Source organism: Armigeres subalbatus, chromosome 2, assembly GCF_024139115.2.
Source record: "Armigeres subalbatus isolate Guangzhou_Male chromosome 2, GZ_Asu_2, whole genome shotgun sequence".
Classification (NCBI taxonomy): domain Eukaryota; kingdom Metazoa; phylum Arthropoda; class Insecta; order Diptera; family Culicidae; genus Armigeres; species Armigeres subalbatus.
The window spans coordinates 177,565,352-177,709,530 of record NC_085140.1 but is presented as its reverse complement, the minus strand read 5'-3'; the positions used below and the strand labels follow the sequence as shown (position 1 = coordinate 177,709,530).

Below are 144,179 nucleotides of genomic sequence, written 5' to 3'. Positions count from 1 at the left end.
TCAACATTATTTTCTTTTCATAATTCTAAGTAACATTTATCAACAGATAACGTTTCTCAAATCGTTAATTCGAATAATTCAGTCCCTAGTCTCTGATATGTATATGAACCATATCACGTGTCATAAGTTTTCTCTTCATACTTGGTGCAGTAAATCAATGCCTTGTCTGCGCGCGCTTCTAACCATGCGTAGTTGACATTTTCATACAAGCGAGCCCATTCATCTATATTGGTTCCCGAAATGCGAGAGAACTAAAACAAGAGAGTAAAAATACAGAGCACGGTGCTACAAACAGAGTGCACATGTAGCAATATGCTAGCGGGAAAACTCGTCGCAGGCAAAAGATCCGCTTCGTGCAAGGCACAGCTCCCAGTTCGGTTCGTTTGAACCACACGGTTCGCTAGAATCGATCGTGACTGATCCGAATCGAGATCCGTGTCTGAGCTGGTAGCGCAGCTCTCGCTTCCATGTCACAGCAATTTCGAGCTGGACGACGACATGAGCGGAACTGAGAGTTGTTCGGATCTTCGGATCTTTTGCTTGGTACGGTTCGTTCGCTACCGCACTACTAGGTATCTTTTGTGTGTCCGTTCGTAGCGCCGAGTATGTGGGTATGGGTTTAGAAATACATAGACGGCACTCTAGTTGGATTATTTTCGCTTGTGTGTTTCTTATTCCTCTCTGCAGCAGAAATGATTTCTGTTGTTTGGCTGGATGGTGCTGTCGCTTGGCTTGATGGTGCTTGAGGTGCAAATAATAAACGATCAGCACGTGCGCGGTACTGGACTGGAATGCTCATACAAGCTCGCTTGTGTTGTGTACCGCGAGCGTGGTATTTTCGTTTGTGTTGTACAAAATACAACAGCGCGCGTACTCGAGTGCGTACGCTCGAGTGAGTTTCTCTAGGCGCGTGTTTGACAATGATTTCATCAATTTAAAGTGAGCTGCTGAGCTGGGGTTCTTTAAAAAAGATCCATGGTTCATCAGCTCAATGTAAGGAAGCGAATCTTTCGAACAGCTCCTGAGCGGAGCGCCCATCTCTAGTTGGTAGCATATGCATATACCGTCAACGGGGGTGTCATTGGGCCAAAATGTGGTATGTTCCAAGTAAATGTTACAAAGCTCTAGTAGTTAACATTGGAATCAAGTTTTAATTAGTTTGGTACAAGCTTGAATAATAAATTTACCACTGTGTGGGGAAAAAATAATAAATGAGGGAAATTCTTCAAAGTTATATGTTGTTCAAAATTGGCCCATTCTCACCCCTCACAGGGGGTGACATTGGGCCAAATAAAATAAAGTTCAGCGGTGACGATGCCTCGATTCAATCGTTCATTAAAAATAATTGCCTACATTACGGCTCTTACCAACTATGTAAGGCAAATCAACCAAAGGCTTGGCCCAATCTCACCCCTTTTTAGCGTGCATTGCTCGTTGCTACGAAAAACCAGAACCGCTATATAAAATATCCTTAAAATTCGATAAAACAACAACAGATTCTCATAACATGATAGCCAGGTATCCATCGATCTAAAAATTAGTTATACTATATATAATAGCCCTGTTTGTCTGTCCGGTGACTAGCCAACCAGACGCAGTACGTGTTGAAATTCTCACAAAAAATAAAATATTTGACTCCTCATTTCTTTTTTACTATCAAATGCAGAAAAAAAACCAGTGACAACCTAAGACAACCAGACACAGCATTTGATGAAACAAATCACAGACGACAGACGTTGAATATTTTGATTTTTTCAAATGCGTGAATTAATAAACCATTTATATTGAAAAAAAAAAACACTTGCCACGGGCGCTACTGCGTCCTCAAATAAACTAGTGCTATAGATTTGTGGGACATTACTGACACTATTTTAGTACGGGTTCATTCGATCAATAGTGTTACATTCAAATTCCAAGCATTATGGTAAAATCACAATTAGTTATTGGAATTTATTTTCTGATTTCCTAGACGTGAATTTTAATATAATTTTGAACCGTTTTAAGTTTTCATCAGAATTTCTGAGATATTAGGAGTGGAAACATTTTTCGTTTTTGGCCAAATCTTACCCCCTAGGCCCAATGTCACCCCGAACGACGGTAATCTAAATTTCCAGAGACCTTGATATTAAATAATCCAGAACTAACTAAATCAGTCAATAATAACATATATTTCGCCTTATGGATGCCTAATTTCACGAGGCGAACCGGTCCAGGGCCGAAAACCTCATTAATAAAGATATTAATAATAATAATGCTTAATTTCGTAATACTAATCTTGCTGCAAAATGGTGGGTTGACATCAAGGAAGGAGCGCCCAACAGAGCTCTGGTCCCCACAAGTTCCTATTTCACGCTTCCACGGGTCGTCCGATGACAAAAGACCGCCAGCTAAGGGTTGTGTACTTAGCTGCTAGTGCAGCCTGGGCACTGTTGACCTTCTGACATCAGCTAGAGTGAGAAGGTACGCCTCGAGCGTCTGTTCACCAGGAGGTGCGGCTCAAACAGCGTCTGCCTGGTACCCAGCGGCTGATCAACGAAATGCTGTATCGCGTCAGCTATACCAAAGTGGCAGTCCCACCAGCGCGATGTAGGTAACGCGACCCCGTAAGGTAGCTTACTGAAGCCTCTCAAATACCACGAAAATGGGGATAGAAGAAAAGAGAACGTTATGTTTGGCAACCGACCCGGCAACGAAATAAGGACTATGATTGGAAACTCGGTACCGGGAATGTCAGGACCCTAAATGAACTTTGACGAGTGAGCCTTCTGGCACGTGAACTGCAGAAGGTTGGAATAAACGCGGTCGCTATTCAAGAAGTCCGATGACTTAAATCCGGAGAACGTGAATTCCGAGCCGTGGGCCCCACGACCAACGCTGCATTCAAGTATAACATCTATCACAGCGGCGGCGGAAAAGCAGAGCATGGAGTTGGTTTCGTAGTTATGGGCAAGCAGATGAAGCGAGTGATGCGGTGGAAACCCATTAGCGAACGAATCTGTGTGTTGAGGATACGCACCGACAAACGATAAATCCGACGACGTGAGTGCCCAAAGCATGACGTGAAAATTGTTATCGGAGACGCTAACGCTCAGGTCGGTAGAGAGGACTTTTTTCGTCCCATAATTGGTAGGGAGAGCCTTCACTCCGCTACCAATGACAACGGTCTACGGCTAGTAAATTTCGCTGCTGCCAGAGGGATGGCCATCAGCAGCACCTACTTTGCACGAAAGAATATCCGAAAGCACACCTGGAGACACCCAAATGGTGAAACTTGCAACCAGATAGACCATGTTCTGGTGGATGGGCGCCATTTCTCGGATGTTATCGATGTGCGGAACATTGACTCTGATCTCTACCTCGTTGTCAGTAAAATTCGATCACGGTTGTCAACTGTATCGAACGAAAGATCACAGCGAACGATGCGTGACAATATCCAGCAATTGTTGGAGGAAGGAGTCTCGGCTGAGTAGCGCCAGAAGCACGACGAACGGATAAGTGCAATAAACGTTAGCGACAGCATCAACGATCTATGGGATCCATGGAGCGGTGAGCACAACAGCACGAGAAGTGGTGGGCACTGCACAGAGGCGACCCAGTTCAGGTTGGTTCGATGTGGAGTATCAGAGAGTTACAGACGAGAAGAACGTTGCCAGAAGCCGGATGTTGGTATCGGTTACCCGATCGAATAGAGATCGGTACAAGGAAGCAAGAGCAGCCGAAAAACGAACCCACCGCAGGAATAAGAAAGAATATGAAGAACAAGTGATTAGCGAGGCGCAGGAAAAAATGGAGCAGAACGATATGCGGAGGTTCTATGAGTCTGTCAATGGCGTGCGGAGAAAGACAGCGCCATCTCCCGTCATGTGCAACGACCAACAAGGGAATTTACTGACAGATAAAACCGAAGTGGCTGCCAGGTGGAAGCAACACTACGAGACTTTGTTGAATAGTGGAAGTGACGGTGCATCGGTGAGCAGAATAAATATTAGCGATGACGGACAAGCTGTGGAGTCACCTATACTAGATGAGGTTCAAAAAGCTGTTAAAGAGCTGAAAAACTATAAGGCTGCGGGGAAGGACCAGCTCCCGGCTGAACTTCTCAAACATGGCAGTGAGCAGATTTATGAAGTTCTGCACCATATTATGTCGAAAATATGGGAAGACGAGAAAATGTCTGTTAGCTGGTTGGACGGCCTCATTTGCCCTCTCTTTAAGAAAGGGCACAGACTGGAGTGTGCCAATTACCGAGGAATAACCCTCCTTAATTCGGCGTACAACATTTTGTCCCGTATTCTGTTCAACAGATTGAGACCGCTTGAAGAGTCCTTCGTCGGCGAATACCAAGCAGGTTTTCGTGAGGGCCGATCAACGACGGATCTAATGTTTACCCTGAGACAAATCCTTGATAAATTCCGGGAGTACAACTTGCAGACACATTATCTGTTTATTGATTTCAAGGCGGCGTACGATTCAGTGAAACGGAATGAATTATGGCAAATTATGCTTGAACATGGTTTTCCGGCGAAACTGATACGGCTGATTCGTATAACGTTGGACGGGTCGAAATCAAGTGTTGCGGGTTGCGGATGAAATATCGACATCATTTGTTACCTAAGATGGATTAAAGCAGGGTGATGCACTCTCGAATCTACTGTTCAATATAGCGCTCGAGGGAGTGATTAGAAGAGCTGGCGTGCAAAGAAACGGTACCATTATCACAAGATCGCATATGCTCCTGGATTTTGCGGACGATATCGATATTATCGGAATTGATCGCCGTACCGTGGAAGAGGCTTTTGTGCATTTTAAGAGGGAGACAGCGAGGATTGGATTCAAGATAAATATCAGCAAAACGAAGTACATGGTCGCTGACAATCAACGTGGGTTTATTAGTGGTGGTGGTAGTGAAATAGTGCTGGATGGTGAAAAATTTGAAGTGGTGGAAGAATTTGTGTATCTTGGAACATTAGTGATGTGCGATAAGGATGTTACCATCGAGTTGTAAAGGCGTATTCGTAGTCTGCGAACGAAAACAAAACTCGCGCTGTATACTACTCTGATTCATCCGGTGGCTTTATACGGCCATGAAACATGGGCGTTAAAGGAGGCTGATCGGAGACCTCTCGGAGTGTTTGAGCGTAAGGTGCTGCAGACAATACTCGGCGGTAACCAGGAGACTGGTATCTGGCGGCGCCGCATGAATCACAAATTGTATCAGGTGTATAAGGGGCTGGATATTATTAAGCTTATCCAACACGGCAGATTACGGTTGGCTGGTCACGTTGTTCGTATGCCGGAAGAACGTCAAGCGAAGATTATATTTAGTATAGAATCCGGAAGAAGCCGTAGGCTTCGTGGAAGGCCGCGTACACGATGGCTTTTTGCAGTTTTTATTTATTTATTTATTTATTTATTCATCAACAGGCTTAAAATAGCCCCAATGATGTTGCTAATAATATAAAACAACAACAGAGATACAAATCAGGTCGTCAAATAGAAGTAAAACAAAATATAAATAGAACAAAAATAACAATCAATAATCTACATTCATCTTTGCAGTATACGGACCCCTGTTAGAAAAGAATGACGAAAACTTTCGACGAAGCATATCACGTGTGCTGTTGAAGTCGAACAACGATGCCACTCTATTGAAAGATCCGTTGTAAGCCACTAACTCCTCCTTGCAGGCCATAATTGGTACGTCGTAGAGGCAACCCGAAGCATTACATTGTTGCGAAGCTTGCGTTGTTGAACGTTGATATTGATTCGCTCACAGATCACAATCGATTTGAACGTGAAGCGTGTCTGCAAGCGTCATTGCTCTTGCAGTATTTCTTCTAGTGCAGAGCAGCTGCAGATCTATTAATCAACATCTGCTCTCGCAGCTCGGCAACTGGAACGGATTCCTCCAAGGAAGCTTTCGAAGCGCAAAACGAAGGAAGCGGCGCTGGACGGATTCTACTCTATCAGAGCCATTGTTGTAGGCCGGGCTCCAGACTGCTGCACAATATTCCAGTGTGGAGCGAACGAGGGCACAATACAGAGACTTCAGACAATATATATCGGTAAAATTTTTCGCTGTTCTGAAAATAAATCCCAGCGTCTTTGAAGCTTTCTCGACGATATACGAGACATGCTGCTTGAATGTTAATTGCGAGTCTAAAATAACTCCCAGATCCTTCACTTGATTTACGCGCCCGATTGTGGTACCGTGCAGGTTGTAGGCGAATGTGATCGGTTGCCTCTTTCGCGAAAAGGTGATGACGAAACACTTGATATGATTTAGTGTGAAGCGGTTTAACAGGCACTAACTGGCAAATAGATCTTGCTGTTCTTGCAGATAGTGGCAGTCGGCGATTGCGTGGATCAAAAGGAATATTCTCAGGTCGTCTGCGTACGATAACCGGCTTCTCTTTATGATCAAATGCGCATCGTTGAAGTAGAGTAGAAAAATCAGTGGACCTAGATGACTTCCTTGAGGTATACCGGATGTTGCAAAGAAGCAATCAGATCTGAAGTCTCCAATCGCTACCATCAGTTGTCGGTCCGACAAATACGATCTAAACCAGCGAAGAAGGTTGCCGCAAATACCGAATCTATCAAGTTTTGCTATCACGATGACATGGTCTATCTTATCAAATGCGGCGGATAGGTCGGTGTAAATGACATCTGTCTGAGCCCGTTCAAGCATGCTATCGGTGATAAACGATGTCAGGCACAAAAGGTTGGTGGTCGTTGAACGTCCAGCAGTAAAAACCGTGCTGATCTGAGCAGAGGTGTTGTTTGCAATGCGAGAGCAACGGTTCCATGATAATCAGCTCGAAGAGTTTCGACAACGCACTCAGCGAAGATATGCCTCGGTAATTGTTAACGTCACGCTTACTGCCTTTTTTGTGTACAGGAAACATGTGGGCGTGTTTCCAGCAGGATGGAAATTCGCCGCTGGATAAAGACGAACGAAATAAGCGCTGAAGCGGTACTAATAAGCAGGAGATATGTTTCTTCAAGAACGATGCTGGAATCCCATCTGGACCGGGACTGTTCGATGGTTTCAGTTGAGACGCAGCCCTGGAAATTGCATCCCCGTCCACATCGAATGTACCAAGCGTTTGTCCAACCAATGGCACATAACTAGCAGCGAGGGTGGCTTGATTATCACTTACAGCTTCATTGCTAAATACGCTAGAGAATTTCTCTGCGAAAAGACGACACGTTTCTTGGGTGGAAGTGGCTATTTCGTCATCCAGGTGCATCGAGGATGGAAACCCAGACTCCTTTCGCTGTTCATTGACATATTTCCAAAAACGTTTTGGATGAGAGCGTAGCCTACGCTGAATATCTTGCTCGTATTGGAAAAAACATCTTTGATTGGCTCGCTTGTACTCGTAATTGAGCCTGACGTAATGATTTCTAAGCGGTACTGTACGGTGCCTTGTAAACTTACGCAGGGCAGCTCGTTTAGTTGATTTCAGTTTGCGTAATGAAGTCGTTTGCCAGGAACAGTTGGTTTCCCTATCTCTCACAGTCTTTGGAACATGTCGGTCAATAACGTAAGTTAAACTATTTGAGACAGTTCACGCCGCAGTTTCGGCGTCCTCTTGTTCCAGAATACTCTCTCAAACTAATGAAGGCAATAACTCGTCGATACTTCGATTATCGGTTCTTGAGAAATTGTATGAAACAGTTACATCTGAAGCATTGAAATCATGCGCCGCATTATGAGCGATCGTCACAAGCAATGGCGAGTGATGTGCAACCGATTTTACCAGAGGGGCAGGAGCCTGAACTACGGAAGGAGCATGATCTTGATCAGTGGTAAAACATAGGCCCAAAATATGGTTGTTTTTATTGACGACAGAATTGATTTGTAATAATTAATAAAGTGGCGATACTATAGCTGTCGAGTAGAGTCACCGTACTAGCATGGAAAGTGATATGTTCAGTGTCCGGGAATAAAACCGGCAGGTGAAGATTTCCAAGAGATTTGCGGTAAATTGAAGTCTCCTAGCACGATAATTTCGTCGATTGTGCTGGCCGTTTCGATAATTGAGAAAATTGATTGACAATGAGCATTAACGTACTCAACGTCCCTGGTTCTATCAGGAGGAATGTACAGCGCACAGAAAAAGATTACGGTCACCAAGCTGGATTGTTATCCAGATCTGCTCGAGACTTGCCCATGCAGTTGAAGAGGACCTGAGGGCGTTCAATGTTCAGGGCGACTGGAAGCGATTGACCCAGGATCGAGTCCAGTGGAGAAGGATACTCCATTCGGCGTAGGTTCATCGAAGAGCTGAAGCCCATCAAGTATCAAGTAAGTAATCTTGTTTAAAATGAGAGAGATTAATCTTCTTCTTATTGGCATTACATCCCCACACTGGGACAGAGCCGCCTCGCAGATAAGTGTTCATTATGCACTTCCACAGTTATCAACTGCGAGGTTTCTAAGCCAACTAACCATTATTGCATTCGTATATCATGAGGCTAGCACGATGATACTTTTATGCCCAGGGAAGTCGAGACAATTTCCAATCCTGGTCTTGCTTTGTAGCCGCGCGTCTTACCGCACGGATAAGGAGGACCCTCAGAGAGAGATTAATATGTTAGTATATATCAGAATTTGCACACATACGCACACATACATGCATATAAGTGGTCTATTAGTGTATCAAAACATTTGTTATCTAGGTTCAACTGAAGAAATTTTTGAAATCCCTTTAAATTTTTACATTTTTTGCTTTTCTGAGAGTACTGTTTGATACTTGCTTCTATATGTTCCTCAATTAAAACAATTTTTTTGTTTGAAACAAACCAAAAAATAATCATATTTCCATATCATATCATTTGTTATAATAATATTTCCAATATTAAAGCGAATTTCTTCCAAATACCATTTATTTTACTTCATAATTCAAGAGATTTATTGATAGATTAATACGTAACACGCCTGCGTAACGCATATAAAATGAAATTGTAGACACCTCCGAAGAAAGGGCCAAAAATAATATTTTGATCGTAAATTTTGATCCCATAGTCCGGTTTAACCAATTTTCCACAGAAAGTGATAAGACAGGATTCCCCGTCGAATGTAACTTGTTGCAAGCCCATCGGTCAACGCTTAGTCCCAAAAAGTAAAAATTTGAAATTGTTTATTTTTGCAGCACACCTGAATAATTTGGAAAAACCTTAGAAATTCCGAACGATCAGTTTATCTTCTCGCAGATTGATTCTGCACAAATGGTACAGTGCATTTTGATGGACGACGAGATATACGTCAAATTGGACACCAATACACTTCCAGGGCCACATTTTTCAACGCTGAAAATAATGTATCAAAAGGACCTCTAACCATCTACCGAAAGCATACGGATCCTTTATTGTTTTGGCCGGATCTGGCATCGGCTCACTACGTTTCTGCTACGTTGGAGATGCTGAAGAAAGAAAAAGTCGATTTGTCGAAAAATGCCTAAATCCACCAAACTGCCCTGAACTGCGTCCTATCGAAAAATACTGGGCAATAATTACGCGGCATCTTAAGATAGATGGGAGAGAAGCAAGCTCTGTTGACTGCTTCAAGAAAATTTGGTCTGCGACACAATGAAAAGTTACGGAAGAAGTTGTGCAGAATCTAATGGGAACTGTCAAGAAAAAGTCCGAGCATTCTTAAGAAAAGAGAGGTAAATATTCAAAATCACGTGAATTCGTTCATATGTATGTTGATTGTCATTTATATAAAGCAACATTATGAATTTATTCCAAAATAAACATGTTCCTTTGAAAAACAGGTGTCCACTTTCTTTATTGAACAGTCCTTATGTCGAATGTATATTTTTTTAAATTAAACTCATCATTTCTATCAATTGTGTCTAAATAACTATAAAAACGGCATTAAAAATAAGCTAGGGAAAAACTACAGCAACAATGATTGATTTGTCAATAAAATGAGAGTGACCACAACCGCATTTAGAAGCCTTTTTGGAATGTGAAGAATAAAAAATTCGCATTCAAATTATGCTGGCAATCGTTATTGATCCTCAACAAACATTGAATTTACTGTATGAAAACGTATGAAGCTTATTTTTTCAATTAAATCACTTTTATTTATGACATGTTGAAAAAGGTAAAAAACTTTCGTATTGTTTTTCTTGTAAAAAAATTGATTTGTTCGTAGTTCAAAGTAGAGATGTCTATTTAGTTTGATATTGAGCACAAAACATCATTCTACTTTAGCAAACAAATGTCGGTTGTCAGAATGGCAGCATAAATATGTTATCTGTTGAAAGATACGTAGGGGTGCCCATAACCGAATGGTGTCCACAGCCGAACCTCTTCCCCTAGCAAAATACAAAAAGTTACAGCTTTGATGTAACTTTCAATGTTTGTTCGCTCAACATTCTGGAGCGACGCTACCATACTGTCCGCAAAACTTGCACTGGAACATTTAGTTGTGCAACAAAATAGCTTTCGTTAGTAATTAATCTCTATATATATAAATGAGTTGAGATTCCCTTTCTGACGACTTAACTCTCGAACGGGTTGACCGATTTGCAAGATTTTTCCCCTAATCGATTCGTTTTGGTATCCGTGAGGTTTATATACATTAAAATGTAACGTTTTTCGAAAATATGTTTCACTGGTTAAACGCCCCTGTGTAGGCAGGACGATATGCCCTTATCAACTGGACTCAAACGCGGCGAGCCTGCAGCAGTTTCTTCTAAAATATATGGAAACTATTAGAATATAATTCAAACCTGCTTAAATGGACTTATGCATGTTTTGCCTTTCTCGTACACCAAGGTGTAACGAGAAGGCTATATATTCACTTCCAAGACGATTTTGTGATAAAAGGTCCGAAGACCAATAGTGTTGTATACCAATCGACTCAGCTCGTCGAATATAGATGATGGCTGTCTGTGTGTGCGTGTGTGTGTATGTATGTGCGCAAAATAAAACTCAATCATTTTTCACTTGATCCGATGTGTTTTCAATAAGTTGTATTCGACGGGCAATCCTGTTCCATTGTTTCCTATTGAAAATCGGCCAGATCGGACTATGGGATCAAAAGTTATGGTCAAAATTAGATTTATATACAGAAAGCCAGACAAACCCAGAAAATCGGATTATTTCAAACAAAGATATTGTAGATCCAGTTGAAAACCGAAAATCGTATTTTGTCCCATTTCTGGATGTCGCAAATGCATCGCGAGTGGTGCGCATGATGGCGCATGACTATGGCACAGATGCGTACTACTCGCGATGCAGATGCAACATCCGGAAATGTGAAAAACGAAAATGTCATTCCCAACGAGCGAGCGGAGGGCAATATTTTTTATGATATAAGTCTCATGACCTCCCTTCTGCCAAACTCCTGTATGACGAGGGGAGGAAGTGTGTGTGATAGTTCGTTTTTGGAGTGAAATTATAGCCTTTCGGTACAGTTTTGTTGCACAAGAAAGACAAAAAGTATTTTGAAAATAATTTATAAAGTAATATTCCAATCTGGCCAATTTTCAATAGAAAATAATGGAACAGGATTCCGCGTCCAATGCAATTTGTTGTGAGTATTTTGGCCATAATTTCTGTGCCCATAGTCCGATCTGCCAAATTTTTAATAGGAAACAATACGACAGGATTCCGCGTCGAATGGAACTTGTTGCAAGTAAATCGGTTGAGGATAAGTACCAAAAAAGTGAGCTAAACTTTTCGCACTTTTGGTGCGCGCACACACGCATACACACAGACATCATCTCAGTTAGTCGAGCTGAGTCGATTGGTATATAACACTATGGGTCTCCAGGCCTTCTGTAAAAAGTTTGGTTTTGGAGCGAACATATAGTCTGTTCGTATACTTTGTATACGAGAAAGGCAAACATGGTGTTTCGGCCATAACTTCCGATCCCATAGTTCGATCTGGCCAATGTTCCCAAACAGCACACTTGTCATAAACGAGTTGCTGTCACTTATGTACGACCAAATCCAGTCATATATGAGTTCAAGACAAAATTTTCAAAACGACTTATCTGCTTTTGTAAACAAAGATTCAAACGACGATTTGACGAATCTGATATCTCTCCCACGCAAACCAACACCATCAATAGGTAGGTGAAGAATTCCGCTACATGTTGATGGTGCTGGTTTGCGTGGAAAAGCTATCATATTCGTTAAATCTTCGTTTGAATCTTTGTTTACAAGAGCAGCTAAGTCGTTTTGAAAATTTTGTCTTGAGTTGTTGCAACTAAATTGGTCTATGGAACAGGATTATGCGTCGAATGTTGTTGTTGCACGTAAATCGATCAAGGTCAGGTGTTCGAAAAATAAATGATATTTTTTAGTGATTTTTCTATAAAAACCCTGATTAATCCACTTAGTGGTGATGGTGCCTTTCTCGTGCAAATAAAAAAATGTATTTTGGCCATAACTTCCGAGCCGATAGTCCGATCTGACCAATTTTCAATAGGAAACAATGGGACAGGATTCCGCGTCGAAAGCAATTTGTTGCAAGCAAATCGGTTGAAGATAAGTGCCTGAAAAATTAGTGACAATTTCTTACTCGATTTTTTTTATAAGAATTGGCCCTAACTTCCGAGCCCATAGTCCGATCTGGCAAATTTTTAATAGGAAACAATGGGATAGAAATCTGCGTCGAGTCTAATATACGAGAAAGACACAAACACCACTAGGTGGATCAATCAGGGTTTTTCAATGTCAAGTACAAAAGGTTTGTAACATTTTGATTATGGTATAGATAAAATACTAATGAAGGGCTATGAGACTTCTTTGGTTATGTGGAGCGTTTTGCCCAGACACTTTTTGAAATCCATTTTTTCACGACTTTTCAAAGTTGTAATACGTGTTCTCTGTAATATTTTTATATGACTACTCACAGGCAATGCATTTGCGACTTTTTCGACTATCAAATAACACAAAGTTTGCATAAATTGCGTGGAAGAGTAAAAAAATATCATAGGTGTTGCCTTAGGGGTGACATATTTTACCGTCTTACCCTACGTGTGAAATAATGGTAAACGCATGGTTGTTTGTTTATTTTTGCGGGTTCAATGAAAATATCATGGGTGAAGTGAATGAATCCTAAATTGTAGAATTTAACCATGAAGGCATTTTGCTCATTCTTTTCAATGCAGCTCGATAATGAATAACTAATATTTAATTATAATGGTAATATTCGTTCATTAATGTCCTATAAAAAATATTTGATTGATTTTATGAGTTAAGCATTTTTCAAAGCTTTGTTCTGTTCTCCCCTGAATTCATCTGCGAATAACAGATGTCTTCGGCGCGTAAGAAAAAATATCGGCGGCGTGGTACTAATCAACCAGCGATGTTAGAAGACAATATTATCAACGGTGGCTTGCAAAAAGTGTCGGTGACGATTGCGCATAGGTTCAGTTTAGAGCGCGATACATTCGGAGCTCTGTCGTACGTATGAAATGACCCCGACTTTAGGATCAATAAGATAGGTTAACATGACATGCTTAGTATAACGAACCGTAGGTCAAATGTCTTAATAAATTAGTTTCCGTAATTCATCAACGAATGGCAAAAGCCAATGCACTATGGTCCAGGATACAGATTTACGCGGAAAGATGCATTTTACACCAAATCTAGATTATTTTTTTAAAAACTGTTGTTCTACAAAACTGTTCGAAATAGTAAGGCCATCATTATGGTTTTACCAAAAAATAGGGTGGCCCATCATATAAAAAAAAATAGAAAATATTTTTTTTATTTCTCGGAATATTGACATGTTATGTTCTACAAAGTTGTAGCGTAGCTTATTCCAATCAATTTTGCTAAAAATACTTTTTGTGTAGCTCTTAAGTTGGCTGATTTAGAGCAATTTTACCTAATTGGATTAGGGTGTACCCCAAAAAAACAGTATTTTCGATCTACCTTTTTTGTTTTAGATTTCTCGAAAAAGTCGTCTTCAGGTGACTTTTAGAGCTTAAAAAAATGCAACTTTTGATGGGTAAATATGCTCAATATCTTTTTCAGATCAAAAGTTATAATCGTTTTTCTGTCAAAATTAAATTTTTTTCATAAGTTGATATATCCGGTTAGGGCAGACGAAAAAAATATATTTACACGGCATTTGAAAGAAAAATTAATATTCTTTATTATGTAAAAAAAATGGGGATATGTTATTTTTTTATCTCAAGTATTATCAATTTTACTAAAATCATGTATTTTCGAATAAATTAATATAACTTGACAACGGAAGAAGATACAAACGATATTCTTATAGCAAAACACGCATTTTGAAAAGCCCCAAAAGTCTTCAGAAGATGACATTCATGAGAAATGAAAGATAAAAAATCTACAGCTTTAACACTTTTCATAAGTTTTATCATTATCATAGTATTGCAAGATTTACGAGAAAAGTTGCATTTTCGGTCTGAAGCATACGTTTAAGAAACAAAATTTGTTCTACAAAGTTGTTCTGGATACTTGGGCCCTTATTATAGAGTTACCGAAAAATAGGGTGGGCCATTTTATAAAAATGTGAAATTTTATTTTGTTTTGTTTTGCGGAATATTGACATCAAATGTTCTACAAAGTTGTAGCGCAGCTTTTTCCAATCAACTTTGCTACATAAACTTTTTTTGTAGCTTTTAAGCTTACTTGTTTAGAGTAATTTTACTTACCAGGATTAGGGTGTCCCTCAAAAAACAATATTTATGATCTGCTCATTTCATTTTTTATTTTCCATGGATGTCGTCTTCTCAAGACTTTTGGGGCTTTCCAGAACGCGTATTTTGCTATAAGAATATCATCCGTATCTTCTTCCGTTGTCGAGTTATATCAATTTATTTGAAAAAACATGATTTCAGTATAATTGGTGAAACTTGAGATAAGAAAATAACATATCCCCAATTTTTTGACATAATAAAGAATATTAATTTCTCTTTCAGATGCCGTGTGAATATATTTTTTTGGTCTGCCCTAACCGGAGACATGAACTTATGAAAAAAATGTAATTTTGACAGAAAAACGATTATAACTTTTGATTGGAAAAAGATATTGAGCATATTTACCTATCAAAAGTTGCATTTTTTGAGCTTTAAAAGTCACTCGGCTTCTGCGAGAAATCTAAAACAAAAAAAAAGATCAAAAATACTGTTTTTCTGAGGTACACCCTAATCCAATTAGGTAAAATTGCTCTAAATCAGCCAACTTAAGAGCTACACAAAAAGTATTTTTAGCAAAATTGATTGGAATAAGCTACGCTACAACTTTGTAGAACTTAACATGTCAATATTCCGAGAAATAAAAAATCATTTTCTAATTTTTTTTATATGATGGGCCACCCTATTTTTTGGTAGAACCATAATGATGGCCTTACTATTTCGAACAATTTTGTAGAACAACAGTTTTTTCTAAAAAATATAGTTTTGGCGTAAAATGCATCTTTCCGCGTAAATCTGTATCCTGGACCATAGTGCAATGGCATATCATGCAACCATAACTAAGCTTAACATTCTCCCGTCCCATTTTTAACAAAAACGAACAGGACTGACGGCGCCATCGACACATTCAAAAATGTATCATAATTTGTCGGCATACTGATTTGCATATAGAGCCACTTGTTGTCGCTTAAACATTGTTACTGCTTTTTGCATTCTCAAGAAATCAGTACCAAATGAATGTGCTTATGGGTCTACACAAGCTAACAGCAAGGCCACCTTAAAGATAGGCCGAGATCAACCACCAAACCGGAGACAGCTGGAGCAACGGAGCTACTTAAGGCGGAACAGACCGAATCGAACGAAACCAAATATGTTTAAGGTCAGGATACACGCAAAATTGTACACTCACTCCGAAAACACCAGTACTGCTGCGGTCAAAAGTATGTGAGTCATCGCGAGCAATGATCTGCTCAATGATTGTCAATAATGGTATCGATTTCCTATTAAAGCTGCTTAAACAAACTATCAACTAATAATAAGCACATTCACATAGAAATCAGATGTGGATCACCTTCCGGCACCATGAAAGCGCACGGGTCTTTGACTGCCAACGACAGCGCCGTCGTGTTTTGGTGGTTCTGCTGCCGAGGTGGGATGCAATCGAACGTCTATGTCGTATACTTTGGACCCTTGGTCAGACACTCCCCACTCATCGTCATTATAAGATTCTCCGTTCTTCTCCGGGTATTTGTGACTCAGTTCCGCAGAATCATGTTGATAGATGGACGATGATCGGTATGGTCGACTTGAAACTCCAATAATCAGTATCACGACTAAAGCAAGTACCTGAAAAATAAAAATGGTAATCAAAATTGCATTCAAATTCATTTATTTGTACTGTGACTAAGTTTAACCTTCAAACGCATTTCCATGTTTTAAAACGATTACAGCACCAGGCAGATTCCACATTCAAACTGGAGAGCTCATGCAGGTTTTCGAAACCTTTATACTACTCCAATTAACGAAGTGTGTTACGATGGTCGATGGTGTATGCAGTCATCTACTCATCATTAAGCTGATCTTCTTCAGCAAGTTAGTATTGTTAATTAGACATCACTGCATCTCATTTGAATAAAAAATAGCTCAAGTTGGATCTCACACACACCATCTGTTTCTAACCAAATGAGGACTTAGCGTAATACAAACTAAATTGTTTCTAGCAGCATCCAAAAGCCGCTTCTTGTGTATCAAATTTGCATATTATGAAACTAATTTGGGCCACATTGCAGCAGCAGAGAAATACTGCTAATGATGAATGTGTCATTGAATGCATGATCATAACTCAAAACCATAATTAGTCCATAGGACGGTGATGGTACAATATTTTCGCCGAAAATCCGATGGTGTGGGAATCAAATTGAAATTGTGAACATCGAGCTGAAATCTGGTCCTGGAGCTAAATCTCTGTACACGGATTGTCGTTTGCGATCAATCGATCGATTCCCTGAAACTGAGTTATTTTTTAAAAAAATGGTAATTATAGCGACTTTCAACCCGCGGCTGGTGAACGATTCTCTTGTCCATAAGCCAATAAGGTTTGTTTTTCTTCAACAATCAACACTGCTTCGTGGCAATAAAACGTAATCCTGGGGTTGAACTGCTGGACGAGCAAGATGATAATCTTAATAATTATTATAACCCTCTCTCGCCATCATATCTTATATCTTATTCTGATAGCGATCTCTGAGTGTTTTCATTCCAGCCAGATGGTGGATATAAGCCGTGACAAACGATAAATTTACATTTTCGAACAAAAATTTTCTTTTTTATGCTTTTTGTCAGCATACGCATTTTGGACAGAGTACAGTGCGTGATCTCTCATGTTTCGGACAGCAGAACGATCGAGTGGTCGGACGAAATATTGTGTTCTGCATTGCGCGGCCGGTAATAAAATTAATCAATACAGTGCGTGATCTCTCTTGTTTTGAAGCGGGCTTGGTTGTCATATGGCTACTGCCTCATACGCAGGAGGTCGTGGGTTCAATCCCAGGTCCGTTCCATTCTCCTACTTTGTATCTTTCTCTTTATTTCTCATGTTCTAGCAATCGCTAGAACTGGAAATGGACTTCCATACCGTTTCCATTACTATTCCTATACCTTCAACTTGAGTATTCTAACAGTAATCTGCTAGAATCGGAAATGAACTTATCAAGCTCGTTTCCTACATCCAATTAGAATTTCCATCAGTTACCTTCTCCTATCTATCACATTGGCAGCTCGTTAACCAAGACGGACCTCTGCCTCTTCAACCTAACCCAGAAATTCCAACAAATTCCGCATGAACTCGTGGCAAGTGCAGAGGTATATTCGGCTTGCAGTGGGCGAATGATTGCATCATCATTTCCTCCCCCTTCCCTACATTGACTTGCATTCTGACGTGGCAGGCGCCAATATGACCTTACAAATGAGATCACCAGTACTTGTACATTGAAGATGTGTGCTAGTCCCAAGCAAACATCTGTTGGTTCCCTGTGCAAGAACAGCTGATCTGGTCATAATGGAGTAGCAACTACGAGCAGTCAATCAAGCTCAAGCTCAAGCTCTCAAGCTCATACGCATTTTTGGACAATGATTCAATAGATATAAAAATTTCTCAAATTTGGACGATTTTGACCAAAATGTCTTACATGCCGTTTTCCAAACAAATGGTTTATTTATTCTGAACACGTTGAAGCTTCAGATGATATGGTTTAGCGCAACTCGACCAAACCGGCAAGCTATAGTCAACAACAGGAAGAATGATTTGTTTGAAGACATCCAATTTATTTTTCCTAGACAGTTTTGATTTGCGATTTTTGCAGTGTGTTGCATTTAGTGACCGTTTTGTCCATCTGTTGTGTAAATATCAGTTTTCGATCCAAAGTCAATCTGAGATAGTCAGTAATGTCGGCCCACTCTACTATTGCGGTAGTTTTAACAATCTCAGGGCAACAGGGGTACTATGTCTAAGGGCTTGAAGATCCTTCCCCAGACCAACTGCGAGTAGTGGTGCCTGTCTAGGATGTGGTAGGGTTTGACAGTGGGCTCTTTTAGTCTTCTATAAAAAGCTGCATGTATTCGCAAGCAGGCTCCGCCAAAGCGATCGTGTGCCTCTCAAAGCGCACAAGCCCAAGTCCTGGTGTTAGGTGGGACAGACCTGACACGACGACCCTCCGACGAGACACGAGCACAATTGGAAGCTTGGAATATGGAACTGCAAGTTACTAGGCCTCGCAGGTTGCGACAGGATAATCTACGATGAATTACATCCCCGCAACTTAGACGTCGTGGCGCTGCAGGAAATCTGCTGGACAGGACAGAAAGTGGGGAAAAGCGGGCATCGAGCGGCTACCTTCTACCAATGTTGTGGTAGGGAATGTACAGACCGTTCTGCATACCGTATCATATGACAACGGCCAGCGGTCCAAAACACTTTCTTTCCCGCAAAAATATCCACAAGGTCGCAAATAAATCATCTAATAAAAAAACGAATAACCTAATCAACCACGTTCGAATCGACGGTAAATTATTCTCGGACATCTCGAGTGTCCACACTTACCGCAGTGCTAATATTGAATCCGACCACTACCTCGTTGCAGTATACCTGCGCTTAAAACTCTCGATGGTGTACAACACGCGTCGAAGTCACACGCTGTAGGACGGCAGATTAGCTCAAAACTACGCGCAACAGTTGGAACAGTGGCGTCGCGTAACCTCACTTTTTACCTGTGCACTGACGAGAAAAATGAAAATTTCGATATTTCTGCAGCCCAAATTGAAAATAAAATTATCAGAATCGTTTAAACTAATCAAAATCTAGTTATTCTATACATTTCCACACAAAAATTCCTTAAATTTTAATCCATTGCACAGGTATATTGAGGTTAGGGAAACGCCACTGAGTTGGAAGTTGCACTCTCAACGGAAAAGATGCTAGGCGCTGCTTCTATTGAAGATGGCTGGAGAGATATTTGCTGCACTTGGCAAGGTGTCCCTGGATCAGACGAGCAACTGGTATGACGGTGAATGTAAGCAGTTAGTAAAGAGAAAAGAATGCAGCATGTGCGAGATTGTTGTTACACGGCACGAGGGCGAACGAGACACGATACAAACGGGCGCGGAACAGACAAAATTCGATTTTTCGGAGGAAAAAGCGCCAGCAGGAAGATCGAGACCGCGATGACACGATCTCCAGGAAATCCATATCCAGAGATCGGCCGGCTGAAAACAATGAAGCCCATGGTGTAGACGAACTACCAGGAGAGCTATTCAAACATGGTGGTGAGGTACTAGCTAGAGCGCTGGGTAATTACCATGGAGGGTGAGATACTGCCGCAGGAGTGGATGGAAGGTGCCGTGTGTCCCATCTACAAAAAGGGCTATAAGCGGGATTGTAGCAACTACCGCGCAATCACATTGTTGAACGCCACCTACAAGGTACTCTCCCAAATTTTATGCCGTCGACTAGCACCAATTGCAAGGGAGTTCGTGGGGCAGTACCAGGCGGGTTTTATGGGCGAACGCTCCATCACGGATCAGGTGTTCGCCATTCGCCAAGTACTGCAGAAATGCCGCGAATACAACGTGCCCACACATCATCTATTCATCGACTTCAAAGCCGCATATGATACAATCGATTGGGACCAGCTATGGCAGCTAATGCACGAACACGGATTTCCGGATAAACTGACACGGTTGACCAAAGCGATGATGGATCGGGTGATGTGCGTAGTTCGAGTTTCAGGGTTATTCTTGAGTTCCTTCAAAACCGGAGAGGGTTACGGCAAGGGTTATTCATGTCTGCTATTTAACATCGCTTTGGAAGGGGTAATACGAAGAGCAGGGATTAACACGAGTGCTACACTTTTCAATGAGTTCGTTCAGCTATTTGGCTTCACCGATGACGTAGATATTATGGCATGTAATTTTGAGAAGATGGAGGAAGCCTACATCAGACTGAAGAGGCAAGCAAAGCGGATCGGACTAGTCATCAACACGTCGAAGACGAAGTACATAATAGGAAGAGGTTCAAGAGAAGACAGTGTGAGTCACCCACCGCGAGTTTGCATCGGTGGTGACGAAATCGAGGTGGTAGAAGAATTTGTGTATTTTGGCTCACTGGTTACTGCCAAAAATGATACCAGCAGAGAAATTCGGAGACACATCATGGCTGGAAATCGTACGAACTTTGGACTCCGCAAAACGCTCCGATCGAATAGAGTTCGCCGCCGTACCAAACTGACAATCTACAATACGCTCATTAGACCGGTAGTCCTCTACGGACACAAGACCTGGACGATGCTCGTAGAGGATCAACGCGCACTTGGAGTTTTCGAAAGGAATGGTGGGGTGCAGATGGCGGACGGTACGTGGAGGAGGCGAATGAACCACGAGTTGCATGAGCTGCTGGGAGAACCACCCATCGTTCACACTGCGGTGGGCCGGGCACGTCGAACAGTAGCTCGGTTAAGGGAACGGGCCATTTGGCATACAGTCATTTGGCATAAGGTCATTTGACATAAAGGCCAATTGGCATAACGGTCATTTGGCCTAACGGACATTTGGCATAATTGTAACCAACGTCAAAAGTGAGGGTATTTTGGCATAACGGACATTTGGCATAATTTTTCTTTGCGTTCGCTAAATGGTGACTAAGTGGTGCAAGAAACACACCGGAATAGTAAATATAACATCCGTCGATAAATCACTTAAATAAAGAATAAAAAAAAACACCCGTCGATAACAATATTGAAAAGACATTATCCTCTCGTGGAAAAAATGAATGTGCAATGCAATGCAAAAGTAGGCGCATGCCCGGATTAGAGCAGTGGTGGATCCCCTCTTTAAAAGTAGGCGTGTGGTCATATTAGGGCAATGAAGGATGTGATCCCTTCTTTAAAAGTAGGTGCTTGCGCGCATTATGGCAATGGAGGATATGATCTCTTCTTTAAAAGTAGGCGCTTGCCCGGATTAAGGTCATGGTGGATGCGATCCCTTCTTTAAAGGTAGGCGCTTGCATGGATTATGGCAATGGATGATGTGATCGCTTCTTTAAAAGTAGGAGCTTGTCCAGATTATGGCAATGGAGGATATGATCTCTTATTTAAAAGTAGGCGCTTGTCCGGATTAAGGTCATGATGGATGCGATCCCTTCTTTAAAGGTAGGCGCTTGCATGGATTATGGCAATGAATGATGTGATCCCTTCTTTAAAAGTAGGCGCTTGTCCGGATTATGGTAATGGTGGATGTGATTCCTTCTTTAAAAGAAGGCGCTTGCCCGGATTGAGGCAATGGTGGATGTGATCCCTTCTTCGAAAGTAGGCGCTTGCACGGATTATGGCAATGGAAGATTTGCTTTGTTCTTTAAAACTAGGCGCTTGTCCGGATTGAAGCAAGGGTGGATGTGATAAAAGTAGGCCCTGTCCGGATTATGGCAGTGGTAGATGTGACTCCTTCTTTATAAGTAGGTGCTTGTCGGGAATAAATCAATGGTAGATGTGATCTCTTCCTCGAAAAGCACAATTCAGATTGATTTGGTTGCAATAACTCATATGTGGTTTTAGTAACTCTTCTACGACAAGTGTGTTGCTTGAGTTTTTAAAGTTAGGCGCTTGCCCGGATTAAGGCAATGGTGGATTTGATCCGGTCTTAAGGCGCATGCTCGGATTGAAGCAATTGTGGATGTAATCCCTACATTAAAAGTAGGCATGTGGCCGGAATAAGTCAATGATGGATGTGATCCCTCTCTCGGAAGTAATTCTGCCGTTTTGTTACTTCGTTCCTCTGGAAAATGTCTACCATCAGTCTAAATTTATCAGAAAACAGCCTCGACTTACTTTATCTACGCTAAACATTACATGAAATATCCCTTTTGCTTTCACAGTTCGAAATTATGCCAAATGTCCGTTATGCCAAATGACCATTATGGCAAATTGCCTTTATACAAAAAAAATGGCGTTATGCCAAATGACTTTATGCAAATGGCCCAGACCCCCCGGTTAAAATGGTTCTCGAAAACGATCCGACGGGCACAAGAAGGCGAGGTGCGCAGCGAGCAGGTGGATCGATCAGGTGTAAGATGACTTGCGGACCATCCGTAGACTGCGTGGTTGGCGACGTGTAGCCATGGACCGAGCCGAATGGAGAAGACTCCTATATACCGGACAGGCCACTTCGGCCTTAGTCTGAATAAATAATAACAGAGCTTGGGATTTTTTGTTTTTATTTGAGAGGTTTTCAGCCCTAGGCTGGCTCACCTCTTAAGGCCTGGGATTTATTATATTGAATAGTTTGAATAAAAGATGTGCTACGCGACAGTCAAACACAACTGCTACAATTTTAGATCATTTTTTAAAAAATAATTTGAAATACAGAATGGAACTTGTAGTTGAAGAAGATACAGAATCTCATTTATCAGATCACAAAACTATTTCTTGTGTGTTCACCTTCGATTACAGAATAATCTCCAATGCTACAAAGAAACTATAGTAAAATACGACAATATTACTAGCCAATTGTTACTAACTAGTGTGGAAAAATCTGAAAATTTCAATGCTTTGACTTCAGAACTACTAAATATAATAAACAACAATAAAAGGATAATTGTTCAAAATATAAAAGATAAAATAAAAAACCATGACTCATCAAATCTTGCAAGCCATAAATCACAAAAATAATCCATTTTTTTTATCTATTGCGATTATTCGACAAGCTCAGACGTATATAACACTTAACGGAGCCGAAACTCTTTATGATATTTACAATCGATTTCATCTTATTATTAACAATTAGTAAGGGGGAATTAGTAGGGGCCCTCCTTAGCCGTGCGGTAAGACGCGCGGCTACAAAGCAATACCATGCTGAGGGTGGCTGGGTTCGATTCCCGGTGCCGGTCTAGGAAATTTTCGGATTGGAAATTGTCTCGACTTCCCTGGGCATAAAAGTATCATCGTGTTTAGCCTCATGATATACGAATGCAAAAATGGTAAACTGGCTTAGAAACCTCGCAGTTAATAACTGTGGAAGTGCTTAATGAACACTAATCTGCGAGGCGGCTCTGTCCCAGTGTGGGGATGTAATGCTAATAAGAAGAAGAAGAAGGGGGAAGGGACATAGACCAATATACTCGTGGCGACTCAAGGTTAGATTGCGTAATTTCAGGACAGACGAGGTTAGGATACGAAATATGTGTTTGAGCGCAACAATACCCATAATATAGAATAGAAATAGTAAAAGAAAAGTACTATTCTGATCAAATTAATAATATCTATATAATAAAAATGAAATGGTCTGTGTTCGTATCCGCATAACTTGAAAACGGCTGGATGGATTTTCTTCATTCCTTCAGCAGATATGTTCGCCATAGTTTCCGACGGGTTTATATGATATTTCCTAATGCTAAAATCACGAGTAAAGTTAAGTAAATCGTAAAAAACTAAAACTAATATTCGTATGGAAATTTTGCATAGGCAGTTCATCGCACATTTTCGCCTACTATGCAGGACAACGTCTGCCGGGTCGACTAGTTCAAAATAATTATAGAAAAACTTGGTCAATCTGACGAGAGATAATTTATCAAAAGTCTTGTACTAGTCGTACTAATAAAAAAATATCTTTACGGGAAGATGAAACCCTATTATGAAATGATTATGATGTAGAGGAGTGCTCAAGCAACTATTTTGTAAAAGTAGGATTCAACAATCGGCATTTAAACGTTACAATAGTAGATTTTAAAGATTTCGTAAAAACGATGATCAAAAACATCCAAATTATCAATTGTCGACCAAAGTTCAACAAAACTGCACCCCAATAGAAAAAAAAGTCCAATAATTAAAGTTCACAGGGGGAACAACCTGTCTCAATGTCACTAAACACCCTCATAATTGAAACTCGTGACTCATTGTCGGCCTAAACAGTCCACTTCTCAATTGAGCCAAACACAATGTATAGACAACCTAAGACGTCGAATACGCAACACCAACAATGACCTCTGAATTCCAGCAGTACTGATTAGTGTCGAAGTTAATCGACACGCGTGTCGCTCCATGAAGCATAAACCACCCGCGAAATCACGATCACCGCAGATCACCATAAAACCATCAATCAAAGTTGTTTGCTGCCTTCCGAACTGTGCAACCAGCAGTGCACTACCCCTTAGTATCGCTGATGTTCCTTCCAGTCCCGATGCCATCCCGTTGGCCCACTTTGTCATATGTCACGCCTCGGACCGAAACTAATGTTTTCAATGATGTTCATTAATCGACAGGCAGCCTATGTAAATAAATCATAAACTTCAAATTCCACCATCACGATTGCGGAGCGCTGGCTGAAAAATGTGGCGCCCTTGAATGGGGGAGCCCAAAAGTGGGCGCTGGTTGTTGGGCTGAGATGTGGTACAACAATTTTTGCCAGACATGTCACAGATCACGGTCAAGATCTGTCTCCGTCGTCGTCGGAGCGTAACAGTCGTCGAGTGTGTCGCGCACATGTCGCACCAGATAGAATCCGAATTTCTGCTTGGGATGCAGAACGCAGAATGAAAAACATATCTCACGATCCGTGACCTCCAAAGGCGGATTGTTTGGGAACGAAGGAACGGTGCCGGTCGGCGCTTGAACGAGCAAAATCGAGAGCAACCTGTTATTGCCTTTTAGGAAACATCAATGCGCACGCTTTTTTTTCAGAACAAAATGATCGGATTGTAGCTGATTATTGGGAGTGCCCGGTCGATTGGATTGCGTGGTTAGATAGAAATAATGAACGAAGCAAAATAAGGCTGTATCGTGTTTTGAATTGGGTTTGAGCAAGATTTCATTAAGGTCATTAAGTCTAGATTCAATTCCAGAGCTGTGGTGCACAAATTGAATCTCAGTTCAATCCAGAAAAAAATATATCGACAGAAAGTAGATCTGCAAGGTGCATAGGGTTCAAATCAGTTTTGCCTTTCTCGCACGATAAAGAGGCTATGATTTCTTTCCAAACATTTCATGGAAGGCTTTAGAGAATTAATTTAGATTTTTAATTAATTTGTTCTAATGTCTGTCTATCTGTATTTGTGTATGCCCAAAAGCTAAGAAAACATTAGCCAACTTTTTATGTTGTTACTCCAAGTCTAAGCCCATTTTATCGAAACAAGTTGCATTCGATGCGATACATAGCTCAGTTGATAACATTTGTATTTTATAATGATCGCTATGCCAATAGGAATAACAAACTAAAAGAAAAAACACAACTTCTGAGATTTTGAGATGAAGAATAAAAAGCAAGTTAAATACCTAGCTAAGACAATATTAATTTTGGAATAATTATTCCAAGATTCACAGAGACACACAATATTTACGTTACCGAAAATTCTCTAACAATTCCTAAGTTTTTAAATGATTTTTTTACCAATTGAGCAAGTGAATCCTTTAAGATTTTTAAGATTTTTAAGGTTTTTTTCAGAGCGTTTATCAAAGGAATCCTTTCGGAAATATAAGAACCAAATACAACATATCGTATGACTCTATACATAATGAAGGCATTTCTTTCTGCAGATTTGTCTGGGAGATTTTCCCATTATATTTTATCTGTCGGTAAACACGCTGGGCTTGAGAAACATTCAGCAAGCACTGAGATTTCAAAGAGATAGCTAACCATTGAATAAGAGAGAACTTGGAGTTCTTTCGGAAGGATTTCAAAAACAACAAACTTTTTTTTGCCTTATTTTCGGAAATCCTACGACATTTCTAGATTTTGTATGTCATGAGGGCTGAGCGTCGATGAACATTTGAATATTTATCATCTAGGGGAAGTGCTCCGGTTTTGGCCAACTTAGTGCCTAATTTGGCCAACCCTGAAAAAATTTAATTTATTTAATACATATTTTTCCAAAATAACCGATCAGTTGAAAGCAGCGTTGAATCGTGAGGGATATATCTTTTGTTGGAACTAATAAAACCCTCGCGAATTGCTGTATTTTTGGAGTTATACGCAAAATTGGCCAAATTAGGAACATGGCCAAAACCGGTACAGTTCCCCTACTAGTCGACCCGACAGACGTTGTCCTGCATAGTAGGCGAAAATGCGCGTTGTGAACTACCCATGCGAAATTTCCATACGAATCTATATTTAAGTTTTTCATGATTTTCTCAACTTTACTCGGGATTTTCAAATAGGGAAATATCATATAAACCCGTCGGAAACTCTAACGATCGTTTCTGCTGAAGAAAGGGAGAAGATCCATCCAGCCGTTTTCGCGTTATGCGGATACGAAACAGACCAATTTCATTTTTATTATATAGAGAAGATAGATAGAATAATTCAATTATTGTCTGGTAGACCAACAAAGCGAAAATTATAGCTTCTATGAGTTTTAACTGTAAAATATTATATATAATAGAACAGAAAAATTAAAAAAAAGTTAGCCCCTCCTAGAATTTTGAATTAGTTACGCCAATGGTTTGAGGCTATTAAAAAATATGGGCTCTTCGGGAAAGTTGACCGTAAATAAGCCAAAGAATCGACTGAGACAATAAAACCAATTTTTGACGGGAAAGATCAATTGGTTCGAAATCGAACATGATTTAGATGTGCAGAACAGTCTCAAGACTCGCGTTATTATTGTTCTGCTGTATGCGGTCAAAAAGATAATTAATTGGTGCGCGATCGAACATGATTCGGATTATCGTATTTAATTCTACCACTTGATACCTTTAAAAGATACGTATTTCGACCTCAACAGTAAGGTCGTCTTCAGTGTCTCGAACCTGTTAGTACTTAAATATGTAGTACGAACTCGTCTTACGACAAGTAAAAACATCTAGCGGTGACGATGCCTTTCTCGATTCAATCGTTTGGTTTCGCCTTAACCTTCCTAGTGCATTAGGGTCCATTTCGACCCAAGCACACCCAAAACACCGCTGTAACTTTGTAACGCAACGAGATAAAAATCTGAAAACGTCAGAAGACTTTTCCTAACTTTTGGAAATTAACATTCCCTGAGAAAATCAGCTTCCAGCGACATCTAGGAGAGGCGCCACAAAAAAAGTGACACATTGTGCATTGGGGTCCATTTGGACCCAAGATTTCATCACGATCACAAAAACTCAAATTTCAACCGATTTTCGATCTTTAGGCACCAAACGAAAGCTGTAGGTTCCAATAACAAGCCCACGGGGTGATTCATCCAAATTGTCCACTCTAGTCCCCGGGGAACCTGTGCTAAAGAGGTACTGTTTGAGCTTCTCAATTTGGCACCAAATTTTCGAGTTTCGTGTTATGAAACATAAAATTGCTTGCAAATATGTGCTCTGATGATCCCAACTATATTTGTCATTTCTGGACAAATTTATCCCTTAAGAAGTCATCGAGAAGCCCTCTGGAAGATCCGGAACATCCGTAAAATTGCCAATTCCAAAAGTTCATCCTAGAGTTTAGCGATTTTTTAAAACCATTCATTCTGGAAAATTGTGGGTGCTATCAAAAGGTAAAGTCTTCTGTGACCCCAAATATCCCAACACCGGTAAAAGTGGCCATTTCTAAAAGTTAATCCTAGAGCTCCGTGATTTTTGGTAACCATTTATTCTAGAAATTGTGGGTGCTATCAATAGGTAAAGTCTTCTTTGACCCCCAAATGTCCCAGAAACGGTCCTCCGGAAGATCCGGAACATCCGTAAAAATGGCCAATTCTAAAAGTTAATTCCAGAGCTCCGCGATTTTTCGTAACCATTCATTCTGACAAATTGTGGGTGCAATCAATAGTAAATGTCTTCTGTGACCTCCAAATTTCCCAGAAATGGCTCTCCGGAAGATCCGGAACATCCGTAAAATGGCCAATTCCAAAAGTTCGTTCCAGAGTTTCGCGATTTTTTGATAACCATTCATTCTGGCAAATTGTGGGTGCAACAAACAGTTAATGTCTTCTATGACCTCAAAATATCCCAGAAACGGTCCTCCGGAAGATCCCGAACATCCGTAAAAGTGGCCAATTCTAAAAGTTAATCCCAGAGCTTTGCGATTTTTTCGTAATTATTCATTCTGGCAAATTGTGGGTGCAATCAATAGTAAATGTCTTCTGTGACCTTCAAATACCCCAGAAATGGTTCTTCGGAAGATCCGGAACATACGTGAAATGGCCAGTTCCAAAAGTTCATCCCAGAGCTTCGTGATTTTTTCGTAAGCATCCATTCTGGAACATTGTGGGGGCAATCAATAGTGAAAGTCTTCAGTGACCCCTAAATGGTCGGGATTCTGCCAAAACACACCAAGCGCCAACAAAAAATCACCAATTTTTCTGCCCAAGCTTTCGTTTAGTGGATTTAATTGATCGTGAATCTTATCAAATATCCCCCAACCCCATAGCTGAGGATATTATACATCAAATATACGTATGAATTGATATGAAATGATTCCCGTTTTCCTTGTGCGAACAAAATATTACAAGTCAGTCAAAAAGACGCTTGGTGCGGTTTGGCTGAACCCCGACCAAATGTCCCAGAAACGGCCCTTCGGTAGATCTGGAACATCCGTAAAAATGGCTAATTCCAAAAGTTCGTTCCAGAGCTTTGTATTTTTTTCATAATAATATATTCTGGCAAATTATGGATCAACCGTCTAAGACGAGTTTAGTACTCTCCATTTAATTCCGCCAATTATTTCGATATCTTTGCAGATACGTATTTCGACCACAACTGTGTGGTCGTCTTCAGTGTCTCGTACTTGACTCGACTCGTATCTGCAAAGATATCGAAATAATTGGTGGAATTAAATGGAGAGTACTAAGATGATGTTAAGTGTTCAGTCTGTGCGACCTCTGGTCGAAGACGGTGATTCTGTCTTTTTTTTTATAAACTCGTCTTAGACGGTTGAATACATTCCACTAAAAAGAGCTTAAAATATTTTTTTCTGGAAATTATGGATGCAATCAAGAATGAAAATCTTCTGTGACCTCCAAAATGCCACAAAAACGGTCCTTCAGACTATACAGAACATCCGTGAAAGTGGCCATTACAAAAGTTCACCCCAGAGCATAGCATTTTTTTTCGTAACCATCAATTCTGATGAATTCTGAGTGCAATCAATAATGAAAGTCTTCTGTTGTCTACAAATGTCGCGGAAACAATCATTCGGAAGATCTGAAACATCCGTAAAAGTGGACAATTCCAAAAGTGTATCTCAGAGCATCGCGATTTTTTCGTAACCACCTTTCCTGGCGAATTGTGTTTGCAATCAATAATAAAAGTTTTCAGTACTGTACGGTAATGGTACTCCGGAAGATCCGGAACATCCGTGAATGTGGCCAATTTGAAAAAGAATTCACGGAGGAACTTCCGGATTCATACTTCGTTGAGAATTTCTGGAGGAATTTCCGGAAGAAGTTCGGTGGAGCTCCCGGAGCAGCTCCCCGAGGAATTACTTGATGAACTTTGCGGAAGATTTGCGGAAGAACTCTCAGAATTCTCAGAAGAACTTCTAGAGGAATGCCTTTAGGAGCTTTCCGAGGGATTACTTGATGAACTTCCGAAGGGATTACCGGAGGAAGTTCTGAACGAACTTCCAGAGGAGCTACTGGAGAAGCTTCGGAGGAATTCAAGGAGAAACGCCGCCACGCCGCCGTCGCTGGCTGATGATGATCTGTTACGCTAACTGTTGGATTTGGCCTCTTTTACGGATGTTCCAGATTTTACGAAGGAATTTTTATTATTGATAAGAAAATTATTTTGAGATATCAGTGGAATGTCATTACTTGTCATCAGACGAGTTTGTACAATTCCATTTGATTCCACCAATTGATTTGATTCCACTATGTGATTTGACAGATATGTATTTCAACCTTAACAGTAAGGCCGTCTTCAGTGTCTCGTACTTGACTCGACTTTTATTATTGTCATTGCATATCACGGAAGACTTTCACTATTGATTGAGACTAGGTTGACTTGAACCCTTTTTCTGATTTCCGATGTATCACAACCAATAATAAATAAACATACGCGATTTCCACACAAACTCTCTAAGAATTATCGAAATTAAATTTTTACATATCTTCTCGGCTACTTCGACATAGAACATCATTCTTAACCAACCACTGCCGAACAAATTACGCCAAATTTGGCCCTCTCAACCGAATGATGGCTGTTTACAATCAACACTGCGAAACTATAGACTTAACAATGTCTCGGCTTAACATTAGACAATGTTTTCAAAGAACAAACATTACAAATTCAGCAATCATTTTTATCAGTACAGATTATTAAGCATATTTTTGGATGTGTGCTGAGAAAAAACGAAGTGAAAAGTTCTTCAAATTTTGCGTGGCCAATAAAAAAAAATCTTTGGGAAAGTCAAAACACACCAACCGGCCTGCAGAATGAATGAGGTTTGTCAATCCAGAAAGCAACTCACCACATATAGGTCATTTGTCTATAGAGGATCTATACTTAAAAATACGCTACAACAAAATTACTTTAGTTCTCGACAAAACAGGGGGTGATCAAGTCTCCCCGGGGATCAAGTCTCCCCACCTTCCCCTATTGATTGCACAATCACGTCTCCTCTATGGATGTTTTAGAATTATAATATGAAGCTGTGGGATAAACTTCTGGAATTCATAATATAGCGGATGTCCCAAATTTCCCGGAGAACCGGAGCCGTTAACAATGTTAATGTTAATGTCTAAAAATCGAATGTGATTAACTTTTGGTAGGTCACAGAGGACTTTCACTATTTACTCCACATATAATTCACCGTTACTACGTGAACGCTAACAAAAATGCTCAGGTCTGGGATCAAATTTTAGGATTAACCTATTTTACGGATGTTTCGGGTTTCTTGAGGACCGTATTGTGGTCATTTCGGGCCACAATAGACTTTCACTATTGATTGCATAATTCATTCAATGATACAAACAGTTTCGAAAATTTGCTTTGAGATGAACTTTTGGAATTGGCCACTTTTACGAATGTTTCGGATTTCCCGGAGGGCCGTTTGTGGTCATCTCAGAAGACTTAAACAATTTATTGCGTACACAATTTGAGCGTACGAATAAAATAGCAATGCTCTGGAATGATTTTGTGTTATCGGCCCCTTTCGGGAGCATTTGCGGGTCGCAGAAGACTTGCACAATTGATTGCACAGGCAATTCGGTTATGAATGAATTGCGAAGCTCTGAGATGTATTTTTGAAATTGGTCATTTTTACGTATGGTCCGCATCATTCGGATGACCGTTTCGGGAGCTTTTTGACTACTGACTTTTTGACACTACTGATTGCAACCATTATTCGTCAAGATAGATGATTACGAAATAATGTGAATCTCGGGGATTACCTTTTTTTTATTCGTATATTTAGGGGCTATCCACAAACCACGTAGACTGAAATTTCACATTTTAAGACCCCCTCCCCCCTAGTAGACTTTCGTAGACTTTTTCGAAACCCTCTCCCACCCCCTTGATATTTACGTAGACTTTTCCAAATTTTACAAAATATCATATGTGATTGGACAATCGAAATCGAAATCAAATTTAATCCTCTGTCTACAGCTCCTGTAACCAAATCTCCAAGTCAATTAATTTATTAAATTGAATCTGTTGAATTCGATACCTCCTAGAAGTGTGCGCCACCGCTGCCGACACTTTTTCATCGGCGCGCCACTGCTTAAAATCTGTTACGCATCACGCCAGTTCAAATTTGTTGAAAACCGAAGAATCCGTGAAAATTTAGAATTATTACCTGAGGTAATTTTAAGTTTAAATGGACATTACGAAATATCCGAAGTACTAAATTCCGAGTACTTTGTCCTTTATTAGACTCCTGAGCAGAAATTATTTGCTCAGATACGATCCTTCAGCTCAGTATGAAAGGCGTGCTTGCTTCGATTCTTTTATGTTTGTTTCGTAATGAGCATTTTTAAAAGTGCTGGAAGTATATCGTGAAATATAGTGATCATAATAATAATTTTGCGAATCGACAGCATTCAAACAACTATTCTTCAGAAATCCATCATATACAAATCAGAAATGTATCAATTTTATTAGAAGGGCTATTTTAGGCTGAGTATGGGACGTCTGCCTGTGGTATTATTATGATCATTGGCGAAGATGTAGATGGTGAACTTCTTCATTTAGATGGTGCTCTTGCAGATTTGGAGCAATTTCCTGAGGTTTTTTTTTATTCTATAAACATTCCAAAGACTTTTCCGAATAATTTGCGGTGGAAATTATGAAGAGAATTTTTAGTTGAAATTTTGGTGAGTTTCTCGTAAAAATTTCGAGTAATTTTTCATGAAAATTATAAAGGCTTTCTTAAAAAAAACTGCAGTTTCTTTAGAAATTCCTTAGATTTTCCATCGATTATTCCAGTGAATTCGCATTAGTACTCCCGAAGAAATTGCCGTAAAATATACGAAGAATTTCCCATGGACCTTTCGAAAAATTTCGCTTATATATAAAAAAAACTCGCTAGAATTCAGAAGAATTTACGAAATTAAGACAAATTTACCGGGGACTTCCCAGAAAATCTTCAGTGAAGGGTTTCTTGCGGAAATTTCGCGGAACTCTTCGTTGAAGTGCGACATAATTTCCCGTGAAAATGCTAAAGAATCACTTGTAATTTCCAAAGAAGTTCCCGACGAAAATAATAAAAAAATATAATAGAATCTGTAATAAAATCCAAATGGAAATTTTTTAATTTTCTCGAAAGATTTTATAGAATACTTCGGAGAATTTTCCTGCTCAACACAGAAGAATTTCCATATAGTATAAAACATATCCATATAGTTTTAAGTCGTAGCTCAGACTATTATTTAAGCGAGTATTTAAGTGAAATTCATTAGATTATTTCGATAATGTCTTGTAAAAAAATCAAACAAGTGAACTTTGCACATAGCTTCTGTATAAATTGTTTTCCAAATAGAAAAAATAAATAAAAAAGTCTACGTAGACTTCTGGTATACCCCCTCCGTCCCCCTTGGTAGACTAAAGTAGACTTTTTCGAAACCCCTTCCTCCCCCTCAAGAGTCTACGTGGTTTATGGACAGCCCCTTATTTGGTAGGCACTCTGTGTTCTTAACCGCTACTGTGCCGTGATCTACTGTGGTACTCTGCTCTACAGAATCCACACAGAATCTATTTATAGATGTCCATAATTCGTCTTTGCTGTCGTTGCCAGTCCATATCATCGTGTATCCATTGTGTTCATTTGTCCATGTGGTTAATCCAGTGATCGTTGCGCTTTGTTCGGTTGCCATTATTCGAAGTACGTTGGAGGAGTGCCCCCGAAAAGAACAGTTTTGTCAGTCGTCATCAGGCAGTCGTATCGGTGAGGCGCATTCCCCAAACGCCACCGTACGGACTGCGCTGCTGGCGACTGACGAGGGTTTGGTGGAGGGCTGGGAATCGAACCCATGACCATTCGCTTATAAGGCGAACGTGTAGCCAACTACGCTACGGGACCCCCCTAGGGATTACCTTTTGGAAATGATCATTTTTACGGTTGTTCCGAAAAAATCGCAAAGCTCTGGAATAAACTTTTAGAATTGGTCATTTTACGGATGTTCCGGATCTTCCGGAGGACCGTTTCTGGGACATTTTGGGGCCACAGAAGACTTTGACTGTTTGCTGCACCCACCATTTGCCAGAATGAATGGTTACGAAAAAATCGCCAAGCTCTAGGATGAACTTTTAGAATTGGCCACTTTTACGGATGTTCCGGATCTTTCGGAGGACCGTTTCTGGGACATTTGGGGGTCACAGAAGACTTTACCTATTGATTGCACCCACAATTTGCCAGAATGAATGGTTATCAAAAAATTGCGAAGCTCTGGGATGAACTTTTGGAATTGGCCACTTTTACGGATGTTCCGGATCTTTCGGAGAACCATTTTTGGGGCATTTGGAGGTCACAGAAGACATTTACTATTGATTGCATCCACAATTTGCCAGAATGAATGGTTACGAAAAAATCGCGGAGCTCTGGGATTAACTTTTAGAATTGGCCACTTTTACGGATGTTCCGGATCTTCCGGAGGACCGTTTCTGGGACATTTGGGGGTCACAGAAGACTTTAACTGTTTGTGGCCCCCACAATTTTCCAGAATGAACGGTTATCAAAAAAATCGCTAAGCTCTAGGATTAACTTTTAGGATTGGCCACTTTTACCGGTATTCCGGATTTTCTGGAGGACCGTTTCTGGGACATTTGTAGGTCATAGAAGGCTTTAACTATTGATTGCCCCCACAATTTTCCACAAATGAATAGTTACTAAAAAAAATCGCGAAGCTCTGGGATGAACTTTTAGAATTGGCCAATTTTACGGATGTTCCAGATCTTCCAGAGGGCTTTCCGATGACCGCTCGAGGGATAAATTTGCCCAGAAATGGCATATACAATATATACAGTTGGGATCATCACAGCACATATTTGCAAGCAATTTTATGTTTCATAACACGAAACTCGAAAATTTGGTGTGAAATTGAGAAGCTCAAACACTACCTCTTTAGTACAGGTTCCCCAGGGACTAGAGTATTCAATTTGGATGAATCACTCAAAACCCCGTGGGCTTGTTATTGGAACCTAGAGCTTTCGTTTGGTGCCTAAAGATCGAAAATCGGTTGAAATTTGAGTTTTTACGATCGAGATGAAATCTTGGGTCCAAATGGACCCCAATGCACAATGTGTAACCTTTTTCTAATGCATTAGGAAGGCTAATGTGATACACATTAGAAACACTAGAATAAGAGATCGGCGAAGACGCCATCTTGTTTCCAATTGAACCGTCTAAAGCGGTTCCAATTCGACTTGTTCACATTTTGCATCCATAAAAGGCAGGCAAAAAGTTCAAGGGTTCTTTCTAAAATTACGTAACGCTAAATTTTGTGATTTTGGACCCCCACCCTCCCCTCGTAACACTTTTTGTATGAAAGGTTTATTTTTTTTGTATGGATCGTAACACTCGGCTTGACCCCCTCCCTTCCCCTACAGCGTTACGTAATTTGTGAAAGGCTCCCAAGTGCTGCCAGTATTATTTTCACGATTTCAGGAATTTTCATATGTTGCCATTTCGACAGTTTTTCACTCCGCTGGTCTCAGGATATAGGGTTGCTAATACACATTGTAGGGATTGAGACGGGTATGATAAAATAAATATAAACTGAATAAGAGGGCATATACATTGGACATGAGTGCCAGATGTGTGAGTGACAGATGAGCGGAGTTAGCCTTCAGTTTTGTGATGTATTTCGCGGGAAGAAGTAATGCTTCCGAGCTGTGACACTGAAAGTTGTGAAAAAAAAACTGAAAACAAAAATTCTATTACACTCAAAGAAATGCGAAATATACAAATATACAATATACAATGTTTGTGAAACAGAATGATGCGAAATAGGTAATAAACTTTTCAATCAAATTATTTTTAGAGGAGGTGTCTGATATGGTAAACAATCATTCCCCCGAGAGGGTATACCTGATGGGCTAATTCCCACGGGGATGACAAGCTACGCCATCTTTGTCACATCTTTTCTGAGTCACCAATACGAGTGCACTGCGAATGCAACACGAACAACTTCCAGGGTGAAAATGATATAAAACGAATGAAGGCATGGACAGTACCTTACGCAAGCAGCATTCTAAAGAATTGAGCAAATAAGTTGAACATTCTTAAGTTTAAAGCATGGAATCGAGTCTGAAATAGTTTTAATTTATAGTTCGTTCACTTTTTCTCTATTTTCTCATGATTGTATCATATTGCATTATTGAGTTAAATGGGCGTTTTGCATCATATTCTCCTGTAAAAACGTAAACATTCAAAATTCGCGCACATACTATTGCAAAATAAATCAGTATTGGGGTGATTTGACACTGGGGGATAAATTTATCACCCAAAAAAGCACGAACAGGCAAACCTGTCAAAATCCATAGTGAAAAAATTGGGTGTCGTTCCCCTGCTAATTCCCCTGAGAGGGTAAACACTAATTCCTCCGAAAGAGTCCCCCTTATAGGGTAAGCAATCATTCCCCTGAGAGGGTACATAATAAGGGTGCACAATAAGGTACACAAGGTGGTTGTACATTCATACTTCGGTCTCGTTTGGTTTGGCAGCATTCTGACGTGCCGTACTCGTGCTCGGTTGTTCCGACGGTTTTGGCGGGAACGCGGCGAGGGGTCGTACACTTAATACGTAAGCATTTTTTCTGGGTTTTTCGACCCCCCCTCCTTCCATGTAAAATTTTTTTTCATACAAATGATTTTTTATTTATATGGAGCGTAAGATATTGACCGAACCCCACTCCCCCCCTAAGGGCTTACGTAAAATGTGTACGGCCCCCGACGTGGTGAACGCGGGTAGCAAACTACGGTACCGTCGTCGGGGGTGACAATGGGTCAAATGGGGGTGATAATGGGTCACTGTTTCAACTACTTAGAATGCTTGTAGAATATATTGAAAGTATCTGAGGCCAAGAAGACTAAAATATAAGAGACCTTTTTGAACGATTTTGCTCTACGGCCTCTAGGCTGCCGGTGAGAGCGTTGACCCATTCTCACCCCCCAGACCCATTGTCACCCCCGATGGCGGTAGTAAATGGATTGTTGAATACAGTAAGAATAGTCCATGAACGACTTCCGAAATTCGCTCTTTCGATACAATCGACTGATTGGCTTGGAAGTTGAGCGCTAACTGGACATTCAGCTGTGCCAAACTTGCTACTTGTTTGGCACTCCGCTTGCTTATTTGTCGCATTTTCTACCGTCTCGAGAAAGAATGAGAGTAAGATGTTGAGAGATTGAGTGAAATTTTGCTTAGGCCGGGAACGGGTTTGAAGTGTACCGGAAATGCAATTGCTATTACTGAAATGGGTGCTGCACCTCGTTAATTTAAATCAAAATAAAGCTTTTTCAAACGATGTTTAGCAAGAATAACTATTTTTTGATCGTCCACAAAATTCAGGAAAAATTGCTGCCTGTCATAGATATCAGTTGAATAATGCTGTCGTATGAATGTTAGGCCGGGAATGGTTACATTCATACGACTGCATACGAACCCTAGTTATCCATATTTGTAACCGATGGTTCCAAAATTGTGCTTGTGACTCTATCACAAGGAATATTAGTATAAACCGAAATTCGACTCTGTCAGAAGCTCAGTGAGAGACTGGAGTTCTCTCTCTCAATCCCAATCCTTTCCAGCACGCACGGTACCACTCACCCACCTCGAGTTTGTTGACAGCGGTTTGAGCACTGGCAAAAGATACCCAGCTGAAATGGGCATGCATAGATAGGGTAAGGGGTATGGTGTTCACAAATATGACAAATACTAACCCAACGAAGTCGGGTTCGTTTCGGTTTTCTTATGAAAGTTTCGTAGGTAGAATGCTTGGCAATTTAACACTGTCGATCTCTTCTGTTCCAACCGCTCAAGCGAGCAGTAAAAGGCTTAGTTAAAGCTGGAGTTAAAAATTTCAAAGTTTGCCAATGATAGGCAAATTCTATTAGTGCTGTTTTTTTTTCTAACATTTTATTGTGTTCTTTAACTTATAGCTCTAGATCAAAAAATAAATAGAACGGAAAACTTTGTTAGTGCGTATAAAATAAAATAGTACGTTAAAAAGTGAGTTAGTAGTGTTAGCAGTTACTGAAAACATTGTACAAAATCTAAAATCTATTGTTGAATATTGTGGAATATTCGTTGAATAGGGTAAACGGCAACAATATCGCCTAACATCGTTACTTAACGAAAAATAGATCCTGTAAAGAAAAAGGTAAAATACATGTACTAAATACTAAAAGCGGTTTAAAATCACAGAAAATTATAATTCTACTTGCTAAAATGTGGTCTAGAAGTCAATTGCAAAATGGCGTGAAAAGCTATAATTGGTATTGTCAGGTCCACATAGGGCCTTTTTCTTCTATTTAACAGCTTTTGTATGGGAAACGCCACCATAGTTCCCAGACAAATAAAGACAAAAGGAACAGAAGAATAAGACGGAAGAAGTGGCCATTTTGGATGGAAAGTTGGTGCCACTTATCACCATATTGAAAGGAAAGCTGACATCGAACGTCCCGTGGACAACTCCAGCAATTCCATTTCGTTGGCCAAGGTGGCCATTAGGCGTCAATTCGCCACCCGGCCAAGTATCGGCCATCACTCCGACCACGAAAAACTTCCGGTGAGCCGCCTGGGAAAGAAGATTACAATAAGCTTCGGTAAGGAGCAACGTCCATCAACCTGTAACGGACGTCGGCCATCATTCCGACCACGAATAAAGCTATGTCCATTTAGAATCCGGAATAATAAAATCATCTGTATCTCGGTAACGGATTGACGTACAAGCAGAGCCGTAGCGTGGACTCTCGGCGCCCTTGGCGAAATCTTTTTTGGGCGCCCTCTCTTACTAAGGAAAAATGTGCAATATTTCACAATCCAATAACATTTTGATTTCCACCTTAATGTTTTATGAATTTTGATTATGGCGGTATGTCCCTGGAAAATTTTAAAATGTTGTGAGCTTTCACAATAATTTGCAAAATATGGTGAGATATGTGAGGACTTGCACACTAAGTGCATCTCGGCATTTTTTTATTCTTTTGCCGAGATCCGCACGCTCGGTTCGTGACTTTCTGCTGATATATCTCAAAGGAGCCGCCGTAATCATACCTTCATTTAACTGATATTTCAGCAAACGAACTTAAACCGAGATTCGCACAGCCGAGATCGGTGAAAAAATTTAAGTGTGTGGTAGAGTCGTGGGCATTTCTGGATCCTCGTATGGAATCTGTTGGAACATCCAGGCTAAAAGATCATTAAAATTGCTAAACTTACAGCTCATAGTGTCCTAGCGGCTGTTTCTTGCTTTTAGTGAAAGGAACTGACGTACTTACAAGTACATAGCAGAGAAAAGAGATTTGAAAATCGTGACAAATCATATACTAATATCAAATAGTTGGCACAAGGATATCCAACCCTGAAGTGGATCGATCGATGATCGAAATCGCTATCGAAGTTCGGATCAAGAAAGATACAACATAAAGAATGGATCTGTCAATGGGCTGGAAATGGATAACATCCAACTTTGAAGTGGTCGGAATCGACATCGGAAGCAGAACGGCCATGTGGTGAAATTAGGCTATGACTGCCAAGGGGCAATTAACTCTAAACTTTCGACAGTATCCAAAAATACTAACAAATACTAGCGAAAAACATCTCAGCGAAAAACTACGTCGTATCTACCGTAAATTGATCAAAGAGCCCTGGTTGGAAAAGCATGAAACACAACGCTACCAAGTCGATACAGTCCACCCAGTTTTAGGCAACACATGATTTCAGTCCCCTTTAAATTTTTAAAAAATCACAGAGCAACTATTTCTATTACTAGTACATTTTGAACAACCTTTGGGGCCCTCGTTTTGGTTTGATGGTATTAGAAACTTAAAATGCGGTTTTCTAGAATCTGTGGAAGGTAGAAATCAGGTGTTTCCTATACGGCGGAGCACTGTGTTTCATCAACTAACTTGACAAATGCCATAACAAACGAACTAGCAACCGTTTCATTGTTTTCTGAATGAAATGAGCAAATTTGTCTTAAATCTACACCATCTTTACCCTTACCCCAACCCGATATAAGTCATTAGCGCAAAAGGTCTTTTACAATTTTGGTCAACACTTGTGGCAGTAATTGTGCCCGAAAAATATAAATATTATATTCAAATAACTTTTTGAATATAAGTTTTCTAGACTTTTTCTTAGCCCCTTGTAGACGGTTCCGAAAGGCTCAGAGAAACCGAAAGGGAAGTCAAAGTTAGGACCAAATCATTCGACTTGTTTATTTGAGATAGAAGAAAGATTAGATTTCTTGAAATATCTCCGCCATAGACCTTTGGACTTTATGGTCGGTTTGTTATTATTTGGCCATGTAACGAATAAAATTGTTCTGTTTCCCATACCGTAATTCTTGATTCCGGCGCCCTTGGCGGGGGCCAACCCGGCCAACCCCACGCTACGGCGCTGCGTACAAATAAGGTTAATACATCAAAACAAAACTTTAAGGAAAAAATATTGATACAAATCATTTCTTCTTGTTACTAGTGAAAATTCGCACCTTCTTCTTCATTCCTCTCGTCAAACTGTGTCAACTTCCTTGGTACATTTGTTCCACATTTTGGTCATCTGAGTCGCGTTCCGTGCTGTTTTTTCGCTTTTTCCACTTTTCTTAAACTTTCGCTTCATTACTGCCCAAAATGTCTCGATGGGCTTGAGCTGTGGGCAGTTGCGTGGATTTATGTTTTTATCGATGAAATCTTCGTTATTATCGCGGTACCACTGGATGACTTCCCGGCTGTAGTGGCAACTCGCTAAATCTGGCCGAAACTTCACGGGACCTTTATGGGCTTTATGGAAGGTCGACCGCGGTTTTTGAGACATTCCTTCTTGTACAGCTTCGAGTTCATCGTCTTATTCGTCACAAACACTTAGGTCTTGGCTCCACAGCTGCATATCCACATTTTTTGCAAGTTTGTCCAAAAAGCAAACCTTAACTTCGCAGGAACTACTGCTCGTGCCGTCACCATGTAGAATTTGTGGCTAGGAAGCTGTCCGAAATCCATTTTGACGTAGGTTCCATCGTCGATGAGCAGGATTATCAACGTGGGTGTGCAGATTTTTTTCTCTCCTTTCGGCTTCCATATGGAATAATTTTTGACACGCTGCACGAAACTTCGTGAAATTTATACCACAGCAAGTAGGCGCTTAGGTACACAAACCGCTGTAAGAATTCTGACATTTAGTCGAAAGTACATTTTGTCGAAGGGACATTTAGTTGAATGGACATTTAGTCGAATGGACATTTGGTCGAATGGACATTTAGTCGAAAGGACATGAAGTCGAAAGGACATTTAGTCGAAAGGACATTTAGTCGCATGTAAATTTAGGTGAATGTTGAAAGTGTTTAGTCGGTAATAGGTAATTAGTTAAATAGATAATTCGTCAATAGATTTTTGGTTAAATTTGAATATATAATCCACAAGATACATTGATAAACTGATTAGAGGAATCCAGTAGACGTGAGGAAGTTCAATCAGCAGAGGAAGAAACGAATACGAATGCCAATGAGGATTTTTCACCTGAGCTAACAGAAGCTGGAGACCCTGATGGATTATAGAAAAATTGGAAAACCTACAGAAATAGCAAACTATTAGGTACTGATCTATTTTTTGGCACATCTCTAATCTATGTTTTGGCACATGGTCAAAAACCAATGATATCAATGTTATTTTGTCAATATTTCATCGTAGTCGGCTTTGGAACAGTCTAATGACATTTGGTCAAAGGACGTATAGTCGAATGGAAATGGTTTTCATATTCTTGAAACTCATTCTTTCACTCAATAAAATTTACTTCCGACCAAATGGTGATATGACATAATCTATTCGACGTCAAGTCTATTGACAAAACATCATTCGACTGAATTTCTTTTGACCAGATGAAATAGATTCATCGTAGTCGGTTAGCGGGGGTTCGTTCTAGTCGGGAATATTCACCGTTTTCATATTATTTATTCTTTTTATGAACCTATCATTCTTCGGACAATATTGGAGCAATAATTATGTGACTTTTATAAACACCACAATAAATCATTCATTTTTTTAATTGTTATTGATTAAAGTTCTTTTTTTTTAAATAGCCATTCGACGGAACGTCATTAGAGTAAATGTACCAAGATTTTTAATTCGAAAATCCGCTTTTGAACAAACGTCATTCGACCAAGATTTTTCATTCTAAAATCTGATTTCGACTAAATGTCCATTCGACCAAATGTCCATTCGACGTAGTGTCCTTTCGACCAAATATCCTGCGTCTCTAGTGGAATAAAAAATCATTTTCGACCAAATGTCCCTTCGACCAAACGTCCATTCGACGTAATGTCCTTTCGACCAAATGTCATTCGACTAAATGGCTTTCGACGAAATGGTATAGATTCAAAATTACAATAGCTTCGGCAGGGAACAAAGTCCATTAATCCGCAACGGACGTTGGCAACGATCGTCGGAATCATAGTCTCGCCTCCGCGTGCGAGAAAACACAAAGCAACCAGCTACCGCAACCCGCTGACCACACAAGTACCTAGACCGACATTCGCAAGTAAAATTATGGGACGTCACAAAAACAAAAACTAGATTAAGATTAAACTATAAATCAATGTTATCCATAATTGTTAGTATACCCTATAGTGCACGTAACGATGGAGTTTGAAGGCACTTTAAGGTGTCAAGAAAAGTTCACCACTACTCATAATCATTCCGAGAATTCCGATCTCAAATTGAGTTTCACCCCTTCTCTCACTTTCGCTATTAACAAAGAGGATTTTCTACAGTGTGACTTTTGAGCGACTGTAAACCTTATGCAACGTACACACCAGTCAAGCAGTTTGACGAACATTGACTCCGCCCCCAAGAAAACGCTTCGGTTGCTGCTTTGTTTGAACGTGTGTGAAGTTGTTCGAACAACCATTTGACAGTTGGCGGCTCGGTTGGAAAAAATTAAAACGGTTTGATTTTGGTTTGAGTTGTCGGGGGCGGAGTCAAGGTTCGCCGAACATGTTTGAGCTTATGTAGTGAAGTTGAACAAACCCCCATATATTTTTTGATGGTTGGTGCTCAAGTTGGCGCTTCAGTCGTTCGTGTGTGATATTGTTGGTCGAATAAATTGATTGTTCGTGCCGCTGTTGGTAAAACTTGATGGATGTTTGAATAAACGAGAGGTGGAGTCAATGTTGGTCAAACTGCTTGACCGTGTGTACGTTCCATTAAGCTTAGTTTGTGGGTGTCACAATTGAACTCTACTTATGTGAATGGCCTAATGTTGAGTTCCTGCTAAAATGAATTCGTGAGTGTAAGTGAGTTGTTGTACCGGCTTCCTTGATTCCGACCCTGTAGATCCAATTATCCAGCTTTTTATTATGGCTATGGATCAACTGTGTCATAAATTTTGACATTTACCGTGTACAGTTTTTATATCACAATCCAAGTTGCCTAGGATATGTCCCAAACAGTTCACGTGTCAAATTTTTTCACTTTTTTCATTTGTTTATTGTGAGATTTCAAATCGTAACATTTGATTTATAAATTTTGATATGTAGTGTTTAATAATTCCTTTATTCCAGATGGACTGATTTGAAATCCCCACACGAATTAATCATCCAACTGGATTTAGTTACCCCACCAAACTTGTGGCATTTTCGTTGACTGAAATTGCAAAAACCATGCGTCTACGGACATTGTCTTGTTCCAAGCCTTCTCCTAGGACGTTCTATCCATATCCGGTACAACCAGGTGGCTATGTGGGCTTCGTGTGAATAGTGTCAGTCGTTGTCCATCGTTACTTCGATACTCCTTCTAACGCAAAGTTGAGTATGTAGCAGACACGAGCTTCATAATCTTGCCGCGATCCTGTGTGCGTGTCACTCTGATGGGTGAGCTCATTGTATCTGCGACAATTCTGCAAAACCTGATTCTGTATCTTTGCGGTAATTTTCGGATTCGAAGACGTTAACTAAGACTAGTACATATATTACGACATAAATAAATCGTTAAACAAATTTGCCAGTAATACTATGGGATGCAAATTAAAAATGTGATAAGAAATGATTCTATAGCTCCTGAAATCTACACCCCTTATTGAGTACTTAACTCCGAAAATATGTCAGATGTTACGGGTAGTGATTAGACCGCTGGAATAAGGGTACAGGCTTTCCGCATTGAGCCAGTGTAACCATCACTAGTGTGATCTTCATAATGTTGTCGTGCCATATTTACTGTTTAGCAGTTTTTTTTATCCGTATAGCATTGCACTTTGTCACCGGAAACTTACGGGGAGCATTGTGACTTATTGGTATGATATACTATACTATGCGGAACAAGTTAGGACTTAGTAAAATACAAATTAAACCTCATTAAATTCTGAACATTTTTGTTTTTTTCCTGCCTTCGAGGAGTTCCGCACCTTCCGCACGGATCTATGACTGACGAAAATGCAGTTTTTTAATTCCAATATGAATGTTGGACCCTTTATGCTCTTTGGGGCATGACAAAATTTTGCTTCAGTCAAAAAATCACCAGCGTTTAGTTGGAGTAAAATAGGATAATTGGATAGAATTGAAATAAGAAAACAGACGAACATGGAAAACTTTGACATTTGGCGTGTTTGGTATCATATTTCATGGCTACTTAGACAGAACCATAAAATCTGTACACAGCATATGTCAAAAATTATTAATCACAGTTTATTTATGGCTAGCGTAAAAAGCTGGATACACTGAGCATAGTTCAAGGGGGTTATATATTTACCGGAAATCATCTATTGAAATATTGTTCATTAACCGTTAGTAATAAGTTTATTATTCAAATGCGATTTCACTTACTCAAAATATACAGCGAATACATCTATTCTTATTTTATCACATTAAAATTATATTAAAAATTTCATAAATAGATTGGTTGCCAACAATATTAGCAACTCCTTCGCACAGGTAATGGAGCACCGGATTTGGAAGAGCTGTTGGCGATTATCGCCAGCTCATTCCGTATTGCACTAGGAAATGAAAAACAGCATAGGACACCATTGGGAATGCTCTTATGAGTATTCTCTGGCATACATAGGAATCCTCCGTTGTTGTTGTAGGCTCATCATTGACTGAACCATCCGCTGGGACGCAACCATCTGAGCTTCCGGAGAAGTGGGAAACAGCATTGGACCACTTCGTGCCTGTCTCACAGGAGTCGGCGGCTGGAAATAGCTGGAGTAGTCTGGCCGCGGAGGCCCTCCACGTGCCTTGAACTGATACACCTTTGGGGTTGTGAAATGTTTGAGACCCGGTGTGGTGTATGGCTTTAGAAGATTTTTCTTGGGACCATTCGATTGGCGGATGCCACCAAGTTTGGCTTTCTGAAGTGTGACAGGATGTGACACTTGATTATTGTATTGAGCGAATGGTTGATAGACTACGTCCTTTTTGTAGTACGGACCCAGTTCCTTCTCTCCAAGGTTGGAAAAATCAACCGAGGGAGAAATGGGTTTTAGTTTTGATAGATCAGGAGCTTTGACTTCTTCGATCCGAATTGTTGGTTTGAAGCTGTCTTTGCTAAAATCGAACTCTTTCGAAAAGAACTCTCCGTTGTCCCCGGTGAAAGAAGGTCGATATCCTTTGTGTTCATGAGCGAAGTTAACGTGCGGTTTCAGTTCGAGAAGAGCCGGAGTTGGTCGCTTCTTTTCGCTGATCTCTGCAATGTCTTGCTCATGTTGGGGCACATCTGAGCTTAGAATAATGTGATCCTGATTTTTGCTGTAGTGATTTATTTTGGACTGCGAGTGATGTTCATCGTATCGATAGTGCTCGTGTTCGTCGACAACAGGATGTGCGTTGGGTCCATGAGTTTTCACCACCTGTGTGCGAAAAACATATTTTAATGTGTATAATGGTACGCTGGAAGACAAAATTAAATACCGCATTAAATCCTGTTTTGGAATCTGCCGTGTAGTCCACCTCACGAATTGATCCATCCGGTTCTACTACGCTGTAGTGCCCTTTGACGATTCCATCATCGCGAGTTTCCCATTGGGATTTCACGTCACCGCTGTGCAGATCCTTCACACCGTAACTAAACGAGTACGATGGATGTGCCTGTAGAATTAGAATACAGATAAAAAAAAAATAATACTTAGTTTTATAACAGGCTTAGCACTTTAACACTAATTTTAGAATCGAAAAATCCCAATAAGTTATTCATATATCCATACGGTCCATTTTATTCCAAGCAAAATTTTGATATTTAACCAGTAACTTTGGGCTTGCGGTGGCAGAAGTAGAAGTTTCTCCGTAGAATAAAATCATTGGAAATCGAATACGCTCTTTCCAAATCATTCTCTTTGTCAAGTACAGAGATCACACGATCCAGCTGTCTAAACATAATTTATAGCACCACGAGGGACTCAACTTCACTTGAATGATTGACAATCGACACACATTCATTACACGCCGATGTCGCCGCCGGTGTGTTTCACAGCTTTACATAGTTAGGGAATTGCAATTTAGAGAGCGTCATGCGGACTCCGGCTGACCGAAAAACACAGCATCTAGTGCAGCTATCATACGTGCACACAGCTGAAAAAATCACAAAAATGATTAACAAAACATTTGCATTCAAATTATTACTTTTTGATTTTCATTGATTTGAATGCATGCTATGAACTCAAGGAGCAGTAACCTTAGTCAGTATAACATAAAACTGAGCAAGATAAATCTTTTATCGCTAAGAACAACGTCAAACGTGTCCCCAAACGAGCATAACGTTGTTTTCGGAAGATCACTGGGGCCATTCACACAAAAAGTGGTGATTTTAGACGTGACATTAGTTTTTATTTTTTTTACTGTGTAATAGTCTTAATAACCAATTATATCACATGAAAAACTAAATTTTTCATCCGGCTACCTAACAGCTACACAACATTGTTGCGTCCAATTACAGTTGGTTCCTACATGCCGACCCAACTGGTCACGCTCCTAAAATTATAACTCTGGTGCACTATATTGGTAGTGTTTGTCGCTCACCGCAATTACCTTCCTAAAACGCCCATGATTGCTCTTACTTTGATCAGCATAAGCGGTATGTGCTTAATAAGAAATTTATGATAATTTTTTTAATGGTATGACTATGCTAACTAAACCCATGTTAATAAAATTTTATACCATATGGGCAGAGTCCGGGCACTGGGTCATTCGAACAGGTGCAAGTGCATTCCGCCTCCTGCTCCCGAGTAAGTGCATGCTGTGCGTGAAGTGGATGTGCGTCGATGCCACCTTAATGCTCAATCTGACCACCCGGGGTTCAACGAAATCCGTCCTGCCTTGTGTAGTTGTGGCACAGTGCCATGGGTAAGCATCTAACCTAACAAGCACGCGCACTAGCCGACATTGATTGGTTGGAGGGCTTTTATTTCTTCATCGTGGTTGCGCATAATTTGAATTGACGTTGAGTGAAGGCGACCATAATTAGGAATCTAGCACAGAACACTGCTGGAAGGTAGATTGTTTCTTAGAATTTTGATTGTTGCTGTTGGAGGAAAATTATAAGCAGATTAAAACCAACGTTGTTTTACTAAAATGTAGTTCCAAAATATTTTAACACTTTTTTGGCAGGCTGGGTAAAGCAAAAAGCTATGCCGAGACTTCTAGAAGCAATTAATAGCATGTCGATCATAAACATCTGGACAGGGAGCTCTTGCAATCAACACGAAGGGAAACCACTGATCTTGTCTCATAGACATTTTGGACTTGGCACGAGAATGCCACATACTGTTCCACGATGAGGCTGACAATTTTTCAGCAACCTTTCTGTGTCACAGTGCGTGATTAGGACGGTCTAAAGTAAGCAATGAGATCCAAATGTGGTGTTGGTACCACCGATTCTAATTTAGTCGCATCGATTTCTTTGGATTACGATCCAAATCAGCACTGAATATATCTATCCGGTATCGTACCAAATGTTCCCGATGAAAAGGTTGCTGAAGTAGCGCAGTCTACAATGAGTACTACAGATTTGCACATTGTGAAACTGGTTGCGCGAGGAAAAGACACTAGCACATTAGGCTTTGTGGTGCTTTGTGTCTTACAAAGTCGGAATGCCACACGAATTCACGCCGCGCGCTGGCCACTGATACTTGGCCTCGTGTGATTCGGTTTCGGGAGTTCGAGAACATTGGGAACAAGAAGCAGTTTTTTTGGAGGCCAGAAACGATGTCAATCGAACCGGCATTAGTGACCTAGACACGAAAAACTGCAATCGCTCATCATCATTAAACTTTACTTGGGCATCGAGTTCTCAGCAAGAAGGCACCCGGATCGCTTTGGATCGCCTTCCACGTCTCTCAGATCTTGATGTCTCCGTAAAAGAATTGTTCCGCTCGTCACAGCAGCGACAGTTAGTGCATCACTTCAACCTTCTGGAAGGGAATCGCTGGAACAGATCGTTGTTAAAGTAACACTACCGACAAAGTCCATCTACAATCTACATATGTTGCATTTATTTGAGACCAAACAGTACCCTGGAAAGCTTTGCAGCCCACTCCGTCTGCGTTGCGTGCATCAGCTAGTTGAAAGGGCTGCTAAATGCCAGTTATCATACTTGGTGATAACAATTTTCCTCAGCTTTATTGGGCATTTGACCCACGAATGCGTCTTCAGAACTAGAACTAACTCTCACTGAAAGTCTAATTTCCTCTTGGCTGCTGCAAATATCTGATGTATTCAACGCAAGCGGCAGACTTCTTTGTAGAATATACGATTACAAACTGTAAGAATAATTAAATTAAAAGCTAATCCGTTGTAATTAATGATTAGAAAAATCACATCCTTTCATTGATGCAATTTCTTGTGTTGTGTTTTTATTGGTCGAAAAAAAAAAATCGGACGCCGACCGAGGAAGAGGACAGCCATTCCGGCTGAGGATTTGCAAGACCGAGCGAGATCGTTTATTCCCTTGCCATTTAAGGCAAGGACCGTAGGCATACCGACTCATTAAGACTCGGACGCCGACTGAGGAAAAGGGCAGCCATTCCGGCTGAGGATTTGCGAGACCGAGCGAGATCGTTTATTCCCTTGCCATTTAAGACAAGAACCGCAGGCATTGGGCTGCGAAATGGTGAGTTGACACCCGGGAAGGGTAACATAGCTCTGGTCCTCACAAGTACCAATACTCACGCTTCCACGGGTCTTCCGATGACAATTGACCACCAGCTAAGGGTTGCGTACTTAGCTGATAGAGCAGCCTGGGCACTGTTGTCCTTCTGACATCAGCTAGAGTGAGAGTGAGAGAGGGTGCGTACTGTGGGGTCTGCCTAGGATGTGGTGGGGTTTGACAGTGGGCTCTGTTGAATTTCTATAAAAAGCTGCATGTGTCCCCAAGCAGGCCCTATCAATGCGACCGAGTGCCGCTCAAAGCGCACTAGCCTAGTCCTGGTGTAGGGTGGGAATTTAAACAAATTTGACCCGACTGATCGAGCGTCTGTTCACCAAGGAGGTGCGGCTCCAACAGCGTCTGTTCTGGCATCCAGCGGCTGAGTATGAAATGCTATTCCCCGGAAGCTATACCTAAGATGGCAGCCCCATCCCGGTGGATAAGGAACCTTGGGCCAACAACCTACTGTTCCCGAAACATCAATTTGTTCGAGAATCCGATAATGAAAGAATACGGACTGATTTTACGGCGACGACTCTTAGCGCGAAACAACGGACACGAATAGGAACATGGAACGTTTTAACCCAGCAGGGTAAATTGGCACAACTTGCCAACGAGGCACGCCGCATGAAGCTTGAGATCCTGGGACTGAGTGAAGTCCGTTGGCCAAACTTTGGAGAACACAGAAAAGGGTCAGGACAAGTTCTGCTATACTCTGGTTTACGAGGTGAACACGCTCCCCGGCATCGCGGAATTGGCTTCCTACTAAGCGCTCAGGCACACTCTGCGCTTAGGAAGTGGGAACCTATAAGTGAAAGGATAATCGTTGCCAGATTTAGAACACGGGTCCGAAACCTTACTATAATCCAATGTTATGCGCCAACCGATGCTGCCGATCTGCAAGACAAAGAGAACTACTACAGTCAACTCAATGCCGTCGTAGATAGAATTCCGAAGGGTGATATCAAGATCTGTTTGGGCGACTTCAATGCGAAGATCGGATCCGACAACTCGAACCATGAGCGCATTATGGGACGCCATGGTCTCGGAGAAATGAGCGAAAACGGAGAGCTGTTCGCAGAATTTTGTGGTAATAACGACATGGTGATCGGGGGATCGCTCTTCCCTCATCGACCGGTTCACAAGGTCACGTGGGTCTCCCGTGACGGCTTTACAGAAAATCAAATCGACCACATCTGCATCAGTCGAAAATGGAAACGGAGCCTTCTTGATGTAAGGAATAAACGTAGTGCCGACCGATATCCGGTCTGATCATCACCTCCTCATCGGCGAAATACGCCTGCGCATTGCGCGGATTCGTAGGCAGGAGGAAATAGTTGGACGACGATTCAACACACGCCGACTGGAAGATGCCACGGTGAAACGGTCCTTCGTTGAAGAACTGGAGACGCGTGCTGCAGATATTCCGGAAGGTGGCAGCGTGGAAGACCAATGGACCGCCATCAAGAGTGCCTTCATCGCCACCAGCGAGAACAATCTGGGCGAACTGCACCCAGAGAAAACCATGGATCACCGATGAGACCTGGAGGAAGATAGAGGAGAGAAGAGAAGCCAAAGCCGCGATAGACCGATCGAAAACCAGAGGAGCCAAAGTCTTAGCCCGTCAACGATACGCGGCTCTTGGGAAGGAAGTAAAACGCTCATGTCGACGGGACAAGCGAGCGTTGGCAGACTCTCTGGCCGACAAAGGAGAGAGAGCCGCCGCAACCGGGGACATTCGCCTCCTCTACGATATTTCACGACGCTTAAGCGGGGCGAAGATGAATGCAACGATGCCTGTGAAAGACGCGAATGATCAGTTATTGGCCGACCCAACTGGTCAGCTGAAACGCTGGTTGGAGCACTTCGGACAACCTTTTCAAGTGCCAGCCAGGCCACCACCACCTCGGCATGATGTGCCTAAGATCCGACGTATAACACGCGTCAATACCGAAGCTCCATCACTGCTAGAGATTCAAACAGTCATCCAAAGCATGAAATCTGTACGAAAACGTCTTTTTCGGACAAGAAGGCAAACACTGGCAAGTTACTGTTAAATGAAAACGCACACTTTATTAACACTTCACTTTACTTGTTACAACATTACGTACGTTACGCGGGGTAAAAATATAACTGAAGCTACACGCGCAACGCGCGCATATTTATATCTCCACGCTTCATGTTCCAGAAGCACGTGGAATGTTCTGGCACAGCGTAGCTCATTCTAGGCGTGCATGATGTTGATGATGATGAAGATGATGATGATGATGATGATGATGATGATGATGATGATGATGATGATGAGATGATGAGATGATGATGTGATGATGATGATGATGTGATGATGATGATGATGATGATGGCGATGATGATGGTAGTCCATACTCATCTCGCCTTCTATGCTCTCTCATCGCTGATTGTTGCCGATGTGCACTGTGTATGCCGTTGTTGGTGCTATTTGCAATCGAGGAGCGCGAACACTTCGCGCTATCGGCGTTGGGCATGAATTCACTCCCTTTCTTTCTGAACAAAATCGAATAAAGCCCCAGGGGTCGACCGCATATCAGCCGAGATGCTCAAAGCTGACCCCATGACATCCGCTCAACTACTGCATCGTTTATTTCGTAATATCTGGGACACCGCAACTTTCCCGGTCGACTGGATGCAAGGTATCTTAGTGAAGGTGACCAAAAAGGGTGACCTGACTGTATGCGATAACTGGCGAGGCATTATGTTGCTGTGTACCGTGCTCAAAGTTCTGTGCAAAATTATCCTAGCCCGGATTCAGGAGAAGATCGATGCGACTCTCCGGCGACAGCAAGCCGGATTCCGTGCCGGAAGATCCTGTGTGGACCATATTGTCACGCTCCGCATCATTCTGGAGCAGGTCAACGAGTTCCAAGAGTCCCTTTACTTGGTATTCATTGACTACGAAAAAGCTTTCGACCGTCTCAATCACGAGAATATGTGGGGCGCCCTGAGACGCAAGGGGGTTCCTAAGAAAATCATCGGCCTCATCGAAGCACAGTACGAGGCCTTTTCGTTTAGAGTCCTGCACAATGGGGTCCTGTCTGACCCTATCCGGGTCGTAGCTGGTGTGAGGCAAGGATGTATTCTATCACCGTTACTGTACCTCATCGTAATCGATGAGATTCTGGTAGATGCGATTGACCGTGAACCAAACCGCGGGCTGTTATGGCAGCCTATAACCATGGAGCACCTAAACGACTTCGAATTGGCTGATGACGTTGCACTCCTCGCGCAACGGCGCTCTGATATGCAGAGTAAGCTCAACGACCTTACCGAGCGCTCCTCCTCGGCAGGTTTAGTCATCAACGTCAACAAAACCAAATCGTTGGATGTAAACACGGTGATCCCTTCCAGTTTCACAGTAGCCGGGCAACCAGTGGAGAATGTTGAAAGCTTCCAATATCTTGGTAGCCAAATGGCGTCAGACGGCGGTACCAAGATCGACATAGGCGCACGGATCAAGAAAGCAAGGGCTGCCTTTGAGAGTTTAAGAAATATCTGGAAAAACAGGCAGATAAGTGAACGCACCAAAATACGAATTTTCATTTCTAACGTGAAATCTGTGTTGTAGCGAAACATGGTGTGTATCAGTGGAGAACACTGAACGGCTGCAGGTGTTCATTAACAGATTCATGCGGTATATAATTCGGGCCTGGTGGCCTCACAACTGGATCTCAAACAACGAGCTCCATCATCGTTGTCACCAGAGGCCGATAGCAACAGAAATTCGGGATCGGAAGTGGGGCTGGGTCGGCCACACTCTATGTAGGGGCGGAAACGAAATCTGTAAACAAGCATTAGACTGGAACCCAGCAGGACATTGCAGCAGAGGCAGACCCAGAGGCTCATGGCGGCGAAGCCTCAACAAAGAAATAAAAGAAGTCGACCGAAATCTAACCTGGCAACAGGTTAAAGCGATAGCCGGGCAACGCTCAGGAAGGAGATCTTTCAAGTCGGCCCTTTGCACCACCAGAGGTGTACAGGATCCATAAAGAAAAAAAAAACCGCAGGCATACCGACTCATTCGTGACTCGGACGCCGACCGAGGAAGAGGGCAGCCATTCCGGCTGAGGATTTGCGAGACCGAGCGAGATCGTTTACTCTCTTGCCATTTAAGACAAGGACCGCAGGCATACCGACTCATTCGTGACTCGGACGCCGACCGAGAAAGAGGGCAGCCATTCTGGGTGAGCATTTGCGAGACCGAGCGAGATCGTTTATTCCCTTGCCATTTAAGGCAAGGACCGCAGGCATACCGACTCATTCGTGACTCGGACGCCGACCGAGAAAGAGGGCAGCCATTCTGGGTGAGCATTTGCGAGACCGAGCGAGATCGTTTATTCTCTTGCCATTTAAGACAAGGACCGCAGGCATACCGACTCATTCGTGACTCGGACGCCGACCGAGGAAGAGGGCAGCCATTCCGGGTGAGGATTTGCGAGACCGAGCGAGATCGTTTATTCCCTTGCCATTTAAGGCAAGGGCCGCAGGCATACCGATTCATTCGTGACTCGGACGCCGACCAGGAAAGAGACCGAGACAAGAGAGACCGCAAACACTTCTTCCTCTGTCAACAATTTCAAGAATCCCTCTTGTGCAATCACAAGCAGCGTTCCTTGAAGTGCCGCTCTCCGGCCAAAATGATGACCAGTCACGACATTCTTGACTTGGCATTTGTTAACAAAATTAATGAAGCCGAGTTTATCGATGCGTCATCCACAATGTTAAGACCCGACCGTCATCTTAAACCATTTTGTTTTACGTTTGGACATACGACGTTCTTAGATCGCTCTCAAAGCACATATAACCCCTAACCAGGATTTTGATTTCGCCCGCTGTGATTAAGTATGATGCTGTCAAATCGGAACTCTGCTCGCTTGATTGGCATCAAAAGACTCCGTTCTGCTGCCGCTGGAGAGTCACATTGATATTCTCCTTTTTATTCCTTTCCTTATCTGTTAGGCACTCTGTGTTACTTAATCACTACTGTGCCGAGATCTATTGGAATATTCTCCTGTACCTACAGAATCCACACAGAATCTATTTTCAGATTTCTTTGTTATTATTGTCGTGGCCAGTCCATCTCATCGTGAGTCCATTGCGATTAGGTCCGTTTGTCATAGGCGTTGACCCCAGTATAGGGGGACATGCTGAGATATATTTTTAAGGCGTTATAGAGCACTGCACACAAGGTTCTCATAATTCTTTTTAGGCTTTTGCAGCTCATTTGTCATGATATTAACATCACTTAGTATGCGACCAATTAGCCTGAATTTTAGTAATGGTGATTGAATCAATACGTGTCAAATTTCCATATTAATTGTGCTAATTATAGATAAATGCGTGGTGCAGACTGAGGATTCTTAATCGCGATGCCCTTTAATTGTATCTAGTTTGAGTTTTTTTTAATGATTTATGCACAAGGTTTTCTTAATTAGCTTTGCAGTTTGAAAATATTTTTATTTATGTTTGTATGATATGCGGAAAAGCTTCAAAAACGTTTGAATAAAGGGTCATAATTTCTTCTCAATTTCATGATAATTGTATGATTTCCGATTTAATAGAGCATTTTGAAGGTTGCGATGGCTGTGCACTAATTACGTAAGGGCTATCGGGAAAAGGAGGAGTTTTGTTGTTTTCTCACGCTCTGTGTAAATAATAAACACAATTTAAATGAAAAAAATCTCACATGGTGAAACGGGGAGCCCAGAAAAATTCCTCTCTCAATAAAAGTAGAAACGAAGATGATTTGTTGATATTATAGGGTCTATAATAAGGAAATTTAAATGCAATCTTCATTATTATGAGAGTTTTATGCGTTAATAAATTAATGATATTAATATTTTCATACTGAAGAATTAGGGCTTCGCAAAAACTGATACACGACTGAGCCTACCATAAATAAACAATCTACTTAAAGTATCCTAATATTTACACTAATGTTTGAAATTCTGTGAGATTTTTGTCATTTTTTGTTTGTTTTTTAATTCTGGAAATATTTCAAGCATTTTTGAAGAAACATTGAGATCCAGGCTTACTTCAGTTTTTAATTGGAACTATTATTCTATGAGAAATTCTTGTAGATTTTCGTTATAGTTCAAAATTTCTGTAATTACGCATAGTTATGGGGCCCTTCTTAGCCGTGCGGTAAGATGCGCGGCTACAAAGCAAGACCATACTGAGGGTGGCTGGGTTCTACTCCCGGTGCCGGTCTAGGCAATTTTCGGATTGGAAACAGTCTTGACTTCCCTGGGCATAAAAGTATCATCGTGTTAGCCTCATGATATACGAATGCAGAAATGGTAACTTGGCTTAGAAACCTCGCAGTTAATAACTGTGGAAGTGCGAGGCGGCAATGTCCCAGTGGGGGATGTAATGCCAATGAAGAAGAACAAGAAGGTGCCCCTGGAGCCGACGTTCTGATAGTTAGGACCCTTAAATGGACAAATCTTGGAATTATTCAACTATTGTTTATTCAAGGCAGAGTTTTTTTGATCAACGAAAACATATCTAGACCAACATTTGAAAAGGGCGTAACAGCCAAAATTTATTCCTTCTGATTCCTCGTCTACATATATAGCTTTATATGTAGGCGAAGAATCAGAAGGAATAAATTTTGGCTGTTACGCCCTTTTCAAATGTTGGTCTAGATATCATCTGGACTTGTAGGGACATTCTACTAAAAAAAAACTTTATAAGAATTTGATGAACTGTTTTGTGACATCTATATAATAAAAATGAAATGGTCTGTGTTCGTATCCGCATAACTCGAAAACGGCTGGATGAATTTTCTTTATTTCTTCAACAGATAAATTCGTTGTCGTTTCCGACGGGTTTATATGATATTTCTCCATGTGAAAATTACGAGTAAAATTGAGTAAATCGTGAAAATTAAAAAAAAACTAAGATTCGTATGGATAATTAGCATACGTAGTTCACAACGCGCATTTTCGCCTACTATGCAGGACAACGTCTGCTGGGTCGACTAGTACTTAAATAATATCCAATTGATTCTAATCTATATTTTGGAAAGGTTTACAAAAGAAATATCGTTTGAACTCCCATTGGTTGGGTTTAGAAGCATACAACGATGGGGGCCTAGAATATGCGCAGACAGCTACGATTATAGTTCATTAAGGTCTAGTCCAAAAAAAACATGTTCCAGGTTCGTTTAAATCTAATCGTAGTTGGAAATCAGAATAGAAATGTTTTATTCTTCAAACAATCTGGTTTTTGAACTTGGTGCAATTAATAAACCAGAATGTTATCATGTTTTGCTAACACTTAATGACAAATCTGGAAAATCTGTATGAAAATGTATATGAAAAATCTATGTTTTGCACTTGACATTTTTCAAAGACAAGTTCGATTTTCATTTCATTTATTTTTCATTTCATTTATTTAGTTTACATCTGAACAGATAACACTGAATCAACAATTTGACGCCACAATACACGGTTCGAGGCCGCATCTCTCCATCCTCGGATACGCCCCACGCTCGCCAAGTCGTTTTGCACCTGGCCTGCCCATCTCGTTCGCTGCGCTCCACGCCGTCTCGTACCTGCCAGATCGGAAGCGAACACCATCTTTGCAGGGTTGCTGTCCGGCATGCTTGCAACATGTCCTGCCCATCGTACCCTTCCGGCTTTAGCTACCTTCTGGATACTGGGTTCGCCGTAGAGTTGGGCGAGCTCATGGTTCATTCTTCGCCGCCACACACCGTCTTCTTGCACACCGCCAAAGATGGTCCTAAGCACCCGTCTCTCGAATACTCCGAGTGCTTGCAAGTCCTCCTCGAGCATTGTCCATGTTTCATGTCCGTAGAGGACAACCGGTCTTAGCGTCTTGTACATGACACATTTGGTGCGGTGGCGAATCTTTTTCGACCGCAGTTTCTTCTGGAGCCCGTAGTAGGCCCGACTTCCACAGATGATGCGCCTTCGTATTTCACGACCAACGTTGGTGTCAGCCGTTAGCAAGGATCCGAGGTAGACGAATTCCTAGACCACCTTGAAGGTATCCCCGTCTATCGTAACACTGCTTCCCAGGCGGGCCCTGTCGCGCTCGGTTCCGCCCACAAGCATGTACTTTGTCTTTGACGCATTCACCACCAGTCCAACTTTTATTGCTGCACGTTTCAGGCGGGTGTACAGTACTGCCACCTTTGCAAATGTTCGGCCGACAATGTCCATGTCATCCGCGAAACAAACAAATTGACTGGATCTGTTGAAAATCGTACCCCGGCTGTTACACCCGGCTCTCCGCATGACACCTTCTAGCGCAATGTTGAACAACAGGCATGAAAGTCCATCACCTTGTCTAAGTCCCCTGCGCGATTCGAACAAACTGGAGTGTTCGCCCGAAATCTTCACACAGTTTTGCACACTATCCACCATTGCTTTGATCAGTCTGGTAAGCTTCCAAGAGAAGCTGTTCTCGTCCATAATTTTTCAACGCTCTATGCGGTCTATACTGTCGTATGCCGCCTTGAAATCAACGAACAGATGATGCGTTGGGACCTGGTATTCACGGCATTTTTGAAGGATTTGCCGTACAGTAAAGATCTGGTCCGTTGTCGAGCGGCCGTCAACGAAGCCGGCTTGATAACTTCCCACGAACTCGTTCACTAATGGTGACAGACGACGGAAGATGATCTCACACTCCAGTTTGTCGCCTTTCTTGTAGATGGGGCATATAACCCCTTCCTTCCACTCCTCCGGTAGCTGTTCGGTTTCCCAGATTCTGACTATCAGTTTGTGCAGGCAAGTGGCCAGCTTTTCCGGGGTCATCTTGATGAGCTCAGCTCCGATACCATCCTTACCAGCTGCTTTATTGGTCTTTAGCTGTTGAATGGCATCCTTAACTTCCCTCAAGGTGGGGGCTGGTTGGCTTCCATCGTCCGCTGAACTGACGTAGTCATCTCCTCCGCTGTCTTGACTTTCACTGCATGTACTCTCAGCGCCATTCAGATGTTCCTCGTAATGCTGCTTCCACCTTTCGATCACCACACGTTCGTCCGTCAAGATGCTCCCATCCTTATCCCGGCACATTTCGGCTCGCGGCACGAAGCCTTTGCGGGATGCGTTGAGCTTCTGATAGAACTTGCGTGTATCTTGAGAACGGCACAGCTGTTCCATCTCCTCGCACTCCGCTTCTTCCAGGCGGCGTTTCTTCTCCTGAAAAAGGCGGGTCTGCTGTCTCCGCTTCCGTCTATAACGTTCCACGTTCTGCCGGGTACCTTGCTGCAGCGCGACCGCCCGCTCTGCGTCCTTCTCCTCCAGAATCTGTCTGCACTCTTCGTCGAACCAATCGTTCCGTCGAGGTCGACCCATATACGCGACGTTGTTCTCCGCTGCGTCGTTAATGGCTGCTTTGACTGTATTCCAGCAGTCCTCAAGAGGGACCCCATCGAGTCCACCCTCGTCCGGTAATGCTGCCTCGAAATGCTGCGCGTATGCAGTGGCGATATCAGGTTGCTTCAGTAGCTCTAGGTCGTACCGCGGCGGTCGTCGGTACCGAACATTGTTGATGATGGATAGGCGCATTTTAACCATCACCAGATAGTGGTCAGAGCCGATGTTAGCGCCACAATATGTCCTGACGTCGATAATATCGGAGAAGTGCCGTCCATCAATCAGAACGTGGTCGATTTGTGATTCTGTCTGCAGTGGTGATCTCCAGGTGTACTGATACATGGAGGCTGTGTTGGAAGTAGGTGCTGCGAATGGTTTCATTTATTTAGTTTACATCTAAACAGATAACACTGAATCAACAATTTGACGCCACAATTCGAGGCCGCATCTCTCCATCCTCGACTGCGCCCCATGCTCGCCAAGTCGTTTTGCACCTGGTCTGCTCACCTCGCTCGCTGCGCTCCACGCCGTCTCGTACCTGCCGGAGCGGAAGCGAACAGCATCTTTGAAGGGTTGCTGTCCGGCATTCTTGCAAGTGGCTAGCTTTACCGGGCCCATCTTGATGAGCACCTGAATGGCGATATGGCAGACAACGGTGGCGGTGTGGTAATGAACCTATGAGCACAGGGATTGAATCCTAAAGAGAAAGAGCAAGTCTCTCACTTATCATCTCTGTATACATATACGATATGTACACGCTTAAAATCAATAACACAGAGATGTGTTTGCCTCACACAAAACGGACCTAATGCAGAACAACACCTAGATGAGCGACAGTTACACAGGCACAAAAAATGCCTCGTACGGTCGTGATAACGGTCCTTTTTAACATGTAAACGTTTGTATCTAGATTCCTTGTTTTATCAGGAACCAAATACTGTTGAAAATATTGAAATCCAAGCGGTGACTGACTATCTACAAAACGCTTATAAGACCGGTAGTTCTCTACAGACACGAGACCTGGACGATGTTCGTGGAGGACCAACGCGCACTGGGAGTTTTTGAAAGGAAAGTGTTGCGTACCATCTATGGTTGGGTGCAGATGGCGGACGGTACGTGCACAGCTACAACAATTATGTTAATTTACGTTTATTTTGATGCACATATTTGGAGCATGAAAAACGAAAATAAACGACCGTGCTGTAATTCTAAATCTAAATTGATTTAAAATTACACGATCGTGTAAAAGTAAAGCAAATTTCATTGAAATTCAAATAAAAATAAATTTAAATTTACATGACGGTTGTGATTACATCAAATATAGTTTATTTTTGCATTTGACATTGTTTTACAATGGCGAATGAACCACGAGTTGCATCAGCTGTTGGGAGAACCATCCATCGTTCACACCGCGAAAATCTGGAGACTGCGGTGGGACGGGCACGTAGCCAGAATGTCGGACAGTAATTTGGTGAAATTGGTTCTCGACTACGATCCGACGGGAACAAGAAGGCGAGGTGCACAGCGGGCAAGGTGGATCGATCAGGTGGAGGACGATTTGCGGACCCTCCGCAGACTGCGTGGTTGGCGAAGTGCAGTTATGGCTTCACATTATATACCTTTACTTATTCAATGTCAAACGATCAATCATTAGTCAGTCTCACATATCGTAGGGCAATAGTTCCGATGGTCGTGGGTGTTCCTATAGTTGCGGTATTCTAATTTTTACGAAATCTACTAATTAAACGCAGCAATCCATTAAGTCTATCAATTTGTTGACCTGTCATTACGCGAAATAAAAGAAAACAGGTGAGAAAATACCTCAAAACTAGTAAAGTATCACTATATTACCTTATCCTTTTCTCAGCTTTGCACCAATAGTTGCGGTAGTGTTCCAATAGTTGCGAGTCCCATATCAAAACAACGGGATTCGCAACTATACTGCCGCTAACCGCAAGTCGAGCACATCTGACTTTTTGGCAGTTTTGAGTAATTATCATTTTTCACTTTATTTTCACATATACTAAGAGTTATGTTATTCTATGCTAGATGTTTGTTCTAGAAAAGTGGAAAAAAATACCAAGTCAAATTGGCCCATATGGGAAAGTAACCGCAAGTCAGATTTATTTTAGATTGATGCATAGAGGAATATACGTTGCATCATCGTTTTAGGTACATCAGTACATCGTTTTACGTTTGCATTAGTAATTTCCAATATAACGTGTTGAAACTTGTACGCTACATATAGACGAATCCAAGTAAAAATAATAAGAAGACACACGACGGTGTTAACTTTGACAGATCCTACAGCTCAGCATATGGAGATCATTTTAAAATGCTTATAATAAATTCTAGCCAAATTGTAATTAAAATCTGATTGATGTACGGTACAGAAAAAGTTCCGAATTACATATCTGGAAGCTTATCTCAATTTTTTTAATTTTTTCCAAAAATGTATCTATCATACAGTTCGGAACTGTTCAGAAAGAAAGGAACGAATTCATGCCCAACGCCGATAGCGCGAAGTGTTCGCGCTCCTCGATTGCAATAGCACCAACAACGGCATACACAGTGCACATCGGCAACAATCAGCGATGAGAGAGCATAGGAGGCGAGATGAGTATGGACTACCATCATCATCGCCATCATCATCATCATCATCATCACATCATCATCATCATCGTCATCATCATCATCATCATCATCATCATCATCATCATCATCATCATCATCATCATCATCATCATCATCATCATCATTATCATCAACATCATGCACGCCTAGAATGAGCTACGCTGTGCCAGAACATTCCACGTGCTTCTGGAACATGAAGCGTGGAGATATAAATATGCGCGTGTTGCGCGTGTAGCTTCAGTTTTAATTTTATCCCGCGTAACGTACGTAAGTGAAGTGATGTTTAATAAGTTTGTAAAAAGTAAAGTATAGTGAAATAAAGTGAGCGTTACGTTAAACAGTAACTTGCCAGTGTTTGCCTTCTTGTCCGAAAAAGACGTTTTCGTACATTTGGTCCTTCGAGCCGGATAGCGTGAATCCAGCAATCCAGAAGGCAAGGCAAGTTTCGCGAAATCGTGTACGGTCGCACTGTGAAGAATCGCGTAGCAGGTCGGTTTAGTGTGCGCGAAAGTGATAGTCACGGGACCGTGGTAACAGTCTCCGTCGTTGTTAGGGAGACTGTTGGTTTCGAGTAGTTCACTATTTTAGTAGTTCGTCGGTTTTAACGGTAGCAACGCAGCTACAGTATCCGATTCAGTGCTTTGGCGCGCGTCAGTCGTCGATTGTAATTTAATTCAGACACGAGCAGCTGATTATTTCAATGACGTCACCGGGCAACGGCACATCAATTTTCGACAGAAAACGAATCTACAAATCGTTTAGCATGGTTCAGTTAAATCAGCAGCGTGTGGTTATTCTTGGACGCCTGACACGGATCGAAGTGTTTATCCGAGACATCGAATCCAAGCCTGGGATTACAGCAGCATTGGTTCGAGCGCGATTAGAAGTCGTCGACCAATGCTGGACAGATTATGACTCAGTACAAACTGCCATCGACGCAGAAGAAGACTTAAACAAGGAAGAAGAAGAAGAGAAACGCGCAATCTTCGAAGATAGATGTATGAATGCAAGAGCCGCATTGCATTCAATCATCGAAAGATTGCAAGGATCAGGACAAATGATCGCGGGCAGCAGGCATTCTCAATACCAGCAACCTGCAGTGGAACCACAAAAATAGCGGTGCAACTGCCCACATTAGAGTTGCCAACGTTCAGCGGTGAATATACTGATTGGCCGACATTCCGCTACACGTTTGAAACGCTCATCGATAAAACGGACAGCTATCAAACGTGCAAAAGCTACTTTACCTGAAATCAACCCTGCAAGGTGAGGCAGCGAACATGTTGGATGCTATGGACATTACCGATCATAACTACCGCATAGCATGGAGCCTACTTGTGGAGAGGTTTGAAAATCTACGACTAGTCAAACAAAAACATTTGAAGGCACTGTTCACAATCAAGCAGGTGCCTGAAGATTCGTCAAAGGAATTGCGTCGTTTGCTAACTGAGTGCCAGCGGAACGTTAATGCACTGAAGCAACTTGGTGAACCCACTGATCAATGGAGTACAATTCTGGTATACATGATCACCAGCAAGCTTGATAGAGCATCAAGACAAGATTGGGAAAACCAGACCCAGGACGACGATTCGCCGACATACGAACAGATCATTCAATTCATCACCAAAAGATGCCATATGTTGGAAATATTGATGACAGCGAAAAGTGAACATCACAGACCTATGCATTCTAATCCACAAGTGTCGTTTATGTCAACGATCTCAGTGGGTTGCAAGGTATGTAAAAGCAAACGTTATCATCCCATATGGAAATGCAAGAGATTCATCGCGATGAGCTATACAGCTAAGAAACGAAAGGTTAGAAAGCTGAAGTTGTGCTTCAACTGCCTTTCTCCAAAGCATGAAATGGAAAGATGTAGTTCTAGAGGCTGTAAAACTTGCAACGGAAGACATAATAGCTTGTTGCATCGGTCGAACGATATCAGAGCAGATCCAATTCAGCGGATAAAAGGAAAACACCAAGAATATTCAGCAGAGTTGAACAGCAGAAGCTCTGTATCACATAGAGGGTACTATCCAGAGTATCCATCACGCATCTTCAAGGTAGTCCCAAGAACTGACATACGGGAAGAATAGTCAAGAATCAGATTGTTGAAGGCGAGCCTTCAAGGCCGGCGGTATGTTCAGAAAGAAAGGGAACGAATTCATGCCCAACGCCGATAGCGCGAAGTGTTCGCGCTCCTCGATTGCAAATAGCACCAACAACGGCATACACAGTGCACATCGGCAACAATCAGCGATGAGAGAGCATAGGAGGCGAGATGAGTATGGACTACCATCATCATCGCCATCATCATCATCATCATCATCACATCATCATCATCATCGTCATCATCATCATCATCATCATCATCATCATCATCATCATCATCATCATCATCATCATCATCATCATCATCATCATTATCATCAACATCATGCACGCCTAGAATGAGCTACGCTGTGCCAGAACATTCCACGTGCTTCTGGAACATGAAGCGTGGAGATATAAATATGCGCGTGTTGCGCGTGTAGCTTCAGTTTTAATTTTATCCCGCGTAACGTACGTAAGTGAAGTGATGTTTAATAAGTTTGTAAAAGTAAAGTATAGTGAAATAAAGTGAGCGTTACGTTAAACAGTAACTTGCCAGTGTTTGCCTTCTTGTCCGAAAAAGACGTTTTCGTACAGAACTTTTTCCGTATCATACCTCAATCAGATTTTAATTACATTTTGTCTAGAATTTATTATAAGAATTTTAAAATGATCTCCCTATGCTGAGCTGTAGGATCTGTCAAAGTTAACACCGTCGTGTGTCTTCTTCTTATTTTTACTTGGATTCGTCTATAGCAAAAGTTCTTTTGAATATGTTTTGGTTTATGATAATAAAGATATGTTGACTTCCCATATTACCAAATAAACAACAAACTTACTATTGTGAAATCATTCTAATTTCCCACCCAGATAATGAGTTGGAATTTAAACCTGATTTACTTCAGGGCTTTGATATATTTACGCAAGGTTTGTTACCACTTATCCAAACAAAAAAAGAAGAGAACAAGGCGCAATCATCCTATTTCAAAAAGATATTCATATGACTCGCGATGCTATCCTTCAAAATCGCAAACAAGTTTGTTCGGTGAGCGCAATTAGAAATCTGAGAATGATTTTATCAACAGATTGATCAGCTAATAGAATCATTTACAATAAATTGTACAAATCGTGGGTGGCTATACAATGCTCAATTGAGCAATCTACTGTATATTGTCGAAAAATGGTACTTGGGATTAGTACCTTTTCCTATACAGTAGCAGTTGTATACCTGGCCACGTCCTTACAATCACGGAAGGAAGGGAAGGAATGTTAGTTTAACATCTACTAGTGAAGATGCAGAGAACCCATACTACCTTCATAGATGTCTCGGGAAGGAAAATTTGTGTTAGTGGGTAAGGTGAATAATAGGGAGCTCTATTCGACAATATAGAGCGTTTGTCAATAACAGTATATGCTGTAAAAATAATAAAATACATTCATCAAATATCATACATTCATTTACTTACGAACCGTCCTAAGGAAAAACAAAACATAACACAAAATTTCGGCAGATCGTGCGATCGTTCTGCCGTCCGAAACAAGAGCCAATACGCACTGAACTAATTAACTTTATTACCGGCCGCGCAATCATTTCAACAATCTATATTTTCTACAGAAATTCACCTAGAATTTCAAACAATCTTTTGAGATTCCAGAAATATTTTTAAAAGAAACCATTGTTTACTTCCTGAAAATATTTAATAACTTTAAGGAAACCCATAAAATCATCAAAACATTTAATTTCCTGGTAAGCCTCTAAACATTCTTTATTTTTGAGCCTCTAGACAATCTTGGATTAAAAATACATAGAAAACGTCTTGAATTAAAAATCCTTCCGGACTGTCAGTAGCCTTTTTGGAAAAGAATATTCTTCTTCGAGGTTTCTAAGCCAAGTTACCATTTTTGCATTCATATATCACTAGGCTAACACAATGATACTTTTATGCCCAAGGAAGTCAAGGCAATTTCCAATCCGAAAATTGTCTAGACCGGCACCGGGAATCAAACCCAGCCACCCTCAGCATGGTCTTGCTTTGTAGCTGCGTGTCTTACCGCACGGCTAAGGAGGGCCCCCTTTGGAAAAGAATACTTTCTTTAAAATCACGGAAACCTCAACGATTATCAGTTTGACCTTAATTTAACTTCTTTGACATTAGTTTAAATAACTTTGTTACTAGTAAAACTTTGTAGAAAAGTTTTCGTTCAAAGATGTATAGAATTGATAGTTCCGTTAGGATACGGCAGGCATGAAGAATGTTTTTATAGAAGTCGATTTGAAAGCGAGCGGAGGGCAATATTTGTGATGGCATATATCGCACGACCTTCCTCCTGCCAAGCTCCCGTATGAAGGGGGAGGGAAGAATATCAGTGTGGAAGCTGATATATCTCCACTGACTGGATCGTGCTTAGTTCCTCCACTATTGGGTCTTTTACCCTAATCATAATGATGTTTATAGATACATGGGTGTATGATTGTTTTTGAATTTGAGCTGCCCTTATGCACCTACGATGAAAAATGTCATCGTCGCACCTAAAAGTTTCCGGTGGGGCGGTTAAAAAAGTGCAACAAAATTCCGTTTACCAGCTATGGAGTTATTCTAAGCACCGATAACCAAAACGTGCGATCGCCAAAAATATTAACAGAAACTGTATCTGACAGAATGTTATAGCATTTTCAACTTAAGAACTTTTTTTAAAACCATGTTTGATAACTATTACTAATGAATCTGAAATTCGAATCAAATCTATATATGTAGTCTAGTACTAACCAACAACAATATTATGTAGGGTAGAGAACCATTTGGGCAGTACCCCCTATTCCCGTCCGCAACGTTCATTACTCGATCGCATTACAACCGAATTACTTGTTTTTTTTTAGTAAGGTACACCGGGGCAAGATGAAATGCGGGGTAAGTTGAAACGGAAGCTATAATTCAGATAGGAAACGACCGAATGCACTGGTTTATTTTTTTCAACAAACTACTCGCCTAAACGCTCCTTCTGACTGCCATTCCCGAAAGGTTGCAGCTTTCAAAAGCAATCCCTGCCATTGTTTATTTTTCGCCCTTTGCAAAATACAAACCAACTATTTGACGTGTCAATGAAACAGGTCTCAAAACGATGTTTGGAAGAGTTTTTTCATCAAATTTTCACGGTAGGTAATCATTCAATGTTGAATAAGCATAATGATTATGAAAAATCGATGAAAGACCCGTTTTAATTTTTGTATTTTGGTTGTTTGATATTGCTCTGCATGTTCAACTCATCGGGGCAAATAGAAATGCGTGGTGCGGGGCAAGTTGAAACAAACGATTCAAAACGTCACCCTCGCAATTAAAAGTAATTTTTTAAAGAATTCAACATGGTCCGTTAATACATACATTCAAAAAACATAAATTTATGAAAACATGCAAACTTCTGAACCTAAATTTAATAAATTTCCGCCCCTTCCGTCCTGAATGCAACCCTCCTGCAATCTCCACTAGAATGAAAAGGGGTCATGTTTAAACTGCAGTTTTGTGATTCTTAATCTACTGAGCACTGACTCTCAGAAAAATAAAACATAGAGTATGTGAACATTTCGTTAACTACATCTTTCACTACCCCAGCTGTTTATTTCTCTAATCGAAGAGTTTATGAGAGATGTGATGGCTGGTTAATTAATGTAGTTTTGAAGAAGCCACAGCCGAAATAATCAACTGCGCAATATACAAGTGAACCAAATAATGAAGCATCCTGAACAGTGATGGGAAATGTCAAAAAAATGTCATGGGGTTGCTATTACTAATTTGCTAATAACTTTTTTCAAAAGTTGTTTACAATTCGGATTTTTTTATTAACATGTAATGCTTAAAGGATCCTACAACTTTGCCAAACAGGTCATTGTTCTAAATATACAGTGTGAGGCATGATAACGAATTTAAAAAAATGTCACGGAATGTCATGACATTAATGTCATTTGACACTAATTCGGCTCTCACGCCGCCAATTTTAGTTTTAGAGCAATGACCTATCAGACAAATTTTTAGTATCCTTTGAGTGCTTTATGTTTATATAAAACATAGATAGTAAATGACTTGTGAAAAAAGTTATTAAAAAATTAGTCCCATGACATCGATATGACATTTTCCGTCACTGATCCTGAATAGTAATCTGAGTGGTCACAGTAGGAGGAAATCAATTTGATAAATTTTCAACGCAGTGCGTTCTCCAGAATTTGGTTTCTGAAAATACGCTTGTGACTTTGTTGTACACTGCCCTTATTCGCATAAGAGTCCCATGTCAGTTTCGTTGACTTGAGTAATTTGCTGTTGAATTTATCAAACTTGTTTTACATGGATAAATACAAAAAATCTAATAAATTGAAAAAAAAATGGTATCTCTCCAAAAAATTGACATAATATTCTTTATTCGTATTTATCCGTGTTAATTGTCCCACAATTAAATAGACCATACTTAAGTTTATTTCATGTGTAAAGAGTACCTATCAAAATCTGGAATCTAAAGATTGAATATCAAGATGAGACAACAAAAGTGGAACTTGTATTCAAATTTGTAGACCAAAGGCTACTATTCTATCAGTTTTTCTTAAACAGAAGACAATTTTAAGCTCATTACTGGAAGAAAATCAAAATCGTCAAAAACTTACATGGGACTCTTATGCGAATCCTGGCAGTATTATAGTCACCTTTCCAACCTCGTGCTTCTTGAGTCTCACTGAGTACATACATTTTGTTATTAATACGGCAAAATTAGCTTACGTCTGAGAGTATATCACAGTGTTTCAACTTGCCCGATTCGCGGGGTAAGTTGAAACGATGCATATAAAAAATAATTTAAATATAAAAATGTTTATAAAAAGTTTGTTAAGATTGCTTATTTTTATGAATAATATTTAGCCTGAGCTAGCAAACACCGCAAACGGATTCAAAATATATCAAAAGGGTAATTTTTTACAGCACTTCGAATTTCAACTTTGAAAAACCGTTTCAACTTGCCCCGGTGTACCTTACATGTTTAGTTTCTGTCGATATCTAGTGATGTACAAAAAATCAAGCCATTTGGTTGCAACGCGGTCGAGTTATTAACCTTGCGGACGGGAATATGGGGTGCTGTCCAAATGGTCCCGCACCCTAAATATAATTTCACAAACAAACCCGTTTTCTTTATAATTTCATTGCGGCGAAATAACTGTTAACTGCACCATGGTTAGAATAAATTGCATGTTGTAATTAAAGAAAACCTAAACCAAAGTTTGGGCGGGTAATATTTTCAAATGTTTTGAATTTTGGTAGGAAATCCAACTATCATTGATACAGCAAAAAGTAGACGTGTGAACGTTGCTCGTTGTATCATTAAATATTCCTCACACCAGTACGCTTGATCTTGGAAATTTATGATACTACTGACCATCATAAGCTAACGTTTTATAAAGTGCTTATTTTATTCGACTTTGCTGCATTCAATCCGGTACTACAAGTCCGCCCAGAATTAATGGTGATGCTGATGATCGACCCTGCTATGCTTTTGACATGCTTCGAATCGATTTCCACTCGTGCAAATGCAACGACAAAGTGTGGTTCCAGCGTCAAATGCACAGTTGATGTTAAATGTCACCAACGTCAAGTGCACCCAAGTTGAACGACATTCAGTTGTTTTCCTTAAATTAGAATTAAACGATTGAATGAACGGCGACACGGTTTACGGCCGTGAGTTTAATCCTCGATTGGGTTTACGAAAAAGGTTGGAGTGATGTCATTTTACAAGAACAGCTTGGATGTGTACGGATTGTGTATGTAACGGACAATTCAAGTATTCATATTCCAAATTGTTTTCCTATTCATATAAGACAGTTATGTATTTTTTAGCAGTGGATATAAATTGTGATCGGATATAAATTTGTTAAATGCAAAAGTTAGCAAAAGCTGCTTTTGAATGGGTTGTATATTATAACCACAGACAAACAGACGTAACAGCTTGAACATTTTTCTGAAAAATCCATCGTCTAACTCCTCCACCACCATCTTGCGAGCATGTTACACGAAACAATGTTTCGTAAGACATTGTCACCAAAAGGCGCTGGAGTGAAATGTCAAACTCGAAGGATTACGACGCTAGCGCCTCTAGTTGTGAAACGCGCAATCAATAAAATTCAAATGGATCGTTGAAGTCATGGTCGATGGTAATTTCTCTAGTGTTACGTCTGTTTGTCTGTGTTATAACTGTGTAATTTGGTGACAGGGCAGCCTAAAAAAGTCGAATGATGAATTCAATCATCAGTGCAAAAAAAGCTCACAGCAGTAGAGTTCCGGGAGTGAAAATGGAGGTGCGTAGGGGAGGATAGTCCAAAATAACCTCCTTAAGTTTTTTCAATGCTATAATTAATATAATCCGAAATATCGAATAAATTCAACGTGCAGACACAACCAAGGAATGTAATTGTCGCTGAAAAATGCAAAAACAAGCGACAAAAGAGAATAGCGATAACTCTTTGTCCTCATCTGCAGTGGATAAAGACATTGTTGCGTTCCATTTTATTTGCAACAAACATGGAGATGTAGTTGATGTGAACTTTTCAAACTGCGATAACTTGTATATTCCAGAATTAAAACTCAAATCATGTCAACAGACGGTTAAGTTTATGTCTAAACTATGATAACTGATTAACCAAAAACATCATTTGAAAATCGACTAGGGGAAACTGGGGTAATATGCACCCCCGGGGCAAAACGACCCTTTGACGTTTTTGAGGTCATTTTCGGCAGATTTTCAGGAATGTTCACTACAGGGCATGTAGTTTGGATCTCGAACTATGAATCTAGCAGTAAACACTCTTGAAAATATGTCTGGAGCACCGCCAAAAAAGCCAAAAGGTCGTTTTGCCCCCGAGGTGCATTTTACCCCAGTTGACCCTACTTCTCAAAATTCGCGGAAAGCGATCATTGTCCTATTCTGTTGCAGTTTGGGACAAACGCTTATTGCTAGTTGAGTTTGTCCCAACATTTACAAGAGAGGACAATGTTGTTGTCATTGCCAATGTTGTCATTTTACATTCTCTGGACACAACATTTAGAAAAACTAGCTACATATCACAATGATCTCCTACTCAAAACAACTAGTTTTTCTTTCTTTTTGTCTTTCTTTAGTGCCGTGGACCCCCGGTAAAATGACCTTAGCACTCTCAGTAATTCTGGTTAGTCCTATTCAATTATAATACAGTTATTTATTTCAATCCATATCCCCTTTTGAAATGTCTCATAATGTGTGGTGCATGGAGTTGACTACGCACATTCTTCAACAAACCAGACATATACCAGACAACGATCGAGTATTTCCGTACGGCCTCAAATGTCTGGTACGGTGTTAGCCAAAATGAAACTGGAAGAAAGAAGCCAGAAGCACAACCACCGATGCTTTGGCAGTAGTCGGCGCACGCGATCGCAACATGATTTGATAGTGATCGCAATAAATTAATAATGACATTACAAGGTATTTAATTAGACGTTGACACTTGGAGTCCATTATTTGGCTTCGACGAGTGCGGAGGTAGTGAAAAGAAAAAAAAACTAGCAGTTCGAATACGCCTACGTCTGTTTGGGTTTGCTAATTGGACCAAATTATGGCGAGGACAGTCATCGAGCGAGGCATAGTTACCATTCAATGCACCACAGAACGCTGAAAACCAATAATGGACATTTCGAAAGGGGAAAGGCTGAAGGACCTCAATTGAATTCATATGGAGATAAGCTTGTATCAAGGTCTAAAATTGAATACTGTTCCAATTAAACGTGAATGAAATTAGCAATAAATGCTCTTTACGGAATTTATGTAGTTGGAAACACATTGATAATTGAAGAATTATGATTAACTTTTGTAATCTAATGAACAATATATGGATTATTTTGAGAGCTTAGTTGATTTCACGAAACATCAGCGCTCTACGTCTAACATATGGTTCAAATAAAATCTACTTCTATGGATGAACTCGAATAAAGTTTCGCAAGCAAAAATTTTCTCATTATCATTTCATCTCTTAAGTCGTACAAGTGAGAATTGATTTAAATACCCTTGAAACATAAAATATGTCGGTGTGGAGATAAAACCAGTAGATGAAAATCAATAAAAATCAAAAAATTGTTTGGAGCTGTAAAAGTCAAAGAAAATTCTGCATCAACGTCATATGTTTACGATTGGCCCTTCGTGGAATCATCTATTCAACATCATAAAAACATGTTTTCTCACAGTAACAGCAACGGTTATATGAATTCGAGCGGCAGTTGATCGACGAGTGTTGATATGAAATTCCCCCTTTTCCAGTTGAATTGCGCAATGCGGCCTTACTTACGTATTCCGGTGCGTATGCATACAGTGCATCCTTGACAGCTTTCACTAGTGGCGGACCCAGTATCGATAGATATGCGAGAAATAGTGCCTGCAAGCAATAGAAATAAAAAAAACGAATGTAAGACGCTGATTAGCCCGGTGCAATCTAAATGCGACTGAAAATGTGTACAATCACGAGCCGGATGCGCACTTATCGGTCGCGAATCGATGTGTTTCTGCTTTTGCGCCCCGCCACAAAGGTGACAATCAGACGTAATTTTCTTAATGAAAATGTGCAATTAGCCTGCAGACCGGGGGTAATGAATGTGATTTCTCATAACGACTTGCTAATAACCGATTCGATCTTTGATTATGCCATTAGAACTGTCGCAATTGGCATGTTTGGTAAGTGCCGGCATGCAACACCGCTAATTATTTTGCAATGATTGGTTCGCCGAATTACCGCTTTGTAGATCAGCCGCTCTGACAGAAATAGTTCCTTTTGCATAGTAACATGTCCATGCGGTTTCAGGCCATTAGGCCGATGGCCGTTAAGATAAAGGTCATTAGGCCGAACGGTCATTAGGGCGAATGGCCGTAAGGCCGAATGAGTAGAAAGAAGCAACTAGTGAGAAATGAGAAGTTCTTCCTTCACATTAACCCTTCTTCTTTCTCACCTCAACTCCTGTTTTTTCCTTCTTTGTTCTTTCTTCTTTGCTCTTCCCTTTTCCCTTTTTCGTCATCCTCCTTCCTTCTTCCATCATCCTTCTTATTTCTTCCTTCTTCCTTCCTTCTTCTTCCGTGACGAAAATATCACGAAACTTTAATATCTCAGCCATTTCTCGACAGATTTTCAATTTGAACCATTCGATCAAGGAAGAGTCAACGCTTCTTTGTATTTATTTGAAAATACTGATTTTTAACTATTTATTATTAATAATTGATAAAAAGTTTAGAAATAGGTAAACTAACCAATCACGTACATGCATCACTAGCACAGACATCAAAAACCAATCACTTGCGGGTTTGGATCTTATCCTCAGTTTGAATAAGATTTCACGCAGAGTGGACGCAGAGCAAAGCATCACGGAGGCGCTGGTAACATTTTCAACGGAAATCCCTCGCATTGGTGGTGGTCCTGGGTGTGTTGTTGCAGATCATTCAACCTCAACGAACCAGCTTTTTATATGAAGAAAAGGTTGACTACAAAAATAGCACTGTTGCGAAACCGCGCCGCCACTCAGTGGCAACGCTTTAATTACATTACATTTATTACAAATTGTGGTGGCAGTTAGTTGTTGGAAATCCGCATTGGGGAAAGAAAATTGGTTCTTCTCAGGACTAGCATTTTTTGAACAGAAAGGTTTAATTGCAAAAATGGACTGTTTCGGTGGCATCGACGTTTGACATGGAAGCTTGGTTTCTGTTAGTGATTCCATCCATTCAAATTTACGGGCTTAATTTATTGAATACAAGAAAGCTGCTTTCCGGCGCGCGACCCATTTTGATCGGGATTCCGCAAAGACAACCCGGGTAGACGAAAATGGCTCATTAACAGTAAAACGTGATATTGATAACAAAACATGATATTAACTTGTTTGAAATAAGAGTAAAAATAACAAGCAAAATTAACAAAAATTTGCACCGAAATATCATAAACATTTCAGGTTGTGTCATTAACAAGAACTTATCAATATCTTGAGCTATTAGTTTGTTCTTGTTAATATCAAACTCTGATATTTTTATGATATTTCGGTGCAAATTTTTGTTATTTTCACTTGTTATTTTTACTCTTATTTCAAACAAGTTAATATCATGTTTTGTTATCAATATCACGGTTTCTACCCGGAAAAGGTTCTACATTGCTACATTGCCACCAACATATTATATGTTTTCTGTTTATTAACAAAAGCTCTACTTATTGTTTCCCATTTAGTGGCTATATTTACTACCTAGTAACCCCTCAGATGAATTTTAGCCAAAAAATTGAAATGTCAATTTTAGAACGTTTTTTTACGAACAGATCGTAAGTTTCGAGTGGAAGCGAGATTTTCAGTTACAATTCGTTGAAAAAAGACGACAAAGATATACTTTTTCCCATTGGTAATGATTATTTTGAATCTCATGTGTTAGATTATGGTGTGATTAGCGTGAAAATGCTTTGCCTTTCTTTGGTTTCTGGATTTTTGACGAAATTGCTTGGGAAAAAAGTGCAAAACTTTTTTTTTTCATTTCTGATGCGTTTTCCAACTAGCACTCTTCGGTTAAACATGTAACTGTGCAATTCAACATCGCGCATATTTGTCACCCATCATGTTTGCACTGCTGCACCCGCGAGGAAGGTGGGATCGACTGGCCACGAATGTGTATACTCACGATGACTGACAGGATCTGTCATTTGACACGTGCATGCTAGGCCTGTTCATGATAATAGGCCTGTCCAATGCCACACATCTTCTCTCTTCTCCAAAAAAATGCATTAACCCTTTTCTACTGTATGAAAAAAATAACACCTACGACATATTATGTATCATCCGGTTACGCTCTCATCATGATACAAAAGCACCTTGCAGCAAACAATCATTCCCGGCACTCCATTGTATTGCAGGCATCTCATTTCATAATCGAAGAACACATTTAAATGGTGGCTCACATAAATATGGGAAACCACTCTCAAGGAACTTCCATGCAGTGGGCGTCTTGACTCGCAATTGTACTCACAACTCGTGAAGTAACATTTCACGTGTACTTCAAATCACTACCACTACTTCTGCTTTTTTTCGAACACACGTCCAATGCACTGTGCATTCACATTTGTGAAACAACCAGCAACAAAAACCAGATACCGTTACTTAAAAAAAGGTCGATGATCAGCTCCAAATCATGGCCGAATATCTAATTTCAGTTAAATCAATCCTCTTGTGTACCTGTGACATTTCGGATCCACAACACCAAACTACTTGTAGGTCATCGACCATCGCTAAGCAAGAGACTCTTGCTTGGCTGAACTGTGATCACGATCAACAATAACACCGTTCTTCTTGCGGGCGTCCCACCAACGCAGAGGAAGAAACTTTTGAATGCGGCGTCCCACCACGCAGAATTGTGATCATTCCAATCCACAATAACACCGTTCTTCTTGCGGGCGTCCCACCAACGCAGAGGAAGAAACACTTGAATGCGGGTGTCCCACCACGCAGAATTGTGATCATTCTGATCCACAATAACACCGTTCTTCTTGCGGGCGTCCCACCAACGCAGAGGAAGAAACACTTGAATGCGGGTGTCCCACCACGCAGAATTGTGATCATTCTGATCCACAATAACACCGTTCTTCTTGCGGGCGTCCCACCAACGCAGAGGAAGAAACACTTGTATGCGGGCGTCCCACTACGTAGAATTGTGATCACTCCGATTCACAATAACACCATTCTTCTTGCGGGCGTCCCACCAACGCAGAGGAAGAAACACTTGAATGCGGGCGTCCCACCACGCAGAATTGTGATCATTCCGATCCACAATAACACCGTTCTTCTTGCGGGCGTCCCACCAACGCAGAGGAAGAAACACTTGAATGCGGGTGTCCCACCACGCAGAATTGTGATCATTCTGATCCACAATAACACCGTTCTTCTTGCGCGCGTTCTACCAACGCTGAGGAAGAAACACTTGAATGCGAACATTCACCGCGCAGCACTGTGATTCATCTTCAGCTATACCAATCAAGCTCTCTTTATTGAACTCTGCTCCCCTAGACAACGCATGCGAAAACGATTCTTCCTTTTCATAGTTTTGTCTTTTATTCTTCTTCTTATTACAGTTGACCGACTTTTCATAGCGCTATAAGTGTTTCCAATTCGCGAAAGTGTTTTTATGTTTCACAATGGTTTTCATATCGGAGTAAAACACATTCATAACTATAGAATATCAGGCATCACGGTTATATTCAAATACTCTTCAAAAGGGAGAAATCTTCGATAATCAAAGGTTATTCAGAATATCAGGGCTGGTAGCGATGAATGCCGTTTAAAATAGTGACTTTAGTGACCAACGATGACAAAAAAGTGACCAAATAGTGACTTTTCGATTGCAGAAAAAGTGACCAAATAGTGACTTTTGCATGTTGTTTTGAACCGGGCATAGAACCACAAGTTGCATTAGCATTGTTACGGTATAATTCGTAGATTGCAAACTAGTGTGTTATTTTTGAAATCCTTATGTAGAATGCTATCAGAAATCAAGAAAAGGCAAAAACTACAAAAACATGATGATTACTGCTACTGGCCATGCCCATCTTCATCGTAAGAAGGGAGAGGATGAAAGCAGCAAAATTATGTGGATGATTACAACAACATTTGTTGTTTAGTATGAGCTCGAAGTTACAGCTAAATAATTATATAAAATTATCTTATAGATTTCGAGACTATTTGGACTCACAAAGTTTATAAATAATTGGTATGATCATTTGTTTGAGAAAATACAAAGTAATTAAAATAATGAAGAAATTTTTAAAATACGATTTTACCTGTTATTGAACTATGGTTTAATAATAAATTTAAAAAAAGTTTTTACCGTGGCATTCCGAGGAAAATTTTTAAAATCCAATAAAACCAATCCAAAAATTCTCTTGTCATAAGACGAGTTTGTACAATCCCATTGAATTCCACCGCTTAATTGTATCTTGACAGATACGTATTTCGACCTCAACAGTAAGGCCGTCTTCAGTGTCTCGTACTTGACTCGACTTCGAGTCGAGTCGAGTCAAGTACGAGACACTGAAGACGGCCTTACTGTTGAGGTCGAAATACGTATCTGTCAAGATACAATTAAGTGATTCAATGGGATTGTACAAACTCGTCTTATGACAAGTGAAGACATTCCACTAAAAAGCTCAACATAATTTTCTTACCAAAAATTCTAATAAACTTTAATTTCTAAATGGCAGACTTCAGTATTAAAGTTAATTAAAAATATGTGGCCAAAAAAAATTCGAGTTGAAAAATCTTTTAAATCTAATTAGTTTTTTGGTTTTGTTTTAGATTTAAAAACTCCGACCAATTCATTCTCCTTCACACTAGTTTTTTGGGTATCTTTCCTTAATTGTTAATAAATAGAATCACTTCCACAATTTTTTTTCGAGACTTATCTCGAAGGGTGGATTGAACAATCATAAACGGATTTAACAACCATTCAACATCGACGCCCTTATTGCTCATTATTCTACGCAGACTACGTGGTTCTGGTATCAAAACTCCTAAATTCTGTACTCTTTACTTGAGGGTCGCATTTCGCATTTTAACAAAATTCGTGAAAAAAGATTTTAGTTGACATGAATCGGAAAAAACCTCAAGATTTCCACAACACACTTGGAACTTTTTGGGTGCATATTTCCCTAATTTAATATATTGCTACCAGATCCACATTTGATTTGATTGATCATGGGTGAGATAACCGTGCACTTTGTAGCTCCGTGATTGACCAGAACAATCGTAATTGCACAGGGAACCAATGCATGGAATCATGGGATTTGCTCTCCAACCTCAATGTACGCAGTCCGAGAGCTCTTGTATTTTAAACGGCGATAACGGCGCTGGTCACGTCCTCACGGTCTATCGAGGATGGGAAGGAATTGATGATGCAGTCACTCGCCCACTGTAAACCGAGAACGCCTCTGGACTCGCCACGAGTTCATGCGGAATTTTATTGAAATCTAGGGGTTTTCATGGCATAGGTTCGTCTTGGTTAACGGGTTGTTGCTAATGTGGTAGTGATGAAATGGTATATGTAAATTGGACGCCAGAAACGAGCTTTGTCGCTCAGATATCGAACCGCCAGAATTAGTCAAAATGTAACGTAGAAGATAGAAGTAGGAAGGGCCTGGGATTGAAGCCACGACCCTTTGCGTAAGAGGCAGAAGTGGTAGCCATACCATGACCACCAAGCCCGTTAACACATTTGATTTGGTTGATCATAATACCTAGGTACAAATGATGTTTATTTTGAACTTTTTTACAACAGGCAATGCAAAAATAGTGTCTTTAGTGACCATTTTCCGAAAAATAGTGACTTTAGTGACTTTTGGATGCAAATAGTGACTTTTTAGTGACTAGACCCAAAATAGTGACCAAGTCACTAAAAAGTGACTCGCTACCAGGCCTGGAATATTGTATTCAAGATGCTAAATACATCTGATAGTTCGTGGTAGCGTTTGGCTGAATGCAGATGACATTACATTTTCTTATCCCATGTCCCATCACAAATTGCGCCTTAAATTTTCCGAAGGATAGTTGAAAAACATTCAAAGAGTACCCCGATCTTTCGAAGCTTTGCCAACCTCGTAGCCAACACTAGCCATCAACAAATTAGAAAATTTCTGTAACACTTTCTAATCCATTGCACATTCAAAGAACTGTACGAATACGTGTTCTTGATAATTCAAACTATTGTAATAAATAAACATGTAAACATTATAACATTTAGTTTCAAAATGAACTTGTTTTGAAAATAAAACTCAGAAGTTCTTATTGGTGTATTTAAGTTTATCGCCAATCACACACTTGATTAATCCATTAACAATCAAATCCAATCGGCGAGATCGTATCTAAGAAACTACTTCTCTTAACAAATTGAAAGAGACTGGCAAACAAGCATATCTTTTTGCGTTCCCCTTTCCGCAGAAATAACTCGGTTTGGCATAGTAATTAAGAGTGTTTACAAAAAACTAAAACATAATCGTCACTCTTCGTACCAATGCAAAAAGCTCCGCTGCCTTTACTTTTTCGGCTGCGTCCGAAATTGTTTTTTTTTCACACACTTCTATAAACATGATAGGTGACTTTATGCGAAATATGTTTATGTACTCCTGGCAGGATCTCCAAATTTGCAATTCAACATCGCGAATATTTGTCACCCATCATGTTTGCACTGCTGCACTCGCGAGGAAGGTGGGATCGACTGCCCACGAATGTGTATACTCACGATGACTGACAGGATCTGTCATTTGACACGTGCATGCTAGGTAGACTGGCCCAGATTAGTATGGGGAGAAAAAAATGTTGTCGAATTCCACGGGGCACCCCCCAGAATTGTGTCTTTGGGTGAGAAAATCAATCTCTAAAAATTTCAGCTCAATCGCTTATTTATTTATTTATTTCTGAAACCATCAACAGGCGATATTGCCCCAATGATGTAACTTAATCCTAGTAGAACTCACATGTATTAATTTATTTACTTGTAGTATTTCAACTGACTTTCTAATGATCTCATCGAAAAACGATTGAAACTGAAATTACTAACAATTACTAGCAATGGACAAGCAACAGAAAAAAAAAACAATTATATCAGCAACAGAAAAAAAAAACAATTATAGCTATGAACAGTCTTCCCACGAACCTGAACTGAGTTCAACTTGAGTATAATTTTCTTCAGTTGCGTTCAGTTCCAAACCCGCATCGCTACTGTACTCAGGTTCGGGTGTATACCGTGTACCGAGCGGTACATGTATAAACTGAAGTACAAAACTTCGGTTCGAACTGTGGTACACCAAACACAGACGAGCTATATCCGAACAAAAGACGAAGTATGTCACTGTAAACTTCGACGAAAAGAAGCGAAAGGAGAATGGGAGAGGCTGTAAAGATAAGAGTTGAATGCTAGTGTTCTGATCCAGCGTTCTTTTTATATGTCGAAAGAAATTTTTATTTTATTTTTTTTTTCAGCAGAGAATAAAAAAGAATAATGTCGTTTTCGTTTATTCGCACCGGTGTAGGTAAACTTGCACTGGAATCGTTCGTTTTTAAAAACGGTGCAGTTCCATTCTTGCTTTATTTTGCCACCGGTGTAGAAAAATTTACACTTTGCCTGAAGCTGGTAGGCACCGCGTGGTAACAATACTTGTGTGATGTGGAATTGTCATAAGTTTCCTATTAGGTCCTTCGGGTATCTTTGTTTTTATTTTATTATCTGCTGATATCTATGCCTCATTAAAATTATCTTCTATATAATAAAAATGAAATGGACTGTGTTTGTATCCGCATAACTCGAAAACGGCTGAATGGATTTTCTTCATTCCTTCAGCAAGTATGTTGGTTATCGTTTCCGACGGGTTTATATGATATTTCCTCATGCGAAAATTACGTGAAAAGTTTAGTAAATAGTGAAAAATTAAAATTATGATTTGTTTGGAATCTTCGCATGGGCAGTTCACAACGCGCTTTATCGCCTACTATGCAGGACAACGTCTGCCGGGTCGACTAGTATTTGATAATTTGTATCAATGTTGTTGAAGTACAATCAAAAGCTGCAAAGATTCTTTATCCAAGAACTTTCTATAAATGTACAATTTGTTATAATATTTATGGATTATTACAATTATCAGTGGTTAAAATAAACGATTAAATATATCAAAATCAACAAAAGTAGGTAGACATTAAAAAAGGGAGATCAAATTTCAATACATGTTGAATTTTCATAGAAAAATCTTTCTATATTCAATATTACCTTGCAGTCAGTCATATTACCTAACAATTAGTCAGTCTATTTTAACTTTTTCCAACAAATATTGACATAATCTAACAGTTTTTCACTGTGAAATTCTGAAATAGATCTCAAATTAATAGTCGATTCACATAACTATGTTGAAATCCAAAAATAATTTAAATTTGCACATATGCGGTCAAGAACAGTGTTCTTGTTTTGAACTTCAATCAGTTTCACGCATCATATCATTTTTAAAGCAAAGATAGAAGGTGAACTTCAATTCAAAACTTGGATCATTCACATATCTGAATTTTTCTACTATTAATATAAATGTATTGTGTAATTATGTTCTATACTATTTATATGAAATAATTGGAGTAAAAGAAAAAATGTCAAGTTTCCAGAGAACGACTTTGAAGTAAATCCTGCAACGTGCTATTTTTTAGATTTAACCATCTATAAATTTAATAATAAATCAATAAATTATTTATGTTGAAGTCTACAAACTCATTATTTTTGGATAAAACTCAAATTTTACGATCATTTTGATACAGTTATCGAGGGGTGAGAATAGGGTTGCGAATAGATCACTGTTTCAACAGCTTAGAATGTGTTTAGTGCAAGAAAATTAATTAATTATGAAAGTCCATTTCGAACGATTTTGTTATCGACCTCTTGGCTGTCAGTAATGTCGATGGTGGTAATTGAAATAATCTTCATTTTTAATACGTTTTAAATAAATATAAACATATAATATGATTGGAATCTAGTAACTTTTCCACGGCTAGATTCCATAAATTTCTAGCATTCACAATTTATCAAATCCTACAAGAACCATTTGTTTTTTTTTTGTAGATTTTTCGACACTTCTTCTTCTTCTTATTGGCATTACATCCCCACACTGGGACAGAGCCGCCTCGCAGCTTAGTGTTCATTAAGCACTTCCACAGTTATTAACTGCGAGGTTGCTAAGCCAAGTTACCATTTTTGCATTCGTATATCATGAGGCTAACACGATGATACTTTTATGCCCAGGGAAGTCGAGACAATTTCCAGTCCGAAAATTTCTACACTTACATATATTATTAACAATAAACAAAACCTTATGCCTAACCATGTTTTACGTTTTCAATTTGCAAAATTAAATTACAAAATTGGTGTAATAATTTGTGCAATATAAAGTAGATATTGAAAAACATTAAAAACAAGAAAAACTTGCACAAATCTCAATAGTATTTACTTGTTATTTGATTGACGGCATCAACAACTCCATCGAAAACATGTGTTGGCAGTCAAAAAGTTGCACCTAAACTGTTCGTATTTGCGATGACAAATGTTGCACCTCCCGTGTATACCGTTCGGAATAAAGGAATAAACGAACATAAGTGTGAAACACAACACATCAGCTGTACTGTATACCCTTACCGTACCGAAGTTTGAACTTGGGTTTGAAAATGAACTCGAACGCAAGTTCGGGTTTGAGTACATCATCGTGCGTTGCGGTTCGAACTGAAGAAGAGAGTTCAAAAAGAGTACGCGTACTCTTGTACCGAGCGGGTTTGATGTTCGTTGGGAAGACTGTATGAATTGAAGAGCAAACAATAGTTGAAAATGGTGTTTTATACATAGTTATGAAATTCTCTAAAACAGATTCCGGCTGGCCATGTCGATGGAAGTAGCGCTGATTCTTTGAAGCGTTGGTCGATTCCGATCTTAAATGAAATGTACGGCATTGAGGATGGTTCTTTCCATACTGGGACAAGCTTCTTGACTATAGATGACACATCCGGACCAAGGGAATCAGTTACCAACTTGGAAATATCGCTGTCAGTAACGTGGTTCTTCAAACGCGTGAAGAACAGCCAGCATTTGTCATCCTTTACGCTAGGGTTCAAGGCAACAATTTTATTATCAATTTTCTTTGTTCCGCATAATAGCTTAGGAAATGACAATGGTGATGATTTTGCAACAGGAGAATCGACAGTGCGGGTGCGTGGAGTGTAGGAGTATGAGCACTTGTTGCTAATATCATTGATGGTTTCCTGGATGACGGCAATATGTTTTTTCATTTCCGAGATTTCAAAGTCATATTGCATTTTATTTCAGCAGTTTCGGAGATGTTGGAAATACGTTTTTGCAATTATCTAACGATAAACGTTCATCTCGGATTTTATGTATGTTTTGGATACATTGGTCGCATATCCAACACATATTCGAATTTTACGGTACTTCATTAGCTCATCACGACTGGACACAATACACTTTGCATGGAATACTTTACTGCACAATCCTTCACAAGCGACGCAGTCATCCTTCCGGGCGATTGAACTACAGCATTGTTCACAGATCGTCGATTTGTTTTCGTTTGGTCTCTCAGCCATTATCACAATAAAAGCAAAAACAGAATTCGACGACGACTCGACGGCGGCTCGACGACAAGCAGTTATGACGATTTCAGCCGAAACCTATACAAAAGTTCATTTAATCATCATACAATGTTCTGTGAAATTGTTCTGTAGCATACCAACTGCCGTTTTTGCAATTCTGAGGTCAATCGAGCAATCAGAAACAATTTCCAGATCGAATGAGTGACGGAGGTGTATTTTCCTATACATTTTGGCTGAAATCCCCATACAAACTTCAAATTAAATGCGCCAGCTTATGCAACAAGCGATTGAGCTGAAATTTTCAGAGATTGATTTTCTCACCCAAAGACACAATCCTGGGGGGTGCCCCATGAAATTAGGCAACTTTTTGTTTCCTGGGCCAGGCTAATGCTAGGCCTGTTCATGATAATAGGCCTGTCCAATGCCACACAGTAACGTCCCATGTTTTGATTTGTTTTACGTAAAACATAATGTTTTAAAATCTTTTATTTATTTTTGTTGCATTTTCTCCCGCTTGAAAGGCAGTGGCAAATAACTTTCTCCGAACGGTCCGTTGTCTGCGGAATCCCGATCAAAATGGCTCGCGCGCGCCGGAAAACTTATATCTAGTAAAGTAATTTCATTAGCCCCCCCCCCTTATTAATTGTTATGAATGCACACTATATTTACACCCATATCAGATCACAAAGGGGTGGGGCTAACGGGTTGAATTTATGGAATACAAGAAAGATGCTGTCCGTCGTGCGAGCCATATTGGTCGGTATTTCGCACAGAGCGGTTCGACAAAATTTGATGCAGCGGAGCGGACACAGCAGCACGAAGGCGTGGGTAACAGTGGCAATGCTGAAAATGTATTCCAAATGGTGGAGGCTTTGCGAAAAATCATCAAGGACTGCGTGTAATTGATTCTTGAAGTTCTCCTCAATTCGCCACGTACGCTTCCATCGCGGGCGAAAACCAAACATTTCAAATAAATATATATGCGTTTGGTTTCAAGCTACTTTTGATTCTGTTTATTTATCCTTTATTCTAGACATTTTTGAGGATGGTGTTCTCTAGGGTTGTGATGTCCTCCAATGAAAACCAGTCGAGTGGCTTTAGCGGCGAAGATTCACGATCCGTGCGGCCTACATAATGGTCCTCTCCCAGATCAATTAGACATGATTTTACATTTTAGGCTACTTGGGCTCGATCCACTCATATCGTCCAGATTCCGAAGGATCTGCGGATTGGCCAATTTCTCAATTGAGCCAACGTACGTCGTGTGACACCTCAAACTTTGGGAATCGATATTTTCAGAGTTTCTGGGCCGCTTGGGTTCAATCCGGTCACATTCGCTTCAGTCTGAAGAACGTGAGGAATGGTTCTAAATTGAGTCAGAACAGGTCGTGTGACACGGCTTCATGGTTTTGCAAAGCAATGATGTCACACGTCCTATTTTGTTTGAATTTAAAAAATGTCAATTTCGTAGGTCTTCGGTTTTTAGCCGATGTTACCGGATTGAACCCAAGCGGCCCAGGAGCCCTTAGAATACTATTTCCAGCATTGTTTTGTTAAATCATGACGTTTGAGGTGTGACATTATCTGTTTTGATTCAATTTAGAAAATGACGATTCTGGAGGTCCTCCGGATTAAAGCCGAGTGGCCCAGGAACCCTAAAAATATCATTCCCATCATTGCTTTGTGAAATCATGAAGTTTGAGGTGACGCACGACCTATTTTGACTGAATTCAGAAGATGGTCATTTTGGAGGCTCCGGATTATGTCCGATGTGTCCTGATTGAACCCGAGTGGCCCAGGAGCCCTGAAAATATCATTCCCATCATTGTTTTTTCTAATCATGAAGTTAAATGTGTTATACGACCTGTTTTGACTTAAATTTGTAAATGGCCACTATTTCCGGGGAGAACTGACGCCAACGGATTCTGGAACCGTACGGAGGATTGATCCAAACCCAGTATAAATGAAAAAATTGAAATCCTCCGGATGGAATGCAGCTTGATGCAAAGGAATCAGCAAATAAATGTGGTTTCTACAGCAGTTTAAATATTTGAAAGCCTTCAAAACCAAAAAAAATATGCCTGTTTGGTTGGTTAATTATGATAATTACCATGATTGACTGCTCGCGGTTGCTTCTCCATTGTCATTGTCAAAAAATTTGTTAATGGGATTGCGTGACAAACTATTTTAGCTTTATCGAGCAAGGTGAGGGTGGAGACAACAAGCGGTTTACAATAGATCTTATTCATCAAAGGGGTGGAGCTACGGCTTCAGTTGTTTTATTATAATGACAAAATCAGAGCTCATGCTGTGCGATTCCAGTTCCTGCTTGAAGGGAACCAACATATAGCGACATTTGTTTAAAAGTGGTGCCATTCCCACCATTCAAAAACCTTGTGTTCAATTGGAACAACCGATTTGACAGCAAACTTGTAACGACTTCTACAACTGATACGCCTTCGTATTTCAATAACATATTTATCATTTAACAGATAACATTATTATCAGCCGTTAGCAAGGATCTAAGGTAGATAAATTCATCGACTGAAAGAGGCAAGTCTACTATCTCCGTTTCCGTGTATCCAGTTTTCCGCGAGCGGATATGGCCACCAGCTTATCTGTGGGTTTATCTTGGATTTGACGTTTGTGGAGGTTAACTGCACCCACCGTTCCGAGTATTTTGACCAATGTGGAAAATAAGAAGGTGCTAATGCACTGGATTCACGCCTTCCTATTTACAATATTGAACAAAACGCTCGGAACGGTAGGTGCAGTTGACCTCCACAACCGTCAAATCAGAGAACAAACCTTAGGTAAGTTGGCGGTAATAATAACGGTAAATAAGTGGAAAGTAAGTAGAGAAAAGTGGAAAATTTAAGAAAATGAGCAGTGAGAAGTGAATAAAGAAAAGTGAGAAATGATTAATAAGGAATGAGAAATGACAAAAGAGAAGTGAGGAGTGAGGTTACTTTTTTTTCCTTCCTTTCTTTTCTTTTTCATAGTACGGCGGATTAAACTTTCTTCTGTGTAAAATGATGACCCTGAAATGGACCGATTCAATTTAAAAATGTGCCTTTGCATTCCTTTACAGTATGTTGGGACCTTTCACTTGAACACTGCTGCCGAAAATCACCACCCAAAATGACACGGAAAGCGTGAATAATTATCAAAACGTCACCATTTTCATCATTGAATGTTTATTTTTTCTAAAACAAATATGATTTTGCAAAAGTATCACCGTTATCATCAGACTAAGGCCGGAGTGGCCTGTGCTGCACATAAAAGACTTCTCCATTCAGCTCGGTTCATGGCTGCACTTCGCCAACCACGCAGTCTGCGGAGGGTCCGCAAGTCGTCCTCCACCTGATCGATCCACCTTGCCCGCTGTGCACCTCGCCTTCTTGTTCCCGTCGGATCGTTGTCGAGAACCATTTTCACCGGATTACTGTCCGACATTCTGGCTACGTGCCCGGCCCACCGCAGTCTTCCGATTTTCGCGGTGTGAACGATGGATGGTTTTCCCAACAGCTGATGCAACTCGTGGTTCATTCGCCTCCTCCACGTACCGTCCGCCATCTGCAACCCACCATAGATGGTACGCAACACTTTCCTTTCGAAAACTCCCAGTGCGCGTTGGTCCTCCACGAGCATCGTCCAGGTCTCGTGTCCGTAGAGAACTACCGGTCTTATAAGCGTTTTGTAGATAGTCAGTTTGGTACGGCGGCGAACTCTATTCGATCGAAGCGTCTTGCGGAGTCCAAAGTACGTACGATTTCCAGCCACTATGCGTCTCCGAATTTCTCTGCTGGTATCGTTATCGGCGGTCACCAGTGAGCCCAAGTACACGAATTCTTCAACCACCTCGATTTCGTCACCACCGATAGAAACTCGTGGTGGGTGGCTCACATTGACCTCTCTTGAGCCTCTTCCTATCATGTACTTCGTCTTCGACGTGTTGATGACTAGTCCAATCCGTTTAGCTTCGCTTTTCAGTCTGATGTAGGCTTCCTCCATCCTCTCAAAGTTACGTGCCATGATATCAATGTCGTCGGCGAAACCAAATAACTGGACGGACTTCGTGAAAATCGTACCACTCGTGTCAATCCCTGCCCTTCGTATTACTCCCTCCAAAGCGATGTTGAATAGCAGACACGAAAGACCATCACCTTGCCGTAACCCTCTACGGGTTTCGAAGGGACTCGAGAATGCCCCTGAAACTCGAACTACGCACATCACCCGATCCATCGTCGCCTTGATCAACCGTATCAGTTTATCCGGAAATCCGTTTTCGTGCATTAGCTGCCATAGCTGGTCCCGATCGATTGTATCATATGCGGCTTTGAAGTCGATAAATAGATCATGTGTGGGCACGTTGTATTCGCGGCATTTCTGCAATACCTGACGTATGGCGAACACCTGGTCTGTGGTAGAGCGTTCACCCATAAAACCCGCCTGGTACTGCCCCACGAACTCTCTTGCAATTGGTGTTAGTCGACGGCATAAAATTTGGGAGAGTACCTTGTAGGCGGCGTTCAGCAATGTGATTGCGCGGTAGTTGCTACAATCCAGCTTATCGCCCTTTTTGTAGATGGGACACACGACACCTTCCATCCACTCCTGCGGCAGAACCTCATCCTCCCAAACCTTAGTAATCACCCAATGCAGCGCTCTAGCCAGTGCTTCACCACCGTGTTTAAACAGTTCTCCTGGTAGTTGGTCAACTCCAGGGGCTTTGTTGTTTTTCAGCCGGCCGATCTCCTCCTGGATTTCCTGGAGATTCGGAGCCGGAAGTCGCATGTCCTGCGCGCGTGCTCCTAGGTTCATTACCTTACCGCCACCGTTGTCTGCCATATCGCCATTCAGGTGCTCTTCGTAGTGCTGCTGCCACCTTTGGATCACCTCACGCTCGTTCGTAAGAAGGTTCCCGTTTATGTCCTTACACATATCGGGCTGTGGCACGTGGCCCTTACGTGAACGGTTCAACTTCTCATAAAACTTTCGTGCGTTATTAGCGCGGTACAGTTCCTCCGTCTCTTCACGGTCTCGATCTTCCTGCTGGCGCTTTTTCCTCCGGAAAATCGAGTTTTGTCTGTTCCGCGCCCGTTTGTATCGTGCCTCGTTCGCCCTCGTGCGGTGTTGCAGCAATCTCGCCCATGCTGCATTCTTCTCCTCAACTAACTGCTCACATTCGCCGTCATACCAGTCGTTTCTTCTGATCCGGAGCCACCGTGCCTAGTGCAGCGGTTGCGGTGCTTCCAATGGCGGATCGAATATCTCTCCAGCCATCTTCAAGAGATGCTGCGCCTAGCTGCTCTTCCGTTGGGAGTGCCACTTCCAGCTGCTGCGCGTAGTCTTGGGCTAGTCTACCGTCTTGTAGCCGCCCAATGTTAAGCCGCGGCGGACGACTCCGACGCGTGTTGATCACCGTCGAGAGTTTTGAGCGCAGACATACTGCGACGAGGTAGTGGTCGGATTCAATATTCGCACTGCGGTAAGTGCGTACGTTCGTGATGTTGGAGAAGAATTTGCCGTCGATTAGGACGTGGTCGATTTGGTTTTCCGTTACTTGATTAGGTGATTTCCATGTGGCCTTGTGGATATTCTTACGGGGGAAGAAAGTGCTTCGGACTACCATTCCGCGGGAGGCTGCAAAGTTTATGCATCGTTGGCCGTTGTCGTTCGATACGGTATGCAGACTATCCGGTCCGATGACCGGTCTATACATTTCCTCCCTTCCTACCTGAGCGTTCATGTCACCGATGACGATTTTGACGTCCCGCAGTGGGCATCCATCGTATGTCTGCTCCAGCTGCGCATAGAACGCTTCTTTCTCGTCGTCGGATCTCCCTTCGTGTGGGCAGTGCACGTTGATGATGCTATAGTTGAAGAAACGGCCTTTTATCCTCAGCTTGCACATCCTTGCGTTGATTGGCTGCCACCCAATCACGCGTTGGCGCATCTTTCCCAGCACTTTGAAGCCGGTTCCCAGCTCGTTGGTGGTGCCACAGCTTTGGTAGAAGGTAGCCGCTCGATGCCCGCTTTTCCACACTTTCTGTCCTGTCCAGCAGATTTCCTGCAGCGCTACGACATCGAAGTTGCGGGGATGTAATTCATCGTAGATTATCCTATCGCAACCGGCGAAGCCTAGCGACTTGCAGTTCCATGTTCCAAGCTTCCAATCGTGATCCTTTATACGTCGCCTAGGTCGTTGCCGATTGTATCGAGTCGTATTATCTTCTATGTCGTTCGTAATAGTTGTTTTTAAAGGCGGCTTATTGGGCCTGCGCAAACCTCCTGTCTCGTCGGAGGGCCGTCGTGTCAGGGCTGTTTAGCGTCCCACCTAACACCAGGACTTGGGCTTGTGCGCTTTGAGCGGCACACGGTCGCTTTGGCGGAGCCTACTTGCGGATACATGCAGCTTTTTATAGAGGTTTAACAGGGCCCACTGTCAAACCCCACCACATCCTAGGCAGGCGCCACAACTCGCAGATGGCCTGGGGAGGGATCGTCAAGCCCTTGGACATAGTCCCTGCTGCCCGTAAAAGTATCACCGGCTCCCAGTGTTTTCTAACCCAGGAATTCGTGATCGAAAATGTTTTGGCCTTGAAAAGTTGATTTTAGACGCTCAGTGACTTCGGAGAAAAGTTTCAGTATGTTAAGCTCAATTTTTTGTATAATTTTTTTTGACTAAAGTTAGATGGAAATTCTCTTTCTCCAATTATGAAGATCATTGGTGTCTTCGAGAATGTTGTAGAAAAAGTTTCTTCGAAAATTTTTGCAATGTAAACTTTATTTCTATCTGCTATAGAAGTCGAGATATGGGTCGTTATTTATGAACGACCACCAAGAATTAGGTTTTTCACGATACTTTCGTCAATATATTTTTTAGATTTTTCAAATGTTCTACAAAGATGTCTGTTGCGATAAAAACATGAACCTTTTGAAGACAGTTTCTTTTTATTTTCAATATTGACAAAGTTATTGACGATTTTTTGTTCATATTTTTTTCAGTTTTAGTCGTGACTTTTACATAAGGAAATATGTTGTAAACCCATCGGAAATTGTGATGAACAAATTTGAACCCAGCCGTTTATTTATTATGCGGAATACAGACCAATTCATTTTTATCTATAACAAAAAGAAGAAGAAAAAATATCCATACGGTTCTTACGGCAAGCTAAGTCACATATATGTTGCAATACAACCGTTAGTGCTTGAGAAATACTTTCAATCTCCGAATTAAAACTCTGCCCCATTTTGCCCCTAATTGTATGCAGTTAATGTCAAAATACTCATTTTTGAATCGAAAATCGTCATAACTTTGTCAATATTGAAAATAAAAAGAAACTGTCTTCGAAAGGTTCATGTTTTTATCGCGACAGACATCTTTGTAGAACATTTTTTCCAATTTTAGTAGAGATTTTTACATGAGAAAATATTCTGCAAATCCGTCGGACATGTTGATAAACAAATTTGCTGAAGGAATGAAGAAAATCTATCCAGCAGTTTCTTAGTTATGCACAATACAGACTGATTCATTTTTATATATAACAACAAGAAGAAGAAAATGATGTTCATACGGCACTTACGTAAAGCTATGTCATATATATGTTGCAATGCAACCATTAGTGCTGGGGTTATACTTTCCATTACAGTGATCGTTCGCTAATTGGGGCACGACCTCACCCCAACTAGCGAATGCCGTTCGTTAATTGGGGCGCTTTGACAAGCGTCAATGTTGTTTACTTTTTGCATTGAACAAAATAAAATTTTACGCGCCAGAAAATATCGATGCGTTTTTGACATAACATTCTGACGCTTAGCTGCTTTTTAATTGGGTTTCGCCCCAATTATCGAACCCCCAACTAAAAAGCGCCCCAACTAGAAAAACCCCAATTAGCGAACGTTCACTGTACCTAAATAAAATTCTGCCCCATTTTGCCCCTAAATGTATGCACTTAATATCAAAATGCTCAATCGAAAATCGTCAATAGCTTCGTCAATATTAAAAATAAAAAGAAACTGTTTTCGAAAAGTTCATGTTTTTTATCGCGAAGGACATTTTTGCAGATCATTTGAAAAATCTAAAAAATATATTGACAAAAGTATCGTGAAAAACCTGATTCTTGGTGGTCGTTCATAAATAACGATCCATATCTCGACTTCTATAGCAGATAGAAATAAAGTTTATGCAACAAAATTTTTAGTAGAAACTTTTTCTACTTTCTCGAAGACACCAATATATATCTTTATATCTTTATATATATCTTTATGATTGGAGGAAAGAGAATTTCCATCTCACTTTGAGGGGGATTAATCAAAAAAATTTTTTTTCCAAAATATTAACATACTGAAACTTCTCCGAAGTCACTGAGCCTCTAAAATCAACTTTTCAAGGCTTTTGCTCAAGGCTCAAGGCTTTTCGATCACGAATTCCTGGGTTAGAAAACACTGTGCGGCGCGAGCTTACTCGCAATCTACTGGCTAACACATTTACAATTACATCAAACAACTGAAAACCAAAATACTCCGCTCCAAAATTACGAGGTGATAATGCTAGAAAGAGACAAAGGATAGGAAAAATAACACGGTGTGTAGTGTACTCCCGAGTCATGATTTGCCATAGAATAGGGGAAGAGGCCCCAAAACGCCCCCGGACAGTTAAGTTGGCCACCCATATATTCAAAATGGGCAGAATCTTGGGCAGAATTTATGATTACGAAACAAAAAATCGTAAACAAGATTCTCAAGGTGTGAGGCCTCCTTGAACACCAAAATTAAATGACTGAACGAGGGAACCAGCTGTCGTTATTTTTGAGCCATTGATCCATTTTCACAGCGACCGTTCATTTGAGAACCGCGGCTCAAAATTATAGAGTCGTGGTTCGTTCGCTCTTTCTCACGAATCGGCTCAAATGAACGGCTCGTGAGTGTTCGCCCATCTCTACTAGGCGGACTAACCTACAATGTATGACGCGTCTCCACTATACTAGAATGCTGATTCGCCGATGCGTGGTGCGTTGTACCCAAAGAGCTGCCAGCCTGATAAGGGAGATCCGTAAAGTACGTCACGCAAAATTTGGCTATTTTCAACCCCCTCCCCCCTTCGTCACACTTTTTGTATAAAACTTCTAAAATTTTTGTATGAGTCGTCACGCTGTTCGGAACCCCCCTTCCCCCTATGCCGTACTTTGTGGATGGTCCCTAAGGCGTTTTGCCTCATGAGTTTTCCGGCAACTTTTAAAAAACTTTTTTAAAAATATGAATATAATTAATATGTGTAGTAGACTCGATCACAAGAGTAGGCTACTTGGAATACATCACTCACTTGAAGTGTACTAACGAAGACAACGGTTGTGTTTCATTTACGGACCACTACAAATATGTTTAAGATTTTCTACAATTTTTAAATGGCATCAGCTAACTATATTATTTAACTGTTAACTAGGTAAAATACCCATGAAAATCGTTACAGCTAAGAAATTAAAGCAGCCTTTGCTTAGCTAGGGCATATTGCCCCTCCTTCTCCTAATTAAAGGCGCTTTCATTGAATCCACTTTGATTATGATTCTTCAAAAAGATTTTCTTTAAAATTCACTCTCACTCTCTCGCTCAATTTCATGTGTTAAATTTTTTGGCACTGAAAGGGATCGATTTACTTTCAATCAAGCGTATTTCTAATCACTAACACAACAGCATTGGCTGCATCAGTCCAAAATTAGCGGGAAAATTGCTGCTGCTGGTTGATAACAAGAATATTTATTGTTAAACTGCTTCATCGTTTCATCATAGGCAAAGGACAATTTTACTTCTAGCTTTTTTTTGAAAATTTAATTTTTAAGCCAGTCTAGTATGCAAAAGTAAAAAAAATAATTCCAAGCAACGAAAAAAGGCATTTCGATTAGATTTAATTCTAATTAAGTTTAAACTGCCCCGGAGGCCGGCGCAGAAGGGTGCGTGGTGATTTATGTGGACATGCCCGTGAGAAACGGCCATGAATGACAGAGGGAATGACAAGCTGCAACAGTTCGTGCATTCTCGATGATGGGAGTGGGTCCACGTACTTCAAAATTAGCCCTGCAGGAATTTATTGATGATTTATTGGCACTCGAGACGCCATGATCCAATTAAAATCCACAAACTTTAAACACGCATGCCGCCGACGACGGCACCAGCAAGGAGTCCGCGTGAACGATCATGTTCATATATTTATTAAATTACTTTTAAAAATGCCACGCTGGGCACTTTTTCTTCTAATCGACAGCCAAAGTTATTGCTACGCATACGCAAGGCCTTGTATTGTTGAAAGTGTGCAGTAGAACGCACATTTGCGTCTCCTATGCAGCTGGGGGTAATGAATCTATTGACAGTTTGATAAACGCAATAAAAGTGCAACCTTTCCGTTGCAGTCGGGGAGCAACTATTGGGGCCAAGCCAAAAAAGGTCATTTGTCTGAGGTGGAAATGTCCACCGAACGAAACGGTTTGATCCGTGAGCTAGTCGAGTCACCACACGGCAATAACACCACGGCGCGTTTTAAACGAGGGACGCCAGCTGTGGCACTTATAAATCAAGTTTGGAGCCGATAAGATTTTTAGACTAATAATCTGCAATTGGCACTCCTGCGTTGGCCATAAATAAAGGTGGTCATGTAGTGAAATGAAGTGGAACCGTGCGAGGCTGTTTGTTGAGGTGCGTTGCGAATGCATTCCGGATGCAGAACGAATAACAATTCACCTTTATGGTGATCATAAACGCTGTTGCTGTGGTCGCTAGTGAGCTTAATTAAAGTACAGCAAAAATATAAATACTCGAGTCTAATGTTTACAATATGAAATAGTAGGTTTTTGGCATTTATGAAATCGGGGCATACAAGAAACATTTACAGATTCTTATATTATACAGTATTGGGCAAAACATATGCAACTGGTAAATATTCAATTGAAATACAAATCTCCACAAAATATTTATTTTCAAGAAACTAAAGAGTGTCGAGTAATCTTATAATTTCGAGGTACCAACTGATTTTGACCCTTAGTTTGTTATAGTTTTCTAGAAATCAAAGGGGGCGTTTTGGCCAAGTGGGGCGCATTATACCGTCTTACCCTACCAGGAAAAAAATAGGAGTCGTTAAGAAATATTTTCTGTAGGAGATGCCGGGGGAATTTCAAATACACCCGGTTCTGTTTTTCCACGGATTTTTTGCAAAGTTGCTCCATTTTGTATGATTTGTCGAGCTGCATGATTCGTCGAGACTTTTTTTGCGTAGATTTTCGAAATTTGAACTGAAAACTTTTTTTTACACGGAACGCATCCTCCGTGTAAAAAAAGAATCGGGTGTATATATAATGGGTCAGGGTGGCACTGCACGGACTACTTTGTCTCTTTTTCGCTGCAAAGAAATTAGAAAACAACAAGGCCAGTGAACGTCAAAATGTATGAGGAACGAAAGAGAAAGAGATGTATCCGTGCAGTGCCCTATAACTGAAGAATTCCAAAACGATTTTATAGGGGGCTTTTGGGAGAAATGATTTGAGGAATACCTGGAGGGATTTATAGATTTTAAGAATTTTCGGGATTTCTCCCAAAGAATTCCTGGGGGTGGGTCCTACCCTGGGGGTGGGTTTGAAATTCGATGTCAGATTTGAAAGGAGTTCGGTGGAAATTTCTGGACAGTTTCAAAGTAATTTATGAAGAGTTCTCAGAGAATTTCTACGGGACTATTCGTAAAAAAAAAAACAAAAAAATCGCTAAGTACGTTTCTGAAGGAAGTCACGGAGGGATTTCGTAGAAGCTCCTTTGGAATTTCTGGGCTCTACAGAATTTTTAAAGATAATTTGGTGGATCTGCTTCAAGATCTTCCTAAAAAAATCTTGCAAATCTCCGCAGGAATTGTCTGAGAGACTTCCGGACGAACTGAGGATCTTCCGAAAGAATTCCTGAAGAAAAATTCTGAAGAAGAAGGAACTTTGGTTGAACTTTTGTGGGAATTAGGGGAAGAACTCTTGGAAGAACTTTCTGAGGGATCCCTGGAGAGACTTCCCAAAGAATTCTTGGGGAATCTTTCCAACAAATTTCAGGTAAAACTTTCAGAAGAATTTCTGGAAAACCATCCGGAGGAATTCCTGAAGCAACTTCTAAAGAAAATCATGGAGGAATTCTTGGATGAATTTCAAGGAGAATTACTGGTGAAACTTCCGGAGGAATTCACAGAGGAGCTTCAGGATGAATTCCTGGAGAAACTTTTGGAGGATTAGAGAAGCTTCCGGAGGCATTTTTGAAGGAGGAATTCCTGGAGGACCTTGCGATGGAACTCCTGGAGGAATTTCCGAAGAAATTCTTTTGGTAACTTTTCTAGGAATCCGTGGATGAATTTGTTGGAACTTTTGTAGGAATTCCTGGAGATTCTGGAATCCTGGATTCTTGAAGAACTCCTGGAAGAACTTTCCATCTAATTCCTGGTAGAGCTTCCGGAATAATTCCTGGAGAAACTTCCAGAAGAATTTTTCGAGAGCTCCTGGAGGAACTTCCGGTGGAGTCCCTGGAGGAACTTCCGGAGGAATTGCTGGAGGAACTTCCGGAGGAATTGGTGGAGGAACTTCCGGATGAATTCCTGGAGAAACTTCCGGAGGAATTCTTGGAGAACTCCTGGAGGAACTTCCGGAGGAATCCCCCGGGGAACTTCCGGGGGAATTCCTGGAGGAATTTCAGCGGAATTCCTGGAGGAACTTCCGAAGGAAGTCCTGGAGAAATTTCTGGAGGAACTTCCGGAGGAACTCTTAGTGGAACTCCGGCGGAGCTCTTAGGGGAATTTCAGGAGGAATTCTTAGTGGAACTTCCAGCGGAATTTCTAATGGAACTTCCGGCGGAATTACTAGTCGAACATCCGGTGGAATTTAGATAGGACGGCTGAAAAACAACAAAGCCCCTGGAGTTGACCAACTACCACGAGAGCTGGTTAAACACGGTGGTAAGGCACTGGCTAGGGCGCTGCAGTGGGTGATTACCAAGATTTGGGAGGATGAGGTTCTGCCGCAGGAGTGGATGGAAGGTGTCGTGTGTCCCATCTACAAAAAGGGCGATAAGCTGGATTGTAGCAACTATCGCGCAATCACATCCCGACTAGGAAGGCAAAACAAGATTATAACATGATTGTAACAACATTAGTTATTTATAACAACCGTTTATATAATCGAGTTATTATAAATTATTATCATATTTTTTCTTAACAAAATTATAACAGAATAAGTTTTGTTTCATTGTTTTGTTAGAAAATTTAGTTATTTTAACAACATCCTGAACCAAGTTTGGCAACCAAGCTCTCCTGATTGGGATTGCTGAACGCCGCCTACAAGGTACTCTCCCAAATTTTATGCCGCCGACTAACTTCAATTGGCGGGATTTATGGGTGAACGCTCTACCACACACCAGGTGTTCGCCGTACGTCAGGTATTTCAGAAATGCCGCGAATACAATGTGCCCACACATCATCTATTTATCGACTTCAAAGCCGCATATGATACAATCGATCGGGACCAGCTATGGCAGCTAATGCACGATGGATCGGGTAAAGTGCGGGTGTAGTTCGAGTTTCAGGGGCATTCTCGAGTCCCTTCGAAACGCGCAGAGAGTTACGGCAAGGTCTTTCGTGTCTGCTATTCAACATCGCTTTGGAGGGAGTAATACGATTTTCACGAAGTCCGTTCAGTTATTTGGTTTCGCCGACGACATTGATATCATGGCACGTAACTTTGAGAGGATGGAGGAAGCCTACATCAGACTGAAAAGCGAAGCTAAACGGATTGGACTAGTCATCAACACGTCGATAACGAAGTACATGATAGAAAGAGGCTCAAGAGAGGTCAATGTAAGCCGCCCACCACGAGTTTCTATCGGTGCTGACGAAATCGAGGTGGTTGACGAATTCGTGTACTTGGGCTCACTGGTGACCGCCGATAACGATACCAGCAGAGAAATTCGGAGGCGCATAGTGGCTGGAAATCGTACGTACTTTGGACTCCGCAAGACGCTCCGATCGAATAGAGTTCGCCGCCGTATCAAACTGACTATCTACAAAACCTTTATTAGACCACGCGCACTGGGAGTTTTCGAAAGGAAAGTGCTGCGCACCATCTATGGTGGGGTGCAGATGGCGGACGGTACGTGGAGGAGCCGTATGAACCACGAGTTGCATCAGCTGTTGGGAGAACTATCCATCGTTTACATCGCGAAAATCGGAAGACTGCGGTGGGCCGGGCAGTGGTTCTCGACAATGATCCGACGGGAACAAGAAGGCGAGGTGCACAGCGGGCAAAGTGGATCGATCAGGTGGAAGATGATTGGCGGACCCTCCGCAGCCTGCATGGTTGGTGACATGCAGCCATGGACCGAGTTGAATGGAAAAGACTTTTATGTATTGCACAGGCCACTCTGGTAATAAAAATAAACTTCCGGTGGAATTCCTAGAGGAACTTGGGGTGGAATTCCTAGAGGAACTTCCGGAGGAATTCCTGGAGGAACTTTCGAAGGAATTCCTGGAGGAACTTCAGGAGGAATTCCTGGAGGCAGGCTTGACAAAACTCCTTACACTCGCTAGAGTAAAATAAAATCATTATCAGCAGAATGCTGTCTTCGCATCCTCGCAATTGAGTGGAAGCGTAAAAAAAACGAAGGTACAACAAAACAGAGTGAGGAAAACCAAAATAAAAACACATGTGACTGAGGTGTCGGGGGAAAGAGCACGCATTTAGCCTCCGGAGCGACGCTTTGTATGGGTAAAAAAATCTTGGAGGTTTTTTTCAGTGTGTGTGTAGGTGAGTGAAGCACCACAAGAAAAAGATGAACAGATAGACTCGCTCTTGTTTTGCGACCCACAAGCTCGGGTTTAATGATGCACAATGTTGTGAGTTTTTATGCTTATTTCTGCTCCTCAAAAAAAATCTTGGTCTTGCTCATTTTCTACTCGGCGAGGAGTTTTGGGCAAGCCTGCCTGGAGGAACTTCCGGAGGAATTCCTGGAGAAACTTCCGACGGAATTCCTGGAGGAACTTCCGGAGGAATTCCTAGTGGAACTTCCGGCGGAACTCTTAGGGAAACTTCCGGCGGAGTTCTTAGTGGAACTTTCGGTGGAATTCCTAGTGGAACTTCCGGCGGAACTACTAGTCGAACTTCCGGTGGAATTCCTAGAGGAACTTTGGGCGGAATTCCTAGAGGAACTTTCAAACCACGAAGAAATCGCTCCCGGAGCGTAGAGAAGTCTACGTATGGTGTAAACTGTAAAACACTCACTTTCGATCGCTTCTGGTGCTTGTATTGCTGCTCTGTTGTTTGCTGTTGCTGTTGATATTGGTGATTAGTTGGAATTGAAGTAGTGAGTTTCATGAGATTGCATAGTATTTTTCAAAACATACAGTGGTATGTCGAGACGCAATAAAAACAGAATTCACATGAGTAACTCTCCCGAAGATCTTGATAAAACAAACGGGCAACGCAGTAAACAATCTAAAATGAATTCAAGTGAGCACAATCGACATGGTGAGAATGATGAGATGAGTATCTCTCTTAATGAGTTGCGACAGCTGATAAGAAATGATATTCTCGAAGCAAGTGATAAAACTAACTCACGAATTGATGAAATGTCTGTTCAAATCAAGCAATCCATAACAAAGTTGGAAACTGAAATCGACGATATCAAAGTTTCTCAGCAGTTCATATCCAATGAGTTCGAAGCACTGAAAATTAGTGTTTCTGATCAGAAAGAAGATATTATTTCCCTGAAGAGAGAGGTCTCTGTGGTCAAAACAGATTGTGTAACAACACACCAGAATGTTGAAGAACTAAACTATGAGTTGAATGTTTTGAAACAGTCAAGCTTGGAAAGTCATATGCTCATCTCTAATGTGATCAAGGCAGCGGAGGAAAATATCGAACAGCTATTGCATGATATGTTTACCTTGCTAGGCATCGTTTGTAATGTCGAGAGCGTTTTAAGCATGGGTCGTTTGTCGTCGTCAAATCAGCAAGGAATACAACCAATATTAGTCCGCTTCGCATGTGTCTCAACGAAAGAGAAGGTTTTGAAGGCAGCTCGTGACCGCCCTATATTTTGTGACGAAATTGGTTTAGGTGTGAAACAACGGATCTACTTTAATCACCGCCTCACTGTCGTGACCCGGACGAGTTTGCAAGACTCGACCATCCGTCGCAACAATACTCAGCAAACTGATTGACTCTCGCGTCTCTTTGTTTTGCCACGATCATTCCAAAATCTTTTCCGTTGGGTCGAACCAATATGTCTACAAATCTAAGGTAATATGCTACACGTTCGATAAAAATACTGTATAAAAGAGTACATTCCAATTAAGAATTTACCAGTAGTGAAATAATGTTTTGTTTGTTACCGATTACTTATGACTTCATCTTATCTACTACATTCTCCTCCTCCTCTACTCTCACAATTTGTGCTAAATTTACATTTTAGATTCATGAAAATATCATCACGGTCAATACTTTGACCATAATTTTTTTTTTAATGTTCATTCAAATCATGATTAAAAATCCTATATTTGCGAAGTGCGTTAGATTACAAAGTCTGTTCATTGCCACATGCGTTAAGTTGGCAAATCCGAATACATATTCAATTCATATTTAATCCAAATCCATTTCAAATCCAATACAAATATAATCCAAATATGTACAAACTGTATCCACATTTAAATCCAATCTCATTCATATCGAAACGAAATCCAATCCAATTCCAATCCAAATCCAATCCTATCCAAACCAATAAAAATTCACATCCAAATTCAATCCAAATCTAATCCAACCAATTAAAATCCAATCCAAATCTAATCCAAATCAAATTCAAATCCAATCCAAATCCAATTTAAATGTAATCCAAATCAAATCCATATCCAATCTAGATCGAATCCAAATCCAACTCGAATCCAATGCAAATCCAATTCAAATCCAAATCCAATTTAAATCCAATCCAAATTCAATTCCAATAGTATCTTAATCCAATCCAAATCCAATCCAAATCCAATCCAAATCCAATCCATTACAATCCATATCGAACCCAAATCTAATCCAAACTCAATTCAATCCAAATCCAATCAAAATTCAAATCCAATCCAAATTTAATTCAAACCAAATCCAAACAAAACCCTATCCAAATCCATATTCAATCCAGATAGAAGCCAAACCTTATCCAAATCCAATCCAAATATTATCCAAATCCAATTCAATTCAAACCAAATCCAAATCAAATGCTATCCAATACAAATCCAGTGCAAATCCCATCCATATCCAAATCCAATTCAAATCCAAACAAATCCAATCCAATTTAGTCTAAATCCAATCCAAATCCAATTTAAATACAATCCAAATTCAATCTAAATGCAATCCAGATCGAACCCAAATCTTATCCAATTCAATCCAAATGCAATCCAAATCCAAATCCGATCCAATTCAAATCAAAGATCGAACCCACCAAATGCAATTCAAATCCAAACCAAATGCAATCCAAATCCAGTTAATATCCAATCCAAATCCAATCCAATCTAGATCGAACTCAAATCTTATCCAAATTCATTTCAATCTAAATCCAATTCAAACCCAAACCAAATCCAATACAGATCGAGCCCATCTAATTCAAATCCAATGCAAATTCGATCAATATCCAATTCAAATCTCATGAAATCCAAATCAAAAGCACGCATTATTCTTTTTTCGTTTTTTTTTTCTTTTTTTTTATAGTGTCTTTGTTTTGTACCAATCTTGTCACCCGGCCTACTCCTCTGCCCTATCGTCAGGGAGCCTACCGGAGACCAAAGCATTCTCTTTTTGTCATTATTTACTGCATTATTTTCATTTTGCCATCTTTTTTGCAATTTATTGTCATCCGGCCTACTCCTCTGCCCTTCCGTCAGGGAGCCTACCGGAGACGCTAGCATTCTTCATCTGTTATTAATTTTGCCATATTTTTTTGCGTTTTTTCCATAATGCCAACTATTTTGCACTATTTTTTTTTTTGTCACCCGGCCTACTCCGCTGCCCTTCCGTCAGGGAGCCTACCGGGGACCAAAGCATCCTCTTTTTTGCTATCTTTTACTGCATTATTCCCAATTTGCCATCTTTTTTGCAACTTCTTGTCATCCGGCCTACTCCTCTGCCTTTTCGATAGGGAGCCTACCGGAGACGCTAGCATTATTTATCTGTTGTTTTTTTCTTATTCATTTTACGTTTTTTTTTTCGTTATGCCATCTGTTTTGCATTTTTTTGGTCACCCGACCTACCACTCTGCCCTTCTGTCAGAGAGCCTACCGGGGACGCTAGTATAAATTTACCTTGTTTTTTAACCATTCCCTGTTTATTCTTTATTTCCTTCCACTTCCTTTTTCTAACACAATTCTCTTCCAGGAGCGAAACACAATATACTTAAACAAAACAAAACAAAACGCGGTTTCAAAACTACCGGCTGCGTCATTGTCGTGACCCGGACGAGTTTGCAAGACTCGACCATCCGTCGCAACAATACTCAGCAAACTGATTGACTCTCGCGTCTCTTTGTTTTGCCACGATCATTCCAAAATCTTTTCCGTTGGGTCGAACCAATATGTCTACAAATCTAAGGTAATATGCTACACGTTCGATAAAAATACTGTATAAAAGAGTACATTCCAATTAAGAATTTACCAGTAGTGAAATAATGTTTTGTTTGTTACCGATTACTTATGACTTCATCTTATCTACTACACTCACATCTGCTAATCAACGACTTCTCGGAGCTACTCGCAGATATAAGAAGCAGAATAATTTCAAATTTGCATGGTTTTCGAACGGAGAAATATTTTTAAGGAAGGATGAATCATCGCGAGCTATAAAAATAACTGATATTCGTGATCTCAGTGGATTGCATTAATTGAATTCTATCGTAGTTCACTCAAATTGTATTGTTAAATCAATGGATTATTGTCCGAATTTATTAAATGAATTGAATGTTGAATATAAGGTTGATGTAATTGATATTTCTAGTTTAAACTTGAACATACTTCATTTGAATACACGTAGTTGCAGAAATAAAATGGAAGATCTGACACAGTTGATTATGGATCTAAATATAATTATTCATGTGATTGTATTTTCCGAAACTTGGTTATATAATAATGAAATTTGTAACATTCAAGATTATACATCTTACCATTCCTGTAGAGAGGAACGTGGTGGAGGAGTTTCTATTTTTGTGTTAAATAGTTCGAAAAATCAAATAATACTAGAGATCAATTACGACGTCAACAATTTTTTGGTAATTGATTTGTTAGATTTTAACCTAAAAGTTATGGGAGTGTATAATCCAGGAAGAAACGTCTGTTTATTTATTGATAAATTTGAGCAACTGATTTCAAATTTTGAAAGAATGATAGTTTGTGGGGATTTCAATTTGAATTTATTGGATGGCTCTAATGAGCTTGTGACAAACTATCGATGTAGAGTAGAAAGTTTAGGCTATATTATTCTCAATAGTTTGAATCCGTTACATGCAACTCGTTTATCCAACACTATCTCCACTACCATAGACCACTTCATCAGTAACCATTTTGAAAATAAATTACATTTGATTACAATGGACACCGAATGTCATATATCAGACCATAAAACACTTATACTGTCTGTAGAAATACAGATTGCCAAACCTGATGTTCATGAGAAAAGTTTCTGTATCCGATATGAGAGATTTCTGAATGATTCGCTACATCATGATATAGATGAATGTCATAGTTTTGGTAGCCTTACTGAAAAACTAACATCGCTAGTAGAACAAAATAAAGAAGAATTTGTTTGTAAAAAGTCTTACAAAATACGGAAACCGTATATCACAAGAGAGCTACTGCAAGAAATTGAGCATAAAAACAGGCTTTTCAAAAGTTATAAGGAGGCACCAATAGATTCTACATTGAAAAACGACTTGCGAAGGAAGTATATTAGTGAGAGAAATCGAATAAGAAACAAAACAAAAATGGCCAGAGAGAATTACTACAAATCTAAAATAGAAAGTCATAAAAGTAATGGGAAGAAAACTTGGGAATTATTAAAAGAACTGGTATTTCAACAGAAAAAAAAAGATTCTGCTCAGAAATTATCAATACAACACAATGGAGAGACATTAGACGACAATAAATTAATATCCGATTGTTTTAACGATTATTTTACAAACATCGGTCAACTATACACATCCCAATCACCAACAGTATCGTTCCACTTGTTTATGCCACCAGAAGTCGACACCGTCTTCGATTTTGTTAGTGTTACAGAAGAAACTATTGTAAGCGTGATCGATAATTTGAATTCTTGTGCTGCTAGTGGTCTTGATAAAATTTCTGTTAGATTTTTACAAAAGTGCAAAGGCTATATAACTTTAAAGTTAACAGAGCTTGTGAATAAAATGATTGAAATTTCTATTTTTGATGATGTATTAAAACATGCAAAAGTGATCCCACTATATAAAACAGGAAATAAATTAGACACAGCTAATTATCGTCCAATTTCGGTGTTACCTTCACTTTCTAAAGTTGCCGAAAAAGTGTTGACACAGCAACTATCACATTACGTTTTTGAACACAGATTAATACACCAAAATCAATTTGGATTTATACCTAAATCAAGTACTGAATCAGCAGTTCTTGAGCTTATTAACTTTGTTGTCAAAGGATTAGACAACGGTCGATATGTTTCATGCATTTTTATTGATCTTAAAAAGGCCTTCGATTGCATTTCTCATACCATTTTAATTGCAAAACTCAAATACTACGGATTGAGCGTTTCAGCTATAGAAACCATTTCTTCATATCTTTCAAATCGTTTACAAACTTGTTACGTCAATGGCACATTAAGTGATCCTAAGATAATTTCTTCGGGTATACCTCAAGGTTCCATAATGGGACCACTTTTGTTTAATATATTCATCAATGATTTATTAAAATTGCCTTTGAAAGGTATTTTACAATGCTACGCGGATGATGCAGTTAACAAATATGAAGCAAAAAGCTTAGATTCACTAAAGGAAATGATGCAACCCCAAGTAACAAAATTAATTTTATGATGCACTTGAAGCACACTTCTAGACTTGTGCCTTAAAACCACATTTAAAACCAATTCTTCTACAATCTTGCTCCAAGACAGCCATAAAACCACTATAAGACGAAAAAGGCCCACTCTTGAGAAGGTGTTCAAGACCATTTTCCAAGGTTCGCTTAAAACTTGTTAGTTTTATCAAAGTGAGCTTATGATGGCATGAAAGATAAGCATAAAACCCTGTTAGGATTACTAAGGAATTTGGCAGCATGTATTTTCGTTATCTAGATTCGCTGATGTTTATACTTGTTTATATTTAGCTTTGACTGAACCAAATCGAACAGTATCTCATAATGATGAAAATGATGATGGATACGTTGAAAAATTGAAACTTAATTGCATTGTGATCGTGTAATTCCACATGCCACAACCACTTTGTCGAAGCTTTTCTGAATAAATGTAACAAATAATGAATGCCCCTTATTTATATTGCAAGATATAGTATTATTTTGAAAAACTATTTCTATTCAAAAAAATGTACACATTAAAAAAAATAATTTTTGCTCTACATTTTATTTCGCAGATGTAGCAATATTTGTTTTAGGCCCCAATCTGTGAAAGGACTCATGCATTCAAAATGAAATCAAATAGTTTTCAGCGTTCATATAGAAATGGCTTCCATCAAAAAAATTGACGCAGACGATAATCCGCCATGATTTCAATAGTTTTATCGAAAACCATCATAGGATTGGATTAAACCCACTTTATCTCATACAAAACCTGTTAGCTTTATGCAAGAGCATGATAAATTGAACTAGATTTATCGCAATCTTGACGAAGCTGAGTTTGTCCTGAATAAAACTAACTAGTACTGGTCAAAACTAAGAAGTTTTATTGAAGAGCGTTATAAGTTTGGTGCTTTCATTATAAAATGTTGTTTACATACCCATTGAAAACAAATTTGGAAAGAGTTCGCCGTTAAATATTTACTAAACTGAATACTTGCACAAAATGCTGAATTAAATTAAAACTCAATAGGGTTACTGCTCCTCGGGTTCATAATATCTATCTACATCAATAACAATAGAAAACAAAGAATTGGAGCCCAAAATGTTTTGTTTTCCATGTTTGTGATGTTTCTTAGTAGTGGGCACGCATGATTGCAATAAAAAAATGGCGCAGATTAAGCCGAAATCTTCCATTTTGCGAATATTGTCATATAACAACATGCAATTCAACTGGAAAAAGAAATGCGTATAATTTGTTAACCTTTAGTTAAACATCTATAGGGTTATTTTCAATCAAAAAGTAAATTGTTAATACTATTTATTAAAAATAACCCTGCTTCGAAATACGAGTAGATTTGATAATTTGATGATAATTTTTGGTTGCGATTTTGCAGCAATATGTTAAAGATTTCAAAAATCTATCTAACAAATACTAAACTTGTCAGTATTTGTTGCGTAGCTCAATCGCAACCGTCCGTTGAAATCTGGAGAAATTTGCCTGTGTGTTGTATGGTTATGAATGCCCAAAAATTGAGAAAATGTATTTTGAGGAAAATTGATCGCTCATATGATAAATGGGAGGATATGAACTCTGCCTGGTATTGGAACATCAAGACAGCTGGTGATAAATTTGATCCGATAGAAAGAAAACTGCAGCTGATGATCCGATAGAGAGAAAACTCCGATAGAAAAAACAGATGCTTGCGCAAATGGAGTTTCCATATATGGGATAAATTTACATTATTGTTGCCTTTGATCCACTGGTTTTTAATTTATACACTTATTTGCGTCCAATTTGACATTATGTTTTGTTTGTTTTGATGTATTCTACAACAAGAGCAATTTCTCCCAACCAAAACCACTTAGTTTTAAGGAAGTTTTATAATGGCATTATCAAGATCGTTCTTTCTATATGAAGAGTACCATAAAACTTTCTCAAAACTATTTGGTTTTAATTGGGATAAAGTGCTCTTGCTGGATAATTTATCAAAATAAACAGCTTAAGATGGACCTGGAGCATATCATAAAACTATTATAAGGTAATTTAGCGTTGAGGTAACTTGGACTAGACGAAAACTATGATAAAACTCTACAGTTTGTGCGAAGCCTTGATAAAGCTGCAATAGAACTTGAATAAATCCAAATAGAATTCAAAATGTTACTTGGGACATGATCTAAATCTTATGCACCAGTGGTTTACTGCTAACAAAATGTCAATAAATACTAAGAAGACAAAATATATGTTGTTCACAAACAGCAATATCACTCATAGTTTTGAACTAACTATAAATGATGTGTATTTAGAACAGGTACAAGAAACAAATTATCTTGGATTGATCATAGATAATCGGTTGAAATGGTGTAACCATATAGATAAAATAAAGAAACGAATTCTTCCTTATGTGTTTGCTATTAAGAGAGTACGCAAATGTCTTGGAATACAAAGCTGTTGGCAAATATATAATTCTTACATTCTTCCTCATTTATCTTATTTAATATCTATTTGGGGCTTTGCAGCTAGTAGTCAGTTAAATACATTGAAAGTTTTACAAAATGCTGTTATGAAATCGATTAGGCGTCTGCCTACACTATACCCCACAACTGCATTATATAACTTTAAATACTTATCTCTGCATAATCTACATGAATTCAGCATAATATACACTATATACAAAATAAGAAATGGAATTATAAAAAGCAACATTGAAATTATTCCTGCGACCGATGTACATTCTCATATGACTAGGAACAGAGACAGATATTTCACTAGCAGGCCTCGCACCACTTTAGCTTCTCGAAACATATTTTATACGGGAATTATACGCTTTAATGCACTTCCAAGAAATCTTGCTAATGAAACAAATATAAATATTTTTAAAAGGAGATTAAAAATGTACATTAGTGATAATGAACAGTAGTAAGAAATGTTAAGTTAGGTTAAATGTATTAGGGATGCTTGCACTTCAAATTGAATTCACCAGATAAGTAGCTGGATACAGTTTGTATTAACTTTACGGCTATGTACTTCAATAAAGAAAAAAAAAAAAAAAACTTTCGGAGGAATTCCAGGAGGAAATTCTGGAGGAATTTCTGGAGGAACTTCCGGAGAAATTTTTGGAGGAACTTCCGGAGGTATTCTTGGAGGAGCTTCCGGAGGAATTCCTGGAGAAACTTTCGAAGCGATTCCTGGAGGAACTTTCGGGGCGATTTCTGGAGTAACTTCCGGAGCGATTCCTGAAGTAACTTCAGCAGTTTTAAAAGGCAAATTGAGGTTGAGTTGCATCCTCCGAGTGCTCTGAGTGTGAAAGATCACATCGTTCAAGCTAATGATTCGTTCAAGCCAACAAGGATAGACATAATTATTCGTCATATTATCATAGTAATTTCTCTAAATGCACAAACATGTTCAGCAAGGCCGTTAATGCCATTTTTTAACGTGGGAAAGACTTGAATGTTCTCATGAAATCGTGTAAGCTTTTGATCGTTAACAACGCCTTTATTTTTTGATGAATTTTTGAGATTGATATATTAAACGACTCGGAAACTCGTCACCAATTTGACAGTTTTACTTTTGATTGTCAACGGCATAGGTATTGGACCATTGGGACAGCACCCCTTAAATTTGCATGAAACACTTCAAAGCAATTAATCTAAACCGAATCCAACATTCGGAGAAAGGAATCATCACCACTGGGTAATAAATTTGGGTTTTTGAGTGAAAATTTTAAATTGCCGCATCCAACAGTTTTCATATATTGAGTTATGTTATTTACATATATTGGAACATGATTTGGATGTGTAGAACAGTCTAGAGACTATCGCGTTATTTTGTTCTGTCGTGTTCTCTAATAAGGCCGATACGAATATTTAAAGGGGCCCTCCTTAGCCGTGCGGTAAGACGCGCGGCTACAAAGCAAGACCATGCTGAGGGTGGCTGGGTTCGATTCCCGGTGCCGGTCTAGGTAATTTTCGGATTGGAAATTGTCTCGACTTCCCTGGGCATAAAAGTATCATCGTTGTTAGCCTCATGATATACGAATGCAAAAATGGTAACCTGGCTTAGAAACCTCGCAGTTAATAACTGTGGAAGTGCTTAATGAACACTAAGCTGCGAGGCGGCTCTATCCCAGTGTGGGGATGTAATGCCAATAAGAAGAAGAAGAAGAAGAAGACGGATATTTAAAAACAATTGTGTCCTCCCCCTCAAATTTTTTTTGGCCAAAAATAATATTTTGAGGGGGCAACAAATTAAATCCGGATGCTATTGAGGATTTTCAAAACATTTTTGAACAAATCCAATGAGTTTATTGATTTTTTTCATTTTGAAACTTATTTTTTATTATCTTCCCCCCTTACCTTCCCGAGATCAGTAGGACGTAATTTTTATTGAATATTTGTAACGGCGTAAATCAAATCAATTATCTTACAATCTTCATGTACGATACTACAGTGATGAACTATAAAACTTGTTTCGAAAAATCACTATAATACTATTTAAGGGGCCCTTCTTAGCCGTGAGGTAAGACGCGCGGCTACAAAGCAAGACCATGCTGAGGGTGGATGAGTTCGATTCCCGGTGCCGGTCTAGGCAGTTTTCGGATTGGAAATTATCTCGACTTGCCTCGGCATAAAGGTATCGTCGTGTTAACCTCATGATATACGAATGCAAAAATGGTAACCTGGCTTATAAACCTCGCAGTTAACAACTGTGGAAGTGCTTAATGAACATTAAGCTGTGAGGCGGTTCTGTTCCAGTATGGGATGTAATGCCAATAAGAAAAAGAAGAAGATTATTTAAAAAAATACAGGCAATACATCCCTCAACACACCAAACTGTTTTACGTAGTGTACGTCGGGTGGTCGTGTCTTGTTCACAACCTTTCTGTTTTTTGTCCCTTCTTATCATCGTACATTAAATGAAAACGAAAGTTACTAACCGCTTATTTTAAACTAGCCTGGAGTGCATCCAATACCGTTAATCATATCGCGCAATCATCAGGTCGGTAGTTCCACGCTATACCAACCAGCTGCTGCATTACAAAAAGGAACACCCGTCCGGATCGTCACGTCACTATCGCTGCACTACAGGCTATTATACGATTCCATTATACGATAACCGGTTGTCAATGTATGATGCAAAAAGATGCCGTTATTGAAATGTTAATCGCACAAATTGGCATTATTCGCCGATGGCTTTTAGAGCTGGTCTGACAGAGCGGAAGATTATGGTCCTCCATTTGTTTCTCAACCTGTTCCTCCTATGCTGCTACAATGTTTTACAACCTGTTATTACCTGATCGTCGAACGGGATATGACTTCTGAGGTGCTACAAGCTGATAACCATCAAACGATGCGTTCGGCCAATGAATGCACCGAGCTATCTGAGGATGCTGGCTGGCGATCTTACTTGTCACTTGCTATGGAGTGATTCATTAATGCGGATGACTTCATTGGCACGACAGGAGACATCTCAATAGCTTACATAATTAAATTATCAATGGTTCGTAGATTATTATTGAGGCAAAACCTGGTGGAATTTGAATTATGTAAGCGAATGATTGTCATGATACGTAGATTGTTTGATTTTCTCATTCAGATGTGAATCCAATAACGAGTAGTAGGCTGACCATACGTACCGTATTTAACGGGACAGTCCCGTTTTTTAGACCTTTTTGTGCTGTCCCGTCGTAATCTAAAAAATACTCAATATGTCCCGTTTTTTCATTGATTCTACATAGATCATACATAGAAAGTATTTTTTTTGCGTCATTATTGGAGAGATTTACAGCCCTAGGCTGGCTCATCTCTTACCAAAGAAAATGGACTAAATCCATAAAAAAAAGTGTGACATGTTCTGTTATTAGCGCTGTTTTTAAAAGATTGCTATCTATGCCGTTTTGTATTTTACATTGAACGACTTTTCTTTAGATTTTTAACAAAATCTAGTTTAAGGCATCTTCAACTCGAGGGAATATTTGGTCAGATTAAAGGCTAGATTTAAGGTCCCCACGTACTTTAAAGTTCACACATTAGGAGCTTGTCTGCAAATTTCGCTCCATTTGTGTGGACGAGATTTATTGAATAACGTCATGAAAAATTATAAATTCGGCCCGATTTAAAATTCAATCCGGCGGAAATCTCCGACAGTCCGAGCTGTAAACCAGACTATAAATTGGTCAGGATTTTTTAGCTTTTCGCGATGAAATTCCATGATTCCCGATTTTTTGGGATTATATTGGAACAAAATCAATGGACCAGATTCCCGAGGTGTGAGGCTACTTTAAGCGTTATTTAAATCAATTTCGATCAAAAAAGACTGTGAATTGATTAGATTTGGGGTACTATGACTATTGTTAAATATCTAAATGTATGTCTAAGAGTTGATTTATGTATGTATAAGAGTAGATTAAAATAAAATTTCAGAGATCCCCCGTTTTTTTTATATTGTAAGATACGTAATTTTCTGTTCCTTCGTGTTTTTGTCCGCGTCCATTTGAAGAGTGAAATATTTATAGCTGAGTATTTTTTCACAACTAACTTAATACAATAGAAGGTTATGGTGGGGAATGATTTACTCTAAAATATTTCTTATTTCTTACACGGAAAATGAGAATGAAGCCCATAAATTTTGAAATTTTCACAGCTCTTTAATTTAATTCCAAGGTTTTTTGACATGCCCCGTTTTGTAAGCGCGTTTGTCCCGTTTTTTCACCGAAATCATCTGGTCAGCCTAACGAGTAGCTTTTTCACTGTTTGCATTGCTTTTTTAGTATCAAGTGGACTGAAACTATTCGCAACACAGGCGGTTTCGTCCCAAAAATGAACACAATTACCAAGTCGCAACGATGTTTTTGTACGCTATCGCTTTTATTAAGGTTTTAGCTTACCCCTAGACTTAAAGCCGTCGACGTGTAGGAAAATCGTGCTGTCTCCGACTTTTCCACAGCAGCTTGTCGAACGAAGCGGACGCATCGCGCAGCAGCAGCTGATTCGTTAAAACGTGGGGAGCATCGCACGAGCCGATCGACTTTAGATTTATTAAGCTTGAAACAGTTTTTCATGTTCGTTTTTCGCTAATAAAAAAAATGTTCAATTAGGGTCATGTGTTTACATGTTCAACGTTTTCTGGACAACCTCATAAAGTTAGTTTCAAACATGGAAAGAAAAACAAACAATGTGGTCATTGTGTTTTGGGTCATATTAGTAAAAAATTGAATCTTATTTCTTCATCTTTGGAGAAGCTTTATACATAATATTGATAATGCGAATGTGATAACAAAGGTGCTATGCATAAGAAACTTCGTGAAATAATTATTATTTTTTATATTCTAAACATTGCAACAGTCTGTACAACCGATCTGGTATAATTATTGTTAGATTAGGATGGGGTAAAACTACAAAAAAAAAATATCATTCTGTATTGCATCCTAAATTCTACAGGTATACAAGCCGAATACGTAAAAATAACATTGTTCAGTACTATTACTCCTTTCATCTCACCCAAACGTATAAAACCAAATAATGGTGTAAAGTAAGCTCATTAAATTAAGGTTTCATTGAGTTGATCGTCCTCTACTGACACACTCAATGGTTCAACAAGTCATAAAAATTATTCACTTATCCGTCAAACATTCCCAACACATTCAATCATAGTAATTATCCTTGCATTTTCATGGCAATTTGCTTCTAGACTAGAGAAAAACGTTCAAAAAAATGAACAGCGTGCGCCAGCACCCCACAATTAAAGTCGAAAACAAGAAACAGAAGAAAAATAGCGTTCTGCTTACTGTGACTGGATTGGCTTACCATCGGGTGGTCGAAAAGCTATAATTACATGCAAATGTAATCGATTATCTAATATTCTCCTGCTGTTTTTCCTCGTTTCCTCCAGTTAAACTAATTTACCGGCATGGGCAGTCACGTACGAAACTTTGGCTTAGCCAGCCCAGCACGTACCAATTCCTTATGCAAGTTGCACAGACCCTTGGTCGCGCGCGCGTTGCTTGATTGATGTTTTATTTTATTAATCCATAACTCTGCTTGTATCAAATGAGTCATAAAGTTGAATAGAAAAAGATAGTCAAGCTTCGTCATGGAGCATCAATTCAACTTTTTATATGTGTCTCATTAAATGCAGTCATTTCAGTTTAGTTTACAAATGCTACATTTTGTGATGTAGTACCGGTTTCAATGTAACATTTTAATTCATATGATCATCAGAAAAACGAACGAAACTGTAACTGTTATTTAAAAACTGAAGGCTTAAGTCACATTTTAGTTAAAATTGTTTTGAGCACAGCAATATATTGAAATAGTTGGTGCGATATTCATAATACATAAAAGGGCAGAAGAAGCTATGTCCAAGGACTTGACAACCTTTATGATGTGATGGGGTTTGACATCGGGCTATGTTAAACTATAATGAAAAACTGCATGTATTCGTAAGCTGATCCCACCAAAGGGGCCATGGGCCGCTCTTACCTCACTAGGCAAAGTCCTGGTGTTAGGTGCGACTTTGACATGACAAGGCGGCTCTCCGAAACAAGAAGTAAGCGCAAATACAGTAAGCCACATGTAAAACCAATCAATACGAACACTTAAGAAATGATAAGACTCGATACAATCGGAATGCAACGACCTAGGCGACAAATCATGGTTAACGATTGGACGCTTGGACTATAAAGCTGTGGCGTAACAGTGCGAATATTGAATCCGACCGCTACCTCGCTGCAGTATGCCTGCACCCAAAACTCTCGACGGCTTACAACACGCGTCGAAATTGAACACTGCGGCTACAAGACGGTAAATGAGCCCAAAACTACGCACAGCAGCTGGAAGTGGCACTTCCAACGAAAGAGCATCTAGGCGAAGTTTCTCTTGAAGATGGCTGGAGAGATATTGGTAGCACCACGACCACTGCGCTAGGCAAGGTGCCCCTGGATCAGAGATACGACTGTTATGATGGCGAATGTGAGATATAAATGGGCGCGGAACAGGTAAAACTTTGGAAGGAAAAAGCGCCAGCAGGAAGATCGAAACCGGAAAGTGACGGAGTTTGGTGGAACAGCACCAGGCGGATCCGATGTTCACTTTAAGCCAAATATTGCAGAAATTCCGCGAATACAACGTGTCCACATATCATATATTCATCAACTTCAACGCCGCATATGATACACTCAATCGAGACCAGCTGTGGCAGCTAATCCACGAACTCGGATTTCCGGACAAACTGATACGGATAACCAATGCGACGATGGAGCGGGTGATGTGCGTAGTTCGAGTTTCAGGAGCGTTCTCGAGTCCCTTTGATACACACAAAGGGTTATAAAAAGGCGATGGTATTTCGTGCGGCATGTTATTCATCATTATTTTAGAGGGAGTAATACGAAGGGGAGGGGTTTATGAAGTCCGTTTATTAGATTTCCAAGGGATTGTACGACAATTCCCCGAAAACCAATTCCCCGAATGCAATTTCCCCGAATGAAATTTCCCCGAATAACAATTCCCCGAACGTAACATTTCCCCGAATGTAACAATTCCCCGAATGCAACATTTCCCAGAATGTAACATTTCCCCGAATTGTTTCCACAGTGCAGATAAAACTAAAACTGAAAAAGGAATCTGTTTAACATAAAGTCGCATAATTGGCTTTTGACATAATTTTGAGTTGCAACAAAAGTGAGAGTCGCGGGACAACTCGCTTAAAGATTGTAAAAAAAGATGCTGGGACATTGGGCCGAAGACAATTACAGTCAAACCTCCATGAGTCGATGTAAAAGGGATCGTCGACTCATGGAAATCTCGAGATGTGGAATAGAAAATCCTTTGGAAGCTGATTGAAGGGACCATCTAAGTAACCCAGGAAATATATTTTAATATGGCATAATTTGCTTCCATGAGTCGATATCGAGTCATGGAACATCGACTCATGGAGGTTTTACTGTATGCCGAACCATCATTAGGCCAAGTAAGAAGTAAGAAGTGAAAAATTAGTAGTGAGTAGTGAAAAGTGAGACGTGAGAAGTGAGAAGAGCGTAATGAGAAGTGAGTAATGAGAAGTGAGAAATGAGAAGTGAGAAGTGAAAAGTGAGATGTGAGAAGCGAGATATGAGAAGTGAGATGTGAGAAGTGAGAAGCGAGGTGTGAGAAGTGAGTGGTGAGTAGTGAGTAGTGAGAAGTGAGAAGTGAAAAGTAAGAAATGAGAAGTAAGTACATAGTAAGAAGTGAAAAGTATGGAGTAAGTAGTGAGAAGTGAAAAATATGATGCAAGAAGTGTTATGTGAGGAGCGAGAAAGAGCGAAATACGAAGTGAGATGTAGGAAGAATGAATGGAAAAATAAGGAAGAAGGATAGAGATACAGGAAGAAAATTACTGCGTCTTCCGGTATAAGGCGAAGGAAAAGGATAATGTTTTTTTATAATCGCTTCGCCCGGTATTAGAGGAAGACGAGTTATAATGCCTTCTTAAAATGAACACGTTTGCCCGATATAAGACAAAGAGGGTAGATAGACCCTTCTTCAATTGTACACGTTTGCCTGGAGTAAAGCGAAGGAAGGAGATAATGCCTTCCTTAAATGATCGCGTCTACGCACTATAAGGACAATGGAGGAGATATTGCCTTCTTTGAATGAACACATATTTTTTTTCGGTTTATATAATTGATATTTATTGCTAGATGCGATCTCATATATTATATCTATTCCAGCCAAACTCGTCTACATCAAAGGAAGAGACTACATTTATCATAACCAGGGTTCTTATATCAGGGTTCACCCACTTCGACAGTAGATGAGAGAGATTGGCGCGGGGGTGAAAAATTCATTTTCAGTGAAAACATAAACAAACTCGGCGGCTGCTCCATACAAAAATCCAAGATGGCTGATTCATGAAATTGGCATACTGCAACACCTGTTTATATTCATCTTGATCATAACCTTATTGCAGGCAAATTCCTACTTCTGAAAAGGTAATTTCATTCTACTTTGGCTTATTTCGAGCTAACGTCTAACTTTAATGAATTGATCACATCTACCGTTTCCATAGACAAGGTAGATACAGATTTTTAAAGAAGGAATAACATTCACTTCTTCATTATTCTGGAAAAAACATCTACTTTCAAAGTAGAGATCAAATTAATCCATTGCGTTATTCCGAGTAGATGTACTACTTTTAAATATTGCCTTTTAAAGATTCACCATTGCCCTATTCCGGGCATACGCATTATTTTTTTAAGGATTCATATCCACGATTACAGTAAATTCTTAAGAAGAGATAGACCTTACATAGGACAGGAGTTTGATTTCGCAAATTTTTACCATTATGCTTTCAAACGGAATTTCTGTTCGCGATTCTGCTCCACCAAATAAATTCAGCCTATGTTCGAATATTTTAGAAAAAAAAAATGAATAGGAAAACACTTTATTATAATATCTTTATAATTTAACAATAAGATATATAATTTAACAGTAAGGAAGATCAAGGGCATACAATACTATCGAAAGATTTGGTCATGTTCGGCATCTCCAAAGAGACACTCTGGAACAAATCTTTGAACGCTGCTCTGTTCGGGCGTCAATAGTTGATGACAATTATGTGTTTGCAAAAACTACTTTATTTTCGGGGATTTGTTACATTCGGGGAAATGTTACATTCGGGGAATTGTTACATTCGGGGAAATTGCATTCGGGGAATTGTTACATTCGGGGAAATTGCATTCGGGAAAATTGCATTCGGGGAATTGGTTTTCGGGGAATTGTTGTACAATCTTCCAAGGTGTACAAATTCTTCTATAACCTTCTATAAACTTCTATACTTCTATAAACTTTTCACCATCCAGCAACACTTCACTACCACCACCCCTTATTAACACATGTTGACAATTTCCACCGACAATCACTGGATATATTGTAGCGCATCGTTCGATGTCATGTTTCGTTCGATACAGTTGACAACCGTGATTGAATTTTACTGAAAACAAGGTAGTGATCAACCTCTGAATCAGGGATTGAACTTATCATTTCATTATCATTTAGTATTCAGCCAATAACTCCAGAGGCGGAATTCCGAAAAATGTTGTATGGCGGACTTCTAGCGCTGATTCCCCTCTACAACTTTGTCTATGGGTACATTGCTCTATGTCTAATATTCACCGCGGGAAACGCTAGTATCATTTTATATACTAAATGATAATAACACTTATTATCATTTAGTATATTGAGTGTATGGGGGCAGCAGGGACTTTGTCCAAGGGCTTGACGACCCCTCCCCATGGTCACTGCGAGTTAGACCGGGACCATCGTCCCTAACCCCTAATCCCAAGGCGTTAAGCGACCCGTGCCGAGGGGATGCATGGCCAGGGGGGTGAAATAATAAGCTAGGCCGTTAACGGAGCCTGTGGGATACCTGGGCACCCTCCACAGTAATTGTCCCTTACCGCGTCATGCTGGGCTCTGGCGTGGTGGACCTCTTTTCCCGAGCAACTCGTGGGACTAAAATGGAAAACCAAGGTAATTCTTCAACTAGTGGTAGTAGTATAGGCGACAACCCCTTCGCAAGAGGTGGGTTATTCAGGTCTCCGCCTAGGAGGCCAGAGGCAATAGTTGGCAGCTCAGTGCGCAGCGCCAGCGTGGGTCACTTAACCATCTCCCAGGCTCCGCCGGTAGAGGTTATAGACGGTCCATGGCTTGTGAAAGCGATGAACCGCAAACGCGATGGGCTTTCGGCCTTCGAGGTGGCGACGGAACAGCTGGACGCCATCATCGACTTTGCGTCATCGAAGCATAATATCAGTAAGGAACTCAAGAGGAGCTTGCTGAAACTTCGAAAGTCGATGTTGGTCGCCAAGCTGGAAACGGCGGTCGGGACGGGTCGGGACGTGAAATCTGTGGAGTCGAGGTCTACCCAGGCTGAGGCCCAAGAATTCGCGGATTTGGGCAAGGTCCAATCGACCGAGGGCGTGCCAGCGAAGACGGTGGTGCCAAAGTTTACCTAGATTGAGGCTCAAGTATTTGCGGGCAAGTCGGGGGTGCAAGACGGAGCAGACACTAAAACTGGGGAGACAGTCTCCAGGGGATGAGCTCGGAGGGTTACTACCCCGAACAAGGGTAGTGGGGCTGGGATGCTGAACCCCGGCTAGGTACCTCCAAAACCGGGGGAGGAAGGACCTGGAAAGGTCCGTCCACCTAGAAAAGACGGTGGTAAGGGGTTACGGCAAGCTGAGAGCTCTCAGCCGCACCAGACCAGGGAAATAGAGGGGGATGACGCCTCCTGGACCCTGGTCAAGAACAAGAGGAAACCGAAGACGTCAAGGGCCGAAAAAAGCCCAGGCGAATGAGGGCAGCAAGAAGTCTAGGGTAGGTGCCAATCGCTCTAGTGGCGATGCCCTAGTCATCAAAACGGACGAGGTCAAGTACTCGGACGTCTTGAAGGCGATGAGGAGTGATGTCAAGCTCGGTGAACTCGGCGCCGACGTACGTCGAATAAGACGTACCCGGATGGGCGAGATGATCCTCGAGCTAAAGCAGGGCGTCTCGCAAAAGGGCGCAAGAAGTTGGCGGAGGAAGTCCTAGGCGAGACGATCAAGGTGAGGGCACTCACGACGGAGGTGAATCCAAGGGTTAAAGACCTGGACGAGATCACCGAAGTCGAAGAGCTCGTCACGGCACTGTGGCGACAGTGTGAAGTGGAGGCGTCCACTGCAGCCATTCGGCTACGGAAAGGTCCGGCAGGGACACAGGTAGCATTGGTTCGGCTATCTGCAGCGGACGCCTCCAAGGTAGTCAAGTTAGGGAGCGTCAAGGTGGGGTGGTCGGTATGCCCTGTGGGCATATATGAGCAACCCGAAGTTTGCTTCAAGTGCCTGGAACCTGGTCACAAGCAATGGGACTGGAAAGGCCCTGACAGAAGCAAGCTCTGTCGACGCTGCGGATTGGAGGGTCATAAGGCACAATGCTGCACGAACCCTCCTAATTGTTTGATCTGTTCCAGCAAAGCTGCGAACAGCAAGCACCCCAAGGGGGGTTCGAAGTGCCCAGCGTTTAAGTGTGCTGCAAAATCACAGTGCAGGTAACGCAGCTAAACCTAAACCACTGTGATGCAGCCTAGCATCTGCTGTGTCAGACAGTTGCTGAATGGGGGACGGATATCGCCATCATAACAGATTCTTACCGGGTACCCCCCAGGAACGGAAATTGGGTCACCGATGGGTCTAAAATGGCGATATGGACAACGGGGAAATACCCAGTCCAATAGTTGGTGTCTTTGACACACAAGGGCTTCGTCATTGCCAAAATCAATGGGGTCTTCTTCTGCAGCTGCTATGCGCCTCCTGGATGGTCGATCGAGCAGTTCAGTCGAATGCTAGATTGTTTGACGGCTAACTTGATGGGGCGTAGGCCGGTGGTGATAGCGGGGGACTTCAACGCTTGGGCCGTGGAATGGGGAAGTCGATCCACGAATCAACGGGGGCAGATCCTGCTGGAATCACTGGCCATGTTGGATGTGGACTTGGCTAATGTCGGTACCAAAAGTACCTACAGCTGGAACGGGGCCGAGTCGATTATCGACGTTACGTTCTGGAGCCCTGGCCAAACGATTAGTTCGAACTGGAGGGTAGATGATGGCTACACTCACAGCGATCACTACAGTATCGACTATACGACCAGAATTCAGCGGACGGAAGAAAGGGCGAGGGCTAGCCCTCGTATGTGGAAGACATCATACTTCGACGACGAGGTGTTTAAGGAAGCGCTCCGTCGCGAGCACAATACTCTCGGTCTGAGCGGCGAGCAGCTGGTAACAGTACTCTCGCGTGCATGCGATAATACCATGCCTAGGAAAGTCCACCCTAGGAATGGGAGGCCACCGGCTTACTGGTGGACTCAAGCAATTGCGAACCTGCGCCGCGCCTGCCTACGGACAAGGAGGCGGATGCAGCGAGCACGCACAGACGAGGAGCGTGTTGAACGACGGGTGGCGATCGTGGCTGCTAGAGCCGCTCTGAAGACTGAGATTAGATCAAGCAAACACCACTGCTTCGAGGGCCTATGTCAAAGTGCCAACGCGAATCCATGGGGTGACGCCTATAGGGTCGTAATGGCCAAGACACGTGGGGCGATGGCCCCTACAGAGCGGTCTCCAGAGATGCTGGAGAGGATCATCGCGGGGCTCTTCCCACGTCATGACTCAAGTCCCTGGCCTCACTTTGTGGAGCTGCCAGGGACCAGGGTGGCCGACGAGGGAAGAGTAACTGTGGCGGAACTTGCGGGGATTGCACAGTCCCTTAGTGTAGGTAAGGCGCCAGGACCGGATGGTATTCCGAACCTGGCCATCAAAGCGGCCATTGCTGAGGCTCCCGAGATGTTCAGATCTGTCATGTAGAGATGCCTGGACGAGGGAGTCTTCCCTGAAGCATGGAAAAGGCAGTACGTGGGTCACGAGGCGCCATGGGGAAATCACTTTCCACCTGACCCAGGTCCTTACAGGCCATGGTTGCTTCAGACAGTACCTACACCGGTTCGGACACTCGGCCTCGCCCGAGTGTCCGGTGTGTGCAGGCTTAGAGGAAACGGCGGAACACGTGTTGTTCGTGTGCCCGCGTTTTCGCACAATGCGTGACCACATGCTTGCCACATGTGGTCTGGACACTACCCCGGACAACCTAGTCCGGAGGATGTGTAAAGATGAAGTTGGCTGGAACACCGTTTTATTGGCTATCGTTCAAATCGTCTCGGAGCTACACAGAAGGTGGCGCGTGGACTCCAGGAATGGCTACTTCAGGCGCAAATAAGAGGTGGTCCAAGGGTTCGGAGGATTTTCCTCAATACAGAACATTTCGGTAGATCAATAACTTTATCGAACTATTGAGACGAGCTCGTTGGTCTAGTGGCTACCGCTTCTGCCTTATAAGCCGGAGATCGTGGGTTCGATTCCAGGCTCGTCCTTTTCCTACTTTGTATTTCTATTTTAGTTCTTTCTGTGCTTCACGTTCTACCAAAACGATTCCTACTGTTATAACCTCCCACACAATCCCAAAACCTCCCGTGGCACCCATGAGAGGTTAATACTAATTGGACTGTTTTAAATTTGGTGCTCTTTTTGATCATCGGTCATCTAACAAATCCCTGGAGTATGGACTGCAGATATATATGAATAACCAAAGATAAACCGAACGATTTTGAATATTATATATGCTCATTTGATATGTAGAATAGAATGTATCAACGGCAGATGTTCTCGGTCATCCAAAAAATCCAAAGAGTTGGGCGTTAAGGTCCACACAATTAACCCAAGATCAATCTGAATGTTTCAAATATGGTACATGCCCTTTGCGGTACATAGAATAGAAGGAGTTTACAGCTTAGGATCTGGGTCATCCAAGAGAACCCTGGAGATAAGCACTCATGTCTACACGAGGAATCAAGTAATGTAATCTTAAGGATTGTAAGGACATGTACTATATTTGAAACAATCCAATTGATCTTTGTTTACGCATGTATATCTTAAGGCCTTACTCCAGGGATTTCTTGGACAGCCAAGAACATATGCTGGGAACGCATTCTGTACGAGATTGCACCACCCGGAAACAGCCCTGGATCAAAAATCGTCGTTGATGCTACTGATGACCAGCACAGAATATTTGGATGGAGCAGCCTTCGATTAACTGGTTTCGCACTCGTTTCGCGGTATAATCATCTTCCTATGGTACCTATCTACGTTCGCCGAGCAGCAACAGCCGCGATATCGATACTCCCTAAGACTAGCCGAGATCAACAGCATCAGATGGAGAACCCGAGAGAGACATGTGATCGGCGATATAAATGGATGGATTACCTATCGTATACGATAATATTCGTAATATAATACGTAATCTAGATTACAACGTGAGAAGGAGATTTGAGCTAAGCGGCCACTGGTTGACCGATGACAATTATTTTGTGATTTATATAGTCAGTTGGTTTCGGTCGTCCTCGCAGACAAATGGGCTCTCATCGAAGAAATTATTAATTTGTTTAGTGTTAAGTTGTTTGTGTTTAGTATTAAACGGAACCAGATGAAGGAAACTACCAGCCGTTGAGAGAAATTTCCAACCCACTAAACACCAAGGATTCCAATGAAATAAGCCCCGGTCCCTAAACTGCGAAGAAGTCTGAGGAAGGTCAAGTCTGCTGCTAATATCGAGGGAGGTAAATCTACTATTAGACACATTCTATTCTTTGTATCACAAAGGGCATGTACCATGTTTAAAACAATCCGATCGATCTTCTGTTGCTTGGATAGACCTTATGACCTAACTCCAGAGATTTCTTGGACTATCAAGAAGCTAGGCTGTGAAAACATTCTGCTCTACGTATCACAAAGGGCATGTACCATATTCGAAACAATTCGTTAGGCTGTTGGTTGTTCATGTAGACCTTAAGTCTTTACTGTAGGGATTTCTTGGATACAAGATACATGTATCGTGAAAAGAAAATAGCGATTTGGCTCCGTAATGCACAAGGTCACATGCGCCCATATTAGGGTGGCTCAAATTAGTATGGGAAAAACTTTTTTCAATTTTTTTGATGGACCGCCCTCTTATTCGGCTCTCTTTGATGCCCTGATGCCCAGGACAAAATTTCAGCCAAATCGGTCAACGTTTGGGCGGTGTTAAACTCGTTGCAAGTTTATATGCAAACATGTATGCAGAAACATCCAAAAACAGTGAATTGTAGTTGGACGGCATAATTTACGATGTAGAACTATGATACTCATTCAGATCTTAAAGAATTTAATACAGAATGTTATGCAGAAAACCGCGAGAAGATTAGAGTTTGCTCGGCTAAGTTATTAGCATTTCTCTGATGTGGGGTTTGAGCAAATTTCGTTTCTTTTACCTTTGAAAACAAATAAATTCACCCCTACAACACTCCAGTAAAATGTTAATATCTTTGTCTAATAAACTCTAATCTTCTCGCGGTTTTCAGCATAACATTCTGTATTTAATTTTACAAGAACTGAATGAGTATCATGATTCTTGATCGTAAATTGTGCCGTCCAACTGCAAATCACTGTTTTGGATGTTTCTGCATACATTTTTCCATATAAACTTCCAACGAGTTTAGCACCGCCCAAACGTTGACCGATTTGGCTGAAATTTTGTCCAGAGGGCCCTGATGCTGATGCTCAAATAGAAACGAATAAGAGAAAATCAAAAAAATTGTAAAAGTGTTTTTTGAGCCACCCTAGCCCATATACATAGCTTGTATGCACATATCAACTTGTTACACGACAATTTCGCAAAAAAAGATTAACATTTCATAAGCTTTCATTTGAATAGAGTAGGACTTTACATTAATTGATACTTAATTCTTCTGTCGGTTTCATAGCTGTTTGTTTACATTTTTAGACTGGTGCGTTTCGGCCTTGGGGTGGCGCGTTTCAACCCGCATGATTTGAATTTGCACGACATTGCAGCACTTTGAAATAAAATCGATATCTCAGAATAAAATTGGTTTTTCGTCCAAATTTGTATTCCGTATTATAGATGGTAAGTTAATTTAGAGGTTGACACATTGGAAGTACATACTTTCAATTCTTATCATCGTTAAATTCGAAGATTTGCTCAGGATGCGCTTATTGAACGTTCTTCCCCAATATGTGAACTGCGCATGAAATACAAGTTCCGAAATCTTTATGACGAATGATCTGTAGATTTGTACCTGCGTTAACCGCACGTTCTCAGGATCTTGTAAAGTTGCACTGTAAACGATTGTAGAAATACTGATTTCAGTATTTGCACTTATATATAATGAACTTATTTCGGTCCTGTGGAGGCACCTGACCAGAATGTAACCGGAATCGGATACACTACGCTCATGCATTCCCACCCAAAAGGATCTTCGATTGGGCCAAGAACTGAACTTTCCGTTTCGGATCTGGTAATGCAATACATTTACGTATATCATCCAATTACCGTCCGTCTGGTAGGAATACTGTGCCGGTTCTTCATTTCAAAGTTCCTATCTTCATACAAATCTTCAAGCAAATGTGCTGTTTCTCATTTTTGCGATATTTTTCAGCCGTGAGCACGCATACTCACAAAACGTTCCGACGAAACTAGTGCTTCATTCTTTTATTTCAAGATGAGAATAATTCGTTATCTTCAGATAAAGCATGGAACATTTCCCCTATACATTCACTTGCAGCACGATTATTACGAACTGAATTTCAACATCATCGAATGCAGATTTATATCAAAACCACTACAATGTTGGTCTGACAAAATCACTACTTTGAAACACGTCGTCTATTGCCACCATTAAGTCATTCGTTCTTTTTATGTACCTTTAATCTGCTCTAAAAGCTTTAGCCTATTGCTTTTTGAATTGCACAGCAGGCAAAAGTCACTAACGAGTTAGAACATGCACTCTGATCACACAGTTCGTATGTGCAGTCAGTGGTCTCCGATGCGTAGCATGCAATCGCTGCCCAGTCAGTGTGAGGACAAATCAAATTGAATCATGTTCGTTTGAGAGTTAGTCAACCAAGTGGGAAAATTATCACTAGAACTGCACTTGGTACACATCGTCGAGTAGATTTCTTCATCGGACGCAATGAAAACTGTGGCTCGATCATACACTTAGGCTTCGGAAGGTGAAGAACCGTGTCGACCTGCTAAAGGGTTCGTTGATTCCATTAAATCTGGTTAATTGGACTCACCTTGAGCAACATTTTCTCACACTGTACAACAAGTACTCACAATTGTACAGTAAAATTCCTTTGTTTTTCCACTTTCACTTTACAGTCCTTTAAACCAATTATGGTCAATGTCCAATGTCACGCTTTGTCCCTATCATAAATAAAAGCTTTTCACTGGTACTGATCTGTCAAATGACTTAACTACCACGCGGTCCGAAGGTCTCCACTCTATTCAAGCGGTGTTCATCTTCATTTCATGCTTATATAGCGAAACCCAGGAGCGCCCGCGCAAAACGGCCAAGCATGCTGAAAACCGCGCCAAGATCAAGATTGCAATTTCCACCGAACCAACTTGAAAAGCGCCGGCATGGCTCCAAAGTGAGTGTCTTTCACACTCTCTTTCTCCGATGTTGCTCCCTCAACACCTACCAATATAATAATATCACGTGGTAGGCTAGAGCTCGGCACCGCGCTGGAACTCAAAGTATTCACCTTGATCTTCGCGCACGGTTATTGTAGCCTTGCGCTGCGCTTCGAATGATCAACGGTTATTATGCGGCATGAACTCTTCTTCTGCTCTAGACCAGCAACGCACAGAGAGCAACACGGTAAGCTGCGACTGCATCCATGAAAAACCTGCTTTTCTTCTATGATCGGGAATGAGTGGAGGTCTACGCAAATGTTATACACTCTTGCGGATCCTCCCCTTAGCTGGGTGTTATGAAAAAGGAAAGTGAAAAACCGGTCGCAAATTACCGCACATGCCAGTTGCTCCGAACACGTCAAAGAAAAGTTGAATGTCGATCAGCGGGATAGTTTTCCCTTTCGTTTGAGCGATTTTGTAAGAAGTTACACCAACGAGTACTTAATCGTGATGGTAATACTTTCATCGTGCCGGAGAAAAAACCATACGACGGATTATGTAGTGGTTACATTACTTTCTATAAATGAAATTTCTGAAGAGCTTTGAATACACATTTCAAAACGTTTGTTACTGATTGGAAGTATGAGTAAAACTAGCTTATCAGGAATTCTTATAATGTTGGTGGTCTTAAATAAGATGTATTATGTTTCGGAATAAACTTTCTCGGACTTTTTCTCAATGTCTTGACTTTATTTTGGAAGTTTTCTCTATTTTATTTATTGGTGGAGAAACTAAAGAATGCCTCCGTAGATTAGCGGCCAGATGTGTGGCTATTAAACAAGCCGAGTTCCGATTCCGCTTGTGAAATTTTACGGTTTCGATATTTTGTCAACTTCGTTGGGCATAAAATGGAAACATAGCAAAGACACCTCGCTGCTCACTATACTGTGAAAGTACCCAATTAATATTACACTGCATACAGGATCAGCTATATTTCCCAGTTATAGGGTGCAATGTAAATAGGAAGAGGCAGCAACGCAACAGAGATAAAAAGCTTATTAGCGTTGTTTAATGATTCTTCTCTATTAGGATATGCACTTTAAAGGTCGGGAATGGCTTTGAATTTGCATTCTGATGAAATTCATTTCAGTTAAAATTCTTATGTTTTATTGAAATCTTGACATGAACAGCATTTTGTTGAGTAAGTGAAGTGCTCTGTCATGTTTGTAAATATTTCTTATTCTTTCAAATGAGTTTGTTTGGACAAATTTTAAATTGTATGTCCAACTAGCTGTATGCACCCGGCTTTGCTCGGTATTAAAACGTTAATGATGCAATTCAAATGTCCAAGTCTGTACCTGTTTTGGCTTTCTACGTAGTACTAGGCGATTTAACAAATTGCCGTTCAAGTTTATACTTCAAATATGTTTATGCAGTTCTAGGGTAAATATAACAGTAAATATGCAGTTTCTTCATTTCACTTTCCTTCCGTTTGACGTAGAACTACGTCTGTCTTATATATATTGGGGTACACTTTGCGATTGCGAAAATCGGAGACCGGCACGAAAATATGATAGACTTTAAACGTTAACACCCCAGCCGTTTCTTGATGGATTCCCAATATTTTTGGACCATTCGAACAAGGATGAGTCAACGCTTACAAAAAATATAGATTCAAAAATACTGATTTTTAATTATTAATGATTGAAAATTGGCAAACAGTTTCGAAAAAGTAAAACAACCAATCCCGTGCGTGCATTTCAAGCACAGACATCAAAATGAAGCAACTTGCGGTTTGGATCTAATCTTCAGTTCAAACGAGATTTCACGCAAAGCGTACGCAGCGGAAAGGAAATCCATCCTTAAGTAGCACACGCAACATCATCCAAAAAGCACCTTGTTTCTATTCAGTTTCATCAAAGGCATTTGTAAAACATCAAAGCACGAAAAAGTTGCATCAAGATGTCAAAAACGTTCGAATTGTGATCAATGCTTCATTAACTTTGCAATTCAGTACGCGTTTGGCATTTGGAAACAAACAACCAAAGAATACTGCACTGCATGTTGCATACACGAAACAAAACCATTAAGTTGCATATTTTTTACCATGTAACTCCAATGCGTCTTTCAAAATTGAATTGTTTGTTTAAATTAAGTTACCGTTGAGTGTACCTTCATGTTTGATTTAGCATCGTTCAACGATTTGACAACTCACAATTTATTCCGGTAATGTTGCAATCAAGTAACAGGAAATCCGAGTACAAAACTTCATAATCGTATGGTTTTCATGGTGAGTCAACATGCAGTCCCTTCGAAGTGTTGAATGATGCTGTGGTAGAGTGAAGGACTATCAATCACAAGATCCATATATCAAATCCAGTTTTATATTTTTGTTATATTTTTCTCCTCTGTAGTATTTTGCAACATTATTGCAATTTTACTGCAATTAGACGAGCTCGGTGGTCTAGTGGCTACCGCTTCTGCCTTATAAGCAGGAGGTCGTGGGTTCAATTCCAGGCTCGTCCCTTTCCTACTTTGTATTTCTATCTTAGTTCTTTCTGTGTTTCACGTTTTACCAAAACGATTCCTACTGTTATAACCTCCCACACAATCCCAAAAACCTCCCGTGGCACCTATGAGAGGTCGTAGAGTTCTCTGCATCTTTCCTAAGTAGGTGTCCAACTAACCATCCTTCCCCTTCCTCAGCATTCGCAAGGACGTGGCCAGGACAGATCTCGACTATTGGAGAGTGCATTACTTCCAACTAAGAGATAGTGATTAGTCCCAAATCAATATCTGTGGTAACGGATGAATGTGATGTTACTCTCATACAATAATCTTGGCTTGTACCACCTACGAATTTGTGCGAAATGCTCAATGCTAATGCTAATGCTAATGCTAATTATTGCAATTTTACTGCAATTGAAGGCTCCAACCCTTGCGCTTTTTAGAAGGCAAAAGAATTATATTTGATGGCACATACGCAAAGATTGTTTTTTTCTCCGAATAGTTGCAACACAGTGATATGTTTGGTAGTGAAACAGGTTGAGCTGCTTGGGTCGCATTGCACTATGGTCCAGGATGCAGAATTACGCGGAAAGATGAATTTTACGCCAAAACTATACTCTTTAGAAAAAACTGTTGTTCTACAAAATTGTTCGAAATAGTAAGGCCATTATTATGGTGCAACCAAAAAATAGGGTGGCCCATCATATAAAAAAAAATAGAAAATATTTTTTTATTTTTTGGAATATTGACATGTTATGTTCATCAAAGATGTAGCGCAGCTTATTCCAATCAATTTAGCTATAAAAACTTTTTTTTGTAGCTTTTAAGTTGGCTGATTTAGAGCAATTTTACCTAATTGGATTAGGGTGTACCTCAAAAAACAGTATTTTTGATATACTTTTTTTGTTTTGGATTTCTCGAAAAAGTCGTCTTCAGGTGACTTTTAGAGCTAAAAAAATGCAACTTTTGATGGGTAAATATGCTCAATATCTTCTACCGATTAAAAGTTATGATCGTTTTTCTGTCAAAATTACATTTTTTTCATAAGTTGATATCTCCGGTTAGGGCAGACCAAAAAAATATATTCACACGGCATTTGAAAGAGAAATTCATATTCCTTATTATGTCAAAAAATTGGGGATATGTTATTTTTTTATCTCAAGTTTAACAATTTTTACTAAAATCATGTTTTTTCAAATAAATTGATATAACTCGACAATGGAAGAAGATACAGACGATATTCTTATAGCAAAACACGCGGTTTGGAAAGCCCCAAAAGTCTTCAGAAGGTGATATCCGTGAAAAATAAAATATAAAATGAGTAGATCTTAAATATTGTTTTTTGAGGGACACCCTAATTCTGGTAAGTAAAATTACTCTAAACAAGTGAGCTTAAGAGCTACATAAAAAGTTTATATAGCAAAGTTGATTGGAAAAAGCTGCGCTACAACTTTGTAGAACATTTTATGTCCATATTCCGCAAAATAAAAAAAATAAAATTTCACATTTTTATAAAATGGCCCACCCTATTTTTCGGTAACTCTATAATAAGGGCCCGAGTATCCAGAGCAACTTTGTAGAACAATTTTTTTTTCTTAAAAGTATGCTTTAGGCCGAAAATGCATCTTTTCTCGTAAATCTTGCAATACGATGATAATGATAAAACTTATAAAAAGTGTTAAAGCTGTAGATTTTTTATTTCTCATTTCTCACAAATGTCACCTTCTGAAGACTTTCAGGGCTTTCCAAAACGCGTGTTTTGCTATAAGAATATCGTCTGTATCTTCTTCCATTGTCGAGTTATATCAATTTATTTGAAAAAACATGATTTTAGTAAAATTGGTAAAACTTGAGATAAAAAAATAACATATCTCCAATTTTTTGACATAATAAGGAATATGAATTTCTCTTTCAAATGCCGTGTAAACATATTTTTTTGGTCTGCCCTAACCGGAGATATCAACTTATGAAAAAAATGTAATTTTGACAGAAAAACGATTATAACTTTTAATCGGTAGAAGATATTGAGCATATTTACCCATGAAAAGTTGCATTTTTTTGAGCTCTAAAAGTCACCTGAAGACGACTTTTCGAGAAATCTAAAACAAAAAAAGTATATCAAAAATACTGTTTTTGTGAGGTACACCCTAATCCAATGGGGGACCGACTGTTTACTTCGATAACATTTACTTCCAGGGTGCAGCAGCCGTAAAAAGTGTAGACAACAACCTTTCGTGCACCATGTTTACGGTACTCGTCACTGAGTGGCGATACCGGCGTTTCTATCTGTGTTGTTAAGCCTGCTACTCTATGTTCTGAGATTTTCACATTTTCTACCATGAGCTCATGGAAGAATGGTAGTTGGAAATCGATAAAATGTATGGGAAAATCAAGTATTTTGCAAATTTATGGAAAATTGGGGTGTTTTTGAAGAAAGTAGTGATAAGGAATAAAGTATGAGGTGAAAAGATTGTCTCCTGCACTTAGTTTGCACTGATTAGTAGTCTAATAGTGAAGAAATTTAGATTTTACTACCATTGAAAAAACGCCATCTCTTGCATTAATCGTTTTTATTGGTACCTTATTAGGTAAAATTGCTCTAAATCAGCCAACTTAAGAGCTACAGAAAAAGTTTTTTTAGCAAAATTGATTGGATTAAGCCGCGCTACAACTTTGTAGAACATAACATGTCAATATTCCAAGAAATAAAAAAAAACTATTTTCTATTTTTTTATATGATGGGCCACCCTATTTTTTGGTAGCACCATAATGATGGCCTTATTATTTCGAACAATTTTGTAGAACAACAGTTTTTTCTAAAAAAAAATATAGTTTAGGCATAAAATGCATCTTTCAGCGTAAATCTGTATCCTGGACCATAGTGCATTGGTGGTGGTCATCGGCGTCGATGGTCGTCATTCAACCTCAACAAATCAGCATTTTTTGTGAAGAAAAGATTGATTACAAAAATGGCGTCTATTGCGACCCCGCGTAATGCAGTGGCGAAGCTGAAAATGTATTCCAAATGGTGGCGTATTAGCGGAAAGTGGCCTTCGGACTAGACCTGAGCGACGAAGTATTTGAGAACGGCGGCCAGCCATTTTTTCACCGGCGGCGGCGGCACGCCGTAAACAATGTTCGACGGCGGTGTAAATCGGCGTGAAGAATTTTGGGCCCAAAAAAATTTCACGGGGCAAGGCATATCATGCTTTTTATGAATTTTAAGGTTTTTTGAATAATTGCTAGCTACAGTCAAACATCCTAATAGCTATAACTTGTATCTGTACAGCAAAAGTTTACATTACATCCTCCACTAGGACATTGCCGCATCACAGCACATAAGATCATTGGAAAGTACTTCGGATAAAAATCCAGAAATTTGTTTGGAAAATCCTCAATATATTTCGTAAAAAATGAAAAAAAAAGGAATTATAAGAATTAATTTTGAATTTTCCTAATTAATTCCTTCAGAACTTCTTTTAAGAATTCCCTTGAAAATTTATTTAGGTATTTTTCGGAAATTCTAACCGAAACTTCTCCTGAAGTTCCTTCAGGAACTTCCATGGAAATTACTTTAGGGATTGCTCCGGAAATTCATTTATGGAATCTTTTGGGAATTTCTGTAGTATACCTCCAAAAACTCCGTCAGGAATTCGATCAGTAATTTCTCCAGGAATTCCTTTGAAAAACCTTCACAAATGAAAACTTCTTAGGACCTTATGGAATTCCTTCAGAAACTCTTCTACGATTGATTCTGACAATTCCATCATGAATTCCTTTCGAATTTTTTTTTGAAATGCTTTTAAAAATGTCTACCCATGTAGATGGGTACACTTCCCCACAGTTGTAATGGATTTGAGTTGTAATGATTTGATTGATTCCTCAAAGAAACCATCCCTCGGAAAGCTCAAAAAGGAAATCTATTCATTAGTCTGTTGGATTACACTGTTGAAAGGAGATTCTCTCTATCCCGCGGGCTTCGCGTAACTGCCTCTGCTTACGGGTTCGCCACCTACGTTTTTGCTCTTCGTTCTTCTACGTTCTTTCGCCATTTCCTACCAAAATTGTTGGACGAATTTTCAGATATCTCCGTACGAATTCCTAGATCAATTTCCAAAGGAACTCTTGAAGGAATTAACAATATTCTTAAAATTCCTAAACAATTTTTTTGGACATTCCTCCAACAATTCCTTCGAAAGTTTCTCCAAGTATTCAATCATAAAATCCTCCAGAAATTACTAAGGAGATAAATCCAGAAATTTCTCAAGGTCAAGACTTTAAGAATTTTCTTTAGGTATTCCTTCCGAACTTCCTTCGGAAATTATTTCAAGAAAACCAAGAAATTTCTCCAGAAACCAGTTTTGCCTTTCTCGTACAAGTTGCACCGAAAGGCTATATGACCACTCTAAAACGAACTATTAATAGGAGGCCCGAAAACCCATGGTATTATATACCGATTGACTCAGCTTGACAAACAGAGGTGATGTCTGTGTGTTTGTATGAGAGTGTGTGTGTTTGTGTGTATGTGTAGACAACTTCGGAACTGATCATTGTACGAATTCCATTCGATGGGGAATCCTAGATAGTGGAATATATAGATGAGCGAAGATAAATCCTCTGTCTCCAAACGAACTGTCAAACGTATTTCCAAACGAGCATGGCGTCACGATTTCAATGCAAATGTTAAGGACAGTGTTGGGAGAGTCATGCTCAAATCTCACTCACTGAGGCCTCATGCGCGAGCTGACTCGCTTGCGATTCGCGCATGAGTCACGCAGAATCGTATCGTTTCGCTCATTCGCCCCAAAAAGTGTCAAACCCCAATCGAAGCGTATTCTATGTTTACGTATGGATTTATTATCCATTGTTTTAAGCAACGAAAGTTATGTTGATGGATTTAACGAAGAAGAACACGCAAAAATCACGCAATGATGCAGATGGCGAGTCGAACCATGGACGATTCTCTGTGCTATGATCCGGGTGAGGTTTGTTTCGCGCTTGATTTGAATCGTGGATGAGATTTGAGAATTTGAGTTTTTACCAACACTGGTTAAGGGCTGTGTCATCATATGCGCGTGTGCACGGTAAAAAAACGTCTCAGCCAGTGAAGGAAATGTTCAATTTGGTGGGTCACGTACCCCATCGTGCTCCACCTTCAGAAGTCAAGTTACCATTTTTGGATTCGCATATTACGAGGCTAACACAATGATACTCCACGCCCAGGAAAGTTTAAAAAATCCTATTAGACTGGGAATCCAAATCCAACAATCATTATAGTGCTGACTTGTAGTCGCGTATATAAGCACTAGAGCAATTAAGATATGTAACATTCAAACCTTTCAAAAGATGATGACCACCCATGGCAACCCATGAATGAGGTTATTCCACATGAAGTTACATACGAGATTAGAGCATCATCGCTACGCTCGTTAAGTTTAGGTCTGTAGCCAAGAAGTTCTTGGATAACCCAACATTTAACACGCCGATGCGGGTAAAGTGACAGAGGTTAAAACAAGGGATCATTAAAAAATGACGTCACAGTATTTAGGGGGGAGGGGGTCTAAGATTTTTTGACAGTACATATATTAGGTATACAAAAAAGCGTGACAGATGGAGGGGATGGGTTTCTAGAAATTGCAACAAGTAGTGGACGTCATTTTTGAATCACCCCCAAACAAACCTGCTAAAGGTATAATAATAGCTATTTGAATAATGCATGACAGGTTTTCTTGGTTCGGCAGATGCAAACGCACTGCAACGCACTGCATTTTTGTGTTGTCCAATCATCGGCGTGAAATACGAAATTCGGCGGCGTGAGTCCAACCGGCGTATGGCGCGCCGCTGACACCTTGACCGGCGTCGGCGTACGTCAATAAGTATCGGCGGCGGCGCTTAGGTCTACTACGGACAATAACAGCACGAAGTGAAATTTATACGCAAGGATCCGATAAGCATTTGATTGCAGTTAGTTATTGGTAAAGCGCACTGGAGAAAGGTTTGGTCCTTCTCAAGACCAGCATTTTCTGTACAGAAAGGGTTGATTACAAAAATTGGCTGTTTCGGTGGCATCGCCGTAGTATCTTAGTTGCTGTTAGTGATTTCATCCATTGGAACAAATCTATTGCATCGTCTCCCTCCGACGAGCGCTTGTGATTGTGCTACCGAAGGGCAACTTCTGTCGTCGCCAAATGATTAAGTTTTGCACTTGGAAGAAAATTCATCTTGGATTAACTTTCTTTTGGATAAAATGGTGGACCGGAAAAATCGATTTCATTCCCAATGACTAACAGAAACAAAACCAAAGAATCATGCTAGAAAATTTCACTTTCCGCCTAGCACAGCCAAATATTCAAGATCCTCTCACTTTGCCACTTTGCTCACGGTGCCATTGAAAACAATACACGTACGTTCCATCGCGGGCGGAAACCGAACGTTGCAAATGACTATGTTTGTGTTTGGTTTCGTGCAACTTCCGATTCGGCTTATTGGAGAACATAGTCTACCAACTGGGAACTACTACTTGTCTTCCTGATTCAGTTGACCTTCAAGCAGTTTGCTTAATGTTAATAAAGAGACACACATTATGATGACAAACACCATCCATTTCGTATAGCTACGTGGTTCTACGTTACCTTTGCTTTGAACCCGATTGGGCTGCACCTTTGAGTTTTAATTTTTTTTTTCATACTTCATTTTTCTTTCTTCCACTTTTCAACTTCTTTTCCTTTCTGCAGACTTTCTTCTTTTTTCTATCTTGCTTCTTTCTTGTTTTATATTACTCTTTTTTCTTCTTGGGGTTTCTTTTTCTTTCATTTTCCTTCTTGTTGTTTATTTCTTCATCATACTTCTTCTCTTTTTGCATTTCTCCATATTCTTTTTGTATCTACTCTAGCCTTTTTCCTTTGTATTTCTTCATGCTTTGTTCTTATTTCCTTCTTTTCTTATATTTAACTAGATCTTTCTTCCTTTTTTTCTTTTTCCCTTTATCTTTCTTCATTTTTTTTCTTCCTTCTCCTTGTTCTTTTTTTGTAAATTCATCTTTTATTTATTTTCTCTTTCATCTTTGTCGTGCCTGCAGCCTTCTTACCATACTTGTCCCTCATTTTTTCTACATTTTTGCTTTCTTCAAATCGCTGTTCACTTAGTTAAACACTCCATCTTGAGCAAAAATCCTCATCCTTATTTTCTATACAACACTCTCACTCCCTATAATTATCTCCATGGTACACATGGTTAGTTATGGTACACCATAAAGTACACTTTTACCTAATTTGGTTGAATTCGGTGAATGGGGTTTAAAAGTTACATTGAATTGTTCGTTTCGTTTCGTTTTAGCCCCCTTTTCACAATAACCCTCCCACCCCATTCATGATCATGTACTAAAATTGGGAAAATCGGTCCAAAGGGTTCATAATTTATACTCAATTGATCTTGATGGCCACTTGGCCATATCGGCCACGATTTACATGTCCTGCGAAATATACAATTCCACAATTCGTGTGACACCTCATAATACTTAATTCCACGATATAATGATAGAAACTGTGCTTCCATAGTTTCTTGAGTAGGACTAGAAAATAATCAGATCACATTACCAGCAATTTGAATAAACTACCGAACGAAAATTTGCTGAATTCAGACGACAGGTCGCTTGACACCTCAAATTTCATAATTTCGAAAAGTTATTATGGAAATGTGTTTTGATGGTTGATATACATCTTATTGATCAGCTATTTTGTGGAAAATGTTGAAGGACTTTGTAACCGTTCGGCAGATTTATCCAGGGTACAGCATAAAACTTCGAGAACGAGAATGAGAGACCACCAGTTCAAATTCGTGTATTTGCCTGAATTTGTGCTGACCCTATCCCTCAGGGGACTCTCGAACGATCGCTTACTCGAATGCTAAAACTGACGCAAAATTCTTCCCCCAGTACTTGCTACTCCTTTTCCCAACTAAGCTTAAGCTCGCCTAACCTACGAAAGAGGAAATCAGACGGTATCGAACATTTTCTTGAGAATAAAACTGAAAACGAAACGGCGAAACGGTAAACGCAATAGGGGTGGAGTTTCCCAGCACCGGGAAACGTACCAAAACTAAAACTTTAAACCAAAATTCTCAAAAAGGCTACAATTTGTATTTATTTCGCTCAGTCGGGTTGGACCGTGATTTACTTCAATATGGAATGGAAAGTGAGTTAACTCATCATGGCCATGCAAGAAGAAAAAGCTCATGTACCTGTGCAGGTTTTGTCCGATGCGACGTCTCGATGACTAGCTGGTCTGGTGATCAATCTTCGCCGGAAAAAAATGCCGGGGTTCGATTTCCACAAAACTGGAACCCAATGGCGGCGGGATGACGTAGCCGCGAGCGCTGCTGTTTGGTGGCAACGCTCTTGGCTACTTGGGTTGAACTCGTGCAACAATGGCTGGAAGGAGGGCCTCCGATTTCGGGCCAAGAGCGTCTGGATAACCTTTCCCTCTATTTGGAAGCCCAAAAAGCGCCTAAGCGCTGGAAAGTCCAACGCGAATTTACTTTAGTAATTAATTAAAAAAAAACGCTATTTAAAATCACCTTTTGTACGTTTCACTACACGCTCCTAGAAATTCTTCGCGGAATAATGGTAAGACGTACTGACATCCATAACGCAAAACTATCGAGCGGAAATAAGAATTAAAAAAAAAACTAATTTAATGCTCGAAACACACTCTCCAGTTACACTTGGTTTACCTTGCAATCAAAACGCAATGAAACTAAAAGAAATGTTCTCAGTACAAACTATAAGTAATTCAAAAAAGCTTGAGAAAAACTTCTGCACACCAGCCGGAGAGGAGAGGAAGTAAATTTCTTTGAAAATACGCACTTTTGTGAATTAAATTCCGTTTTTCACAACAAATTAACGTACCAAATAAAAGCCCATAAACCACATGCATTCTATAAGGCCCATTCTACTTAATTCAAACTTCATTCTGAAAGTGAGGAGGCGAAATTCAGCTGTGTAGTTGATCGAAAACAATTTTCTATGAAAATATACTTTTGTGAATTAAATTCCGTTTTTCACTACAAATTATCGTGCCAAATAAAATCCAACAATCCACATGCATTCTACAAGCCCATTATACTTAATTTAAACTTCGTTCTCAAAGTGAGGAGTCGAAAGTCAGCTGTGAAGAGGAGAGAAACTAAATTTCTATGAAAATTAAATCCATTTATCTCAAAAACTGGACGTGTTGCAGAAAATCTGAATATGTATCTGAATTCAGCGTGAAAAAATCTCTTGAAGGGAGCGAACAAAAGTTCAATTTTGTTGGATAGTGTTATCTTTATTTCAAAATTATTTAAGCAATGATTTTACTTAAAAAGATAAAAACGTCAAAAGCTATCGTATTCATTATTTGAATGTAAAATTAAGTTCAACTTCACGAGCAAAAACGTCAAATGATACAACTTTATTTCCAATATTGATTTATTAATGAAAATTTTGTATTTTTATCAATGGAATATTTTGATTCCTTTTTCGTTCAAGTTCGTTTATTTGGTAGTCCCACTCGTGTATAACACTTTACAGAGCCACGGTTCTTATTGATATGTACAATTTTATCATTAAATTAGTAAGAGAGGGATACTGCAAAACCTCTTTTTGCGCCCAAAACGGGGGAGCGTAAATGGAATCAGAGCGTAAAAAGAGGGAGCGTTATTTCGAATTTAGGGCGTAAAAAGAGGGAGCGTTATTTGGAATTTTGAGCGTAAAAAGAGGAAGCGCTATTTGGAATTTGGAGCGTAAAAAAAGTTTGCAATCTTATAGGTAAGCAAAATTTGATATTTAACTCACTTTTAGTCTTAAGATGTGTCTTTTACCAATTTTGGGATTAGGGTCGCCCAAATTGTTTCCGTTATCATGGTCGTCCAATTGTTTGAATGCTGAGGCCTTAAGATGTTCTTGGTACGCCAAGAAATCAACAAGTCATGAGAGGTGCAGATCCTTTATAACGCACAGTTAGACGTTCATCATCGTTTTCAAGTATTTCAAGTTTTACAAGAACCTCCTGGAGCTTGAACCTGTGGTTTGTGATACATTGGATAGAACGCAACCATTGCATATGTCCACGGCCATCCAAGAAAACTCTGGAATAGGCCTTAAGATCTACACGCGTAACCAGAAATCTTTCGTCTTGTTTCAAAAATGGTACAACCCCTTTGTGGTACATAGAATAGAATGCGTCCATTGCATAGGTTCACAGTCATCCAAGAAAACCCTGGAATAGGCCTTAAGATCTACACGCGTAACCAGAAATCTTTCGCCTTGTTTCAAAAATGGCACAACCCCTTTGTGGTACATAGAATAGAATGCGTCCATAGCCTAGGTTCACGGTCATCCAAGAAAACCCTGGAATAGGCCTTACGATCTACACGCGTAAACAGAAATCATTCGCCTTGTTTCAAAAATGGTACAATCCCTTTGAGGTACATAGAATAGAATGCGTCCATTGCATAGGTTCACGGTCATCAAAGAAAACCCTGGAATAGGCCTTAAGATCTTCACGCGTAACCAGAAATCTTTCGCCTTGTTTAAAAAATGGTACAACCCCTTTGTGGTACATAGAATAGAATGCGTACATTGAATAGGTTCACGGCCATCCAAGAAAACCCTGGAATAGACCTTACGATCTACACGCGTAACTAGAAATCTTTCGCCATGTTTCAAAAATGGTACAACACCTTTGCGGTACATAGAATAGAATGCGTCCATTGCATAGGTTCACGGCCATCCAAGAAAACCCTGGAATAGACCTTACGATCTACACGCGTAACTAGAAATCTTTCGCCATGTTTCAAAAATGGTACAACCCCTTTGTGGTACAAAGAATAGAATGCGTACATTGCAAAGATTCACGGTCATCCAAGAAAATCCTGGAATAGGCCTTAAGATCTACACGCGTAAACAAAAATCTTTCGTCTTGTTTCAAAAATGGTACAACCCCTTTGTGGTACATAGAATAGAATGCGTCCATTGCATAGATTCACGGTCATCCAAGAAAACCCTGGTATAGGCCTTAAGATCTTCAACCGTAACCAGAAATCTTTCGCCTTGTTTCAAAAATGGTACAACCCCTTTGTGGTACATAGAATAGAATGCGTCCATAGCCTAGGTTCACGGTCATCCAAGAAAACCCTGGAATAGGCCTTACGATCTACACGCGTAACCAGAAATCTTTCGCCTTGTTTCAAAAATGGTACAACCCCTTTGTGGTACATAGAATAGAATGCGTCCATTGCATAGGTTCACGGTCATCCAAGAAAACCCTGGAATAGGCCTTAAGATCTACACGCGTAACCAGAAATCTTTCGCCTTGTTTCAAAAGTGGTACAACCCCTTTGTGGTACATAGAATAGAATGCGTACATTGAATAGGTTCACGGCCATCCAAGAAAACCCTGGAATAGGCCTTAATATCTACACGCGTAACCAGAAATCATTCGCCTTGTTTAAAAAGTGGTACAACCCCTTTGTGGTACATATAATAGAATGCGTACATTGCACAGGTTCACGGTCATCCAAGAAAACCCTGGAATAGGCCTTAAGATCTACACGCGTAACCAGAAATCTTTCGCCTTGTTTCAAAAATGGTACAACCCCTTTGTGGTACATAGAATAGAATGCGTACATTGCATAGGTTCACGGCCATCCAAGAAAACCCTGGAATAGGCCTTATATCTACACGCGTAACCAGAAATCATTCGCCTTGTTTCAAAAGTGGTACAACCCCTTTGTGGTACATATAATAGAATGCGTCCATTGCACAGGTTCACGGTCATCCAAGAAAACCCTGGAATAGGCCTTAATATCTACACGCGTAACCAGAAATCATTCGCCTTGTTTCAAAAGTGGTACAACCCCTTTGTGGTACATATAATAGAATGCGTCCATTGCATAGGTTCACGGTCATCCAAGAAAACCCTGGAATATGCCTTAATATCTACACGCGTAACCAGAAATCTTTCGTCTTGTTTCAAAAATGGTACAACACCTTTGTGGTACAAAGAATAGAATGCGTACATTGCATAGGTTCACGGCCATCCAAGAAAACCCTGGAATAGACCTTACGATCTACACGCGTAACTAGAAATCTTTCGCCATGTTTCAAAAATGGTACAACCCCTTTGTGGTACATAGAATAGAATGCGTCCATTGCATAGGTTCACGGCCATCCAAGAAAACTCTGGAATAGACCTTACGATCTACACGAGTAACCAGAAATCTTTCGCCTTGTTTCAAAAATGGTACAACCCCTTTGTGGTACATAGAATAGAATGCGTCCATTGCATAGATTCACGGTCATCCAAGAAAACCCTGGAATAGGCCTTAAGATCTACACGCGTAACCAGAAATCTTTCGCCTTGTTTCAAAAATGGTACAACCCCTTTGTGGTATATAGAATAGAATGCGTCCATTGCATAGACTCACGGTCATCCAAGAAAACCCTGGAATAGGCCTTAAGATCTACACGCGTAAATAGAAATCTGTCGCCTTGTTTCAAAAATGGTACAACCCCTTCGTGGTACATAGAATAGAATGCGTCCATTGCATAGGTTCACGGTCATACAAGAAAACCCTGGAATAGGCCTTAAGATCTACACGCGTAACCAGAAATCTTTCGCCTTGTTTCAAAAATGGTACAACCCCTTTGTGGTACATAGAATATAATGCGTCCATTGCATAGGTTTACGGTCATCCAAGAAAACCCTGGAATAGGCCTTAAGATCTACACGCGTAACCAGAAATCATTCGCCTTGTTTAAAAAATGGTACAACCCCTTTGTGGTACATATAATAGAATGCGTACATTGCACAGGTTCACGGTCATCCAAGAAAACCCTGGAATAGGCCTTATATCTACACGCGTAACCAGAAATCATTCGCCTTGTTTCAAAAGTGGTACAACCCCTTTGTGGTATATAGAATAGAATGCGTACATTGCACAGGTTCACGGTCATCCAAGAAAACCCTGGAATAGGCCTTATATCTACACGCGTAACCAGAAATCATTCGCCTTGTTTCAAAAGTGGTACAACCCCTTTGTGGTACATATAATAGAATGCGTACATTGCATAGGTTCACGGCATTTTGGCATTTTCTTCGAGGCATCCAGAGCTACTTTGATTAAGCAAGCGTATGGGATCTTGAAGCGTCTAGAATCATTCCTGATGCGATCGTTGAAACTGAGACAACGACCATACCTAACGATCGGTACGAGGAAGATACCACTATGTATTTTTTTCTGGTTTATCGGTTAAATAACAAATAACTTGTGAAGAGACTATTGCAGAGCAAAACACTTGCGTTGCTGGTGACAAAAACGTTGACGCCAGGATACTTGCATACAATCCGTAAGTAATTCTCCTACTATAAATCGGAAGGGATTAAGGGCAAGTATTTGACACTGATTTTCGACGGTCTTAGAACCATTCGTCCTACTTCGGTTGAACCAGAGCAGGCATTCTCAGTAACAACATTGCTAACAAAATCCATTGCGGATTGGGGGATGAGTCGCTCAGTATGTAATGTCTACTTAAGTTTCGCTTAGCCCAGCTCAACAAGCAATGATTTTACAATTGAAGTTTGTCAACAAATCTCGGGTACTTATTCAAAAGGACGTATGTGATTTTGTAAACAAAGATTCAAACGTCGATTTGTCCAATCTGATGGCACTCCCACGCCAACTAACACCACCAACAGGTAGCCGAAGGCTTCCCCTACCTGTCTGTACCCGAGAAATATTGTTTTCATCCAAAAGTTCAAATCAAAAGTTTATATTTTACTACCTGAATTTTTCACAAAAACCGGTATTCTACCGGTATTACCGGTATTGACTCCATCAAATACCGAATACCGGTTTTTGACAAAAATGGCCGATACCGACCACCCTATACACAGCGGACCAGAATGACTCAGATTTTTCTTAAAATGGTGCCTACATGTAGCATTGCTCAAAATTGTCTTCATTGTAAATGTGAGGCTATTGTTTTTATGAAATATTATCTAGAAGGGGTCGCACAACTTGTTTATTCTTCAATAACTGCCTCCATTACGGAGGTTGATCCACAGACCTTGACTCTGTGAAGTTCGTAGACTACCTGGAGCCTACGACAACAACAATAACTACTTGGAATGCAAACATATACCAAGAAGGGGTTACACAACTTGTTTATTCTCCAATAACTGTCTCCGTTACGAAGGTTGATCCACAGACCTTGACTCTATGGAGTTGGTAAACTTCCTGGAGCCCACGACAACAACAAAAACTACGAGGAATACAAACATATACCCAGAAGGGGTCACACAACTTGTTTATTCTTCAATAACTGCCTCCATTACGGAGGTTGATCCACAGACCTTGACTCTGTGGAGTTGGTAGACTTCCTGGAGCCCACGACAACAATGAGAACTACTTGGAATACAAACATATACCAAGAAGGGGTCACACAACTTGTTTATTCTTCAATAACTGTCTCCATTACGAACCACAGACCACAGACCTTGACTCTATGGAGTTCGTAGACTACCTGGCATCAATGACACCATCAAGATCTACTTAAAATACAAATATATACCTAGAAGGGGTCGCACAACTTGTTTATTCTTCAATAACTGTCTCCATTACGGAGGTTGATCCACAGACCTTGACTCTGTGGAGTTCGTAGACTACCTGGAGCCTACGACAACAACAAGAACTACAAGGAATAAAACCTTTTCCAAGAAGGGGTTACACAACTTGTTTGTTCTCCAATAACTGTCTTCGTTACGGAGGTTGATCCACAGACCTTGACTTTACGGAGTTGGTAAACTTCCTGGAGCCCACGACAAATACAAGAACTACAAGAAATACAAACATATACCCAGAAAGGGTCACACAATTTGTTTATTCTTCAATAACTGCCTTCATTACGGAGATTGATCCACAGACCTTGACTCTATGGAGTTCGTAGACTACCTGGCATCAATGACAACATCAAGATCTACTTGAAATACAAAAATATTCCTAGAAGGGTTCGCACAACTTGTTTATTCTTCAATAACTCCCTCCATTACGGAGGTTGATCCACAGACCTTGACTCTGTGGAGTTCGTAGACTTCCTGGAGCCCACGACAACAACAAGAACTACTTGGTATTCAAACATATACCAAGAAGGGGTCACACAACTTGTTTATTCTTCAATAACTGTCTCCATTACGAAGGTTGATCCACAGACCTTGACTCTATGGAGTTCGTAGACTACCTGGCATCAATAACAACATCAAAATCTACTTGAAATACAAATATATACCTAGAAGGGGTCGCACAACTTGTTTATTCTTCAATAACTACCTCCATTACGGAGGTTGATCCACAGACCTTGACTCTGTGGAGTACGTAGACTTCCTTGAGCCCACGACAACAACAAGAACTACTTGGAATACAAACATATACCAAGAAGGGGTCAAAAAACTTGTTTATTCTTCAATAACTGTCTCCATTACGAAGGTTGATCCACAGACCTTGACTCTATGTAGTTCGTAGACTACCTGGCATCAATGACAACATCAAAATCTACTTGAATTACAAATATATACCTAGAAGGGGTCGCACAACTTGTTTTTTCTTTAATAACTGCCTCCATTACAGAGGTTGATCCACAGACCTTGACTCTGTGGAGTTCGTAGACTACCTGGAGCCTACGACAACAACAAGAACTACTTGAAATACAAACATAAACCAAGAAGGGGTCACACAACTTGTTTATTCTCCAATAACTGTCTTCGTTACGAAGGTTGATCCACAGACCTTGACTCTATGAAGTTGGTAAACTTCCTGGAGCCCACGACAACAACAAGAACTACAAGGAATACAAACACACACCCAGAAGGGGTCACACAACTTGTTTATTCTTCAATAACTGCCTCCATTACGGAGGTTGATCCACAGACCTTGACTCTGTGGAGTTCGTAGACTTCCTGGAGCCCACGACAACAACAAGAACTACTTGGAATACAAACATATACCAAGAAGGGGTCACACAACTTGTTTATTCTTCAATAACTGTCTCCATTACGAAGGTTGATCCACAGACCTTGACTCTATGGAGTTCGTAGACTACCTGGCATCAATGACACCATCAAGATCTACTTGAAATACAAATATATACCTAGAAGGGGTCGCACAACTTGTTTATTCTTCAATAACTACCTCCATTACGGAGGTTGATCCACAGACCTTGACTCTGTGGAGTACGTAGACTTCCTTGAGCCCACGACAACAACAAGAACTACTTGGAATACAAACATATACCAAGAAGGGTTCAAAAAACTTGTTTATTCTTCAATAACTGTCTCCATTACGGAGGTTGATTCACAGACCTTGACTCTATGTAGTTCGTAAACTACCTGGCATCAATGACAACATCAAAATCTACTTGAATTACAAATATATACTTAGAAGGGGTCGCACAACTTGTTTTTTCCTTAATAACTGCCTCCATTACGGAGGTTGATCCACAGACCTTGACTCTGTGGAGTACGTATACTACCTGGAGCCTACGACAACAACAATAACTACTTGGAATACAAACATATACCAAGAAGGGGTTACACAACTTGTTTATTCTCCAATAACTGTCTCCGTTACGGGGGTTGATCCACAGACCTTGATTCTATGGACTTGGTAAACTTCCTGGAGCCCACGACAACAACAAGAACTACAAGGAATTCAAACATATACCCAGAAGGGGTCACACAACTTGTTTATTCTTCAATAACTGCCTCCATTACGGAGGTTGATCCACAGATCTTGACTCTGTGGAGTTCGTAGACTTCCTGGAGCCCACGACAACAACAAGAACTACTTGGAATACAAACATATACCAAGAAGGGGTCACAAAACTTGTTTATTCTTCAATAACTGCCTCCATTACGGAGTTTGATCCACAGACCTTGACTCTGTGGAGTTCGTAGACTTCCTGGAGCCCACGACAACAACAAGAACTACTTGGAATACAAACATATACCAAGAAGGGGTCACATAACTTGTTTATTCTTCAATAACTGTCTCCATTACGAAGGTTGATCCACAGACCTTGACTCTATGGAGTTCATAGTCTACCTGGCATCAATGACAACATCAAGATCTACTTGAAATACAAATATATACCTAGAAGGGGTCGCACAACTTGTTTATTCTTCAATAACTGCCTCCATTACGGAGGTTGATCCACAGACCTTGACTCTGTGCAGTACGTAGACTACCTGGAGCCTACGACAACAACAATAACTACTTGGAATACAAACATATACCAAGAAGGGGTTACACAACTTGTTTATTCTCCAATAACTGTTTCCGTTACGGAGGTTGATTCACAGACCTTGACTCTATGAACTTGGTAAACTTCCTGGAGCCCACGACAACAACAAGAACTACAAGGAATACAAACATATACCCAGAAGGGGTCACACAACTTGTTTATTCTTCAATAACTGCCTCCATTACGGAGGTTGATCCACAGACCTTGACTCTGTGGAGTTCGTAGACTTCCTGGAGACCACGACAACAACAAGAACTATTTGGAATACAAACATATACCAAGAAGGGGTCACATAACTTTTTTATTCTTCAATAACTGTCTCCATTACGAAGGTTGATCAACAGATCTTGACTGTGTGGAGTTCGTAGATCATGACAACAGCTAATACCACTTCGCATGCAAGCCTATATTCTGTTTCTAGAACATCCGTAGTACTTAGATCATCTAAAAACAACCTCCGAAACTAATCCAAATTTGCCTCATATAAATGCTTGAAACTTTTTTTACGCTCCTATAGGGCGTAAAAAGAGGGAGCGTTATTTCGAATTTGGAGCGTAAAAAGAGGGAGCGTTATTTGGAATTTTGAGCGTAAAAAGAGGGAGCGTAAAAAGAGGGAGCGTAAAAGGAGGGAGCGTAAAAAGAGGTTTTACAGTATAAGCCAACGTACTCGTGGTGACTTGAGGTTAGGTTTACAATGTGATAGGATGGCCGGGGTTTAGGATTCGGGATTAGGGAATTTCAGCTTCTCATCCGGGCATTTG

General features: G+C 40.4%; 1 protein-coding gene across 1 annotated transcript; it reads right to left on the bottom strand.

The window, feature by feature from the left end:
- Positions 1-44,801: 44,801 nt before the first annotated feature.
- LOC134215549 (uncharacterized) lies at positions 44,802-123,463 on the bottom strand. Its single transcript, XM_062694711.1, has 4 exons — positions 123,233-123,463; positions 71,612-71,698; positions 45,931-46,107; positions 44,802-45,869 (listed from the first exon to the last, which is right to left on the bottom strand). Exons 1-4 carry the CDS (start codon positions 123,242-123,244, stop codon positions 45,060-45,062), a joined length of 1,086 nt encoding a protein of 361 aa, XP_062550695.1. The 5' UTR covers positions 123,245-123,463; the 3' UTR covers positions 44,802-45,059.
- Positions 123,464-144,179: the final 20,716 nt, after the last annotated feature.

Coding starts and splice junctions, on each gene's coding strand:
- LOC134215549 (XM_062694711.1), bottom strand. Junction 46,108..71,611: donor ATGCATACGCACCGGAATAC/GTAAGTAAGGCC, acceptor CTAATTCTACAG/GCACATCCATCGTACTCGTT. Junction 45,870..45,930: donor CCAAAACAGGATTTAATGCG/GTATTTAATTTT, acceptor TTTCGCACACAG/GTGGTGAAAACTCATGGACC.